A 142,988-nucleotide genomic window follows, 5' to 3' on the forward strand; every position below is an offset into this window, starting at 1 on the left:
TTTCCCAGGAAGCACGAGATTTAAGTGACATTGTGGATAACATTTACTAAATTTTGCTTACACACGTTAGGGGCACCTGTAGATAGGGGGCCCTGTATCATTGATACGGCTGATACGGCGGTAGTTACGCCCCTGGCAATAACACACTTTCAGTTATCATACAAATATATAAAGCATTATGAAACAATTTTTTTATAACCTCAAAATGGAATAAACGTAATAAACCAAGGGATGGAAATTTAAATAACAAAAAAAAAACAGTACAGAATATAATATTTTTTCGACCTTCTGCCTTAATGCTGCCGTACAACACGACTTTCCGTGTAGGTACGCAGGTCGTAGGTATTATTACATAGCGTACCTACAATTTAAAAAAAAACAAGCATTTAACATAATTCCGTCAAATTTTGGTAAATAGTTTTAACACTTGGATATAAATATTCAGTACAATCTTACAGTTATTAAAATTATTTGAAGAGAAGGCTATACCTATCGTTCAACTATGTTTTTTACAGAAGAAATCTCTCTTTTAGTAAGATAATTATTAAATGGAAATTGATCAATTCAACTAGGGAAATAACCATTACAATAGTCGCTATAGTGGTATTGATTTTTATTAAACTAAGTATTGTTAATCAACTTTCAAATGCATAATTACTAATTTCTTTTTGAATCTCGGTATTAAAATAGATAGGTAGATGTGAAATTTATTAGCAATAACTTCACCTACACGTGTACATGTGATACAAAATATAAGGTTAATGGCTGTAGAAAGTACGCTTCGATCTGGTTCTGAAAATTGATCTTTGATATTTGCGTTATCCATTAGAAAGATTTTTATATATAGATTTACATACAGGTAAAGGTACGCAACGTTTACGATACACAAATTTGAATCATTTTGTGAAATTTGAAACACATCGTAAATAATGTCTTATTTGACTAGACCGTCGGCGCAGTTTGTAGTGACCCTGCTTTCTGCTCCAAGGGTTGTGGGTTCGATTCCCACCCTGACCCGGTGTAATATATATATATATATATATGTGTGTGTGTGTGTGTGTGTGTATTATTTATATGTCTGTTTATCGAAAAAAAAAATATGTAACTATAACAGTCGGCTGTTACCTATACATATATAACACAAGCATTAAGTTGCTTACTTTAGGAACAGATGACCGTGTGTGTACGTTGTAAAAAACTTATTTATTTATTTATTGGTAGCATTAATCAATGTATACTTTATTGTAATTAATTCTTATTCGCATAACAATTATTTGTGCTCTTTCTAATCGTATTGTCTATTTCTCATTATCTTTCAACGATTCGACCGCCTTTGTACATCTTTCTTTAATTGTTACTAGATTTATATTTTTAATGGCAGATGTACCATAAAGAGTATCATTATAATTACTAGGAAATATATCGGCACAATTATAGATGGGTTAGGCCTAACAAAGGTAGCGAAAGTTTAGTTCAGTGACACTCTTTCGTACTAAATGCGGAAATCCATTCACGTATTGGCAGCTTAACGGGACTCTTTCATGACCAATCACGCACAACGCTAGTGTGAAAACTGTTTACCCATTGTCATGATAGATATGGGATTGGCTAGGATTGGCCCGTGGGAAAGTGGCCTATTATCCTTGTGGTTTCGTAATGTTTCGAAACTAGATTTGACAATTGAATGCACTAAAAAGATTACACAAAGAACTAAAAACCTTGCGGTTTAGACCACATTAAAATTTAATTCATAACAGATACTAACAATACTTCACCCGTACATTTTTTTTATAAAAAATAAAATAAGATAGCATTACAAAAACTAGCACAGATTCCTCTTCCCGACATGAAAAAAGAAATAAGGCACAAATATAATTTACATAAACAGACATACGGAGGTATATGGCTATTAAAACATATTTAAAAGATTACATATTTATTTCTTAATAAGCTGAAAAAAAGTATAAAACTAGATTAACACTTTTTTATACTGATCAACTGGTAAACAAAAACTTACAAATAGTTTATGGTATATAGGTACTTCAGTTTGAAGCAAAGAAGAATACAGAAGAAAAGAGGATTTTTAAATTATTAAAGTAAATTATTGCTTAACAATAAAAAGTGCCGACAAATACATCAAGTATTTCAAGAATAACTAGTAAAATATGTAACAGGTTAAATTTGACTATCTGTGAGTGCCGTTTATTAAAATATGACCTTTTCTGGTAAATCGGCCTTTGAAATCGATTTATTTAGTTTCAAATTCCATTCTTTGTTTAAAAATTCAATGAAAAATTTCCACATTTTCTTTGTATAGACAAACACGATTTATGATAGTTATATAAAATAAAAAATAATTTTATGAAATAATAAAACATTGTACGTACATATTATATTGATTACATTTTGGATTTTCTGTGCTATTTTACAGCCCATAACCTTCTTCGACAAGCACACTTTAAAACGAGCATTTTATTTATTAATATTGTCCCCAGATGTTTATAGAAAAGCAAACGAATAAACTTTGAAACATATTAACATCCAATATAGATATTAATATGCCTGTAATAAATAATTAGAATACTAAGTTATTTTAGTGGCACATAGGGCAGCTAAATTATATAATTTAAAAGTAACTAGTCTATTTGTATGTACAATTAATTATATTATAAATATAATAAATTGTACATACAAATAGACTAGTTACTTTTAAATAATTAAATTTTAATATAAATTTACATAATATATTAAAAATAATAGTATATTTTCGAATGCAGTAAATCACATTACACATATTATTGTTGTGGCGTTTAAGCGCCTCGGTTACTACTTGTGTTATTTATGTGCATAAAATAAACAATTGAAGATTGAAGTGTGTACAATCCGTGAACATGCGATATGCACGTGTTTACAGTTGCATAATACATGCACTATAATTAGAACCGTACAATACAAATATTTATCCTCCACCGTACTGTATAATCTTAATGTTTACTTTTGTTTTATCTAATTAACATGTATGATAATATACTTTAAGTTTTATTTTTACTAATTAATATGAGTTCATACGAACTTACCGCGTTAGCTTAGGTAAAAACCTAAACTTAGTTTTTTAGGTCATTTGTAATGTTCCTGACACTTGTTTTAAAACACGATTGTTACGTTAATATGAGATAAGGAAGCTATTTTTAAAATAATATTTATACCTTCATAAAAAACGATGTATACAAATATAATTATCTAAACCGCTTCTTTTAATAAACAACTTATTAATCATTCAAGAATGATATTTAATTGAATGTACATAACAAATATATATTAATCTGCACAAGACCTAATTATCTAAAGTCAAAGCTTAATAAGGAACTTTATGCGTTTTGTTTAAACAATAACAAATAAATCAAATAGGAGAAACATAAATAGTAAATTCTAATTATAAAACCAGAAAAAAATTAAAATAAAATATATAAGATAGAAGAGTAAAAAAAATTATACAAAAAAAGAGTTTCGTTTATCATATGATGTTTATCGAATGAAACTCAAAAAGCATCGTCATTTACATTGACGGACATAATTCAATGCACGCAAGTGTCACAAACAAGTATTTAAAGTAAAAATTTTAATGAAACAAATTATTTATTTTATAAACTTTTAAACAACTGACTATAAACGCTTTATTGAACCATGTGCACCTAAATGGTTAAAAAGCATTATTGGGTTTATTGTACTTAATTATATTTTTTTATATATTTATTTTTAATTTTTTTTTTTTAATAATACATTTCTTACTCACTTAAGCTTTTCTGAAGAGGCGCCTACGACTCGTAGCGTGACGTAGCACTACGTTAACTACACTCCTACAAAAAAGTTCACTCAATCTAACCAAATCACAGGTGCACACCTGGACAGTCAAAATTAAATTGTGGACATTTCTACACCATAATTCAGTTAAATTACATCAAGGGGGGGACTGACAATGGGAGAACAGTATGAGCGAATCACACCAACGCTACGCATCGCTAATTTTCCATAGATATGCGGACACCGGTGACCGAACTGAAATCGTCGTACATGATGGGTGTAAGCCAATCTATGATTTCGAAGCTAATATTCTTTTAGTGCATGATCCTACTCGCTTTGTGTCGATAATAAGGTATCTCTATCCTATCTGTGTCTCTTACTTAATCGTTGAATCAAACACGATATTTATAGAGGAATTTCTTTTAGTTAATTATTTCATATAAATTACATTAAAAACTAGACTTATGATCTGCATTAATAATTGCAGATAAAGTTACCCGATGAACAACTGTATTCAACAGACAAATTTTATGATATATAATGAAAATGTTTTTCTTCTTATCCAACTCAACTTAATCAGTCAAATGTATTCAGAACTAGAAAAACAGGCCTTAAGTTGAGTTTTATTTTAAAAAATATGTATGTACAAAATAAAACAAACAAATACATTTATAAGTTTTTTTTTAATTTGTTTTACTTATATTACAATACTTCACTCGTCCAGTATATTCAAGCAAAGCATATATTATTCTTTGTTAGTAATTTTAAATTTATATAAAAGTATATGTATCAAATTATTCTTACATTTTAGCTTATATAAAATTATATGTACATATAACAAACTATTTACTAATTAAAAAATCCAATCAAACTTGCACGCAAACATACAATCATAAATTCAGTGACCCCAAACAACGCTTTTCCGGAAACCGCGCATGGAGCGTAGCGTCGCACTATTTTAATACGGCGGCATGGCGGCCATTTTGCCGCCAAATGCACCGCTGATTATAATCGAATTAATTATGTATGATCATATTGTTTTATCCCATGACCTTGGGAGCGGTCACGTACGATCGTAACTCAGCGAAGATTTTTAAATAAGATTACAGGTCGCTACGTCGGTTCAGAGATTTTAAAAAATGAAAAAATCTCATTATAATAGAATATACATAAATAAATCTGGTAAAAAAATTATCAATGATCGACAAGTTAATACAGTAATGTAAAGTTTATTTTGTAAACTCTAATTTACATATACCTATTTTTATTTTTATTTTTTAAAAAGGCATATCTATAAACAGTAAAATTAGTATAAGGTCCAAATATATTTATGTTAAACATATATATTAATATATACCTCCGTACTGTAATAATGGTACCTAATGGTCCCTATATATTATGAAATTGGCATTTTGTCGTACTGACCACTTTGATCTCAAATATTTCCTCTTTGGTTAAGAATTCCAAATTCAAATTTATACAGCTATTTACTCATGCATTTGTGTTTCGAAAACCGTAATACGTTTGTTTTTTTTTTTCCTTTTTTGTTTTTCATCTTTGCATCACTCAGTTTACAAAATGGAAAACTTGAAATATCGTGTTATTTAGGTACGAATACGCGTTTCACCGTGACAATAGTGCTGCAGGAACGGCTCTAAGGGTTAATGCTGTGTATGCGGTGTTGCAAAAGAAAGTGCATTTTTGGTTCCAACGTTTTCGTACTGAAAATTTCGATCTGCAGAACAAAACCCGTAGACGGCCGGAGACCAAAGTTGATAATGAAGAATTGAATTCTATTGTGGAAACGGCTCATTCATAAACCACGTCTGAGTAAGCTGCAGGCTGCGATATTAGTGATAAAACTGTTTTAATCCACTTGAAGCAAGTCGAGAGGGTAAAAAAGATTGAATGGTGGGTATCTCATGAATTGAGTAGCGACCGCGAGACAAGACCGCAAAATGTAGAAGATTTAGTAAAAGACCTATTTCCAGTAGTGGACGTCCATCAGTTGACAATGATGATGATGATGTATAAATATCTTTTCTAGTCGGTCGTTCTGGTTGTACTTCATCTTTCATCATACATTCACAGTTCCTCGGGGACACTTTAAGCTGTAAATCCTGGTTATTTTCACAAACACCTGATAGAAATCGTTACCCCAACCCACCATGGAGCAGGGTGGAGGATTGTGCTTTGAACCCTTTTCTACCCAAGCAGGATGGGTATGGAGAAAGAGGCCTATTGTCTGGCAGTGGGATGTTACAGGCGGAATCAATCAATCAATGACAAAAAATACATAGTCATCTATAAAAAGGTCGTTAAATAGAATTTGATTTAGATTGTCTTAATAACACTTGTCCGATGATTTTTATTTATTTAAAACTTGACTTATCAGTAGTGGCAGACTATTGATTTTACTCCTACTGTTTACATTGCGATTAAAATAAAACAAATATATTGCTTTGTATTAACATATAAATATGTTTCTTATGTCATTTTGAAAAAAATAGCAGTTTACAAATTATCTATTTTTGCTTCAAATTTGGATAAATGTATTATAAATTATATATATTTATAATTAAAATACATAAATTAATAAATTTACAACATTAATACAACTATTTTAATATCAAATAAAAATGTAGGTGCCTTAAATATTTCATATTTTCTCCCATATCTAAATATTGATAAGAGAACTTTACCACTATCTTAAACAAATTAAAAATAAATCCATATATCGTTGTGCTGACTATAACAGTCGTGACGAACTTTGTAAGAAGTGATACCTAACCGATCTATCTCTAAGCAGCATAGTGGTTCAAACCCTATAATTCTCAACAAAACATTATTTTCTAGCTCCTTGACTTTAATTTTTTTTTTATAATAATAAGAAGAATAATAATAAAGCCATTTATTCCAAATATCACTTTCAAAATTTTACAATGTTTGTTAGTATGCTGTTACTTTAGTTTAAGAAGGGTTAAGTACTTATAATTAATCTTAGTATTATTTATGAGATAAGGACCTCTGTTTGGGTAAAGGCCTCCTCCATCCTTTTCCATAACACCCTGTCTTCATTCTTCTTTCCCATTGATCCTTGCCATCGCGTAGCTTCCATGGTCCATCTTCTGTCGGAGTATCGTGAGTTGTGACCGGCCCATCTCCAAATTTTTTGAATTTTCAACTTGCTCCTTTCCATTGCTTTGACTGCATTTGATTTTTTGTTTTATTTTATTTGTAAATATCCAGGTTTGGCAACCTTACAATAAGCAGGATAATAGGTATGTATCAAATATTGTCCTTTTCATGTGCAAGCTGTAGTTTCCTTTTAAGATTTCTCTGAGTGCCCAGAATTTCTTCCAAGTTGCGTTGATTCTTCTTGTTACTTCTTTTTCGTTGCTTGACGCTTTGAATGAGATTTTCTTCCCCAAGTAGATGTATTCGCCGACATATTCTATATTGTTATCCTTTATCACTATCGGGCGTTCGCGACTGTTTGTTAATATCTTAGTTTTATTTACATTCATTTCTAGGCCGATTTTGGAGCTTTCGCAATCCAGTGATCTCATCATTTTCTCTAGGTATTTTGCAGTTTTAGCAATTATAACAATATTATCAGCGAATCTCAGATAGTTCAAGTAGTGACCTTTTATGTAGACTCCCCTGTTTTTCCAGTCTAGTTTTTGAAAAACATTTTCAAGTACTGCTATTAATAGCTTCGGGAAAGAGGATCTCCTTGTCTAACTCCTCGTTCTATGTTTATTTCGTCTCCTCTAGTTTCCAATTTAACTCTATTCGTACTTTTTATATAGACATATTTCAAAATATTGATGTATTTATAGTTAATATTTGATTATTGTAGTGCGTTCCAGATTGAACAGTGGCTGATGCTGTCAAAAGCTTTGTTGTAGTCAATGAAGGCCACATACAGAGGGTCTATTGTATTCTCTGTATTTTTCTATGACCTGTTCTAATGTATGTATGTGGTCGATTGTACTAAAGCCTGATCTGAATCCTGCTTGTTCCTTCGGCTGCTGTTTATCAATGGCGTCGGATATTCTCTTTAAAATTATGGATGAAAGTAATTTGTATATACTTATCAGAAGACTTACAGGTCTATAATTCCCTATATCCAAGGAGCTTCCTTTCTTGAAGAGTAGAATTATGTCTGATGTACACCATTGTTTTGGTACTTTTTCTTCGTCTAGTATCATGTTAAACAATTTCGTAAAATGGCGTGTTAGAATAGATGCTCCTATTTTAAGGGCCTCATTGCATAATCCATCTGGTCCAGGACTCTTCTCAGCCTTCAACTTTTTTATATGTTCGTAAACTTCAGATTCATCAATTTGTCTGATGCAGTCTGTCGTGTTAATGTGAGTTGTTTGCGCTTTCATTTCAGTGTTATTTTGTTTTCTGTATAAGCTTTTGTAGAATTTTGTTGCATTGTTTATTACATATTTTCTAGATTTTGTTTCTATTGATTTATGATCAAGTTTTTGAATCCATGATTTATGTGTAGTTAATTCTCTGTGCTGTGTGGCTACGGCACTAAAGAATTTAGCCACCCCCTCTCTTCCCGTGGGTGTCGTAAGAGGCGACTAAGGGATAACAAGGTTCCACAACCACCTTGGAACTTAAGAAGCCGACCGATGGCGGGATAACCATCCAACTGCTGGCTTTGAAATACACAGGCCGAAGACGGGCAGCAGCGTCTTCGGTGCGACAAAGCCAGTACTGCGGTCACCAACCCACCTGCCCAGCGTGGTGACTATGGGCAAAACACATGAGTTCACGTTATTTTTGGCGTAAACTTGTGGAGGCCTATGTCCAGCAGTGGACTGTTTAGGCTGTAATGAATGAATGAATGAATGAATTCTCTGTGGGCTTTTTTGGCACTTATGCCTCTTTCCAGGATATTGTAATATGTTTGGATGTCAATACAATCTTTTTCTATATTTTCTGTGTGTGTTCGTAGATTTTCGATATAGTTTTTGATTTCTGTTTCCGTCTTGGGGGTATTGAATGGTGTTGTGTAGGTTTTTCTGCTTTTTACTGGACGACCCAAAAGTAATGTTGCTCTCACCAATCTGTGATCGAATGAGAATTCAAATTTACTTATTACCTCGATATTAGTTATAAACTTATGCTGATTTATCATTATAAAATCTATTTCATCATAAGTTTTTTGGTCAGGTGATACCCATGTCCATCTGCGGCTATCCTTCTTTTTGAAGAATGAGTTCATTATTGACAATTTGGGTTGGTAAGTAAAACATTCTTATAAAGACTGTACTGAAGTAAAATGATAACGTTTGCAGATGTGAGTCAAGCCAATCTTATCGCAGTGCAATGCAAGTTGGTTGAATTCTTAGTTTATTTATTGAATTCTTACGCTTACGTCACGTAATGCTTAATAAATATTACGAATAATTTCGCATTGAATTTTAAGGAAACCACAACCAGATAGTATTAGGCCAATTCAGTTTATCGACCGTATACAAAAGTTTCTATAGTAAGAATAACGACAATTGCTACATTAATAAAGCAATTTCAATAACTTTTACAGATTTAGTAATATATTAGAAAAAAAATATTATAAAGATATTTATAAGAGGATTTCCCTTGAAAACAGAAAATATATAAAATTCAGGTTGCGCAGTATTCTTTGGGAAATCAATCTATGTATAGTATTATATACCAGGTAAATTTAAAAATCCCAAGAATGGTGGCACCATCCTAATATTATTATCTCGTTGAATCGTTTATCTGATTCTCTGAACAAAAAACGAATCATCTCTCCTGTCACTAATAGAAAGAGAGTTTCAACATTAACTTCTTAACTCTCCTACACGGCTACAAGGCCTAGATGCTTTGAATGGAAGCGCTAGTTAAATATTTATTAAAGAAAAATAATATTTAAGATTACTCAATGACAGGCATCCACAGACTGACCAAGAAAGATTGAACATTTACTTAAAATTAAATCTGACCTCGGATATACTTATTTGTTATTTTTAAAAAAAGAAACAAATTAACGCCTCGCACTCAACAGCTCCACATTAGGATAATCTTCTGTGTCCGAACACACACATAATACACAAGCACAAACGCCTAGACCACGCCAAATATCTGTTTGGCCAATAAAAACGTTTGCCATATGCAGGGATCGAACCCGCAACCACCAGTGCAACAGGCACAAACCAGTGCTGTGACCGTTGCGCCAACACGTCGTCATGTAATGTCGAGTTATTACCTACTGTTACAAGTATTTAGGTATTTTGTCTGACCTTAAGGTATAACCTTATGTAGAACTTTGGCGTAAATATAAAACCTGTACAACGTATCAAATATGTACAGAGTGTCTTGTCCGTTCATCTAAGTCGAATGAATACAATAAAATTTTAAGCTATTATATATTATAATAATACAATGTTACGTACTTATAATAAGCAACATTAACAGTGTAAGTAATTGTAAGCTATAAAAAACACCAAATGGCACATTATGGCAAGAATAAAAACACAACAACGCGTGTGAAACCGCGTAAGACGCTTAGAGCACGATACAATCACGTACACCACACGTGTGGCTTACAAGTAAGCGGTTAACGTACATTTTTGTACCTATAAAACTTGGTGTTGCTATCTACATTTCAGATATACAGTAACATTTGACGTTCAAATATACAGTATCAAATCCTTCACCTTGATCTTCTTAGCCTTGGTTATAAACACGCTCCGTAAGCGTGCTATAATAATTGTTATGCATTGTCAACTTCTTTCGTTTTATTTCCATAATTACTCAATAAAAAAGCGTAATTTTAGCGATACTTAGTCACATTCTTACTTCCTAACAATTTATATAGTTAGTAAAAATTCAATAAAATCTTTTTTTATCAGTGTGATCAAAAAAAAAAAAAAACAAAAAAAAACTTATTTTAAATAATATATTTTTAATTTTATATGTGTGATGTGTAACTACAAAAATTCACTACAAACAATGTAAAATTAAAAAGTTGTTTTAAATTTTATTTGATAATATGAACTTATGAATAGAAAAATACATAAATGATTTGTTCACGACTATCTACGTATGAAGACAATTTTTTAAGATATAACATACAAGATAAGCTACGGTTTCACCTATTTTTAGGTTTATTGGTCCCTATTGAAATAAAGTATAAAAAATTAAAAACAATCGAATTTAATTTCACTGAGAGATTAGTACAAAAGAAACAAGCTAAAAATGTCACTATATTCTTCATGTATATGTTACGTATTTTGCAAAAATAATAATTAAGACAAATATAATTTACTTCTATCATTGAAAATTCTCACGATTCGAATTCCATTCGTGGTGCCTGTCACGATTTCAAAAGTTATTGTTTTGTATGACTGCAATTTCATTATATTATGTATTTTTCACATTTTATACGATAAAACATTATTATAGATATCAGTAGACATACAAATCTTAAAAGCACAGAGAGTAGACTATCGACTATAGTCAAATAGGCTATATAGTTTTCTTTCGTGAAAGAGGAAACAGCAATAATGAAAAAATTGATAATTAAGTTTCTAGAACAATTATTTAATAACAAACGAATTAAAAACAATAACATTCAATACGGTTTGTTTAACTTTCAACGGAAAATGGTAATACCAATTTAACGTGCACTTTTTTTAGGTTTCGTCTTTGTCTAATAGTAGTAGTACATTTGGAGACTGCGTAGTTACAGAAAATAGAAGAAACAAAATCAAAATATATATTAAGTTTACCTTCGAATTTAACCTGTTGTAAGATAGTTAAACTTTTTGTTTTTTCAGTTAGTTAAGTATGTTTTATTAGGTTGTCAAACTTTATTAGTATTTTTCTATTTCTTCCTTTTTATGCAAATTCGATTAACTTGAACGTTTCTACTACTTAAACACTAAGATTTGTAAGGAAAACATTTTTATTGATGAAGACACTGCAGAATGTAACACAGCAGGTATTGCATATTACTTTAAAAACGCTAAAATATAATTTTATTACAAATTTGTTATTTCTAATTATTTGTAAATTTCTCCACTGTTTAAATTATTATTATTTATTGTATCAATATTGACAGTAACTTAAAAAGGTAACATATTTCTTAATGACATCAAAGTCGGAGAATTGTAATCAACTTTACCATTTACAGGTAATATCGGTCTAGGTCAATTCAATGAACCTGCAACCGCAAGCAAAAAGTATACAAGTTTCAACAGTTTTGCATTGGACATTGGACACTATAACAACACATTTTCTTTCTTATTTCAAAAATGTTTACAATGCTCCTCTAGAGTTCGTATCTATAAATTGTTCTGTGAAATTATTACACAACTATGTACTTACTTTTATTTCTCATACCAAGAAACTAAACTCTACATTTTTCCTTACTCTACCTTATTTCCTTATTACCACGCTTTTATTAGCTTGGGTTGTATGTATGTAATGGAATCTTTGAGCATAATTTTCACCAATTTCCAGAAGTTTGATTAATTTGAAACTTTAAACTTTGAAACACACATATCAAGAACCGATGACAATTCAATAATTCAATAACAGTTTCCCAATGTCCTTATAGGACCGCCAGGATTAATAAATTCTTTCGTGGATCGTCTATAAGGAATTAAGAGAGATAAAGCTAGCGCGCGATCCGCGCATGCCTGCAGTTTCGGACTTACTCTTTCGCTCGGGCACTCGGCACAGCACAAAGGAGGCAAATACTTTTTTCAGGCTAGTTGCATTTTTACCTTGTTTATTCCTTACTAGCTGTTTCCCGCACGCTTCCCGTGGCGTAAGTTCGTGGCTTCGCTCCGCACGGAATAGTTATTCTATTCGTATTGAAGAAGTTGATTGCTCTATGTTAACAGGAAAAAACCCATGAAACAGTGAAGCTTTAGACGAAATGACTAGATTACAAAATAGTTTGTAAGGCAATTCAATACTATCACATATCCGCAAATAATTAATTGAAAAATGTAATTAAAAACTGAAAAATAAATTATACTTTAAAAAAAAACTAAAAAACCACGCTTTTATAGCTAATCGAACTAAAAAGTAGAAAATAATAATAATAATAAAAATTATGTGGTGTCAGTGACACCAGGTAAACACCAGCAATACAATTTGAAAAAAAAATGTTGAATTTTATATATATTTACTAGTTTTTGATTTTTTTTTAATTTTGTTGATTGGTTTTTAGTAAGTTCCTACGTAAAAGTATTTAGGAAATTTAGTATTTTAGAAAATAACAAATACCGTAAAATAAAATAGAAATAGATTCTTAAAGTAAAACTAAATCTTTTTGAGAATGACAATGTATTAATTTTTAAGTATCATGCTATTACATACTTATAATTAATAACATAATAGCAATCTATAAAAGCCAGAGGACTGCACCTTATATCGTTTAGAGCAGTTAAAATTTTAAATTAACTCAATGCTTTTACCATCGTATACATTAATGATTAGATCATAAAACACGAGGTGTTTATTTTCTAATGTGTACTTTAGTTTCCTTAAAGCTTGTGCGCATAATATTGACTGGATAAAACGTGACACAGTACAGTGTTACCAAACAGGTTCCCATATTAATTTGGGGCATATCATTGCAGTGTGCGTTGGGTGTTGAATGTCTGTACACTGTTAGCGTGCGTCGTATGATACGCTCGTTCGTATGCTACTATGCTATATCGTGGCCCCGAAGCCGGTCCACCGATGCCTACGTGACGTCGCCCGCGTGGCACAAAGAGAGGGGGGCCGTCGCCGGCCGGCTTGTTTTGCTGCGCACCCATGTTGTACAACGTGATATCGATAGTTTCATAAATAATATAATATCTATCTTAGATTGATATATTTTATTTACTTATACAGATCACACAGACAAAATAGATAACTCATAATGTCTTGAATGTAATGATAGCAAGTAGGTACTTGTACTTGTTCATAATTATTATTCATTGCGCCGTCTAGAACTTTATAATTAATGTTCACGCATTACAGCACTGAGTCTAAAGGGGATAATAAGTTCATCGATAACGTTATCGACGTCGATAAAATGAATGTAAACATTGTAGGCAGCCGTACTGCTTATTTTGAGTGAACCCGCTCGACTGACAACAAGTAAGGAGCAAAACATAACAAAGAATCAGTCAGTCACAATTCCTCATTGAGGACACACGCTTTCGTTATTCCTTGCTCAGAATTACATTTATTAAAATAAACTTTTATATTAATTACCAGGAAAAATTACTTGGCAAACGTGCGGAAATAGTAAATAATATTTGAAAAATTGTGGTAGAAAATTTAAGAGTCCACCATGTTCTCAACAAAGAAGGGTGCAGAAAAATTTCTGCAATTCTACAAGAATGAGCTGCGTCGGCACATTAGCAAGACTACTAGTGTCACCAACTCTGATTCAATGGCACCTAGGCTGGACCAGCAGAACATCAAGTCCACGCAGAATGAAGAAACGGGTCCGAAGAGGTTGCTGAAGTTGCAGAAATATCACAGGTCAGTGAACTCTTTAACTGGAGTGGCAAATTTTGCGTAACTTCAGATCACACGTACATTGAATATTTATTTACTCTAAGCTATATTTGCTATTCCGTATTGGTGTCGCAACTCAGTTACCATGTTTATTTACATTCACGATACTTTAACAGAAAAATATAAATATCTGAATATATTTTAGAAATATGACTCTCATTGTTTGTTTTATTAGATATTTAAATAGAATTGTAGTTCAATAATATATTTTGTAACTCACCATATCAAATCCAATATGTATACAGGAGCAGATGTTGCCTTATCGAATTTTTTATTTTGCTCATTACATATTTGATACCATATTTACATCTATATATTATTTCTATTTTAAGCATACCCTCCTAACAAACCAAGGTAAACGACGTTTGAAGAAATCAACAAACATTACATAATAAAATAGTTACATAGTAAACATTAGCCACAAATAAATAGTGAAATAGCTAAATTAGGGAGAGATTCATTGTCTTGAGTTGCTTCAAATATGCCAATTCGGATTTTTATCTTTAGATTCCTGTCGACCCTCACACCTCAGCAAATGCCACTGGCTGCCCGTGGACTGGCCGTCTCCAAAGACCAGTCCCGGGAGTTCATGGCTTGCTTCCCGGACATCGTGAGGGACCTGACTGAAACTGGCAAGCATATTGACGTGCCCGAAGCCAGCAAGTGGTTGGCCAAGGTACGTTCTATGTTATTTTTGTCAGTTTTTAGACAGAATGATATAGAACCTGATTAAATATAATATATTTAAAGAAAACTTGTCCTTCGCAATCACGCCATATGTAAAGCTGTAGCTGAATTTAAATATACTCGTAGTAGTTTCCATAATAGATTATTTGAACCGGTTCTTTATCGACGCAATTGTCATATGAATCCGCAGTATGTCTTTGTCTTAATTATACTCGAAAAATCCGCAGTATGTTGTATACGAGAACAGGGCCTGTAGTCAAAATGTTATAAGAATACATGAAGTAACTTAAATTTATATGAATGAACACATCTAGTACATCAAATTTAATCACTAGTTGTATTAAAAACACCGGGTGGTATGTACCTAATATGTATTTTTATAATACATTCGTATGCATAATTCGTACTTAAAATTATTTTTTAAACATTGGTGTTAATTCCTATAAGTTAGATAGGTACTCAAGCAACTAATGTGGCTAATGAGCATTGTAAATATGTACCCAGTCGTTGCAAACGTGTTGCAATAACAGGTCTAAAAAGAAACTAGAGATATTAATAGCACGTCCTCTAGATATGTTGATTCTAAAATAGGTACCAAACTTATAACTACAATCTCTAGATTTTTAACTTTCTAATTACTATCACATTAATTCAAGATCTAAGACACATAAATTAAATACGAGTGTACAGTTTATCTGTTTCTAACGTTATTAAGAAATTGTTATGATGAGGTTTTTAGTAATTAAATGTTTTTTTTTTAATGTATGTAACAAAAAGTATACAAGAAACAATCTAAGAGCCTTTACCAGTTGTACCACTTGTGGATAGCGCTATTTGACAGATGACAGCCTCCGACGGCAAAAAGTTTTTGAATCATTATTCTTTTTTAACAGCGAATTCTAATATATTTATGAGATATTTCTATTCACATATATCACATATACTTTAAGATTAATATCTTAAGGTTGCAGTTCATTAATTGAGGAGAAACAGGGTCTACTGGCCTGTTCTACCTCCCGTGTCAAAGTCTATTTATATCGTCATTCGGCCTAAGCGGCTTAAATTTTAAACGGCAGTAGCCAAAGATAATTTATACTTACAAAGGTAATTTAATATACTAATAAAAATAAACATGAAAAAAAAATATTTAACAATTCTGTTGTCACTTGTCGCTGTTTTTTTATCTTAACTCTGTAAACAATGTCGAAACACAGTAGAACTTCAATAAGTGACGAAATCAGTCAAAAGAAAACTTCTCAGTTAAGCAATCAAAGGGAAACCAGGTTAAGCAAGTATTTTACGTAACGGTTTTTCACGATTATCTTAACATATAGTTTAAACATAACTTTATTATAGATAGGATGAAATTTTTGCTTGTAATCGTTAAAAAACCTTGTTAAGTTTTGTTAATTTTAAAGTTTATAAAACGTATTAAAATATTGTTATGTCGATTTGTTTAATTTGTTATTTATAAAATTATTACAATTCGAGAAATCGAAACAAAAAAATTACAACTAAAAACTTGTTAAAAAAAAATCAGTCGTCTTAGAAATCTTGATCCATAAATCTTTTTTTATATATAGAAATGTTTTTAATGTGTATGTAACCAGTTTTTATCTAAATTACACTTACAATAAAAAAACGTGACATAAGAGAACTAACATTGAATAATACACGTGATGGAATTAATATATACAATATGTGTATAAAATCTACTGATTATATTTACGTTGAACATTTACTATAGGATCTCTTATTAATTCATAAAAAAAATATTACCTAACAGAAGTGTAGAAATCTTACCTCTAAGCCTTAAAAAAAAATGGCTATTTGATTGATGTCTACGTACAAAATCGTTAACGATCCCTTTTTGTTTTAGCTTCTGCAATACAACGTTCCAAATGGAAAGAAAAATCGGGGTCTAGCAACTGTACTCGCTTACAAAATGATGGAGAAACAAGAGAAGTTGACACCAGAGAACATTCATTTGGCCAATATAATGGGATGGTGCGCTGAAATGGTGAGTAAAATATTAAAGGCTTGTTGCATTCGTTGCCGTCAGAGCTAGCTGACTGATGATGGTATCAAATAGATATAAGTTTATGATATATTATATATTATTGTTTATCGCTATGTATGGGATCAATGGGATTTTTCTATTCGCTGCCTTTCAATCTAAAATTGGTAGTTAATAAAGGTGAAACAGACTTCTTTTACCTCCTGCAGTCAAAGTCTTGTCGTAACTTACATGCAGGATAAAATATCATATATCATATCATATAGATATAATAAGCGAAATATATCCTAAAACTTGAATCATTTAAGTACTTGTTGTTATCATTCAACAGGGGCACTTTGTTTTTTAATAACAATTTATAAGTTTTGTAGTGCTGTTTTTAGTTTTCTTTCTTTTTATTGAAACACAACTTCATATGTGTTTTTTTTTAATTTCTTGGTTAATGACACTAGGATTTGTATATAAAATGGGACATCAAACACGTTTGTTGGTAATCATTTTGAGTTCTGCTCGTATACCTACTTCGACATATCTAATTGCAAGCGCAATGGTCACGGATGGGCTAAAGTCTATGTAAATAACTCGTTTTACATATAAATTATAGAAACAACTTTTTTAATTACAATATAGTATAGTGTCATATATTTTTCAAATTCTTAACTATACTAAACCATTATAATTAAAAACAACTTTTTCGGATTTTATCGCGGATTTTTAAGATTTTAAAGTCGACGTTTCGGATACTTTACAGTAACCATCGTCCTCCCGTGACCATGATTTCTGTAAAGTATTGAATTTTTCGATTGTCATACTTAAATACACGTGTTCTGTTATGAATATCATGATATGAGAAGATAACAATTTAATTAATGAAAAAAAAATCAATTGTCGTTTTATTTTCACATTAATGTAGGCTGTAGTTTTTAATAATGAAGTATACTTGCAAATAACATGTTATTTCTGTCCTTTGAACTTTGTCTAAGGTGAATATTATTGTGGATTAACCAGCTAGCAGCTAGTAACTAACTAGCAGAGACATTAATTAGACATAATTTCGCCCTTGAAATTTTGTAACCTGTAAGTATATACTAACGTAACAGCTAAGTACAAGTCTAAAACTCGCACGTATAACATCGGCTCTACAAAAAAAAATTCTTAAAAAATAGAATTTCGAGCCGCGTGTGTTCAAAAAGTGGTGACCGCGATAGTATTAAGTGTAGTCAACAAGTGTAAAGTGTTCGCAAGTCTGTGGAGTCCCTGGTTCCCGTATCATCAGCGTCGGAAATTCAGAGCCTAGGAAGGCGTAGAAAAACCGCAAGCACGGATTTGAAGAATTGATAGTTTGTAGCCTGTAGTTTGTACTTCATTATTAAAAACTACAGCCTACATTAATGTGAAAATAAAACGACAAAAAAAAAAAAAAAATCAATTGTCGTTTTATTTTCACATTAATGTAGGCTGTAGTTTTTAATAATGAAGTATACTTGCAAATAACATGTTATTTCTGTCCTTTGAACTTTGTCTAAGGTGAATATTATTGTGGATTAACCAGCTAGCAGCTAGTAACTAACTAGCAGAGACATTAATTAGACATAATTTCGCCCTTGAAATTTTGTAACCTGTAAGTATATACTAACGTAACAGCTAAGTACAAGTCTAAAACTCGCACGTATAACATCGGCTCTACAAAAAAAAATTCTTAAAAAATAGAATTTCGAGCCGCGTGTGTTCAAAAAGTGGTGACCGCGATAGTATTAAGTGTAGTCAACAAGTGTAAAGTGTTCGCAAGTCTGTGGAGTCCCTGGTTCCCGTATCATCAGCGTCGGAAATTCAGAGCCTAGGAAGGCGTAGAAAAACCGCAAGCACGGATTTGAAGAATTGATAGTTTGTAGCCGCCGGTGAGACCTACCGTTTGACATATCTCTTGTCTCTCTAGGGGTCTTGGTTCTCGAAATATAAGCATCTAAAGTGAGCGTACATAGCCTCTCTATAGAGGAACAACATCCACGTGCCCGCCAGGCCGGCGCCGACGAGACCCAAAAAATAAATAAATAAACAACTTCACTTAGGGCGGAGTTCACCGACTATCATTTAACCAATGTTTGAATAATCAGCCGATGAATTCCTAAACATCGGTTATGCACCCGGTAAAGTATTCACTGTTCACCACGAATATTTTAACCGTGGTTACTAAATCAGGCAATCACCATACGCTCACAGTGAATGAACCACTAATGAATGAATGCTATAAGTCTACTCATTAGGGAAGTCACATAGTTTTATATAGTCGACACGAGTTTTGGTGCCATCTATAGTTAGTAGCATAAAATAAAACGCTTTCAACTTGAGAAGTTCGAGAACGCATTGAAAACTGTTACGTTAGCATGTAGTGTCCAATTTGGATGGGTAATAACGTCACGGCGCTGTCATTGTCAATTTTTTTTATTATTTCTGTGCACGTGCTAACATTCTCTGTGTTGATTATTATTTTGTTCTGTTGTGAGTGTTTAATTTTTAAATTATGGTTTACTTGAAAAATGGCAGCTTTAAAAAAGAGAACAAACTTATTTTTCAAGCGATGAGAAGCGTATTTTGACAAACGGAATCTAGTTTTAAATGATTCCTCATTGTATTATTCGTAATAATTACGACGCATTTGAAATAGGTACTCTAGGTTGCCTTGTTTTGGTCTCTATATTTTCTAGATTTTCAAGAAGGCCTAAAGCCTTGATAGTTATCAATGATTATATTGAAATTAAACACTGACTGCGTGTTTATCTCCTATCAAAAACTTTCAACTAATGACGTAATGTTGCAACTGTTGTAAAGTCACAGCAGAATCTGTTGACCAGATGTCCGAATATGGCATTGATGGACGGTTAAACAATGCTGTAGAGCTCGGTTATAGTAATCGGCTGTTTAAGGGCTGTAAACACTGGTTAACGTATGGTGAACATTAAAAATGATTTAATCAGTTGTTTAACTGATAAACAGCCGTTTTAAAAGTCGGTGAACTCCGCCCTTAGAGACAGAGTCACGTACGTCACGAACATCACGTGCGCCTTACAAACGACGCGACTGACGTAACGGCGCTCCACCGACGGCAATCGATCTGTCGAGGATTCGGCCCCACCATCTGCAGACCAGCTCTGAGGAAGACCAGCTCGCGGGTAAGAATCCAGGGAAAACCGAGCTCCCTATTTCGCACCCCCCCTTGCTGCGGTTCGTTAGAACCGTAGTAACGAGACCCTTCCACACCCCCAAACTCCTAGGAACCACCCCCTACCCCCTGAATACTACCCCCTAAAAATTATAATTAGTCCCCAAAACTCGGTGTTGGGGCTCATTCAAGAGGGGAAAACCTGAGGAGTAACCTCCTATATATACCTGCCACCCCTCCCCCCCATACCAATTGTGGGCCCCCCCCTAAATCAACGCCCCACGAGACCCTCCCCCCCCTCCGCGCTTGGTTGACCTCACCCCCGCGGGCCATACCTCAGGAACCAGCAGGGATAGATACCCCGTGTTTGGTATCAATCAACTCGGGAGAAGAAGAAGAACAACTTGGCTCCAACAGAATTACCGGATTCAACACCTTGGGAACGGGACACTCTAAACAACAACAACATTCATCACTACCGGTCACCGCAACCGTTCGAACTTGGTACTCCACGAGGAAGCAACGACATCGGCGTCCTCGTGCCACTGCAACATCGGCGTCGCACCATCCTTGCGCCGCGTGAGTCCCTAAGACCGACCGACCGACCTTCATAAATTAATTTATTATTGTTTTCTTTTGTTTTCTTTTTCTTTTCTTTTTTTTTTTTTATTTATTAGTAGTCGACTGTACTTATAGATTTGTATATAAACTAGCACGTAAGTAGCTAATAAGCAATGTCTTCCCACGCCAAAAAGGCAACCGAGGCGTCATCGGTGACTTCAAAGTCATCGGTCTCGCTTCGCAAAAAAGTCCTCAAGAAGCTCGCGAGTGTAACCGGAACAAACACACCTGCCGCACCGCTGCCGTCGACGTCAGGCGACCAACGGAAGAACATCGCGGAATATAGTGTCGTCCACACTGACACAGCTTCGGAGCCCCCGCTGTCAGACTTGGAGGACATTGAAACGTCCTCGGTGGGCTCTCCAGCCTCCGAAACCAGCAGGAGGACCTCCCTCCTCTACACCACTCCAAGGAGAGGAACGGGAGTTGAGATGGACCATGTCACGGCGGTGGCCAATCAACTATTGCAACGTGGCAAAGAAGCTCTGGAAAGCGTCGGCAACATGAAACGCGAGGCGAAAACCACCGCTTATGAGTGTTTGCAGGGTCTATATGAGACGATCCTGTCACTCTCGGACTCGCGCAGCCGGCACAAGTGCAACCTTGAGAAGGAGCGCACCCGTCACGCCCAAGAACTCGTGCGGGTCGAAAGAGCTCACGCCAAAGAGCTCGCAGACCTCAAGAAGACGCTCCTCTCGGGGATGCAAAAAACACAGACTGATGTCGTGGAGACGCTGAGGGAGGCTAGAGCCGTACGCTCCTGGCTAGAGTACGAGACGGTGGAACCTTTCCGGCGGATCCGTGACATCAAGGAAGTTCAGGCGAACCAGGACGAAAAACTCAGTGAGCTGCAGAGGGTGCTTTCGTTGGCTAGGACCAGCGGCGAAGCGACTTCGCAGACGAGCGATGTCCAGGGGTCGCTTAAGGCAGTGGGGAGCACGATAAGCTCGCTCTTAGGAGGCCTAGAAAAACTTAAGGATGAAATTATACAGACCAGGACCCTCCTCACTGCCAAAATCGACGACATCCCGCTGGTCTTGGATGGCGAAAGTCACCCGCAAGCAAACACAAACATCGACACAACACTAAAAACACACCTGGATGAGTTAAAACAATTCATAAAAGTAACAAACACTCAACCATCCAGTACACAACCACACCCACAAATGGATCTGACCCTTCTATTCCAAGACTTGAACGAAAAAGTCGAAATTATGTCCTCGGAGCTGCGAGCCCTGAGGGACTCTAGCAGGACCATCGCATCGCCAAAAAAACCGACACTGGAAACAGAGATGGCGGTACAGGAGGTCAAGGAGACCCTAAACACGATCAAAGAAGGGGTCACGAAATTGGCTCCTATGGCGTCAACCAGCTACGCCCAGGTCGCAGCCCGACCTAAACCAGAGAGTGTGGAACAAAGACCCAACCACACTCTCATAATCTCGTCCCAAAACAAGCAGGAGACCAGCGAGCAAGTACTCGCAAAGATCAAAGACTCGCTGGATCTAAAGAAGTCTGGGGCGAGGATGGAAAGGGTCCGGAAGGCGCGCGACCAGAAGATCGTGGTGAGGTGCGCCTCAAAAGAAGACATGGCTAAGATCAAGGGTCAGGTTCAGAAAAATTCAGGACTGACGGTGCGGGAGCCCACAAACCAAGACCCCCTGATTTGCGTGAGGGGAGTGCTGTCAAGTTACTCCAACGAGGAAATTGTAGACCTCATAAAGGCACAAAACGGCTACATTCTCGAAGGAGTCGACAGGGCAGCGCTTAGGATGAAGGTGCGGTTTAGAAAACGCGCCCGAAACCCCCACGAGTGCCACCCGGTAATCGAGCTCTCCCCGGCGCTCTGGAGAAAGTTTGTGGACAGGGGAAAGATTTACGTAGGGTTCGGAAGATGCGCCGTCGAGGACCAGTCTCCGCTTGTCCAGTGCATGAGGTGCCTTGGATTCGGACACACCAAGGCCCTCTGCAAACAGGAAAATGACGCCTGCAACTATTGTGCCGGCGAACACACGAGGGGAAACTGTCCCTCGAGGGCGAAGAGCGAACCACCCAAGTGCATAAACTGCTTCAGAGCAAAAAGATCTGGTCCCGACCTGGCACACACAGCGTATAGCGCAGAATGCCAGGAACGAATAAAATGGGACAACATAGCTCGATCAAGGGTACAATACTGCTAAGGGCGACCCGGAGGCCAAAGTTGTGGTCCCTTACGGAGAGACGGTCGGGGCAGGATGCGCTTTGCGCTTCATACAAGCAAACCTGCAGCGCTCAAAGTTGGCAACGGACGAACTGCTTCAGGTGGCCCGGGAGAAGAGGATCTCTCTCGCCCTAGTACAGGAACCGTACACCGGTAGAACGGGCGAAATGAGGCAATACCCTGGCACGAAGATCATCCAGTGCACCCTGGGCCGCCAGAAACCAGTAAAGGCGGCGATTATCGTGTTCGGTGACAACGTGGAAGTCATTCATGACCCCCAAATTGTCACCGAGAACGTGGCCGCCGTCTTAGTAAAGGCCGGCCGACTCGAGCTTGGCATACTGTCCGTCTACTTCGAACCAAGGGACCAAGACATGGAACCATACCTTAAACAAGTGAGAACGGCTACCGCGAAGTTCCCCACACACCATCACATAGTGGCCGGTGACGTCAATGCCTGGAGCCACTGGTGGGGCAGCAGCTCCGAAGACCATCGAGGAGCACAACTCCATAGATTTATCACCGAGATGGACCTCCATATCCATAACAGCGGGGAAGTTCCTACGTTCGAGACTTACAGAGGAGACAGGCTATACTCGAGTTGCGTAGACCTGACTCTAACCAGTCAATCCCTTCTCGCGAGACTGGAAACCTGGCGAGTAGAACGAAATCTGATCACATCTGATCACAACGCCATTACGTTTAGTCTGCGCACTGAGGGGCCTTTGAAACCATTGGACCCAATCTCGACGCGCAGATACAACACCAAAAAGGCGCGATGGACAGATTTCTCCGCTACCCTAACAACCGGCCTCGCGGAAGAAAGCGTCACTCTGGAAGCCGTCCTAAATGTCTCGAACAAGGACGATCTCGATGGAATAATCGCAAAATACGTCGCGATCATTCACCGCACGTGCGAGAGTACCATCCCGAAGATAAAACCTTGGAAAGGCGACCCCCGACCGCCCTGGTGGTCGGTAGAGCTAGATTCCCTGAAAAGGGAGCAACTAAGAGCCAAACGTCGCATCAGAAATGCTGCACCCTGCAGAAGGGCTGGCGTCATCGAAGAATACGTACGGGCCAAGGAAAAATATAAACAGGCGGCAGACGAAGCAGCCACTCAGAGCTGGAAAGACTTCTGCACGGCACAGGACCGTGAAAGCGTGTGGGACGGCATCTACAGAGTCATCAGGAAGACCTCTCGTAGACACGAGGACGCATTGCTAAGGAACGAATCAGGCGAAACACTGTCACCAGAACAGTCGGCTAAACTCCTAGCAAAAACGTTCTACCCTGACGACTCTGTAGAGACCGAAACCGCCCATCACAAACAGATCCGAGAGGCCGTAGAAGGCAGAACTCCCGCGGAGTTAGAAGATCTGTCCGACGACGACCCGCCGTTTACGGCCGCAGAGCTGGAACAGGTTCTTTTGAGCCAAAATCCCAAAAAAGCTCCAGGCCCAGACGGGTTAACGTCGGATATATGCGCGGCGGCAATAAACTGCAACAGGGAGTTATTCCTAGCGCTGGCGAACAAATGCCTATCGCTGTCCCACTTCCCCAAGCAGTGGAAAGTCGCCCACGTACGCATCCTCCGCAAACCAGCCAAAGAGGACTACACCCACCCGAAGTCCTATAGACCTATAGGACTCCTGTCAATCCTAGGAAAGACAGTTGAGAAAATGCTTATAGGTAGACTTCAGTGGAGACTCTTCCCCACGCTGCACCGAAGCCAGTACGGATTCATGCCACAGAGGGGAACGGAAGACGCCCTCTACGATCTCGTCGAGCATATCAGGCAAGAAATTAAGTCCAAGAAGATAGTACTTCTGGTATCGCTTGACATAGAGGGCGCTTTCGACAATGCATGGTGGCCGGCTCTCAAAAAACAGCTAGTGGAAAAGCATTGCCCGAGAAATCTATACGCTATGGTCGCCTCATACCTCCAGGACCGAAAGGTCATCGTAAATTACGCCAGAGCGACCAGTGAAAAGGAGACCACGAAGGGTTGTGTCCAAGGATCCATTGGCGGGCCGACCTTCTGGAACCTCATACTGGATTCGCTTCTGAGAGAGATCAGCGCGATGGGAGTTTACTGTCAGGCCTTTGCGGACGACGTTGTCCTCGTTTTCTCCAGCCAAAAAACCAGCAACCTACAGACCTCAGCCGAAACCACCTTAGCGGCCGTACAAGAGTGGGGTATACGTAATAAGCTGAGCTTCGCCGCGCACAAAACCAATGCGATGGTGCTCACTAAAAAACTCAAATACGACACCCCCATAATCCATATGTCCGGCACTCGACTGAGGCTTGTAGATAAAATAAAACTGCTGGGGCTCATTTTGGACTCAAAGCTCACTTTCAACGCGCACGTATCCGCCGTATGTAAAAAAGCGGCGGACATTTATAAACAGCTTGCGCGCGCGGCGAGAGTGAGTTGGGGTCTGAATGGGGAGATCGTACGGACCATATATGTGGCGGTGATAGAGCCCATCGTTCTGTACGCAGCGAGCGTATGGTCCCCTGCAGCAGAGAAGCTATCGATAAGGAAGCAGCTAGACTCACTGCAGAGAGGATTTGCACAAAAAATGTGCAGGGCGTACAGAACGGTGTCTCTGACATCGGCACTAGTCCTCACCGGCCTGCTCCCGTTAGACCTTCGCGTTCGAGAGGCGGCCATACTATTCAAAACCAAAAAAGGCCACAGCACGGATCTTCTTCCACCGGGAAGAGAGCTAGAGCGCAGGGTGGGACCAATGCAAAATCCCCACCCTTCCCTACTCATGACAACAGAGTACGAGCGCTTAGAGAATCTGAACCCCGAAGTCCTTGAAGAACACAACATCGTCGGGCCCCTCATCTTTACCGACGGTAGTAAAATAGAGGGTAAAGTAGGAGCTGCCCTCACATGCTGGGACCAAGGCAGGGAAGTAAGATACTCTACTTTCCGGTTAGAGCCGCACAACACTGTCTTTCAATCGGAGATGTACGCACTCTTCAGAGCCGTGGACATGGCAAAAACCTCAAAGTCACGCTCCATTAACATCCTGAGCGACTCGAGGTCATCTTTAGATCTGCTGAGGAGCCCCTCAGTGACTCACCCTCTGGCCCTGGAAATGAAGAGTCGAATCAGACAGCTCCGGGAGGAGAATAAGACAGTGCGGTTCTTTTGGTTGAGGGCCCATGTTGGAACACCGGGCAATGAGAGAGCGGACGGGTTGGCCAAAAAAGCGGCCTTGACAAAAAAGACGGCACCTGACTACGACAGAGTACCCGTCTCGTATGTCAGAAGGCAGATCAGGGAAGAGACTGTCAGGATGTGGCAGGAAAGATACAATTCTTCGGAGACGGGCTCGGTCACGAAAATATTCCTACCGGATGTAAAGACCGCTTGCAGGCTGGTAAGGAAATCGGCACCAACAGCTGTCGACACAAAAATTCTGACCGGCCACGGAGGATTTGCGGCGTATCTCCACAGATTCCACCTCACTGACAGTCCTTCGTGTATCTGCGATCCGAATTGTGAGGAGACAGTTCTGCATGTTATACTGGACTGTCCGAGATTCAGTAAGGATAGGCTGGATCTGGAACTCAAACTCCAGACCAAACTTGAGCAGACCTCGCTCCATACCATCCTGGAGAGCGAAACAAACAGAACTGTCTTCCTCACATTCGCGAGAAAGGCCGTCAATATAGCCACAAAAAGGAACAGCACGACCGCTCCACCACCTGCTGTAATACCTACGCAGAGCGCTAACACCGTCGACCACGCAACACACACACACGCAACACACGCCCAAACACACAACGCACAACCACAAACACAACAAAACTGTGTCCAACAAGCCACCCAGAGTAACAGCTCAACGGGTCCGCGGATGACTCCTGGCCGCACCCTTCTGGGTCAAATAACAAAGGCCATGCCCTCCTCGCTGCAGAAGCTGTTCAGGAATAGAGCCGACCAAAACGCACCTCCGCAACCGACCCACAGCGGGATGACACAATCCTCGCTTAGCGAAGGGAACGGAAGCGAAGAAGTGGGAATTAAAACCAAATGCGTGGCTCTGTTCATGGACAGCGAAGTAGAGAGGATGGGAATAAGTTTCTGTCGTTCCGAAGGACGCGATCGGCTGGCGATTTCGCCGGGGCTCGCTTTACTGTTAAAGGGTAGCACGCAAAAGACAAGTATAAAGCGCACTAAAATCACAGCGCTATCGCAAGAACGGGAGGGCGACTCGACCTACCGTCTGGTGCGTTTGAACAACAAATGCATCGCGTTGTTCGAGTGGGGAGAGACGTCCCCCTTCGCGCAGTCTAGTGTGTGGCTACGCCGGTTGAGCGAGACCCCCGGTGGAGTCCCCAAAAGAATTAGCGTGGATTCGATGAGGGTCGGATATGATAGAGGTGACGTATCTGATAGGTACGGTTGCCTAATGGCCTCCAAGTACAGTGAGGTCATAGTCTACGAAGACAGGGGGGAGGATCTCGGATATCTAAGACCGAAATCCATAACACCGACACCTCCTGCATCTCCGGCTGTCGACGAGTCCACGCTCAGCGGCTCGGAGCGCCTACAGCAACGGATCGAGACCCAGAAGGCAGAGCGAATTAAGGCAAAGGCTACACCTGAACTGAGCTCGATGCCACTGGCGACCTTTATCCACGCAACCATCTCCCCAAAACCAGGCAAGCTCCCGCATCACCTCTCTCCCAAAAAGACTGGACAGGCTGAGCGGCAATCGGCGGCGCTGAGCAGGTTCACCAGAGACAGTAGTCCGAGGCACCCAGAGGCGTCACCGGCCGCTCGTACTAAGGCCGACATGGGACATGTAACACCGCCGAGACTTCGACCTGCGACCACACCGCTACAACATGCGGAGAACGCCCTAATCGAGTTCCTGGCGATAATAAAGGCAAACCGCGAGGTAAGCCTTGCCACCTGCAAAAAGATCATGCAGGCCTACCAGTATGATCACCAAAGATTACTGGAGGTGGAACTCGAGGAAGCCGAAGCGGCCATATATAACAGTGAAACCCGACAAACACTCAAGGGCAAGATGTCGGGTAGGTATATGGCAGCGTATAACAGCACTGCAGGCTTCGTGAGCGCAGTCGAGTCGGAGGGGAATGACGAGGAGCCACAAACCTTCGAAACACCTGAAGGGGACCCAGTGGTGGTAGTGGCCAGATGCACGAAGGTAATGCTGGGAGACCGGATGCTACGGATGGCGAAAACCATCTCAGGCGACCGGGACGGCTTACTGACCGTGCCCTGGGAACTACCATCACTGGAGTGGATAAACGGGGTACCGGGATGCGGCAAGACAACTCGCATAGTCGGGGACTTCGATGAGGACACGGAGGTCGTGATTACGACCACAGTCGAGGCGGCCAAAGACTTGAAAGAAAAACTGGCGCACCGCTACGGCAACAAAGCCAAGCAAAAGGTGCGTACTATGGCCTCCGTACTAGTTAATGGTTTCAAAGAGGGCTCAAAAATCAACCGCCTAACGGTGGACGAGGCCCTCATGAACCACTTCGGAGCCATAGTAATGGCCGCCCGACTATCGGGAGCACAGAAGGTGGTCCTCATCGGAGACATAAACCAGCTGCCGTACATCGACAGGGACAACCTGTTCGAAATGCGGTACTGCAGAACAACCCAGACAACAACCATCTCGTGCGAGTTGTCATGCACGCATCGTAATCCCAAAGACGTCGCCCTTGCCATCAGCGAAGTTTATAAGGACGTGTACAGCTCAAGCTCAAAGATCCGATCTTTGCGAGTGGAGAGCCTCACGGGCGCGCGTATTCCTGCAGGAAGAGACCGGACCTTATACCTGGTCTTTACGCAAGAGGAGAAGAGGTTGCTGACTGACCAGGGATACGGATCCGGGGAGGGATCGCGCGTCTTAACCATCCACGAGGCGCAGGGCCAGACCTACGAGGACGTCATAGTCCTCCAGACGAAGACGAGGAGGCTCAGGATCCACGACAGCGTTTCGCACGCTGTAGTCGCGGTGACTAGACACACCAACACCTGTGTCTATTACACCGACGACAGGGACGACGCAATTGGTCGCTTTGTGGCGAGGGCAGTGGAGACCACGGACAAGGAAATACTCGAGCACAGTCTCAAGATGGCGATTCATCACAGAGACGCAGCCGTCACTGAGAGTGTGCTCGATATGTTGAAAACTTTTGGCGTGTGAAGAAATTAGTTTCAGTAAAGAAATAGGGTGTACATAAACATATAAAGTTAGTGTTAAATTAAATAGTATTAATTACATATTACAAAACGTGTGCAAAATAATTTTACATGTGTACCAAATTAATTAGGATAAATTATATAATATTGACTACAAAAAGGAAAAAAAAAAAAAAAAAAAAAATCTTACTAACAGTAACCTAGGCTAAGTGTATATTGTAAGTAGGCCAGCAGGCCATAAGTGTATATATAAGGTAACTAGGACATAAGTGTACATATACGGTAACTAGTATATAAGTGTAAATATAAACTTAGATAATAAAACTGACAGTAGGAATACAAAAAATATATAATATATAGTAATTAATATATATAGAAGTAAATTTAGTATAACTTTAAATTTTTGGTCGGTGGACTCACGTAGGATTAGAGATACTAAGTCTAGTTTAATTAGTCCTCTAAGTTGCATGTGTAAGTACCAAGTTATAGAAACTAACAAACTAATATTGGAATAATAAAAGCACGGGCATTATGAGCCCGTGGATATATATTGTTATATAAAAAAAAAAAAAAAAAAAAACGTAACAGCTATACTTAAGTGTAATAAAAATGTGATTAAAATATATTTATTATTCTATAACTAAAATAAAAATTACATACTAACATTTGTTTCCTACTGTATTAAATAGTATTATATTGTAGGTACATACCAAAGTATAATTTATTACGTGTATTTCTTTTAAAACTTATTAATCATGTACATTTTAACAATAAATTATAAAAATTTCGTCAGGTGGTTTTTAACGTGTTTTGTAAAAAAAATTGTATAATTTTTAATTTAACAATGACGTTGAAACACTTGAAATATATGAAGTCATGTACCAGAACTAAGTAGTTTTTTTACAACATAAAATAAATAGAAGTATCATTTATAAGGTTTTATAACAAAAACTACAACACAATGGAAATATTTAAGGCTGTGTAAAAATATCACTTGTATGTAAATCACTTATTATTAAACAAACAAAGAGCACCAAACATACAAGACAAAGCTAACAACAAACATACAGCTTGTTGTTAACTTTAGTCTTTAGTCTTAATTTAGTAAGGACCTATTCTAAGACGGATACAATTACCTTTTTTGTTAGCTATATTAAGATCCATCATTATTTAAATTAGATCTTAAATAGGCCGAATTAGAATAGTTACGTTTTATGTAATATTAAATGGCGAAACAAGATGTCAATTCAAGAATTTTAAGATTATTTTATAGTGAGCTTTGCTCAATGAATTGAATTGAGCTTCAACTCTGTATTATTACGAAGCCGTCCCATTTATACAAATAAAAGTTAAATTGACATCAATTGTGAACGTCAGGACAAATTCGTAATTTTTGTTAAATGGTCGTAAAGTGTGTTTCGTACAGCCGAAGCTGATAGATTCACAAACACACTGAGCGGATAACTGTCGCGGGTTCGATCCCTACTCATGACAAACAATTGTAACATCCCATATTAATTAATGTGAGAAATATTATTTAATGTGCACATTTGTATTGTGCTTGTGTATTATGTGTGTAATGTGAAGCATTTATTTCTTATTTATATTTATTTGTACTTTAAATTCTCACGAGAACTTCTAGGGAGAAATTGAATCTATATCTAAGATAATAGATACAATATTAACCATACACTAATATAATTATAATATTTAAAATAAACGAGTCAAAAGTACTTTTAAAGCTTATTCGAATAACGAAATTTTAATTTTAATTTTGAATATCTTCTAGTTCACGTAACGTTATGAAAATAATTTTTTCAGTTCCACACCCACCAACTTATATTAAACGATATAATGGAGGGAACGGAAATGCGTCGTGGAGTGCCCTGCTGGTATCGTCAACCGAACGTCGGCATCGGTGGCATCAACGACGCTACTCTCATACAATCTGCTATGTTTTCGACTCTCAAACGCCACTTTTCGAACAAACCCTACTACAAGAATGTCCTGGAAATGTTCAATGAGGTAATGTCCGCTTTTGTAATTTTATCCTTAGTTATTGATGGATTCATTCAGCCTGTAACATCCCCCTGCTGGATTTAGGCCTCTTTATCCGTGTATAAGAAGTGTCGGAGCTTATTATCGGAATTGTCATGAATTAAAGTTCCACAAGAATATCAAATAATCGCTTAAAATGTTAAATAAACTATTTTATTTTTATTTTATTTATTTTATACTTTATTGTACACCACAAATATATTACAAACAAATCATAAAGATAGTTACAGACAGTGAAGTACAATGGGCGGACTTATGGCTAATTAGCCATTTCTTCCAGACAACCCATAAAAAATAAACTATGGTATAATTCCTTTTAAAAGTTACAACTCTAAATTCAAAACCAATATCAGTATAATATTTTAGACGTTTTATTTGTTTCTAAATGCTAAGTAAACATCGCTCTCAAGATAAAATTTTAAATAAAGTGAAAGTATTCAATGAATATTCATATGTTTTATGATAAAAATATAATAAGATACAGTTAGTTAAAAGTTACCGAAGCTTAAAATAAATAACAATATATAAATTAGTTGTCTTCACTATATTATGGTCCTAATATTAATTCTCTATATAATCATAAAATAGATATTACATCTTTACCTATATAAAAGTAATATTATTAAAAAAACCTTTACCTACATTATTTTAAATCTGATTACATTTGATAATGATTTTGCAGTTTTGTCAATTTCTAATTAAAATATAATTTTAATGCTAAATCAAAACACAATAGTTTATAAAATATACATCAAGAAAATGTTATTCTAGTTATATTGTAGTGTGTGTTTTAACTACACTACTGTGTGTTTAGGACACAGTAGGAAAATTCCTGCTCAAAATATGGAGCAGCCTGACTGTGGTAGTATCTCGACCTTACAGACGATCGCAGCTAAATAATACTGTTTCCAAGCAGTTTTGTGTTCCTGTTGGTGAGGTAAGGTAACCATAGCTCCCGAGGGGAATTGGGGATGGGGTCAGCAACGCACTTGCCATGCTTTTGGTGTTGCAGACGTTTATAAGTTAAAGTAATCGCTTACCATCAGGTGAGCCTACGCTTCTTTGCCGACTAAGTTATATAAAAAAAGTATATGAAATAACTATACATAAATAAAGAATAAATAAATTATTATTATGTATTTTTATAGATGCTGTTAAAATGCGCAATCGGTCAACACATGATGAGCGTATTGACGAAAACAGATAAACCAGACCTGTCACTGTTCACAATGGAGAAATACGAAGTTCTCACAAAGTACAGGACATCGTACTATACATTCCAAATGCCGGTTGGCTTGGCTCTCCTCATGACAGGGGTTGATGACCCTGAAACCCATAGACAAGCAAAGACAATCTTATTGGAAATGGGAGAGTTCTTCCAAATTCAAGTGAGTATTTTTTATATACTTAATGTGAAATTTTTTTAAGCTATTGCATAGCTTCTATCGCGGGCCTTGAGCGCGGGGACCGAATCCAGAAATTCCGTAACGAAAAAACCTCACGCTCCCCACTCCGAAGGGCACGGAGGTGTGGCTTGAAGGCCGTGCATCGTCTAACGTCGTTTCAGTTCGGCAGTCTTCGACACGGTGTTGTGTGCGTGCGATTAGACGTATTGTACAACTCTACGAAACACGCACGAATCGAGACGAGCTGCTCCGAAATCGGACGAATACATAAGCAGCTGTTTATGAGAAAGTATATAGGTGTATAGGTATTTATATATTTAATAAAAGAAAAAAAATTGTTTTCTTATCGGTCACCACGCTCAAAAAGTGTAGCTTGAATTAATATCAAAGAAAAAGAAATACTGCATAAATAAAATAAATAAATAATTATAATTGCATAAGTTGATACAAAATGCTATGCAATAGCTTTACCGCGACAGTCCCCGTGTGCCACACGTCTTTTATTTGTGCTTTGAAAAAATATTTTATATTTTTTTTTTAATTTAAATTTAAGTTAAAATCTAAGTTTTTTTAATTTTTTTTATTTAATTTTTTAAAATTTTTAATGCCTTACACAGACACCGACTGTCATACGCGTTTTGTTATAACTCTAAATATAGGTATATTAACGTTGCATGGACAATGCATAGATGCATTGTTGGATAAAAAGATATACTCGTATGTAACAATAGACGCAGTTTCTCAGAATAGAATTCAAAGCGTCTTTTAAACATCTACTTACCGTATTACTTCAAATAAATCTAATGATATATTAAATGAAGATACGATTAAATACATTCTCATTCTCTGTAAATAGATGACATAAACTGATTGAAGAATAAATATACATAACATACACACACAACCCAATGAAAAAACACATGAGTTCACGTTATTTTTGGCGTGAACTTGTGGAGGCCTATGTCCAGCAGTGGACTGTATAGGCTGTAATGATGATGATGAACATACACATACCGTCGTCTGTTCCTACGGTACCTTATTGCTTGTTATAGGTAACAGTCAACTGTTCTAGCTATTTATTTTTTTTGACAAATATACATAGAAATGATTCATATAAATAAATATAATTTAATCCATCCAGACTAAGGCGGTAATCGAACCCACAGCCCCCCGGAGCAGAAAGTAGGGTTACTACATACTGCGCCAACGGGCTAGTCAAGAAGAATAATTTATTTTAATTGACAAAACATAAAAGATTCTCTGACAAGTGGCATCTTTAATGACTAAATCAATTTAGCTCCGCAGCATCACATAGGTAGTTACTAACCAATTAACTATTTCGTATTCTATTTTAAGACTAATTCAAACCACGTATAATACAGATAATAACTACAGATAAGATCCGATAGAATTCCTTAAGTTGTCTTATGCTTGGGTTCACTTTAGTAAATCAAAACGACTTTGTAGCAGACCGATTTGCCAGTCCACTCCGATAGTTGCTATAAGGCTAAAATGATTGTTTTTACGAATATAGTATTCTCAAAAATTGTTAGAACAATATAAAGATCATCAAGGTACCGAAAAAGTATACTGATTCATTTATTACGAAGTTTTTACGCTCATCTAAAATTGCATACAAATACAGAGTAAGGTTCGATACAGTGGATTAACTGATAAGTGATTAATGCGTTTTGTAAAGATTATGTAAGATTGACGCTACTGTTCGAATAACAGAGATAACGCACTAAAATTGTTCAACGAAAATAATAAATAATATTAATCCTTATTGTACATCAATAGCTTTGTTGCACCAAAGACGGGCAGCAGCGTCTTCGGTGCAACAAAACCAGCCCTGCGGTCAACAACCCGCCTGCCCAGCGTTGTGACTATGGGCAACACATAAGTTCACGTCATTTTTGGCGTTAACTTGTGGGGACATATGTCCAGCAGTGAACTGCGATAGGCTGAAGTGATGGTGATGACATCAATAATATACCTATACCAAAAAATAATAATCTAATATATAAAATTCTCGTGTCGCGGTGTTTGTAGTTAAACTCCTCCGAAAAGACTTGACCGATTCTCATGAAATTTTGTGTGCATATGTGCATGTGTGGGTAGATCTGAGAATCGAACAACATCTATTCTTCATCCCCCTAAGTTATAAGGGAGGGGGGGGGGTTAAAGGGGTAACATAATATATGTGACAAAAAAATCGTTTACGGGGTCAGCTAGTAACAATCTAAGAAAGACCTACAAAGTCGATCTTACCGTTAAAATAAAGAATTATCTTTTACCTATAGACAACCATTGTAAATTCCAACGTAACTTAATTACTAAAAATAATTAGCGTAAATATTTATTACAAAAATTATTCAAAAGTAACCTATCTGAAAAAGAAACTGTATATAACTACTTTTTGTTCCGGAAAACTGTAATTACGTATCTATTTTTTATAAGTGAAGTGCCAATAGTGGTTAAGTATTTCGCAGTATTTCGATATGAACCTACGCCGCGTTGGCGCAACGGTCACAACCATGGATTGTACCTGTTGCGCTGGCGGTTGCAGGTTCGATCTTCGCACATGACAAACATTTGTATTGGCCATACATGTATTTGCCGTGGTCTGGGTGTTCATGCAGTCCTTGTGGGTCTCACCACCGTGCCTCGGAGAGCACGTTAAGCCGTCGGTCCCGGTTGTTATCATGTACACCTGATAGCGATCGTTACTCATAGTAGGGGCATATATCCGCCAACCCGCAGTGGAGCAGCGTGGTGGATTAAGCTCTGATCCTTCTCCTATATGGGGAAAGAGGCCTATGCCCAGTAGTGGGATATTACAGGCTGAGGCGATATGAACCTACTTTAGTTAAACTTTAGTTTATTATTGATCGCAATGTTACTATGTATAACACCTCAATATAAATTAAAAATTACCTCATAATAATTATTATTTAGCACAAATTTCATCGATTGCTGATAAACTTTATCTCTCACACATCATACTGATAAGCTATCATAGTATACTTTATCTCTGAGGTGATACAAGCCATTATAGCCTGCTTTATAATTTACAAAAATAATGTCTAATATCTTATACTATTAAACGAGCAATTCTTGTATATATACATATATAATCTGAATCTCGGAAACGGCTCCAACGAGTTTCATGAAATTTAGTATGCAGGGGATTTCGGGGGAGATAAATAAATCCGGCTATTATTTATTTTTAGATAATGTCGTGTTTTTTCCTGTTTTTAGGCAATGGAAAAATGGCTACAATATCGTTAGAATACGAAGGTAAATTTCGCAAATGTCAATAAAGTTGTAATAGCTCATGCGGGAAATTTTTCAAATTTCTTAAATTTCCAGATCGATTATAATTTTTTTTTTCTTTCTAATTGCACTCGTTATTTTTTATTTAAATAGCTAGTTCATATTTTTTATTATTATGTCGGTAAGATAGAAAAATATTATTCATTTAGTCGTTTACTGTTACATGTTAAAGAACTATCTTAACTTAAAAAGACTAGCTCTACCACTTCACCTAATTACTTTTTACGTCACTACGTCGCTCTAACGGTTCTTGGTATTTTATTATAATAAAGTAAAAAAAAAAAAAACAAGTTTTCTTACGTAAAAAATTAAAAATATCATCCAAAAACCACATACTAGCACGTCAAAACGTTAAAAATCATCAAATATGTATAGTATTAAAAATGTGTAGATAATATTTTATATCTTAAAATATTAATCATAAATATTAAGTACCAATATTATGTAAGATACTATGTAATACATTATGAAATTTAAGAAAACTATATATTTTATGAATAACAATACAATACGGTGCCCGCAAATTCCTATTTAATAGAAAAAGAACTCAATTATTACTTATGAGTCAAAATGTCAAGATTCTAGCTACACTACACAGGTTTCTACCATATCTTACTTCTTTCGTATTTCCACCAGTTGCGTATTTTAGTTATTATATTGGTTAGCACTATGTAAAATCTATATCTTTACTAGACGTTATTACCTTTAATTATGTATTTCGTTTCATTAAATCCTTATAATAAAGAAAATAGATTTTTGATAAAACTAACTAATTTATTATATTTATAGGATGATTTCCTTGACTGCTTTGGGGATCCAGTGGTCATGGGCAAGAACGGAACGGACATTCAAGATGGAAAATGTACTTGGTTAGCTGTTGTCGCCTTGCAAAGAGCGAGTCCAGCTCAACGCCAACTCATGGAACAAATCTATGGCAGCTCAAAACCTGAAGATGTACAGAAAATTAAAAATCTATATGAAGAATTACAATTACCTCACACTTACTCCGTCTACGAAGAAGCGACATATGATCTACTTAGAACCCAAATACAACAAGTCACAAGGGGTCTCCCTCACGACTTGTTCTTCAAAATTCTCGACAATATTTTCAGGCGAAGTATTTAAAAATGTGTAAATGATATTATTAATGTAAGACTTTAAGTGATAAGCTATACCTGGAATTAATTTTCAGATATAATATTAAACGAGGTCGTTACTTTAAAAAGTAAAAAAATACATAAAAGCTTGCCTACACAAAACAATATAAACAAAAAACAAAAAAAAATTATACTTATTAATACTTTCTACTTAATTATTACCATTTTTACTTTTATTATTTTAGTTACTATTTCGTCTATATTTTAACGACATTGAGTGAAAAGTACTAATAACTATGAAGTGTAAAACGTTACTAAGAGGAAAAATCTATCTCACTTTAAAAATTACAATAATAAAATAGGTATTATTTTATCTGAAAAGCAAATCCAGGATTTAATGTAATATTACCAAGATAGTATATAACGGTATAAAGTCTTTATATTATATATAAGTGATATTATGCAAGAAGCATGAAAACGTTTGTTAAATTTTGAATCTTCTGTGAATTAACTATTTATAATATTTTAACACATAATTTTTAAAAAGAATTTTAGGTTAAGTGAAACGGATGTAATGTGATTAAATTTGTAGACAGTGTGTCTTACTACTGATTGTATGTGTATTCATTATAAAATGTTGACTAAATGTGATACTCACTGTTTTAATTTTTTTTAATTTCTCAATAACCCCTAAAATCTATAAACTCACATTATTGAATTTTTTTTTAAACTAAAAACAATTAATCTACAGTACACTTGTATGATTGTCTAAAGGTCTCTAGTAATTCATTTCGAATCTACTACAGACCTTTTAGTACACATAAAATTCAGTGCCAACATACCCGGACACGTACGAAAAAAAAAATCTCTTGAGCATATACATAATTATGTAGATCTCATAGTCTCCAACAACTCTGTATGAGAATTTTGTCTGCATCTGTCCATGTTTTTAAGAGATTTTTTTCCATAAGGAGTAAGGGCGGACAAAAAACTTTATATAAGTCACTTTTGGTGTCAAATTAGAAAATTCCAAAATATATTACAACTTATTTCAAATGATAGAATATTGTTGACGTGATAACGTGTTATAAATCGATGAACACAGGCTGCACGCACGAAAAAATGTCACGTTCCCCCTGAGCCTGAGCGTGTGAGCAAGAGCGAAGAACAAGCGATAAAGAGGCAAGGTCGTCCCAAACGTTAGCTTGTGACACATTTATCTCTCTTCTCGCGTAACGTCAGAGCTAGCAGTTCGAAATAATTAAACAATAATCATTCATGCAATTATTCATCAATGTTTCTTTATGATCGTCCATAAACCGACTTTATAGACCACCAATTTTTTTTTAAATATAATATTGATGTTACAAAGTATCTACTTAGACTGTGTAGTACATGCTAATGTCCACGACATCATAAAGAATATTTTGATGTCACAAATCTAATTCTATGCCTCAGAGGACTGGCATTTTTTCTTCTCATACAGATAATACCATTAGGATTATAACCTGTGTCGGGGGTCCGGAAACACACACAATACACAAGCTCAAACGCCCAGACCACAACAAACGAACCCGCGACCGCTAGTGCAACAATCAGCGATGTGAGCGCTGCGCCAACGCGTCGTCAACTATACTAATGGTTTGCCCCGGCTTTGAACATCGCCTGCATTTTTTTTTCATAAGGCTATAAATCTCCAACTCCTAAGATTATCGCTTAAATTACATGGTGTACAGAACTATCATTAATATACATAAAATGCTTAATGCATTTCATGATAATTGTGTTTGCTCGCAAACGAAAAAAAACCGACTTCAATTACATCGACGAGTAATACAACGTAGATCGACGAAAAAATAGTCAATTTACTACGCGTTATCAAAGATTACTCAAAAAGTTGTTATCAGATCTCAATAAAATATATATGTGACCACATGACAAACGTCAGCTTTCGATTAAATTAAAAATTATTAAAATCGGTACACCCAGTAAAAAGTTATTGCGGATTTTCAAGAAATTCCCTCGATTTCTCTGGGATCCCATCATCAGATACTAAATTAGGGATATCTTCTTTCCAACAAAGAAAGAATTATCAAAATCGGTACATCCAGTAGAAAGTTATGCGGTATAATACAACGTAGGTCGACGAAAAAAGCGTCAAGTAAAAACGCATTATTAGATATAACTCGAAAAGTAGTTGTTAGATTTCAAATAAATTTAAATGGCACCAATTGGCACACACCCCCTTTCGATAAAAAAAAATTGTCGAAATCGGTCCACACGGTCAAAAGTTCTGATGTAACATACATAAAAAAAAATACAGTCGAATTGAGAACCTCCTCCTTTTTTGGAAGTCGGTTAAAAAAAGTTAGCGATCAGATTGGATTGGAGAACAAAATTAAATTAGACTAATGTAGAAAGTAATTTAATACAAGGAAACAATTTTAAGCTTAATACAAATTTGAATGAACAAACAACTTTATCTTCATTTTATGGATTAAACGAACGAGTTCAACACAACCCGAAATTATTTTTAATCTACACTAAGGACCGGAATACTTTTTTTGATTAATCTAATATTAATTTAAACTACACTGAGGGTTCGAATTATTTCTGACACGTGGGTGGAGTGAGAGAGTGGAGAGTTAACAGTGGTCACTTATCATAGCGGGTCTCCGTGACACGTGGCTCCGCAGAAACTCCCTGGACGATCAACCGCCAGACTCTCGAGTTCAGATGTCCCAGGTCCACGCCACCATCTCCATCACGATGTCAGCCGGAGATGAGAAATTTTGCTTAGCCAGAGGGTAGAATCCCGATGCTTTTTCTTCTTTCTGTCGTAGATGTTGGGGTCCTAGCAGCCAATCCACAAAACCCGGCCACGTAGTCCTACAGGCAACAACAGCTCCGCACGTGTCCGCACGCCAAGGACCCCAACAAAATCGCACCCTGAACCTGACCGAGGCTGAAGACCTAGGAAAAGGAAGGAGCTGCACAGCGCCAGCGCTTATATAGCTGAGCCTAATCTACACCGCGAACCCCACCAATGGCTGCTCCACGACACACGAAACACGCCAATAGCGAACCGCCTAGCAATAAAGAATAATAATTCGACGAAACGAAATAATTGTTAAGAGAATGAACGAAGAATAAAAAATACGTTACAACAGCAGCAAAGAATATAACCACCCCTTCTCTTCCTAGATAGAACATTTCCACTACCACCTTTGAACAAAAAGCCGATCGATGGCGGGAAAACCATCCAATTGCTAGCTTTGAAATACACAGGCCGAAGACGAACTGTGTTATCCCTTAATCGCGTCTTATGACACCCACGGGAAAAGAGGTAGTGTCTATATTTTTTACTGCCATAACCACAGGGCTAATGCAGCAATAGCAATGCTAGATACTAAATATTAAATAAATATTTTCAATTTAAGCGCAAAAAAAGTGTTAATTTACGACATCACATTAGAAACCTCTAAAACTATCAATGTTCCTCTACTAGATTATGCGTGTATTATACATATAACCTTTCTCTGGAATAACTTTATTTATTAAAGAAAACCACATCAATATCTGTTGCGTAGTTTTAAAGATGACAGCAGGAAGAAACTTTTTTTATACTATGTAGTGATAGGATAGGGAGACAGCATATATTAGTGTATTATCTATGGGGAGGCAGTATGGGATAGACCATAATATAACTATGTATTGACAGTTTGCGTAATTTTTCTAAACAACTGACAATCCATATCATAGTTGCCAACTAAAATGTTTACCCCTAAAGCCCAGTATGAAATGAACCAAATAGAACTTAAATACATTTTTAAACAAAATATAATAATTATCCTCCTCAAGTTTCTAAGTAAGCCGGTAAACATTTTTCTCATTCAGAAATTTATGTATGTAACTTTTCTCATGTTTTTAATCAAGATTAAAAGAACTACTGCAATTAATTTGATCAAACATCTTGCTGTTAACATCTTGTTTAATATGTAGAGTTAAAAAATAATTAGAGACCGATCTCACTTCTGATCAACGCCTATAAGCTGTTTCCGAGGGTTGTTATGAATCGTTTCACCAGAAAACGATGAATTCCAACCATCGGAGAGGGTTGTTTCTCAAAATGGCTACAGCACCGTAGATCACACCCATACTGTGGCAAGGCGGAGTGGCGGAGGCAATAATATAATCAGCCGCTGTGTATGGCATTTGTGGACTACGAGAAATACTTCGACTCTGTCGAGACCTGGGCTGTCCTGAACTATCTGCAGAGATGTCATATCGACTGGCGATATATCGAGGTACTGAGATGTATGTACGACGCAGCAACAATGATTGTCTATATTCAAGACCAGAGAATGAGTAACAAGACCCGTTTTCCTCCGACGTGGGGTAAGACAGGGAGATGTAATTTCACTGAAACTGCTAACCACTGCGCTGGAGGAGGTCTTTAGGACCTTTGGTTGGGAGAAAACGAGGCATTAACGTCAACAGCGAATACATCTCTCACCTTCGTTTCGCCGAAGATATCATCATCTTTGCGGAGTCGTTGGATGAGCTAGGCCAAATTCTGGGCGGCCTAAACGAGTCCTCCCGACGAGTCGGTCTCAGTATAAATTTGGACAAAGCTATGTTTAACAAGCAAGTTATACCGAGATCTGTCGACGGTATCCTTCTCGAAGTTTTTTAGGATTATATGGACCTAGGCCACGCCATTCAACAAGACCGAAACAGCTTCAAGAAGGCAGCTGATAGGAGATTCAGTTGAACTGGGCGGCGTTTGGCATGCTTCGTGGAGCCTTCACTTCAAAGATTCCACAATGCTTGAAGAAAAAAGTCGTCGAGCAATATGTTCTGCCTGTTTTAACATAAGGCGTGAGAAGTGGACACTGACGAGGAGATTAGTCCACACGTTTGAAGTCATTCAACGTGCAATAGAACGAGCTATGCTTGGGGTCTCTCTTAAAGATACGATCAGAGATAAATCTATCCACGAGATAATGAAAGTAACTGACATAGGCCACAGAATTACCAAGTTGAAGTGGCAGTGGGCTGGTCATCTGTGTTGCAGGACCGATGGCTTTTAGAGCAGACGTGTACTAGAGTAGAGACCGCGTGTTGGCAAACGCACGGTGAGACGCCTTCCGGCCCGCTGGACCGACGATAACGGAAAACCGGGATGTTTGGCACGAACTTGGGGAGGCCTATGTCCAGCAGTGGAATGCGATACGCTGAAGTGTAAAATTTTTTTTTTTACATAACTGCTGATGTGGGTAATATTATTATTTGAGATGGCAACTCTACAATGCCCATGTTTGGCAATGGCAAGTTGCCTGTATTGCATTTTAGTCAAAGTCAAATAATCATTTGGTTACTTCAGTGGTGGCGTTTGAACATTTACGTATTAATATCTGACAAATTGGCATTCTTTAAAAAAAAAATATTTTAAATGGAATATAGTGTAAAATATACAAATTATTAATCTATATTGAAGTCAGAATACTTTTTGAAAACCTATTTAGAAGTGTGAAGAGTAATTAGAATATTCATATTCAGAGAAAGTTGTTGGCGCGTAGCCTAAATCAAATAAAAGTTTAACTATGTCGCTTTTTAGAATAGTAAATAGAAGTAGCCGTTTAGGCATAAAATTCATCCAGTAAGTATTCTACCTGGTTTCTATATGATAGATTCCTGCTTCGATCTAATTTATATTAAAAACATTTTAAGAAACATTTTCAATCATAACACTGTTTGTGAATCTTATTCGTCACTATTTCTTTTTCTGTTACTTTTATTTAATTTTTTTATAGAGACGTAAATTGAAAAGTAAATAATTGTTTTAATAAAATGATTTCATTAAATATAGGTCCATTCGGCTAAAATCAGACAAGGGTAAGATCATACAACTCGTATATACTCGTATATATATGTACGTGTGCGAAATACGGGACATTTCTTAGTGTTTATAACATAGAATGCAAGACTTTTAACTACAGCCCACTCTTCAATTTGTGTTTTACGCTATGAGTTAAAGCACGACTACTGCATGCAATACAATAAAACAAGTCAGTTTTGCATATTGTCACATAAATCCAAACAAACCTTGGATATTATTATATAGTTTTTTGGTTTTTTAGTTATTCACCAAACATAATAATTTTGTTCAATATTGCATGGATTCCATTTACTCAAAATTGTTTTAGATAGTTATAGGCGGAGATACGATCGTACACATATTTTGGAAACATCAAATAAGAAAATATTGAGAGCTTTTTAGCTACATAATTACATTGGTTTTCAAAGTTTTTTAATGCTTCAGCCTGTAATATCCCACTACTGGGCATAGGCCTCTTTCCCCATATAGGAGAAGGATCAGAGCTTAATCCACCACACTGCTCCACTGCGGGTTGGGTTGGTTTTTTTTTTTTTAAATGTATGTTCGGGGATAACTTCGTCGTTTATGAACCGATTTTGATAATTATTTTTTCCTTAGAAAGCAAAAATCCCAAGTGTGGTACCATGATAAGGAAACCAGGTTCTGATGATGGAATCCCAGAGAAATCGACGGAAACCCTCGAAAATCATAGTGACGACTAATATATTTGTTAATTTTTTTAGTCTACTTATGTTGTATTACTTATTTTTAATATTTAATTTCCTTTATTTCTAATAATAGTATTTACAAAACATATTTTGCAAACTTAACCTAAGAAATTATATTATGGTACCGTCACAATTTGATAAGTACTTGTGCTACAAGTATTTATGTATATCTACCCTACAAACTCCAAGTAACAAAAAAAAGGAACAATTAGTTATTGAAAGTAATTTCTAAGTATGATCTCTACTTCTCCTAGCTAGGGTAGCTGAGCTATCTGTAAAGTGAATATACAGGAAAGCAAATAAATTTGGTCAATGTTTATAATTTTTGGATGAGGTAAATTTTATCTTGGTATATTGTATTCAATAATATCATTCACTTAACATTTAACAATACAAAAGATGGCTCAAGAGTTCAAGACACAAAAGAGATACCATCAGATAAGAACTTTACAAAAAATTTGCATTACAATATGAGCTCAAAGCAATTTGTAAATTCAAATGTTAATGACAAAGAGTCATCTGATCATAGAATAAAAAAGACGATAACACTGTCTCAGCTTATTGTAGTAACCGACTCAATACTTTATTTATATACCCCTTTAGTGCAGTTGGCAGTGGCCCTGATTTCTGATGGCTTATGTATTTGAATCATGCCTCGAGTGGTGTAGTATATTATTATTTATGTGTTCCATTTTTATATTAACGCTTATTACAATAAGAAATTGTATATTAGGTTCTAAGCTATAACACGTTGCCTACTTTAGGAATCATGTATGTATGGCAAACATATTTGTATTAACACTAGCTTTTACCTATAACTTTGATTGCATATTAATTTAATATTATTTTATGTTTGTGCTACAAAAGTTGTTAAATTTTCCTACGTTAACTTACTACTACGTTTACTTTCTTGATAAATGGGCTATTAATTTTAAAAAAATTAATTTGAATTCCTAAGATTAGAGTGTTTTTTTAACAAACTCTTCAGCTTTAGGATATTAGTGTATATGTATAGTCTGAGATTGTCTTCAATCTTCAATGTATTATCATAACTATTGTCTTTAATGTACGTATTATCATAAGTGGATATTCACTTAGATAGTAATGTTATTTAAACTTTAAAAAGTAATCAACAAACTGTTTTTTTTATAAGAAAATACATTAAATGTATTAACTACAGCTCCAAAAAGTAGAATTGTTTAAAAGTTTCGATGAACTTCAACAAAACTTTACTTTTTTGTTCAGCTACCGTTGCTGAGTGCCGGAGAATTGTTTTTTTTTTTTACTTCTTACCCTTTGCCTTTACTAACACTACCCAACTAGAAAGTAATATTATTTAGCTGTGAATTTTTGTTAGGTTAATATATACATCCCGCTGTGTCCTACGTCAATACCTGTATTGTAACATATAATTGGATTTTATACCAAAAAAACTTATATAATACTCACACTAGCTAATATGCGAGCACCCACTTAAATAAAAATTCATTTACAGTGCTCAACAGCAGATACTTAAAATGGCAACAAATGCATCAATATCAGAATTGCAAAGGGAAAAGGAGACATTTCAGGATTTACTTCCAAATGTTACAGAAACATTACTCAAAGAAACAAGATTCAAGAATATGCCAGAAGTGGCAAACTGGACCAAAGAGGTAAGATTGAAACAGAATTAATATAATTATTTGATGACTCATAAACTATGTCGGTCGTCCATACTTTAGAAAGTTCGTAATTATATGTGAGCGAATTTATATCTAAAAAAGAACAAAATATATTCAATTTATTGACGTGACAACGTCTTATAAATCGATGAACACCGGCTGCATGCACGAAAGTGTACGCTTGCGCTGCATCTATAACTCTTCCACTAGATTGGCCTATGCGTCCGAGGAGATGTTTTGTTACGACGATGTCACGTTAAACTATCGTCCCTAAACCAACTTTAAAGACAACCAATTTTTTAATTTCGAAATTACACAAATATTGCATTTTGCAAAGCACACTCGTGGTGGTAATCCAACAGAACAATGCAATGAGCGCCTTTCAAAGCTATAGAAAATTTTACTTTAACTATTTCTTAAATTTAACAAATATGCGATATAGAGACATTAATAGCCATTAATATACATTCTTCATTGGGACAAAAAATTTAGCATAATTGTACCGTAATTGTAAGATTTAGTCGCTCTTATCTTATGACATCCCGTTTCCTTTCGCCATCAAAACGACATGAATAATTAAACAAAGCGTTAATCTACATTTGAAATTCAAGATCTTTGGATAAGTATTAAGGTCTATTGTGTTCTATAGATTTTAACTTTAATTGTAGGTGCTAGAATACAATCTTCAAGGCGGCAAGAAAGCCCGAGGTTTGACGACCACGTTAGCATATGAAACGTTGGAGAGTCCTGAAAATATTACTGAAGAATCTCTTAAACTCAGCAGAGTGGTTGGATGGTGTGTCGAAATGGTAAGAATTTTCTCATTACTCTATACAAATTCCCTTACATTTTTGTGCGTAATTGATACCCAAGTAGGTTTTCGAAATGGTGGTACCTGAAATTCATATTCGTATCCGCAGATATCCATAAAAATAAGTTAGATATTCTATAGTAGGAAATGTTACTTGCCTGAAAGGAAATAAACGCCATAGATGGAAACTCGAAAACATATTAGGTAGGTGCATAGTTTACCTATATCCAAATGGATTTCCAAATTTGTGTACAGGATATACCTATCTATCGGCAGATACCCATTAAAAAATAAGGTCGGTATCCCATATCAACATTCTGAATATTATCGACGGATCTCTAAGGAATCTATATCAGTAAATGTTATTCAGATCGTCAATGTCATGTAAATTTCAGAAATAAGTATCAATTAAATGGTTCGCTTAAACCGAATATAAAAATAATCATATCAAAAATTTCGATCTAACGGGTACATCGTTCCATAGCTTAATTGGCTAGAGCACCAACACGGTCAGTCGGAGACGCGGGTTCGAACCCCGCTGGAGCGGTCAATTTTTGATATGATATTAAAAAATGTTTAGAATTTCTATTGATTTCACACTTATTTCTCAATACATTTTACCGTGAATACTGATGTACCTAATTAGAGTTAACCCCTTCGAATCTAAAACTTTCGTAAACTGGCAAAGTCCCGTTAAATTATGTAAATACACGAGTGATAATAAAAAATAGTAAATCTAAAGGCTTATTTCTTTATCTTTTGTTTTAAATATATTGTTCTAGGATAATTTATTCTATATTTTATACAGACAAGTTATTGATGTAAAGTAATATGATTGTAAAAATATCAATTATCACAATTTTATCTCTTAATAAATGTGAAAAAGTTAGTTAAAATTCAAAAGTTTTTTTCGAAAATTACCTTCGAATGAAATATTTACCAAATGTATATTGAAAGAGAATGTTTTACTCTACAAAAGAGGATAATCCAGTTGAGCCCATCCCACGTTCATGAACAATAGTTTTTTATTATTGTTTTTGTTCTGTAAATCACATAAATTTACTCATACATTTTGGAAGGAGTAGTTTTATACGATGACAAACTAAAATTCCAAGGTCGGTAATATAATATGCACAGGAAGTCAATTGAGTTGTCATGTCGGTGTAAGAGGGGAGGAATGTATTTATAGAATATAACTACTAAATGTATAGTAACTTTGATTTATTGCTACAGCTTTCTGTTATAAATTTTACCTTGTTACAATGTTTTATTCATAGACTAGCTGTGCCCGCGACTTCGTCCGCGTGGAATTTAACAAAATAGTTATTGTTTAGTTCCCAGAGTTATAAATAAATTTAAAAAAATTAAAATAAAAGTAGCCTAAGTTACTCCTTATTACATAAGCTATCTGCCAGTGAAACTCCCGTCAAAACCGGTCCAGCCGTTTCAGAGATCAACCGGAACAAACAGACAGACAGACAAAAATTGTAAAAAATGTTATTATGCTATATGTAGTGTGTATACATATGAATTTAGTAAAAAGTGGTTAATTTAATCAACGTGAATAAAATTATATATATGTATGTTTGTATGTATGTGTTTGTGTATGTATATGTTTATGTATATATGTATGTATATGTGTATGTATGTATGTATGTATTTATGTATGTGTTTATGTGTGTATGTATGTATGTAAATAAGTAAATATATTCAAACGCTTATGTCTCAATTTGTACACCTACACTGACACAATACCATCTCCTCTGCCCCTAGGTTGCCTGGAAGAGATCGCTTTTTAGCGATAAGGCCGCCCTTTGTGCCTGATGATACTCTGTTTAAGTCCATATTATGTAGTATTTCTGTTTTGGTGTACAGTAAAGTGTATTGTTATGTTATGTTAATATTACAACAGACACTCCCATTTTATTTATTTGTATAGATGTCGCTCTCAATCTCGTTCACATAATTATGAAATGTCAATATCTCAAATTTCTAATCGGCGTATTAAGATAAAAAATGCATAAGTTTTCATTTCTTATATTACAAGTTCACCAATACAACTCCGAAATTAAATTGTATTCAGTAGTTTTTGCGTGTTGCGCCCATAAACATCTTCGCTTCAGCCTGTAATAATAGGCCTCTTTCCCCATGCAGAAGAAGGATCAGAGCTTAGTCCACCATGCTGCTCCAATGCGAGTTGGCGGATATATTCCCTAATATGAGTAACGATCGATATCAGATGTACATTATAACAACCGGGAGCGACGGCTTAACGTGCTCTCCGAGGCACGGTGGGGAACCCAAAAGGACTGCACAAACACCCAGACCACGGCAAACACCTGTATGGCCAATACAAATGTTTGTTATGTGCGGGGATCAAATCCGCAACCGCCAGCGCAACAGGCACAATCCATGGCTGTGACCGTTGTGGCAACGCGGCGTCAACAACGCGCGCAAAAATACAGCCACAATTCTAAATATAATAGAAATATATAATAATATAATATAAATTAAAGATGCTTACATTTGTTTCTCCAATATGTACAGACAGTACCTGGGTGACCGAGCTTAGCTTGGTATTTTTAGTAAATCGTGTTTCTTGAAAATCATTATTCATAAAATATGAATAATATTTCTTTTACCGACAATGATAAAAAATATATAAATAAATATAAAAAATCAAAAATAAAAAATTTATTAAAAAATAATAATGATTAAATATGAATAATATTTTTCAATTTTACATACATTATTAAATAAAAAATAATGAGTGCGATTAGAAAAAAAAAGAAAAATAATCGAACGAGGATTTGAACCATGGTATTTTCGATCGCGACCGGTATAATCGATCTGAAAATTTTAGAAATTTGAAAAATTTCCCACCTGAGCTATTACAACTTTACTGACAGTTGCGAAATTTACCTTCGTATTCTAACGACATTTTTTCATTGTCTAAAAACTGGAATAAAACGACATTTCCTAAAAATAAATCCTAGCTAGATTTATTTATCTTCCCCGAAATTCTCTGCATACTAAATTTTATGAAAATCTTTGGAGCCGTTTCCGAGATTCTGTCTTGGTAGGAGAAGGTAAATAAACACAAGTATCTTTAAAAAAAAAAATAAAAAAATTATTTATTTATTTATTTCTTGCTATACAATCAACAGCGCTTACAAATATACAGTACAGTTTTTTAGTTTAAAATCACATACCAACACAATATGACATAATATAATACTGTAGTACAATTTACTTACAACGTTACTAAGGTCATAACTTGGCTGTTTGCAAACGAATGTTGGGACTGACTCCTAACTAGAAACCTGTGTTTAGGATAGCACTTCCATTCCCTGCGAACTTTGTGTCTTCCTAATACAATCAGTTTTGGGTGAACAATAACAAAAGTAACTTGTCGAGTGCAATTTAAAAGTATACAAGTCAGATCTCGATTAACTAAAAATGAGACCATGTAGCAAGGTTGGTAGGATAAGGATACAATTCTTTAATGTGATGTGATAGAGCTTTTATACCAACTGCGAAAATTTTTCACCTCGTTACCGTGCACGAAATGTACATAATGTAATGTACGTTCCATTTCATTTTTAGCTGCACGCCTATTTCCTAGTATTGGACGATATCATGGACGGTTCGACAAAGCGTCGCGGAGTTCCATGTTGGTATCACTTGCCAAACATCGGCTTAGGAGCCATCAACGATTCAATTTTGATCCACTCCGCTATACACGAGATATTAAAACACTACTGCGGGCACATGCCGCAATACAGACTAATAGTGGATCTATTTAATGAGGTAAGTAACGATTCTTTAGATGACGATCAAGAGAAAATTTATAGTGAGGTGGGGTACAACAGGATATATCCTGCTCAAAATCTGGAGCCGCCCTACTGTGTGAAGTTGACCTTACGGAAGATCACATGTCAATAATACAGCTTACAACAGTGTTGAGGTGGGAGGTGGGTGAGTAAGGTGGCCAGAGCTCTTGAGTGGATTGGGGTTTTAGGTTCGGCAACGCGTTTGCGATGCTTCTAGTGTAGCAGGCAACTCCCTATATGCTACGGTAACCGCTTACTATCAGATGAGACGTATGCTTGTTTACGTCTTTATATTGATACAGCCTGCAACATCTCAGTCCTGGATATAAGCTTCTTTCTCCGCTTAAGAGAAGGATTGGAGCGTCATTAACCACGCTGCTTCACTGCTAGTTGAAGGATATATTCTCTACCTTGAGTAACGATCCCTGTCAAGTGACTATGATACCAACCGGTACCGATAGCTTTACGTGCACTCTGAGGCTATGTAGGGAGATCCACAAGGTGAGACCAGAAATAAATATTTAAGATGCAATTATACCCTCTGAGCGAAAATCGGCAGCGAGTGTTTAAGTGGTAGGCCAAAAAAATTGTCAAGAAAGTGGTTGTCTGTAAGAAATCACTATCAGAGATGAGACCTCCTTCGTACTCTGTTTATTGCATTTCTTTTTTTACGTACTTCCTAAGTGTGCAATATGGTGTTACATAAATAAATAGGTATTCAACAAAACATATTAAATTCATAATACTACACAACTACACATTTTAATTTTATAATGTGTAAAGTGCAATATAATAACCTACTATAAGAGTATGGTTTATTAAAATGTAAATGTAAAGGTAACGTAAACAATGTAACTTTACCTTGTTTTTAATAAATGTGTCATTTTTTTATAACTAACGTAGGTAACCCAATATTTCGTATATTAGTACCAAAAAAATACTGATTAATTCGTAGTTGTCTGAAATATGAAACTGAAAACTACAATTATATAACTTAGTTGAAGCAAAAAAAAATGTCATTTTAATATATTTTTTATTTCAAGGCACTATTGTACACATCGATGGGTCAACATTTGGACTTCACGATGGCTCACAGAAATAAAAACGACTACAGTATGTTCACACAAGAAAGATACAGTTCCATAGTTCAGTATAAGACAGCGTACTACACGTACAAACTACCGGTCTGCTTAGGATTGCTACTCGCTAATAAATTGGATAAGGAAACTCATAGGAAGGCTGAAGAGATATGTTTAGAAATTGGACATTTGTTTCAAATGCAGGTATGTATGTCATTGTCTTGTACTACATACTGTTTATATTTTAAATTTTGCTGTTTATTATAATTGGCTAAATTATTTTTTTAAAGTCGATTTCCGGGCTGATTATTAAACGACTTCAAAAGAAGGAGGTTCTCAATTCGACTATAATATTAATGTGTGTTATCTTATAACTTTTTACTGGATGTAACTGATATTAGTGAATCATTTTTTAAACGAAAGCTGGTGCTTGTCATATGGTCCCATTTAAATTTGTTCGAGTTCTAACGAGTACATTATGTTATAAAAAAAAAAGGTTATACCTAATGATCTGTATGTAGCGTTGATTGACTGTTTATTTGACTCTTTTTGTCTACCTACTTTGTAACTTGTATTACTTGTTGACGTAATTGAAGTCGGTTTATATCGTTTGCAAGCAGACATAATTATGTTTGTTCTAATCTTAATTGTCAGAACTATATTTTTGTGTTAGCCTTTTTTCCCATCATATTATTTAACTAGCTGTACCCGCGACTTCGCGTGGAATCTGTTTAGTAAAAATATTGTTCAGTTTGCTGAGTTACAAAATAATTAAATTTATAAAATAAAAGTAGCCGAAGTTCTCCATATTACATCAGCTATCTGCCAGTGGAAGTCCCGTCAAAATCGGTCAAACCGTTTCAGAGTTAGCCGGAACAAACAGACAGGCAGACGAAAATTGTAAAAAAAATGTTAATTTTGGTATATATATCGTGTATACATCCATATAATTATATAAAAAAGCAGTTAATTCAATATTACAAATAGACACACTTATTTTATTTATTAGTATAGATATATGTAGATAAAAACGTAAATAAATAAACTCTTTATGTTTGGTTACACACTGCTCATTTTCTTAATGTGTTTATGAAACCTGTAATGTTAAATATAAGATATAAAACCCAAAATTTCTATTCTAGGACGATTATATCGACAATTTTGGAGTTGAAAAAGTAACAGGTAAAGTTGGAACCGACATTCAAGAAGGGAAATGTTCCTGGCTTGCTGTACAAACGTTACAAAGGTGTAACCCTAAACAAATGAAAGTGTTTATAGCTTGCTATGGAAGCCCTGAACCCGCTCACATAGAGAGAATAAGAAGATTATATGAAGAATTAGATTTACAGTCGCTATACCAAGAGGAAGAAAGGAGACGGTATAACTCAGTGGTGGAACAAGTACGGAAACTTCCTAAAGAAACATCTATGTCCCCTGATCTATTTCTCAAGTTACTAGATATGATATATGACAGAAAGAATTAATTATTAAAATAAAGTAAAAAAAAAAATATTTTTTATGTACCTATACTGTTGGATTAAAAAAATAGTATGTGTTGTTGGAGTATGAATATTTATACATATTTATGAATTCATTTGTACTATAAAGTTTTAAAATAGAATTATATTAAATTTTTTACTATTTATAGAATATTATTATTAATTAATAAAAATTTAATTATTTTTTCCGAGTTATAAAATATATTTTTTTAATATCTTAGTGAAGCATATAAACATAATAATTTTTTGCAAGTGTCAAGACTAGATCGCTTCATTACGACATTTCCAAATAACTTATCTGTACTGAACTCCGGAATTTATCAAAATAGGCGTTTAAGAACATTTTGTTGACAATGTTAATTTGTATGTGCTTCGTATTTAAATTATTATTTTGTAACTTAATAAATCTTCAGTCACAACTTAACCGTGCTTCAGTCACAACTTAACAGTGCAACCTTAATATAACGTACCTTAATATAACGACTTCCTCGATTTAACAAATTTTTCGTAATCCCCTGGAGGACAGAGTTCATATAAAATATACCTTTACATTGCGAACAACCTCTTTATAACGAATTTTCAACTATCAAGAAAAAGTATAAATACCTCTAATTAACGAATTTTATCAACCCAAAACTTTTATATAAAGTTCCCACCATGTATAACTCTTTACCTATGTGATTCATGTCGCGACATGTTTCGACACGCTTTAGTTCGTAAAACAATCATTGTTGTTTGATGGAAACTTTCCATTGGAAAGTAATGTAAACACTTCTGCTCGTCACTATTGTTAAAGATTTAAGTTAAAATAGCTCAGAAACGTAAAAGAAGTTCCTTATCGATCGCAGAAAAGCGAAACGTCATTAATTTACGGTTTTTTTTTTTCTTTTGCGGATTTTACTGCATTTAATTTTGATTACATATTAATGCAAGAAAAAATGTTGTACCTACCTAATTGTTTTTAAATAGAAAATACATGCAATAATTTGATAAAAATGTGTTATCATTTATTAGTAGAAGCTGTTCGCTATAACAAGATGTGTACCTCCATAATGTTGAGGTAAATTTAAAACTATTTTTTTATATCGAATTTTAGACCAACCTAACCTCAACGTAACAAAACCTCAGTTCAACGAATTACTTGATATAACGAATATTTTCTTGTTCCCCTCCGATTCGTTATATCGAGGTTGCACTGTATCAAGTTTTTAACCGACTTCCAAAAAAGGAGGAGGTTCTCAATTCGACTGTATTTTTTTTCTTTATGTTACTTCAGAACTTTTGACTGGGTGGATCGATTTCGACAATTTTTTTTTTAATCGAAAGGTGGTGTGTGTCATTTGGTCCCATTTAAATTTATTTGAGATCTAACAACCACTTTTCGAGTTATATCTAATAATGCGTTTTTACATGACGCTTTTTTCGTCGACCTACGTTGTATTATAACCAGGGATATTCCGGTATGGGTTATTTACCTTTATAAAACGGTACTTATCGAATCAAAATATCGGTAAGAGAATCATTCGGTAACCGAATCATATCGGTAATACAGTATCGAAATAAACCGGTAGTAGGCATAACGTTCGCGTCGTAAGTTTAAGCGGGCAATTCCCGTTCTTGTAGCTGCGCTGCGCTAGCTCGGATTGCGGTCCGAAAGTACACCATATCTCTATCTCATTCGCTCCCGTGTGTTGCGTGATTTTACTTAAATCTTATTTATTTGTGATAGACGACAGGCCCCGGGCGTGGCGCGAGCAAGTTTTCATCTCTTTTTCGCGTTAATGTTTACATTGCATATAACGAATAATTCAAAACAAAAAACTTAATTACTTTCATAGTTAAAGAAGCCAGTCTTATGAAAAACCAAGCATTATCAATAAAAGCAAAGGAACATTACAGATTCTTCATTTTAAACGATGGCTCACAGATTTTGTCACCCTCTGTTACTCCGAATCATTTAAAACCGAAATACATAACGTTATATTTCGGTATTACAGTTTAATCGGTAACCGTTTTATTAAGGTTTTGGAACCGAAATAAAACGGTAACCTTTTCAATCGGTATCCGATTCATACGGTAACCGTTTCAAACGGTTACCTTTATGAATCGGTTTGGCGAACCCTGATTATAACGCATAACTTTTTACTGGATGTACCGATTTTGACAATTTTTTTGTTCAAAAAGAGATATCCCTAGTTTGGTACCATGACAAGGAAACCAGGATCTGATGATGGTATCCCAGAGAAATCGAGGGAAACTCGAAAATCCGCATAACTTTTTTCTGGGTGTACCGATTTTGATAATTTTTAATTTAATCGAAAGCTGATGTTTATCTTGCGGTCACATTTAAATTTTATCGAGATCTGATAACTACTTTTTGAGTAGTCTTTGATAACGCGTAATTACTTGACTATTTTTTCGTCGATCTACGTTGTTTTACTTGTCGGTTTTTTTTTTTGTTTTGTTCTATAAACCTGTAATAGAGATATTGAAATGAGCTTTCCAACTAAAACCCAACATTTTAGATAAATATATTAAATATACCTAATGCATCGGAATTTATACATATCATCATCATCATCATCATCATCATCATCATCATCATCACTACAGCCTATCGCAGTCCACTGCTGGACATAGGTCTCCACAATTAACGCCAAAAATCGTATGAACTCGTGTGTTTTGCCCATAGTCACCACGCTGGGCAGGCGGGTTGGTGACCGTAAGGCTGGCTTTGTCGCACCGAAGTCGCTGCTGCCCGTCTTCGGCCTGTGTATTTCAAAGCCAGCAGTTGGATGGTTATCCCGCCATCGGTCGGCTTTTTAAGTTCCAAGGTGGTAGTGGAACTGTGTTATCCCTTAGTCGCCTCTTACCTCTCCCTTAGTGGCCTATGTCCAGTAGTAGACTCCGAAAGGCCGATGTGATGATGATGTGATGAATTAAATATGAGTTTATTAATATTATCATGGAGTCGCTTTTTCACATCCAGCTCATTAAACCAAAATAAAGCTCCCTAGAGGCCACAATTTAAACATTGTCAGCTACATGAATATGGATAGGGATGGACAGTGTAAACTAATTGTAAATAGTATTCTCTCCCGATTTAATTATTTCCTACTTTATATTTTACTAATATTATAAAGAGTTATTAATATAATAACATATATTTTCACATTAATGTGTGATTACAAAAACTTATATGAACATGTATAATCGTTTGTCAAAATTTCTAAATTTCTCAGGACCAAAAAACTCGAATGGTTTAGAATACGCCCAAATAAGTCCCGTTTCGGTCCAATCGCTGGCCTAATGTAGCCAGCGGCTTGACATGAGGTCAAAAGAAACTACTAGGTTTCATGTTGATTCTTTTAAAAAGAATTGTCTTTTGAAACTGCAGTATATTATTCATTTAAAAATGTCTATTTTAAATTTAATTACTTAAATTTTAATAGAATATGCAATTAAAACGGTTTAATTGCTAATAATATCAGAGGAGACAAAATGACAAATTAGGTTCAGCTTGCAAAGCTAAACGCGACTAACCGTTAACCGGAAATATCAAAACATTAGAATACATATTTAAAAAAATACAGTGAAACATATATGGGACCTCCTTTTTTAAAAGTTCTTCTAAACTTTGAAATCCAAGGAAAGAACAAATGAATGACATTTAAAATAAATACATGATGATAAAAATATAAAACAACAAAAGAGTGAAAAAATATTTTGACATGTTTTAAAATGGTTGTTATGAACATAAACTTCAAAAACTGACTGCTTGCTCATAGCTCATTCAAATCTGATAATCATTAGCTAACTATTTGTCATCATTGTGGATAGTAATCATTTCGGCTTAAACATTTTTTTAATTTTACATTGTGTAATTAATTTTATTTCCTAAACTCCGCCTATTTCAATAGAATCGATATATTTAAAAAAAAATATATAAGAAAAAATTGTAAAACCTGAATATGCTAAACGTATTTTGCAATATTCAACAAAACAATATGTCATTGGATAATCTGTTATATATATTTATTTTGTTTTGTTTATATATATATATATATATATATATATATATATATATATATATATAAACAAAACAAAACAGACAGTGTGTTCGAATAGGTACTAGCTAACTGTAGTCCATCAAATAGGCCCCTGTCCGTGCATGTAAGCGTGGTTATAATTTACAATGAAAGGACGGTTAATGCAGAACTACCTCGCCAGCGTAGCTCGTATAATAAGACAAAATAAAATTTTAAAAGGCAAAAAAAAAAATTTCACGTGAATCGTGAATTACAATACCTACAAGGCCTTTACGCCGAAGACGAAGACGCAGTTAGCAATCGAGCACCTTATAATTTTAATATGATGTTTAATTTTTTTTTTGTTAAAATTTTTGAACACTGCATTTAAAATTATTTATAAAGTGTCGCCGCCAAGTGTACGCCTCTAGGCACTCCTCGCGGTGGGTTTCCTTGAAAACTATTGTTTGTAGCATGTTTGTAGCTTATACTTCGCAGCGCCCTCTGGTAGCTTGTTTAGGAACTAATGATCGACCATACTACGATAATTTCGATTAGTTGATTTGGCTCTTGCAGATAATCACAGACGACTGATTCATTCATATAACATGATATTTTATTATGGTAATAACGTAAAAATATTTCTTGTAAAAAATTGAATAATTTTTCAGGCTTCATATTCAATAGGCTTCTTTTTTAATGGTCTCTTGACATAATAAAAAAACAAATTATTCCGTCAAGTGGTTCCCGCGCTATTTTGCTATCATCCATTTATCCAAAATGTTGACGTCCAACATAACATTTTTTAATCGATTCTTTTTACTATAATAGTATATAAAAAAGACTTAAAATTATATTTAATTTATAGTTTGATGCATATTCTGTATAAAATTGTGTATTTTATAGCATATTAATGCCTTGTTATAAAAATATAAAGTAAGCGCTACCCGTATGTTTCATTTTGTGCGAATATGGCACAGCCTCCTTGGTGGCGTGCAAAATAATCCAAATATTTTATATATAGGCTTGGTTATTAAACATTGATATGTAAGGTAATTTAAAATTTTCGTTCTATATACTTGAGTGTATAATTTTTGTGGAATTGGTACTAAATTGTTTTATCGAAAAAAAAATTATAATAAATTATGTTATGATAATTACGGTTATTGTTTTTTTTCCTTTAATTTACCGTTTATTTAAATGTTTCTGTAATTTTTAACATTACAATTGAAAATCAGTATTAAAATAATGAATGTGTGTACTATATTTTTATTTGAATTTATTACAATAACGGTAATGAGTATGGATTAACGTGTCGTAGGATTTAAAAAAAAATTTAAAGTTACGAATATTTTCCAAATGAGTACAATTTTAAAAGCGATATTTTTCACAGAAAAGTAAGAAATTTTAACAAACTATCTCCATCAAAGTAAACTTACATCATTAAGGTATACAAAAAAAATATATATATATATTAAAATGTGTAATTATTTTTAATACACTTTGTATTAAATAATAAAAAGATTTTAGTAACGATATTTTTATAACGAAAGATTTTATTACCACGCATTAAGCCCAGTAAATCTGTCGAGCGCCAGCGCTCTTAAGGTGGCCATTGACGATCAGTTTAAGTGATCAGATTTTCGCGTCAGTGAAACTGATAAGTTTTTCGCGTCAGTTGAAATATTTGCCCATTGACTGGCGTCACTCCGGCCCAGTGATGTCATATCTACCAACTTTTTGGTAGATCTACCAATTTTTACTTCAGTCTACCTATCTACCACCCTAGACCTAAAAACTACCTATTTTTTAATTAGTTTGACATATCACTGAATTATATTTAGGACTATGACCAGAAAACATGACCGAATTGGACAGAGTAGATGACATTTCATTTCACAGAAAAAAATGTGGATCCTACACCTAAAGAATTCTGGAAGCATTTTTATTTAAAAAAAGGATACCGGTCTCCTTTTTTTCCCCTGCTATGCGAATTCGTGAGAAAATTACTCGCACTTCCACATAATAGCGCCAACGTTGAGAGATTGTTTTCTGCAATTAATAATATGCAAAACCTTCCAGAGAAATAGAATTTGCACGGAGACTAGAGGGATTGTTGCGTACTAAAAGATTCATAGCAAACAACTGGCAGTCTAGCGCAGAAGATTTAAAAAATTTCAATAAATATATGTATAATTTCCAAAAATAAACATTTTAAGAACAGTTCATGCATTTTTAATCTTATAATATCTTCTAAATTGAGGTGGTAGATCTACCAATTTTGCATTTTACATTCTACCAACATTTGGCACATAATCTACTAATTTTCTTAAATTCGGGTTGGCAACACTGCTCCGGCCCTTCAGTTTTCGTTAGCTAGCTACATATATACTAATCTGTGGTTTTCGTCCGACCGGGCTGTTTAGAGGGCGTGTAGGTACTACCTATTTTTGTTGAGAAAAAAAAATGGATTCTGATTCCGAAGAAGAAACATTAATTCTTAAAGCGGCTACTGTGTGTTGCCATATACTGGTCTACAATGATCTATAATTTTAAATGAACAGTTTTTATTATTATTTGTACCTCATCTGTAATAAGTATGTCAATGGTCAATCGATCATGCACGGTGTCATTAATGCCATTAATAATAATATTATATATGTATTTATTTATTTCTAAGTGTTATTTATATGTATTTATAAAAAAAGTTTCTATATTAGCCGGCATTTACCTATATATAGCACAAGCATACCATTGATTACTGTAGGAAGAAACGACCGTGTGTATATGTTATAAATATAAAAATAAAATAAAAATAGTAGGTGTGTAAAATAAAACTTTTTGTCGATGTTGTTTAATTTTATAATTTTCGTCCGTGTTTCACAAACATTCTGAATTTTCATATTTTTCAATAAATTCTGTCATTATGACTCGTCTAGGGGACACCATCGCCGACATTTTATTAATTACAAAAACTACACTAGTGCACTCTCAATCACAGCGGACGCTGCGAGAGAGCGAGCAAAATGACGCGATTGGTTGGAACGACGATTACACACACACGGGCAGTTGGGCGTCGGGCTGTTGATATTTTTTAAAATATCGATATATCGATATTTTTTTCGATTTCATTTCAAAAAAAATCATAAGTCACCTCAAAAATAATTTACACAGTTTATAATTCAGTATATTTGTTAAACAAATTAAATTATAAGTGTATTAAAATGTAAGCTTTTCAGTAATTATTGTTCAATTTTAATAAAACAATAATGTGTACCAATCAATATTCAGTAAGAGTTTTTAAAAATACTCGTTGTTTTATATTCGCAGTTGTTTGACTATTATATCATATTTTCATGTCTATCCCATAAGGATGAAGTTATTTATTTTTCTCTGCGTGGGGAAGCGCCTACGAAAATTACATTTCGTTTTAGGATAATTACTATTAATATTATAAAGGTGTTTGTTTGTTACTCTTTCACGCGAAAACTACTTAACTGATCATCATAAAACTTTGTACATATATTATTATTAAGAAATTAAAAATCATCAAAATCGGTACACGCAGTAAAAAGTTATGCGGTATCATACAACGTAGGTACGACGAAAACGTAGTCAAGTAAAAACGCATTACTATATCAAATAAATTTTAGTGGGACCAAATGACACGCAACACCTTTCGATCAAAAAAATATTGTCGAAATCGGTCCACCCAGTCAAAAGTTCTGAAGTAACATACATATAAAAAAATAGAATCGAATTGAGAACCTCCTCCTTTTTTGGAAGTCGGTTAAAAAATAATGTAGTGTAAATAAAGTTCAGTAGATTAAGTTTATTATGTTCTAGTTTATAATTGACGAGAAAAATAAAATAATAAAAATTTACTTAAAAAAAAACGAAGCGTTACGAAACATAAGTCTGTCTCTCTTTCTACTTTCACTAACTTATGTGTCCCTCCCAACTTATTAACAGCACGTATTTACCAGCTTACTTCCCAAGTCAAGCGTGCGTAAAGAAGTTTTACTTCAAAATATCGAGTGTCGTAATTTAAATTTCAATATCGAACTATCGATATATCGTCCAAAAAAAAAATATTAGTAATAAATATCGATATTTCGATATTTTATCAACAGTCCTAGTTCGGCGCGACGCGCCGGTATGGATTTACGTGGCGCGTCGTCAGTTAAAACTCTGGAGCGATGGTCCTACACTCACGATCAAATTTTGGAGAGCGCGCAAAACTGATCAGTTAAACTGATCATTTTAACCAAAGAGTAAAATAACTGATCTTCAATGGCCACCTTTAGAGGTAAGGTTCATGCCAAATTCTGCGCAGCCGTCTATTTCGCTCACACGCGCCGAGCGCCTGTTGTTATATTGTGATAAACCGCATTTGATACTTTCATAAAAATAAAAACATATTACGAAAATGACTGTAAATAATATAATGATAATTTCTGTAAACAAATGTATAATTTTTTTCTCACATTATCAATATAAATAGGCATGTAAATCTGTTTGTCTTGTTATTTGTTAATTAATATGTTTGTCGGTGTCATTGAGTTTATAAAAAAAATTGAAAACGGCAAAATTTGATGGTCTACTTTCATCCAAAACACAAATTTTCTGAGGCATAATAAAATGCTATTTTATTCATATCGAAAATGTTAGATTCATTCGTAAACTCAAAAAACTAAATCAATGTAACAAAAATTGGTTCATAAAATTGATTTTTTATTTTTATTTTAAATTTATTGACCGTTGTTATATAACATACTTGAAATTTTTAACAAATTAATTATGTAAAAAACATTTTATAGCATAGTTATTAATTTTTTTATACATTAGAAAATGATCAAGATGGTATTTTGGTTGTCACACTATACTAACTAGCACAAAGATCGCGCGGCTCGTACGACTCGCGCGATGCGACGAAATTTACCTAAACTTGCTGAGCGAAAAGTTGTGAAATGGCTCTTAAGAGTGTATGCTACCTCAAATTGCTTATTTTTCACTCGGCAGGATGTCCATACCTTCCAACCACTGAATATTTAAGTTTGAAATTTATGTATGGTAAAGTTCAGGACATCATTCATATATTTCGAAAACACGATTCCATAAAATTTTCTCGATACAAAAAAATCGCAAAGTTACCTCTCTGTATTAAAACCTTAATATCTCAGTAAATATAGAAGTAATGGACTTGAGATTAAGCATGGTAATTGAAATAAGTATGAAGAACATTTTATATGTTGCGTTTTTAAAAAAATAACTATTGGTAATGTTTGCGGGGAAAAAATACAAATAATTCGCGCGATGAACAACCAAGCGCTCTCAATTCTCATGTGTTTTATTACAGGTGAAATCTGAATTCGAGCTGAGGTAGTGTAGCCCCTTAATGAAACAAAAAAAAATCTGAATTCTTGCATTCCTTATGTTCGAAAATAAAACAACTCTAAATATTCTATGATAGTATATTCCAAAAATATAATGTTATACATAACATTGCTTCGATTAAGTTACGTCAAGACTAACTGTTTACAACCGTTACATACTAAATATTACAAGCAATGACCAACTTAACAACTCCACAAACTATCATACAAACATGACTATATTATAACAAAGTCGTATCACACTCGACTACTCACGTAGTTTTACTTTTATGTCTTAAATCTGATTTTACTCAAATGTTTAGTTTTAAGTAATATAATTTTTTTGCCTCAAAATATTTATTTCTGCAGCGACCACACTTGTTAAATATTTAATGAATTGAAAACAATATCAAATTTAATTACTACTTTTTATTTTTTACAAAAGAAATCATTATATAACAACTGAAACCCCAATTGTATATAGTTATTTGTAGCTTATACCTTGCTATAAGTTAAATTATACCGTATATGTACGGTCCAAAATATTGTTTTCCCATATGAATAAGGTTGGCAATCACTGCCTTAATGTTGCACCTTTCTCAAATTCTATTGCTCCTAGCAGTTAGCAGAAAGTAAATAATCTGAAAACATTTATTAAAAAAAAACGTAAATGTCAAATGAAAATAAATATTATACACACTTTAATGAAAAAGTAAATATGTTACTTGTCACAATAGAAAATCAGAATAAAGTGACATTATTTTATTTTATGTGATTAACAACTGAAAATAAGAATAATTAAGTTACATTATTTACAATAAAGAATAAAGGTAGTCTGAAAACTGAGTGAAATAAAAATTACTTGTAAATAAAAATTAAAAAGTGAATATAAAAATAGAGTTCAGTAAAATTTATAGTAAATAGAAGAGTGTAATAAGACTATTATTAAAAATTTACGAATAATGTGTCTTATGGCAACATCTGTAATGCAATAGTTAAAACAATGAAATAAAAAATATCATGAGTATCAACTAGGTTCATATTAGTATATACGTATCTGTAGTGAATCGTAACATTCCATATTTCTATAATTTCAAATCCCCAACTGGTCACACTAGATACAAAATCAATATCCCTTCCTTAAAAGTAAGTCACAATACTTTAACATATCACGTCCTTTACAGTAAGTTTTTAAGTGACTTCAATATGAAAGATACTTCATACATAGCGCTACTGTTACGTTAGTATGAGTGTATGTACTTTGTGTTGAAATAATTACATAGAGTATGTGCTAATATAATTTTGACTAGTAAGCACCAATTGACTAACATACATAATAATATTCATAAAAAAATATTTACACATTTCTTGTGGCTAATAAAATTTAGCCAATACAATCGCATGGGTTACTAAAACCCTGTTCTAGTTTGTTGTTATTTAAATAAGAACATGGAATTTGCTCTCTTTTTATAACTACGAAAATGAAAAAGACACCAGAAGCTGCCGTGTTCGAAACAGCTTTAAATCAACATTAAAAATCACAAAGTTTTACACTTCTGTACACATCAAATAACAAAAAATTTTGAGCGTTTAAAAAAATCAGTTCAAGTCCTTAGTTAAAATTTTCGTTTACAGTAAGTATACACAAAGCTGGTGTTTATATGAATAAATAAATTCATATCTCATTCAAACTTTTAAAGCAATACAAGTATATATTAATATTCTCCATTATTTTAAACTGTAAACAATCTTGTACGTAGTAGGTATATCTTACACCTTATTTGCTACATTTTATATAGAAAAAGTATTTTTTTTCCTGATTCAAAGATTACTATTTTACAAAATTCGGTGGTATTTTTTATCTTCGTTATTTTGAGTAGTACTCAGAAGTAACACCAAGACTTCATAGGGCCATTCATGTCTACTTGATTATTATAAATGGTATTATGCTTGACATTTATCGCTTCACGGCTCATCTGGAAAAGGAAAATATTATATCATTTCTTGTTTATGTCAAAAAAGTATGTTAAAGCATAATTCTGTGACAAGTGATACAAGTTGAAAATCATTTTACATAAGAGCAAAAAAAAAGGTTTCCAAAAATTCTTGTTCGCTAACCAAGTGGGTTAGGTTCAAGTCTGGTTCTGATCTGGTGGTGGTGGTGGTGGTGGTGGTGGTGGTGGTGGTGGTGGTGGTGGTGGTGGTGGTGGTGGTGGTGAGAGATCGTGCCTCACCGGCGCCGGGCGGGGCGGGGCGCAGCGCGGGCAGCGGCGGCGCGTGCACGAGGCGGCGGTGCGCCTCGGAGCCGGTGAGCGCGGCCACGGTGACGCCGGCGCGGTAGGCGGCCGGCAGCCGCACGTGGCGCGTGCGCGTGCCGTGCTCCGACCAGCCCGTGGCGCGCCACTCACGGATCGCGTTCACTACTTGACCTGCACACGACACCGACCATTACAGCCTACACGTGAAGCTCGAAACTCCTCCTTTCCCGAATCAAAAAACAACTTTCACTACTTGATCTTCACAACAACCCTTGTTGTATCCCAAACGTGAAACTCGTTGAAACAAGTAATAGTTTACAATTAACTATCCGTGTTTAGTCGATAATATAATGTGATGGCCTTTTAAGGATAGAATTTCCACAAATACTAAGACGTGTTTATTTTTTATCCAGTAGTGCAAACGCTGTGTGGTTACGGCAGTAAGAATATAGCCACTCCCTCTCTTCCCGTGGGTGTCGTAAGAGACGACTAAGGGATAAAACAATTCCACTACCACCTTGGAACTTAAAACGCCGACCGAAGGCGGGATAACCATCTAACTGCTGGCTTTGAAATACACAGGCCGAAGATAGGCAGCAGCGTCTTCGGTGCGACAAAGCCAGCCCTGCGGTTACCAACCCGCCTGCCCAGAGTGGTGACTATGGGTACAACACATACGTTCACACCATTTCTGACACGAACTTGTGGAGGCCTGTGTCCAGCAGTGGACTGTATTAGGCTGAATGAGTGCAAAAACAAAGTTCCAGGATACTAGCTTAAATTTTTAATTCCAATAGGGGATCGGACAAATCGGTTTTAAATTAATCTTTATGGATACTTATTGCCATAAAAATAAAATTTTACTTATTTATAGCCTTTTGTTTAAAAATCCCGCCAAAACGCCACGTTATGTCATCTGAGAGCGCGTGACGTCATTTGTACCCCAAAATAATGGGCGCATTCCACCTAAGGCCCATAACTCCATCGATCACGACCGCTAAACTGTTCGTTCCATTAACGTAAAAATCGCCGCGAGCGTTGTGGGCGAATTTTATAAGTGAAACGCATATTTGGGCGCTATTAAGTGTAAGGCGTCAGCTGTGTGCTCGCAATATGACGGCATGGTGAAAACATTCTGCGGGCGTTGCGGACGCTTAGTGAGACAAAGCCATTGCTTGATCCTACAAATGTCGTCACGTACTGTAGTTGGTGTTTCAGTAAAGATTGACAATATTGTTAATGACAACATTTTATTTCTTCATTTAAAAATATTTAAATGAATTATATTAAATTATTATTCGATTAATAGTCGTAAAACATCTCATTCATAGTATCTAAGTACATTAAAGACTTTAATCCGATTACTGTCCGATCCCCTATTTCATCTCAATAGGGATTAAATTTCGACAAACGCTACAAAACGTATTTATTAAATTTTATTTAATAGTCCAAAAATATAGTTTTGTGTTTCTAATTTTTGCTGGAGCAGACGTGTCCTGGAGTGGAGACCGCAAGTAGTAAACGCAGTGTGGGACGACCGCCGGCCCGCTGGACTGACAATCTACGTAAGATTGTTGGTGGTGGCTGGATGAGGATTGCAGAAAATCAGGACGTTTGGCGCGAACTTGGGGAGGCCTATGTCCATCAGTGGACTGCGACAGGCTGAATTGATTGATTGAGTTTTAAATTTGACAGATTTTCCTTGCCAAATTTTAACACCATTTTACCTCTTTAAGGGTGGAATATCCAGAAACGTTGTAAAATGTATTGATTAATTTTTAACTAGTAATAAATAAATAAAGTTAACATATATAAGTTACATTTTTAACATAAAAAAATGAATTTTCCGTATGAACCCTAAACCCCCTATTTTACCCCTTTAGGGATAGTTACCTCAAATACCGATACAGATTTTTACTTGCTACAATAGCTCAAAAGAAAAGGTTTTCATTCAAACTTTCAACCTTCATTTTACGTCCTTAGAGGGTGAATTTCGAAAAATCCTTCTTTAAACAATGCTTTCAATATATTTAATTATAAATTTATTTTAATTATAAAGTTAATATTGTCTCAACATTTTAAACTTTTATCATAAGTGGTTTAGGCTGGTCAATAATATGTAAGGACAGGACATTTAATTTTATATGGGTAGATTATCAAAAAATATCACTCACCAAGGACATTGAACGTGTGGAAGCGTCGATCAGGTACAACCATTAAGGGTGTGAGATCGGTGTTAGCTGTGAACCTTGCTAACACATCTCTGGTCCGCACTAGCAACACTGATGGTGATGTCAATCGGGGCCATAGTGCTGTCTCCCGTACACATTCAACAGGGTTTGTTAAGTAAACACCATGAGAAGACACTCCGAACACCATTTGATGATGCCACGCATCTGGGATCTCACCTTCGCAACCCATTTGAAGGTTGAGAGTTAATATTGGTACGGCTCCTAGAAATTATAATGTAATAAATTATAATCATTATTTCCTAAGATGAATTACCTAAAAGCCTATGGATTTCGTATGGAAAGTTACTCCAAGTTAACGTCTCAAATTCCTTTACTCCTAACGTTTTAAATAATACTGAAGATTAAAATATGTAACAAATCGACATATTAAACATAAATAATTGACAAACCTTAAATATATAACTTTGTAAATTTCCACAAAAAATTAATTTAACAAAAAATCTACCAACTCACCAAGTGATATCCAGTCTGCTAACCAATGAGACAAAGAAACAGCTCTCTCAGGGTATGTAGGGAAGAATCTAGCAGTTACAAGGCCATCCGATGCCCTTTGTATACCTGTCACTAAGTCTGCAGCTGTGCAACCCGCCACAGCACGTGATAATAAATATCTGGAAAAAAATACGACATTTCTTTTCTTTCTCTTAATCCTAACCCCTGTTGCTTGGGAGAAATCGCTACCGAGTGATAAGGCCGCCTCGTTGTGCATTATACTTTTTACTTTACAATTCTGTAGTAAATTACTCTGTGTGGTGTAAAATAAAGTAATATGTAAGTAATAATAATATGTAAATTTGTAATGCAAATTTGACATACCTTGGTAATGGTGCATTGTTTGCTCTTAGTCTTGTGCCGACCGATGAATTGATCCTTTCTACATTAACAGGTACTCCAAGTGCAATCTATAAATAACCACTTATATATATAAGCATGTAATCATAAAAGAATTTTGATATGTTTTAATACAACCATAAATTTAAATAGTCAATAACAGCATATTGTGATATCATTTCATAGTTCCTTTTTGCTAAATTAGCTACAAAAATAGTTTTTGACATAATTTATGTAGTTTTATTAATTTATAACATAAGATATGAAATTAAAATAGATATGAAATTAAAATACGTATGTATGTATTTATGTATATGTTTATGTATGTATGTAAATAAGTAAATATATTCAAACGTTAATGTCTCAATTTGTACACCTACACTGACACAATACCATCTCCTCTGCCCCTAGGTTGCCTGGAAGAGATCGCTTTTTAGCGATAAGGCCGCCCTTTGTGCCTGATGATACTCTGTTTAAGTTCATAATATGTATTATTTCTGTTTTGGTGTACAATAAAGTGTATTGTTATGTTGTTATGTTATGTTATTAAAATAGTTAACAAAGTAACAACTGACTGCTCTAGCACTCATTGTAGCTTTAAGTCTTAAGTGTGACAATTTCTTTAACTTGTGATAAAATCAAATATTTTCATTTACTGTCACATTTTTAAAATCATTTCTTAATATTTAAAACTTCATTGGCAATTCGTACCAATAATAACTATGAAATTAATAATGACAATTATTATGCATTAATTAAATATATCTTTACTGTATCTTTCTCGCTCGGGTACAATCATTGGTCCCAAGTTCACCCGATCGAGCCTTTCAATGTTAAGTAGCGAAGAGCAGCTGTATGTATCTTTCTCGCTCGGGTATACTCTGCGGTCCCGAGTTCACCCGATTTTACCTCAGACTGTGACGGATCAGCCTAAATATGTTTTCACTTCAAAAATTAAATAAATTATTATAAAAATGACTTACAAATACATTAACCACAGCCGTGGCACCGCAAGCAGACGTGCCGATCTGTGTCACTTGTCTCTCACAAGCCTCTCGCTCTGACCACACCATGCACCGAGGCGGCTCTATGCACCCCACAGAACCCACACAATCGGCTGACGATGTTCCAGGCTTATCCATTAACGGCTTAGAATTAAAATAAATAGAGTTAATTATAAATATTTTGGAGATCATAACCATTTCCATATACAATATTTTCCTTACAAATTGTTAAAGATATATAACACTAAAAAGTCTGTATACATAGCTATTTATATACTAATTGTAAACACTGGCAAGTTTATTTTAAAAAAAAGAATGAACCATCCGTGATCATGGTTGCTGTAAAGTATCCCAAAAGCCGGGTATTTAAGAAACTTAATAAACTGAGATAAAATCCGAATAAGTTGTTTCATTATAATTAAAAAAAGAATGTTTAAAATATATGAAAATTCTGTCAGGGCAAAGAGAAGGATTTGTAATATTTTATAACTTTTTCTTTAACCAGAATCAGATCAGTCTAGATCAAATTAAGACAAATCATCTTGAGCTTGATGTTACTAAATATGTGATGGGAAAGATTGGCATAATTCGTAACAAATTCTGCAAAATTTTTATTTACCAACTCATAATAGTGATCTAGTCAATAAAGATCCTTAACTTTAACTTTTTCTGGGATTCTTTTAGTATTGTGAAAACAGTTATAATTTATAAACAAGTATTATTTTTGTATAATATTTACAATCACTCATCACTTCAGCCTATGGCAGTCCACTACTGGACATAGACCTCCCCAAGTTCGCGCCAGACATCCCGGTTTTCCGCAATCCTCATCCAGCCTACACTGGCAATCTTATGTAAATAGTCGGTCCAACGGGCCGGAGGACGTCCCACACTACGTTTGCCAAGATGCAGTCTCTACTCCAGGACCCGTCTACTCCAACAATATTTACAATACAAGCAGTTATTATCATTTCTTAAGTGTACATCATTTACTAATAACACTTTATCTAGTAAGACAAATATCACAAAGACCCTTGTTGTCTTAATTTATTAGACTAAATAATTGATATAAAAATAAAATTAGCTCACAGCACTAGTTACACAAGTATATTAGATCACACAATTTGATGCTTATTACTTTTGTCTACTGTATACAATTTATATTTTTTAAATAAAAAGTATACCTTTGAAAATATGTGCAATATCTTTTTTCTAATTGGAATAACTGGATTTATATAAAAATAGGTTGTAACAAGATCCTGACAAAGTTTGTATGTCAATTTGGATGTTCAATTAAAATTCAAAACTTTTTATCAATATATTTATAAAATGGAAATATAGAAAATATGCAAAATAGAAAAAAATTGAAAGCCTGAAAGAAGCCATTGAATTCAAAAATTATGTTTGCTTACAAGTAAAAAAAACAACCAACATCAATTTACATAGACTTAACATCAATGTACAATGTAGGTATTAAGAAAGAAAAATGATGAATTAAATCACATTATTATGGATAATTCAAAAAGTACTCGTCAGATTTCAATCTAATTTAATTGGTACCACATGACAAGCACTAGCTTTTGATTAAAAAAAGAGTTATCAAAATTGGTACATCAATTTTAACCATGACACATTTGTTGACAATAAATGTCAACAAATCATTTTGATCATCAGTTTTTTAATATATAATAATTTATTATAATTACCATACTAGCTGCATCATGGTTTTCTATATCAGTTTTGGTTTTTTCTATCATCAATTTCTTAGCCATAGAGAGATGATACAATGCTGATGACAGATTTGATGAATCTAAGGTGGGCCTCTCTCCCTGGTTTATTTGATATGCAAATGGTGCTTCTGCATGCTCCTCTTCATCTAAAATTGTACACTTTAAATATAAAAAGTATGCAGTTCATTTATTAGTATAATTATGTACTTTAAGACAACTTTTTTTAAAGCTATTGCATGCAAATGAGATTGACACCTCCAAGAAAAAACCAGACACATAAGTCTGCTTGTGTTTTTGCTACAATTTTACTTATCCTTAGAAGTATTGAGATTATTTAAAAAAAAAGAAAGTAGAGATTAAAAAAATAAGAATAGAATTTTTCATTAATTTGAAGAGTATCAGGAAAGAATTTTAGTTTGAAACTTACAATTTAAAATTTCCCTGGGCGATATTAAATCACCACTCGAAACATGCAGAGAGGTGGTTTGACTTGTAGGCCAATGTGCCATTGTCCTACGGACTAGGAACTGTTCTCCCCTCACATTAACATGGGTTATATATGGGCCATATGTTTGAGCAGTGCTTGCATTCTCAGACACATCTTGCACTACTTCTAACCCACGACTTGTTGATGGCACATTATAGTAATGTGGTTCTACCACTTGAGCAGAGCTAGAAGGTACTTCAACAGGATGGCGTTGTACAGGTCCAGGCAAATATTCGGGAGAGGTCCCTCTTATAACTGGTTCATTCTCTTCTGGTATGTTAGAACATTCTAGATCTGTGTCAGGTGTGGACTCATCTCCAGTGTCCACTTCGCATGAGGGCCCAGGATCAAAGTCCATTTCTAGAAAATCCATATCAGGGCTTGACGCTCGCGAATTCTGCTCCCTAGGATTAGGTCCTGCTTGTTGAGCAACAGGGTAATTAGGGAGCATTGGTAGATGTTTGTCTAGTGGTAAACCCATATCTAAGCTAAAAAATGAACTAGGCAAATCTGCTAAATGCTCACCACCTCTGTATGTATAAATACAACCATCTTCTGAACCCAAGGAGTAATCATCATTACCAGTATCACTGGAACTATCATCGCCTTCAAAATTAGATCTATTTAATTTCAAACTTGATGGCCTTTTTCGATTTTCTCTAAAACTATTATCTGGCAAATTTTCGAAGGTTTTACTTGACGATGCTCCACTCGTTGATGCTGCATTTATATTGTAACTGTGTGATGGGCCACTAGATTCCAAACAAACTTTGTGCTTTGAACATGTTTGTTTATCTTTAATGGATTCTAAGCCATTATCACAAGATTTTTTATCAGGTTTACTACTACTTCCTGAATCATTTGAATTGCTTGTAATAGTAATCGTACTTTTAGACGTTTGTGAACTATTACTACGGTTTTGATCGTTATTATCTTCTGATAATGGATTTGATGGTTGTCCAAACTCATTCTTAATAGATGAATTCAAATGTCTCGCTCTGGGTCCATTCAAAGGGCACCGATTAAAATCTGTTTCGTGTGACATTGATGTAAACACATTTTCTTCGCAATCACCTTGTCCTCGTTGTTTTGATGTGCCCTTGCAACACTTAACTGTATCACTTTCGTTGTCTTGTCTCCCTAGATTTTTTTTCGAGGCAGATCCTTCAAAATGATCCATTATTACACATGTAACTTATTAACAAACGTCGGCATTGTCTGATTTAAGGTTAATAATAAATTAAAATAACTATTTCAAATTAGTGATGACATATACAACACTGGGAACATTCTATACTTTGAACTAAAGCAGATAATTACAATAACATACAAAAATTAAGACAAGAGTTGTCGTCAACTACAAAATAGAAAAATATTCGATTAATAACAAACCAATTTTAAGAGATTGACAGTTATCACACATAAGTGTACCACAGAATTATTACCACAGATGAATAATTATACTCATAATCTCAAAAACATCATGAACATGATTTTTCTGTGAATCTATGGATCATGAATTTATTTATTTATTATAGTTATTGGAATTAATACAGAATCTTGATTTTTAACAAACTGATTTTTGTTGACGTAGAATAACTAAACTTGGTTTTTAGTTTTTACAGACAAATCTTCATCTATGACATGTTGTCATTTTGTATTTGTACGAATTTTCACAATGACACACTGAAAACTCTTATACCAGCTGTAGCATTCTAAAAATTGCGTCTTATATCTCGGAAGGTGTCTAGCGAAGCTTTTATTATAGTGTTATTATAATTAAAAGTATTAACATTAATCTAAAGAATACTTATTGCAATGGCATACGCCTACTTATTTAAATACATCATCATTGGCGACACAGGTATTGATTTTATTTCCTGATATTTTTTTGTTAGCCAGTGTCTTTATATATAACATTTTTTTAAGAACTAATTGCTTAAATTGTATTATAAAAAGGCTGAAGTTTTATTTATTAAGTAACTAAAACGACTAATAATTGTCAATATTATTTATGTTCGTAATGACCAATGTTAAATTGTAACGAAATGGATGTTGTGTTCCACCTACGCTACTACGTACACAAGTGCGTACAGCGTAATAATATAATTTCGAAACCCTAAATTTAACAAACAGTGAAATGATCATTATTAAGTATTTACAAATATTTTTTATTTATTTTCGACATCATCACAAAACAGTCGTTTTCAAGGTCTTTCTTTGTTGATTAGACTAATCAATAGTCATACTTTCAAATATGTTGTATTTTTTGTTATTTTAATATATAAGTATGTCATTAATTAGTAGCACATAAACAAACTTGATTATTAGTAACATTTTATCAGTAAGCAATGAATAACATAGTAAACTAACCTAAACAAAGACCAAATGTTCTAGGTGTGGGAAAATCATGCCTACTGCTACAGTTCACAGACAAAAGGTTCCAGCCAGTACATGACCTAACTATTGGTGTTGAATTTGGAGCCCGTATGATCACTATTGATGGGAAGCAGATTAAGTTACAGATATGGGACACTGCTGGACAGGAGGCGTTTAGGTATTTAATGATAAGAGATTATTCAAATGAATTTGAATATTTATTAAATTAAATATTTCCTTAAAAATAAATTTCAAATATACTTCATTCAAAGTCCACCTGTATGTAATCTTTTCATAATATATATTTTTAACTAGGTGTGCCCGCAACTTCGCCTGTGTGGTATTTAACAAAATAGTTATTGTTCAGTTTGCAGTTATAAAAAAAATCTAAAATAAAAGTAGCCTAAGTTACCTCTTATTATTGTGCAAAGTGCCGTCAAAATAAGTTCAGTTGTTTCACAGATTCACCGGAACAAACAGACAGACAGACAAAAATCATAAAAAATGTTATTTTGGTATATGTACCGTGTAAACATCCATATGTACACTCCAATTTTATTTATTTGTATGGATTAAAATAACTGATAAGAATTTATTATTAGCATGGACTGTTGATCTTGTTGAGGACAACAAAGAAAATGTTCTCATTTTTATTTTTAATGTAACAAAAGATTCGTAAACAAAATGTAATTCTAATTAATATTGTAACTGGCCCATTTGCATAGTTGGTATTGACTATACATTCACTCCAAGGTTCATCTGGGTGTAATATTAGTATATTAGATATTTATTTTAAAAATGTATATGTTTAATTTATACATCAGTTTACTGTTATCTAAAATAGCCATTAAGTTGCCAACCTCAGGAAAAGTTGACCGTATTTATATGTTAACTAGCGGACCCGGCAGACATTGTCCTGCCAGGAAAACAGCTACCAAATTTGATAGCTTACATACCGATAGCAGCGCCACCTAACGGGTCCAATTGAGATAAAAACGAACATATCTTCCAAGTTAGACAAAATTACAGATGCTTACAAAATTTGATAAAAATTGATTCAGTAGTTTCAGAGCTACATACAGATAGCAGCGCCATTACTAAGTCCAATTGAGATAAAAACTACCATATCTTCCAAGTCAGACAAAATTACAGATGCTTACAAAATTTGATAAAAATAGGTTCAGTAGTTTTGGAGTTACATACTGATAGCAACGCCACTAACCAGATCCGATTGAGATAAAAACTACCCTATCTCCCAAGTTGGACATAATTATAGATGCGTACAAAATTTAATAAAAATTGGTTCAGTAGTTTCGGAGTTACATACCAATAGCAGCGCCAGCTATCGGGTCCAATTAAGATAAAAACAACCCTATCTCTCAAGTTGGACCATATTACAAATGCTTAAAAAAATTTGATAAAAATTGGTTCAGTAGTTTCGGAGTTATGATTAGGACATTTAAAATTTTCATTGTTAATGCCCACCCCCGTAATCCTTATTGTATGTATGTAAATTAAATTAAAGTGCGGTTTACAAATAAGGTCAATTTAATCAATAATAACTTACGTAAAATGCGCCCAAATATATTATTTAACATGAACTTTATTGAATAGCAATAAAGTTCAAATTGACTACATTTTAGTTAGAAAACGTTTGTATGGGAAAAAGAAAAGGGCTGTTTTTAGGGTTTTTACGGAAATTATTCGAAATTTCTCGCCGTAAAAACCATCCTTGGACTTCAATGAACATTTAAAGAAAAGAATTGGTAAAATTTGTCTAGGCGTTGTTGAGTTATACGCTTACGAACACATTTTACGATTCATTTTTATATATAAAATAATACATACTCATTTGTTTATAAAAAAATCTTATTGTTAAAATACCTTTCAGGTCAATCACTCGATCATACTACAGAGGCGCTGCGGGTGCATTGCTAGTATATGACATTACCAGACGAGATACATTCAACCATCTGACAACTTGGCTTGAAGATGCTCGCCAGCATTCCAATTCAAATATGGTTATCATGCTTATTGGTAACAAGAGGTATAATAATATATAAACGCTTCTTCCCTCTCAACAAGCCACACTAAGATTTATTCCTATAGCAGAGTTTTTTTCTGAAGCTGTCTCTTAATTCAATTGCCATTTAATGGCTTCTGTTTCAAATAGAAGAAGTATTGAATCCAGAATAAAGCAATACACTGCTTTATTGTGGATTGGCAGATATTTTCGATATTGCGTGAGATAAAAGACACTCTCAGACTAATGACAAACATTTGTATTAATAAAAAGTAGCCGAATGACAGAGCTAGGCTCGGTAATTTATTTATTTTTTGTAAATTATGTTTATTGGAAATTTTATTCAAATACGAATTGCATACTGATAAAATACGAATAATATTTTTCGATCTTACTGTCATATTAAAAAAAAATATGAACTGGTTATTGAAATAAAAAAATCACGAGTGCAATTAGAAAAAAAGGAAAAAAAAAATCGCTTTGAGACATGAGGATTTTTTTAACAAGGGTCGTCTTGACCATTTCGTGATGGGCCCATTTACCATCTGAGGTATTATACCTTACCTTGTACAATTATAGATGGTAACAAAATTTACCTTTCTATTCTAATGATATTGTAACCATTTTTTCATAGTCTAAAAACAGGGATAAAAAGATATTTTTTAAAAATGAATCCTAGCTAGATTGATTTATCGCCCCCGAAATCCCCTGCATACTAAATTTCATAAAATCGTTTGAGCCGTTTTCGAGGTTCAGATTATATATATAGACAAGAATTGCTCATTTAAATGTATTAGATATTTCCGCTGCGTAACAGTATAAACCCTGATCCTTTTTTTAAGAATTAATAAACGCTTTACACTCAACGTATCCCCCAGTAGGATTTTCTTCTGTGTTGGGGGTCTGAAAACACACACAATACACAAACACAACGCCCAGACCACGCTAACATCTATATAGTCGATACAAATATCTATCGTGAGCGGGAATCGAACCCGCGACCGCCAGCGTAACAGCCAGTGCTATGACCGCTGCGCCAACGCGTCCTCAAATGGTGTTAATCCTTGGTGTTTAGTCAACTTATTGTATGGCAGAACAGTTGTCAAAGCTTTCATTCGCATCCAATTCTTTTGTTGTTTTCTTTATTTGTTTAATACATAATAAAAATATATCTTAAATATCACAATATAAATTCATGCAATTTATATTGTGATATGTAAGATATATTTTTCAAGTATTTAAGTCATGTAAAAAAAATTTTTTGCCTGAGGTTCATCTTTCTAAGATATATTATTGCCATAATACAAATTACAATAAACTTATAGTGACCTAGAATCCCGACGTGAAGTAAAGAAGGAAGAAGGGGAAGCATTTGCTCGTGAACACGGTTTGGTGTTTATGGAAACTTCTGCGAAAACTGCTGCCAATGTTGAAGAGGCCTTTATCAACACTGCTAAGGAAATCTACGAAAAGATTCAGGAGGGAGTTTTTGATATCAACAATGAGGTTTGGATATCCATTTTAACAATCAGTTTTAAAATAATACTTTTATTGTTATATATTGTGAATACTAACAGAAGACAAACAAAATTAAAATATTCTTAAAGATTTTAAAAAGAAGAAGCAGTGCTGATGTCTATAATTTTTAATATAATACATACAATAGTCATTTAAGTTATTCAAATGGTTGTATGTGACTTTTTAAAAATTTTGTTTATTTATACATTTTTTTAAATGATTTGCTACTGCTATACTGGTACATTTTACTACTTTTATGATCTGCTTTTTGTTACTTGGGCTATTGTGCCAACTGTAAATTGTTTAAGTAAATTAAGAAAAAAAAAATTGTCAGCTTTAACACAGGACTGAAAATCTCGACATTACTGTTTCAAATGATTTCAACTACCCATATTTTATCATACCACAGGCCTTATATTATTTCCAATGCCAACCACAACATATTATTTTCCCGAGGCAAGTATCATCAGGATATCCTCAGCTCTCAGGTCATCTTCAGCCGAGTACTATCCTCGGCTCCCCGGCAGTATTGTATACAGTAGTTGGAAAATGACTATTCAAAGGTGCTATAAAGCCTATTTGAATGCAGTAATTTTTTATTTGATTTAATTTGAACATCGGCTTTACCTAGTATTTATTGTGATCAGGCGAACGGCATCAAGATCGGTCCGCAGCACTCGAACGCGGGCGCGGGCGGGGCGGGCGGCGCGGGGGCGGGCGGCGCGCCGCCGGGCGGCTGCTGTTAGGTGACGCGCTGCACACGCTGACGGCGCGGACCACGGGTAACGGTTTTTGTTTGTGTAGTGCTGCCAGCCTTGACAGCGTGGTGGCTTGGCCGGGTAATGAGATCCAGCCGCGAAAGAAAAAGGGTACCTGGGGGCTCGGGAGCCCGAGGTGAATAGAGACTAACGTTTTTATACTGGTCGTTGTCACCGTGAGTGCGGCTCGGTTGCGTGGTGCCGTGCCAGGAGAATCAACACTAGTGATGTGCCAGTTCCAGGGGATCTCAAATCTAGCGGGTCTTAACTTTTGTACTCAATCGTACAGTTGTGTTAGTATGTGTGATCTTGAAACTACTGTTGATGCTTTACGCGAGTATTGTCATGCCGGATAGTATCTCATGTTTTTTTCATCATTAATGAGAGAGATAGTTTTTTGGTACTGTGTTAGTAATAGTAGTATAGTCCATTAACAGAAACTTGATGGTTCGTCTTAAGGGCCTGTTTCACGTGTTACGAATAAATCTTACTGCCATGAAATGGTATCCGACGTATAAAATGATCTATTTTTTTACCATGTAATATTTTATCTATGAGACATGTCACTATCAACATCTGAAAATAAGTGTTTGTATGTTAACTGAAAAATAATTGTTTGCAGGCAAACGAAGAAAAATCGACTTCAATTATATCGACAAGTAATACATTGTTATGTACATACAAATTGTCAAGTAAATACGCATTATCAATGATTACTCCAAAATTTGTAATCAGATCTCGATGAAATTTAAATGTGACCACATGATAAACATCGGCTTTCGATTAAATTAAAAATCATCAATATCGGTACACCCAGTAAACAGTTATGCGGATTTTCGAGTGTTTCCCTCGATTTCTCTGGAATCCCATCATCAGATCCTGGTTTCCCATCATCGGACCCTGGTTTCCCATCATCAGACCCTGGTTTCCCATCATCAGATCCTGGTTCCCCATCATCAGATCCTGGTTTCCTTATCATGGTACCAAAGTAGGGATATCTACTTTCCAACAAAAAAAGAATTATCAAAATCGGTTTATAAGCGATGGAATTATCCCCGAACATATATAAAAATATATATATACGGTCAAATTGAGTAACCTCCTCCTGTATTTATTAATACTTTTATGAGCAAGTTTACTTAAAACGCTAAGAAAATGTTTATTTCATTGCAGAGGGATGCAGCTGTGTGCAACAAACAATGGTACGAAACTTATTGCATGCTGGAAAACTTACGTTTTAATTTTAAAGCTACAAACTTTTGCGTCTCAACTGGATATAATAGTAAGTAGGCTCATGTGAGTCTCAAATATATTTAAAAAAAAAAAAAAACCGAAATATTTAACGAAGTAAATTAACTTTAATGTAAGATCAAGGTATACCATTAAATTGCCTATCAATGATCTATAGAAACTTTATGTACAAGAATTTTCAATATTATTACCACTTAAATTTTTTAAAGATATTTTAATCTTAATAATTATAATCTAATTTACATAACCCTCAAAATGTTGATAACTATTTTAAAGCTGTTCAAAAATCTTTAGTCTCAACGTTTCACTTTCTCTGTAATGGCAGTAACGTAACATCTAGCTATTATCATAAAAATAAGTCTTTAGTTAAATTCATATGTATAACCAGACATTGAGTAAATGTAAGATTGGATCAGGCGAGGAAACATTTTGACGTGTATTTTGTGTATGTTATAAATATAGTGTCATCGTTCGTTCATGAATGTAACATTTAATCTTATATACTAATTATTTGCACTATTTTATATGTAAAATAATTGAGGTGTTCAGTGGAGAAGTGGTCCAATCCACAAAAATATTAATATTCAATTTGAATTACCAAGTCTCCTTGTGTATTATATTATACTAAAATGGATTTAAACTACAACAAGATACAGGAATGTATTTAGAACACTAACTGTTAATTTTCACTATGTTATAATTTTTTTGTGAGTTGTCTCACTTTTTCACTGAGCACTTTATTTATTACGCATTTATTCCCATTACTGAATAGAATTTAAGACAATGCTTTTATATAATTTTAAAAGTACAGACAAGATTGAATTAGCAATTAGGACAATTGTAATAAAAGACTATAAATACGAACGTTATTAACTAAGTACTTGTTTATCTTAACATAGCTGCCCCTCAAAAATTTCGTTAAATGTGAATTTAAAAGTCTGTAGACTTGATAAAAATGTCAAAATATTGATAAATTTACATGCAATGCCAAATTAATAGATATTTTTACCTTTGTTAATAAAGTAATATTTATTTTATTTTGTTACGATTTATTAGCGTGTACTTTTTCAAAGCTTATAACTTATAACAGCTTGTCTGCAGGAGAATTTCATAGATAATTATATAAATATTTATTGACTGTCGTGTAACATTTATAGAAGTGGATGCCTACTAAATAAATTTGCACAAGCGTTAATTTCGGGAGAAAACATCTAGAGCTGTTTGATCTCACTGTTAAATTTCCCGAGGACGAATTTGTAATCTACTTGGACGGCTTGCAAAATAATTGAAGGAGACATGGTTACAAAACTAGGTTACTTTTAAGTTTAGCACATCGTAATAATGTAGTAGGTAATATTTTATAAGACTACCTATATGTGGACACATTTGTAAGGCATAATTCATGAAGTAAATGTTTAAAAAAAAATTTTCTTTATTCACTTATTCCTCATTATGACGTAGAAATTTTGTTTTTCACTTGTATTATCAAATCAAAGGCATAGGTATATATTTTGACTTGAAATATGTTAGTGGAATACGAATGAGCTTTGCTTTCGTATGATTTGTTTGATTATTTATTTTGTATCCAGTCAGTAGGTAATAGATATTTTTCGAATGGGACGGGTTTGATTAAGTTAAGAATAGTTTCCGGGGATTCAATACTATTATGTTTATAAAGCTATAGATAATTAAATCTTGCAATAAATTGGCGTTTTCGACGATAAAATAAAACCATTAAGAAACGATATTTGGAATTTAATGCGAAATATGTTACTATTTTGACATTCAAACGCTTATTAAAATAAGATTTTTTTAGGCAAGAAATCTGTTTTTATACAGTATGTTTTAAGTATCAATAATAAGATATCATCAAGTATGGAACGAACCCATTTTGAGTTTATCTGCCATAGTCGCACATCCCTTTCTGCTCCCGTGTTTGTACAAAAAAAAGGAATGTAAAAATTTAATTTGAAATGGGCCTGTTGTATCCTCGGCAATGGTGTTTATTGTTATCAGACGTTATTGTGAAAGTTTATCACAAGTTGTTTGTTGCTCACATTCAACGCTAATGATACAGTTTTCATTTTCACAATCAATCTGGACTTTTATCAGTCAGATATTTCTACTTCTAAACTGTAACTCCATAACTTATAGTTTATTAGTAAAATAGGCCTGAATATACCAGAATGTTACACCTGCTATTGATTAAACCTATCATTAATGTGTACGAGAGTTTTTGTTCACTTTTTATATGAATGAATTAAAAGGTGAGACCTGACACTTTTATTTACCATGTCATTAAAAAATAAATACATGGGGTACTTATTTATTAAACACTAGCCGACTTGACGAACTTCGTACCGCCTTGTATTTTTTAAATGTAACCTGGCAAAACAACGTTTGCGGGGTCAGCTAGTAATCATATCGCACCTTCGGTGGTACAAGGGCGCATCTTACAAAAAATCGTAAAATACCCAAAAAACACTAGTATCTAGTGGGACAAAGACTCCCATTGGATTCATTTTAAAAGTCGCTACACGGCAATAGTGTCTTTGTAATTTTGGATCGAATTGGTGAGCGCGACAAATAATAATTTTTTTTAATTTTAAAATGGTGTTGCTGTTTAAACTTTGAAGCTTTATTTTAAGTTATACAGTTAAATTTTCAAAGAAAAATGGGATCTCGACGTCGAAAAATTTTGGTGATGTTAAATGATGACAGACATTGAGAATATCGAAGAAATTTATGTGCCTCAAATTGATAACATTCAAGCCACCTTCCTTGAAGACCACCAGCATAAAAAAATCATCATCATCATCATATCAGCTCATGGACGCCCACTGCTGAGCATATGCCTCTCCTAATGCTTTCGACGACGATCGGTCCTGCGTTGGTTCTTTGTTTTTTGGCGGCGGGTCTTGAAGAACTTAGACCCCACCGCACGGATAATTTCCACTAGCCCGTCGTTGAGCTCGTCCACATCGACGCAGTCGGCCAGGCTTTCAAAGCGATTTTGGAGTTCGAGTTGAAAGCTCTCGGGGTTTTGAATCTGAGCAGGCACAGGTCGGAGCGCAGACCCTATCAGCCGACCCCTCTCAAGCTTAACATCGATATTCAATGTGCCTCGGACAAGTCAGTGATTATTTCCTGTTTTCACAGTATTGATCACTGAGACATCATTAAATAGGTGCTTGTTCGTCGACATGATAAAGTCTATCTCGTTCCTGACGGTGCCGTCGGGACTCAACCAGGTCCATTTGCGCCGTTCCGGCTTCCTGAAGAAGGAGTTCATTATAAAGAGTCCCTCCTTCTCCATGAAGTCAGCCAGTAGCCATCCGCGGGGGTACCGTTGCCCGTATCCAAATTGCCCCACTCACAACTCATCACCGCATCGTCTGCTCAGCTTCGCATTGAAGTCCCTCATCTCAACAGTGTAGTGGCTTTGAGAGCTATGTATGGCTGTAGAGATTTCCTCAAACATAGCTTCCACTTCGTCATCTGGATGTGTCGAAGTCGGTGCGTAAACCTGTATGACCTTCAGCGAATACCGCTTGGATATTCTGAGTATAAGGTACGCCACCCTGCTCGACACGCTCCTGACGACGTCGATGTTGTTGACGAGAGCCTTGCGGACGAGGAACCCGACACCACCCTGGGACTGTTGGTCGCCCTCCCGATAGTGCAGCAGGTTGCCAGACTTGAGGGTCATCGAGTCCTCTCCCTCTCTTTGGACTTCAGATAAGCCTATAATATCCCAGCTCAACCTGCTGATGAGAGCTTCTTCCAGTTCAATGAGCTTTGCGTCGGTCCGCAGCGTCCTAGCGTTATATGTTGCCAGGGCCAAGTGTCGTCGTTGGGTGTGGTGGCCTGACTTCTGCCGGAGACTATGGCCCGCTGCCCCGCCGTTACCGTGGCCGCCGCCGGGACAATTTTTTGTCGTGTCTGCTATTTAGGGGGATTTGGCATAATCGCCACGCTTGCCAGGCGGGTTGGCGATCGCAGTTATTACCATGTATTTAGAAGGCGCTGTGGCCCACCCTCTAGTGGTTTTCTCTCTATCGCCTCTTACGATACCCACGGGATGAGATGGGGTGTTACTATTCTACGCCGGTCGGCGAAGAATAGAATGTGAAGACGTGCGTGAGATTACAGATACCTCTTTAAGGGGTAGATCTCGTGCTACGTGATTCATTTGTTTTCTATGAAAGCATTGTTGCTATTATTATTTTAGTTTCTTAGATACGTTTTCTTTTATATCGTATTTTTTTTTTGTTAAAGATTTACTGTAAAATGCCAAAGTACAACAATAAATATGAAGATTGTTTGTTAGTTTTGATTTGTTTAAGTAGAGTTAGTAAGTGAGTTTGATTTGTTAAAGTAAAAACGGACTGATTACTATGGACAAAGATTTTATAACGTTATTATTGACGCAAATTTTAGAGGCAAATTCCAAAGTTTCGCTAGTTTTTTAAGATTTTTCAACAGAAATTCCTAAAAAAGATGTATAATTATAAATCATTTTTTGCAACAAATAAACTAGTTTCTATTTTTCAAAATCTTTAAAACACAAACGATAAATGTGGTCATAATTACAAGACGATTTAAATGTTGGTGGAACAAAGGCATAAATGTACACCTTATTTTGAAAAAAATATTAATAGCAATAAACAAAAAATATTTGACACTTGCAAAGTACATGGCCATATTCACAAATAAATAGGTCGTATTTCATGCAAAGAACCAACACTTTGAAGCAGTACAAAGACGAATAATACGACTCGGAATGCAAAAAAACTTTAAAATGGCTCTCCTGTAAAATTACAAAAAGTGCAGTTGAGCCCTTGTACCACCGAAGGTGCGATATATATAATTTACATATCTGTGCAAAATTTCATTCAAATCTATTATGAAAAACTACTTAATAGTTTGGGAGTCCATCGCGGACAAACGTGACGCGTACATATACGTATTACTAGCTGTACCTACCCTGCACGCGTTGCTACGCTTTTGTTATTTTTATTTTTTGTCAGACCAACTTAAATGTTTGTGGGCTCATACACAACACTGCTGAAGATCATGACATGATCAAATGCATAGTTTACGATTCAATAAAGGAGATACAGACAAAATGTAATATATATATATATATATTTAAAAAATTTTCTTAGTATCAAGTTCCGTGGGCCTTAAGGTACAAAAAAAAAATTTAGCTGAATTGGTCGAGCCATTCTCTAGTTACACGCTTAGCAACATTCATTTTTATTTATATGGATTATTATATGAAAACAACTATACATTAAGGTCTGCTTGTAAAGATGAAGAGATATCATTTAGGACAGTAAAGACAGAATTAACAATTTCCGGAGTCTTCATTTTCACAACACCATTGCTTTTTACTTCTGCTTTTGGCAATAAAACTTCACAGAGATCAAACACAGTTATATCTAGAGTGATCATATGATATATTTGATTTTGTAAGATTTGGTATGTCAATTTTACTGATTCTGATTCTCTGTTTACTTCATCTTTTACACTGTAAATAAAACAAAATATTATTTAATTACAATAACAACTTCAAATGGTAATTAAATACTAAATAATCGTGTTTACTAACAAACGAAAAAAAAAACCGACTTAAATTACATTGAAAAGTGATACAACGTAGGTAGATGAAAGAATAGTCAAGTATGTATAAAATCATCATATCAAAAATTTCGATCTAGCGAGTACATCTTATTTAGCTAAAGCACCAAACATGGTAATTCGGAGATGCAGGTTCGATCTTTGCTGGGACGGTCGAGTTTTGATATGATATTAAAAAATTGTTTAAAACAAGAATTATTAAAATCGGTTCATAAACGAAGAAGTTATCCCAGACATACATAAAAAATATATATGTATGGTCAAATTAAGTAACCTTCTCCTTTTTAGAAGTAGGTTAAAAAAGTAGTAAAGATATTAATGTGTCTTAAATTATGAAATGATACATCTTAGAAAAAAAAATCTTAGTTATAAACATTTAGTAAAATAATAGCAATCCAACATTAAAGATAACAAAAAATGAGTTACAATGTCTATAGAAACCAGTTTGGCATCTCACAGAAAAAAAAAAAATTGAATGAATAATTTTGTAATGGTGAAAAGAAGAATAATTACCCATTCCATATAGTATGTACATCGCCAACTTCAAATGATAGTGTAAGTTTGTCTTTAAAATTTACTTGTGGTGTTTTATAACTTAAAACAAAGGGATCTGTACTTCGTGATGTGTCATTCTCAACAAAATTGAAACCAAACTCTAGCAGCTGATGCTAAAAAAAGCAAACCATAAAATTAATAAAATAAGCTTAATACAAATGTAGCCTGTAATATCCCACATATTACAGGCTGAAGCGATTATCTGTTTCAAATAAAAACATTTTTATTATTTTATTATATTACAGAGCTTTGTATTTACCTGTGTAAAATTATACTGTTTTATGTTACAGTCAAATATAGTTTGTAGTGAGTTTTTAACAGCCGTTCCCACTTTTTGCTCCCCACGCTCAAGCATGTAAGGAAGGTGTGTACCATTGTCTACTGTAATACTGACACCCCAAGACAGGAAAATTGCTGCGTAAACAATTTTACTCTTAACATTACTGTTTTCTTGTGAACTTGATGTAACTGTAATCTGAAAATAATGATATAGTGCAATTACTTATTTATATCATTACTCTAGCATGTTATATAAATTATGATTTCAATAATAAGAACTTCTAATCTCGTTAGGTGATTAGATGTGTACTACGTAAACAAGTAAATATCATGACAATTTAGTAAACAATTTTATTTTATTTAATGAGCAAAGAAAAATATAATACCATCAAGCCATTTGAGTCTTCTTCCGAGTATTTCAATAAAGGCAAATTTTCTATGAGTACACAATACTTCAAATTTGAGCTGCTATTAATAGTACTGACCAGTGCTTGACGTATCTTCGAAGCATATTGTTTGAGTTTAATTTCACTGTATTGTAAGTCATGCATTGGCGACACCCTATTAATTCGCCACTGTCCTTCATTATAAATCACTAGAAAAAATCCTACAAGTTTAGTACTGTTTATCTATGACAAAATATTACACTACAAAAGTTTATTTACCAGCCAGCGGATCATTGATTACATGATTATTCATGTTCACTTTGCTTAATATATCGATTCGAATAACATTTACAATAAAGCAAATTTTGAAACTAGTAAATAATTTAAAAATGACACCAGCTTTGATAACAATATAACATAAACTGATAGTATATATTGAAAATTACTTAACTTCTCAGATGAAATTCAAAAACAAGTTCGTTAAAATAATGTCAAAATAAACCCATTAGAAACAGTTAACAGCATAGATTATACACTTATATACTGGTATAGATACGCCACTCAGAAATTAAAATTGATGTATCACGACCTCCCCCACTAACAGATGGCGTGCACATACAATTTTATTTCTATAATAATACTACAGGTGGCGCTGTTTATTTATTTTTTACCAGATTGATTATTATTTAAATAATATACTGTATGTACTTTTCACACTTTTTCCACTTATTTATTAATACAAACAGTTCGTATTAATAAATTGGTGGAAATAGTGTGAAAAGTATTTCATATTTATCATTAACTTTTATCAAAAAGTAACAAGTATGTACATTAAGAATATTTTCTATTTTTTTTTTGTGTTAAGTATTAAAAATTTGATTTCAAATTAATTCTATTTTACCTAATATTAACAGATAATCGAGGGTTTAAAAATAAAACACCAGTACCATATAGAATTTATAAAACTGTTGTTTATTTTCATCTTTTATTATAATAATCGGATGCTTGTTTTTTAACATGATCATTCCTATCAAAATTTCAAAATTTTCATTGGTTTAACTTCTCTGTATGAGGATATTCCCATTTGGGAAAGCGATGTAAGGGTCCTGAAAATTTTTAATATTCTTAAAATATTGCTTTATACATAAAAGTGATACTAAAGAGACATAATAATGAATTCTAAATGCAATGAAAGGAATAAAAAGAGTTAATTATTACTTCTATTTTATTAAGGGTGTGATTTAAACAGTTTGCAAAGTATTTGTATCATTGTTAGCAAAAAAATATTACTGATTAGCTAGTACAATTGGGCAACAACATATAGTCAGCAAATATTTCTAAATCCGTCTGCAATTTGTATTGTCTCTGAACAGTTATAGTATTTTTTTTTTGTGGCTGAATATATGTAAAAGCAGCAATGAGTGACCCATGTGCTGGTAATATAAGCCTTTAAGATAATTATGCCTACTGAAATAGTATGCCAAAAAATACCTAACTGCAAAATTAAATTAGAAAAACAAAAATTCGAAAGAAAGGGATCCCTATTTAGTAATATTGGGATAGTGTCATATATATAGCTTTATTTTCCACCCACTTTTAACGAACACTGCTGATTTTGAAAAAAAAAACGTAATCTATTTTTATTGCTAACCAAAATTTAAATATGAATGCCAATCAATCTTGCTCCGACAAATAATTATTTTGCAGTATGACTGTTTTTTTTTTGTAGATACATAATAAGACAAGCTGCTTGCTTATGTTTGAATTACTAACTATTATTATGATATTATAAAGAAAAAAATTTTGCAGCCTCATTTTATTATTACTGAAAAAATCCTTGTATGCTTGCCAAATGATTTATAGGCTGTTTTTCTTGCTAACCAAATTTTAAAATGGCATACAAATTAATTACTTCTTTTATAAATTTTTTTACTAAGTCGAATAGAGAAGAAAAGAGTAATCTTGGTATAATACTTAATGTCTAAATACTGCTTTGAAACGTTTCTTTAAATAATTTGAATACTCACCATCAATATCACATTTGAAATAACATTTTAATTCAGCTGATTTCGGCATTTTAAAATACTTAATCAAAATTGCAAAATTTGTAATCCGTGTAATAAAGAGCCAAGTTAACAGTCATGCAATCAGTCCGGGGTCCAAATAACAATCCAGGTGATGTCGTAACACGTAGAAGATCAAAAAGTCCGTAAACAAGCCAAAACGTAGGGAATAACACAATAAAATTAAAATCACAACGAACACTGAACAAACACAAATAAACGAGTGATTCAAAATTCAAATATGGCCGACTAATGCACGATGGGCCTCAATAATATTGCCACGGCAAAAAATATTGGAGATAAATTAAAATATACTTATATTTTATAATATATTTTTTTATACCTATGAATCGTACAAAACATGTTTAATTGATTATTTAAATTAATTATATTTGCAAAAATTCTAGACTCTACTGCCGCTACTGCCATCTATTTTTGGCACATTAATCTATCACCCCGAACTCACCCTCCTCCTCTAAAAGATGGCGTTAGTTTGTATGAATATTTTTGAATTACGATATTGTATGAGAGTTTCACACCCCTGGTTAACAGACTAGGCAATAGGCATGACGATCTGAAATCGATTAATCTAAGAATCGATTCTTTGGACCGAGTAAATCGATTCGTTAAATAAATATGTTGTGTTGAATCGATTAAGTGAATCGATATTTTACCCTTGAAAATCGACTCGATTTTTTTCTGTTTTGGTAAAAATGTCATTATCATCATCATCATCATCATTTTAGTCTATTGCAGTCCACTGTTGGACATAGGCATCCACAAGTTCGCGCCAAAAATGGCGTGAGCTCATGTGTGCTGCCCATAGTCAACCACGCTGGGCAAACGGGTTGGTGACTGCAGGGCTGCCTTTGTCACACCGAAGACGCTGCTGCCCGTCTTCAGCCTGTGTATTTCAAAGCCAGCAGTTGGATGGTTATCCCGCCATCAGTCGGCATTATAAGTTCGAAGGCTATATTCTTATTAGGCTTTATTCTTTTATGCCGTAGCCACACAGAATTATCGATAATTGAACATGTTCGATCGATTATGTTCGAATAGTTCAAATACTGATTTTGTTGGAGCAAAGAATAATATATTGCAATTACTAAGTTTTAAAATAAAGGTAACTTTTAATCATGGGCTGATTTTTTTAAAATAAATTCAACAAAATGACTTATTAATTAATAAGTAATAAAAATACCTGATAATAGATGTCACCTGTCTATTATATAGGTAAACGTTAACCTTTGCCTTACCCTATTAGGGTAAACGTTAGCGTTTAGCATAGGGCTTGGAATACCGTTAAAAATTCGGTAACGTTAATTTGCCAAGGTCGACATAACGTTATTTTTGGAGTAACGTTACTTTAGATACCGGTATTTTTCATCCATTTTACCGTTATATTTTTTACCGGTAAAAACTCATTTAACGTTATTTTTAACGTTACTTATCTATACCGTTACTGATAATTGCTACTGTTGAAAAAGCGCGGGAAACGTCGAAAGAGCGGGAGTGTTTTTTTGTATTTTAAAAAATCTTTTATGGTTCAGATAGGTGTAAAGTATATTTGTTATTTTAGTTCTTTTTAGTTTTTAATTTGTAATTAGTGTAAATATTTCTTCGTAGGGTAAGTTTTTAATTCCTTTATTTTGTTCTCTCCATGGGAGACGAACCTCCCGATCCTGGGGGCACAGTCCCGCAGGTATCGCATTATGTAACTATCGATCATTGCGAATCATCCATGGATACGGATGTTAGCTCTGTAAATAATACGAAACTACCGCGAAAGCGTACAAATGTTTTAAGAATTTGTAAACACTGTAATTAAAAACGAAAGCGTCATGGCAAGATAATTAAAGATAGCGAGTGTTCTTGTGTAAATGATGAAAATAATTGTGATCCTTCTATACATATCACCTTGACCACTAGTGGTCAAGGTGATATGTCTGATACAAAAATCCCAACTACTACAACTCGCCTTTACCAAGCCTCAGATATTGGCCCATATGTTGTCCATATACAAAAACAACAAGTGTCTCCAGATGAAAATGTCACTCTTCACCCTGTCTCTTTTGGTCGATTTCTTAAAAATAATTCATTTAAAAATATTCTAAATGGAAGTTTGAAGAGAATTGGCAGAAATAGGCTCTCTTACATTTACAAATTTTTCAGATGCTAATAACTTTACCAGCGATACTAAGCTTTCGAGTAATAAATTCAAAGCCTTTATTCCATCATTTAATGTTTCTAGAATGGGTATTATAAGAGGGATTCCCAAAGAATGGTCTACAGAAGAGGTGATCCAGAATGTTTCTGTTCCCCCAGGTTGTGGGAGTGTTTTAAAAGCAAGGCGACTAAAAAAGAAAACATTTATTGATAATAAAGCCAGTTTTATTGATACGGAAACAGTTGTCCTGACTTTCGATGGCCAAATTCTTCCTAAAAGAATTTTCATATGTTTTAATTCTTTTCCTGTAGACTTATAGTATATTTACCCTACTATACAATGTTTTAAATGTTGTCGATATGGACATGTCAAAGATATGTGTAGATCAACTCCTCGCTGCTTTAAATGTGGTAAGGACGGTCATTTTCATAAAGAATTTTTAAGGCAAAAAAATATCAAAGAACATATGGCTAATAATAATCATGATATACCTTTTTAAAATTCTTGTATTGTGCCCTTCAATTTGATACCCATATTGTAGTATTCGAGAAAAAAAATTTTTTTTTCATTAAATACAATGGCTTCGCACAGCCGCCATGTTTGATTTTTTTTAATGTCACCTATCTAAGAACACTTGGGCAGCTAAGACGAACCTAACGATACCTCAATTATGTAAATCCGTTTAGTGGTTCTGGAAATATGAGGTAGTAAAGAATATTACATACATACATACATACAAGATACACGCGAAAAACATAACCCTTCCTTGGCAGTCGCGTAAAAATAGTATTTCTTATGCAGAGGCATCCAAAATCTTCCCTACAATAACCAAATCATATTCTGATGTTGTAGCAACTTCCCCAAACACTCCTTCAACCTCTGTCATCAACAAAACTCATATAAATAATAATAAAGATTTTCAAAATGTTTCCTATAAGAAAACTGTATTTTTAAAATCTCGTCAACATTTAACATCAAACACAGGATACGATGTCAAGGCTCATAATGCTATCATAAATGAATTTGATTTGCCTACCCCTAAAAATGGTTGTGCATTTAACAATGAAACAAATGATTCATCTAAACAATCTATTGTCGAACTTATAATTACTTTATTAAATATTTTAAATCAAAATCAACCGTCCAACGTAGCCCAACCAATAATGGAAATTATAAATAATTATATTAGTCATAATGGACAGTTACGCCAAGGCAATTCAGTGGAATTGTCGTAGTATAAATAGTAAGAAAAGTGATCTTATCCATATTATTAATAAGTATCATCCCACCATAGTATGTCTTCAAGAAACCTGGCTAAAACCTAAATCCATTTTTAAAATTCAAGGATATTCTTGTATTAGAGAAGATAGATCTGATGGCTATGGTGGTGTTGCAATATTAGTAAAACATCCTCTTTCTTTTTCTCTTGTAAATATTACTTCTCATGATAAAAATTTCTCAATCATTGCTATCATTGTAAATAACATTTGCTTTGTCTCTATATATATTCCTCATCCTTCTTCTCAAATTTTAAAAGAAGTTAAAAATATTTTAGTATCTCTTCCCAAACCTATACTTGTTTTAGGTGACTTTAATGCTCAACACCAGTCATGGGGTAGTTCAAATAATAATAACTATGGACATGAAGTGTTGGACATTGTAAATTAACTTAATCTATGTATTTTAAATAATTGCACTCCTACACGAAGAACCAATATTAATGAAGGTAAAAGTGCTCCTGACCTTTCCATTTCTTCACCTAGTTTAGCCTCATTATTGATTTGGCAAACCTTAAACTCCACTTATGGTAGTGATCACTTCCCCATTTTAATAAATTTACCTTTTAAAAATTTTAATAAAACTAAAACTTCTTTCCGAATTAAATATCAGTTGGCTAGCGCAGACTGGGATTTATACAAAGCTACCCTAGATAATAAGATCTTAACTCTTTCTATCTTAAGCCAAGGTGATGTGTATCGGAGTTCTGAAGCTTTTGCACATGCTATTATTGAGACTGCTGACGAAGTTTTTCCATCAAAGAAGCCTTCCTCAAATAATATTCCATTGCCTCCCTGGTGGGATAGTGAGTGTTCCTGGGCTGTCAAAAAAAAGGAAGGAAGCGGAATTAAATTATAATTTATTAAGTTCAGAAGAAAATTTTGAAATATTAAATAATGTTATTATTACCACTAAAAAATTATTCAAAAGAAAGAAATGGGAAGGATGGAAAAGTTTCTGTGAAACTATCTCACCTGAAGTTAAACCATCTTTTGTTTGGCAAAATATTAAACGTTTTAGATCAGCTTTCAAGAATTCATCCCCCAGTCTACCGTCTACTTTGTCTAATCAATTTTTGGATAATTTGGCTCCTTCCTTTGTTCCTCAACCAGAACTAATTTATAGCCCGATTTCTTCTTTACATAGAGCTCATGATAACACATTTATCAAAAATGTCAATGACATCGGTGACAGTTTCACTTATTCCACAGGTTATAATTGCAATTATACCTCCGACGTTCTTAATGCCCCCTTTACACTACCTGAATTGAAAGGAGTTTTAACAAATGTTAAGGATTCTACACCCGGGAAAGATGGTATCATGTATTCTTTTTTTACTCATATGAGCGATACATGCCTTCTATATTTTTTGAATATTTTAAACTCTGTTATGGAATCTGGAAAAATTCCACCGCATTGGAAAGAGCAGGAGATAATTCCTATATTAAAGCCCAATAAACCTGCTGATAATCCTTCATCATATAGACCCATAGCACTTTCTTCTGTTGTTCTAAAAATTGCTGAACATTTAATTAAAAATAGGTTAGAGTGGTTTATAGAAAGTAATAAATTGTTATCAGAAAATCAATTTGGTTTTCGCAGAGGCAGAAGCACCATAGACAGTCTGGCGATATTCACTACAGATATTCGTCTGGCATTTTCTAATAATAATTCTGTCTTGGCAGCTTTTTTAGATATAAGCTCTGCTTATGACAATGTTTCCCTCCCAATTCTAAAACATAAACTCAATCAATTAAAAATTCCATTTATGTTAATACATTTTATTTTGAACATTTTATTAGAGCGTTCAATTACCCTGCGAGATTCTAATGAACCTGCTAGAATAGTTTGGAAAGGTATCCCGCAGGGATCAGTCCTAAGTACGATTTTATATAATATTTATACATATGATTTAGAGTATTCATTGGGCAACGATGTTAAGGTACTACAGTATGCAGATGATTTGTTAATTTATAATGTAAATAAGTCCATTGATAATGCTAAATTTGCTCTGGATTCTTCCCTTCATCAATTAAAGAACTGGCTGTTCCAAAATAATTTAGAACTTACACCATCAAAAAGCTCAATAGTATTATTTTCTAGATGCCGATTACCCCCTCCCGTCCTCATTAAATACAATAATATTATAATTCCAGTGAAAAATAATGTTAAATTTTTAGGTGTTTATCTCGATGCAAGACTCACTGGACTTCCCCATACGGAATATGTGGTGGCTAAGTGCGAGCGGTTGTTAAATATAATAAGATGTCTTTCGGGAGTGTGGTGGGGAGCGCATCCTTTGTCTTTAAAATTAATATATAATGCTATCATTAGAAGTGTACTAGATTATGGTACCTTTCTTCTTGAACCCGGTTGTTCTTCTGGTTTTTCCAAAATGAATAGCATACAAGCTAAAGCTCTTCGAATTATTACTGGGGCTATGAAGACTACGCCTATTAATGCCCTGCAAGTTGAATGTTGTGAACCACCCTTACAGTTACGCAGACAAATTCTTCTTCCGCTTTGTACAGAACTCTAATCATCCACTTTTTAATAAACTCAAATTATTGTCAGAATTAGTTAACACCTCCGCTTATTGGAGACATAAGTCCTTACCTTGTTTAATAATTAGTTTTCGAAAATTTATGTCCATTCAATCACCTGTTTATCGTTGTCCTTCACTTCCTTTGTTCTCCTGTAGTTTTGAAAGTTTGACTATCTCACCCAATATTTGTTTGAACTTGGGCATCAACAGAAATATCGTTAGTGCTAATTATGAATTTAATTCTGTGATAGACGATAATTTCCACAATTGGCATCACATTTACACTGATGCTTCGAAACATACTTCTCATGTTGGAATTGGTGTTTATCACAAACAATTGAATATAGTCCAAAAAATTAAGTTTCCTCCCGAAACATCTGTTTTTACAGGGGAATGTTTTGGTATCCTCAAAACATTAGAATACATTTTGTTAATGAAATTAGAAAAAACCCTTATATTATCTGATTCTAAAAGCACTTTAATGGCGATTCAAAGATATCCATTTCAATCTAAGCCCATGTATCCTGTAATATTTAATATTAGAACTGCTTTACATAATTGTGTTTTAAGAGGATATGTCGTGATGTTTGCCTGGATTCCAGGACACGTAGATATTGTTGGTAATGTTGTAGCTGATCGTCTAGCTAATGAGGCCGTGGTGTGTGGTGACATTCATCCTTACATTAATTACTGCCATGATTTGACTACGCTGCCTAGGCTCTATCTCAAGAAAACTTGGGATGAAGCTTGGGAAACTAGTGGGAGGATCAAGGGGAAATTTTTTAAGTCTTTACAACCTAATATTCCTAGTAAGCCATGGTTTTCATCTCTGAGGTTTGGTAAACAAGTTACTTCATCAATTATTCGAATGAGATTGGGTCATGCATGCACACCTATACATTTGGCCAGGTATAATATAATTGATTCAGATTTGTGTGCTTGTGGGGATGTGGGTGATCTTAATCATATTTTCTTTACCTGCCCTTTGAATGACGTTTTTTCCTTTTATAATCGTCTGGTCTCCATCCGTATACCATTTCCTACTTCTATCAAATCTCTTCTTTCATGTTCTAATCCTGATATATATACAGCTTTAACTATTTTCCTGTTAGATAATAATTTGAAATTATAAATCCGTATACTTATCCTATCATAGTAATCCTATCTGATCCTTTTCAAATTCCGTGAGTAATATCCTTTCAAATCTTGATAAACGTTTCCCTGCTTTTGTTAGTGGCATATGCGCAAACCGCGCGATGCCAAAATTAAAAAAAAAAAAAAGCTACTGTTAACGTTATAGGTATAAATATAAATTTAAAATAAATAAAATAATTACTACTTAGATGGAACTGTCCTTAACCACGCCGTGGCAACTTGTAAATAAAACAACACTCAGCAAATTATTGTAAACATTTATTTTTAAAATCTGTATTAGTGTATGTTTTGTAAGTTGTCCTAAAAAAAAAAAATAAAAAAAAATAAAAAAAAAAAATAAAATAAAATAGGTAACGAAATTATTACGCTCGTACAATGTATGAAAGAGACAGATTAGATTTGTAATTTTCTTTATTGGTTTTTGAATTATTACAGAATACGCCGTTTGTTTAGTGTGCACGTATGTGATCTATTTTTAAAACAATGATGGAATATGAAATAAGCCGTTCGTTGTGTATTATTATTTTTAACAGACTTGAAAAAATACAATAATATATAGTAATGTGTGTTACGTCATAATTTATTTTTATTGGGTAGACCGATTTCGATAATTCTTTTTTTAGTCAAAAGGTGGTGCTTAACATTATAGTCTCATTTGAATTTGATCAAGTACTTTTCGAGTTATACCTATCTAAATAATGCGTATTTTACTATGTTTTCGTCTATAAACGTTATTTTACTCGTCGATGTAATTGAAGTTGGTTTTTTCTTTCGTTTGCGAGTAAACACAATTTTATTTATTTTATTTCAATATCTTTGAATCAGTGGTTTTTATTACGAACTGAATTCTAGTACTACAATAATTTATTGATGAAAAAATGATACAAGTAGTTTTTCTCATTAAGTGTTCTATCCTATATTCGGTCCCGTCAAATACGTTTGCAATTATATGGGGAAGGGGATTATCGCAATCACGGAAATAGAATAGCACCCGCTGAGAGCGTCCTATATACTAATATGTATTTATTTAAATAAATAGAGACATCTATACTTTCGAAATAAATATATTCTAGGAGGATGGGTGGGCTGTGGTTGTTACAGAGTAATGTCTGTTAGGGGATCATTGAACATGTGACTTAGCGTGACAAAGGGGGATGGAGGGGTCCCAAATGATACAAATTTGCGTGATAAATTTTATGTTAAAATTAATAAAATTAATTAATTAACTAACAAGAAGGTACCGCCTACTTGATGTCACTGATTTTGTTGTATATTTCTCTAGCGTCCTTTTTCAGCTTTGCACGTGTAACTAGCTACCTAGTATAATAATAATATTTATCTCAGCAACAGCGGGGGGGCGCGAAGCGAAGGTCGCATCGAGTGTGTGGTGTCGCGTCGCCGGTATCTGACCCGTCATCTATTCAAATAAATAAAACTGGTGTCTGTTTGTAATATTAAAATAACCTCTTTTACTGAATGGGCGTATACACGGTACAAATACTAAAATAACATTTTTTGCAATTTTTGCCTGTCTGTCTGTCTGTCTATTTGTTCCGGCTAATCTCTGAAACGGCTGGGCAGATAGATATAAGGAGTAACTTAGGCTACTTATATTATAGAAATTTATTTATTTTGTAGTTCTGCGAACTGAACAATAATTTTTTATAAGTTCCATGCGGACGAAGTCGCGGGCACTGCTAATTAAATAATATTTTCGCGTGCTTTTTTTAGTCCATTTAAATTAATTGAGCGCTGACTTTTTAGCTACTTACCTATTTGTTCAAACGTATATACACACAAACGTATATAAAGTATCAAATTTTACATGAAATGTTTAAATTATTGACGTATTTTAGTGAATTATCTAATTAATTAACGTATTTAGCAAAGGGTTGGTATTTACCAGAGGATATTAGTTTGCAAGAATGACTAAGTATAAACGTTACATAAAAGATAAATAAATAAATAAAACATTACACACGCTACCATGTATTTGACACACACATGTTATGTTATGTTATTCTTGTAATGGCTCCCTTGCGGATTTGCCACTATCAGAGTATTTAATTAAACTTTGCTTTATTTGGAGTTATAGTGGGAGTACAAGTTCGGTTCCAATTCCCGCACAAGTTTGACTGAAAGAAAAGCTAACTTGCCTAAGACAAAAACACACAAAGATATATAAAAATACAATAGTAAATATATCCAGTCTGAGAGCATGCGGGTTTTGGAAAGGGTCATGAGATCATAACAGTAAGCCCTATATTGACACAATATTCCACATGTAGTGGCTTCCTTCGCATAGTAATCTGCATCTTCATTACCTTTAATACCTGAGTGACCAGGAATCCATACCAGTTTGACATGGATCCCCTTTAAGTGACACTTAAAGAGCAAATGCTTTATCTTTAGGACTAAATAGAATTTGACTTTCGATTTAAACTGATTAGAAAGGATGGCTTGAAGTGAGCATTGGGAATCCGAGAGTATAACAGATTTATCTAAATGGTGCGACTCTATGTAGGATACTGCTTCAAAAATAGCCAAAAGTTCACGAGTAAAAACAGAAGAATGTGGAGGCAATTTAAAATTTAGCACCTCATTAAATCTCGGAATCCACACTGCTGATCCAATACATCCCTCCTGGTTTCATTTTGAGGCATCTGTAAATACATGTATCCAATCCTTACAAAGGAGGACCGGCAAAAATGTATGGAGGCTGGTCCAAGGACCAATAATGACATGACATATGTCATTAGAAAGGTATTTCAATATACTACAATAGTTACTATGGGAGCTCATTTCAAATCCCTGTGAGAAAAAGTTATGGCGATATAATAAAAAAATCATTAACGATTTGAAGCAATAAAAATAATTATTTCATAATCTACGACATTACAGTGCAAGTTGAATCATGTTTATGAGTATTTCTGGGGGGTGTGGAGTGCGAGGGTTATATTTTACCAGAGTGAAAGATAAAAATGTTTTGAAAAAAAAAATGTTTATTGTTATATTTTACACATTGTCATCTATTATCACATCAAAAAGATTTCCTGCAGGTGCCCTGAAGGGCTGATGACGGCCAAAACCTAAATACCACACTATGGATGTTATGTATGCACAAGTACCGACAGTGCGTCGTCCAGATAAACAACTGCAATATTACGCAGATATTTTTTCTATGGCTCCTTCTCGATCTCTGTCAACTAAAATATACCTACTGGGTTACAGGAGAAGTCGACCTAGATCCGTTAAGGGCGTGTAGTACACACCATTTCTGAATGATTTCACTATGGAACCCCCCATCCTAAGCTTAACAGTTTTCGAGATATTCGAGTTTTAATTTTTTTTTATGAAAATGCCCAATTTTTCGGCTATTGAATTGAATATTTTGGATTTTTTGACTCTTATGATTATTTTTTTGGTTTTTTACACGAAGAATGACACGCTTAATGACCTCAATGACCAAAATTGCACGTAAGTTAACTAAATGGGTCGTTGTAGACGATCGAAACTTAAGAAAATAAGTACAAATTATAAAAAAAAATTTTCTTTTCTGGATATCTTTAAAAATTATTATGGCACTTGCTCTGCAGATGTGCTTAAAAACATCAACATTTTATCAGCTATCCAACGAGGTATAACAACCTAGGGTTGTATTTAAACTCATAGAAAAAAACATAGTTGAAAAGGTTCATGATTTATGTTCAGGATGAAATATGCACTACAAAGGGTCCAACATCCTCTGTAGAATATTTATTTTTCTCCTTGTCAAATTCAGGATTTGTGAAACTAAGTTGGACGGAAGGTGTGACATTATGTGGGTTTATTACAGTTTTTTTTGGATTTTGTGATGTTAAGGTGTCAGAATTTGGACGTTTGCGCCTATTTTCTGTATCCACCTTCATGTTGGATTATGGTGGAACATAACCTCCACCAGGATTTGGAGGTTCGTCATCCATTATTATAAATAAAACTACAAAATACTTACGTTAAAACAACACACACAAAACCTTCACCAGGACAAAAATACAAATAGGCAATTTAACCGATAACAAGATAACTAAAATTGAAAAGAAAACGCAACTGAGTTAGGTCACTTGTATACAACACTCAACCCAAAAGCAAAGTCGACACACACAAGCTTATTATACTTTTTTGTTGATTGTCAAAGTATGTAATAAAATTGAAAATTTAAAAAAAGGTTCTTTTTTTCATTATTTTTTGGTTTGCTTTAATTTAAATTTTTAATTAAGGTCGGATTTCGACCTCTAGGCAACCACTAGTAAGTATAAATATACAAAAAGGGGTATAAATGAAAAGGGTTGCCAACTTAGTAGATTTTAATACCCTAGTTTTTTTATTTAAATGAAAAACAATGTCAAAAGTGATGAACACGTTGTTGAAGCCCCCTCCCGCCTCTGTAACGCATCGTAACATTTTAAGAAACCCCCCCTCCCCCAAATTGCGCTAAGTAATTCTGGACCCCCCCCCCCCCTAGTTAATATTTTTTATTATTATGTCGATAAGGTCGAACAATATCATTCATAATATTTTACCAATATTTTATTCGTAATTAAATATGATTTCCTGAAAATCATGAATTACTAAAAATACCGAGCTAGGCTTGGTCACGCTGGTAATATAAATGAAATGTGCCACATCTACACTTTTGTATTCTTAAAGTGACACGGTGATAACATGTTTTGTGCGTACACGATTTTTTTTATCTACCTTCACTAATATAAAATTTTGTAACACTGTATAATAATGTTAATTTGTAACTTTCTAATGTAAGTGACTTTCTGTAATTCATAATGAGAAATAAATTTCTTTAAACGCAATAAAAATAAATCGCCGAAATGAAAATCTGGCGGTACGAACTTCGCCGGATGAGCTAGTTAAACTGTAGCCGATGACCATCTCGAATATCTACTATGTAATGTACCTACCTACTCTTCGAAAGGTAACATAATTTTCGTTGTACATGTTCGACACTGTGGTTTATTTTTCTTTCGTGCAGTTGTAGCCGAGTACATATATAGCCGAGTATATATTTTTCTTGAATTGGGTTACAATTTTTTTTACAACAGACAACAAACGAACATACTATAGGAAGTGACTTTAATTATTTAATTTTTTTTTTTTTTTATTTTCAGAGCACGTTCCCTGGTAGTGAGTTAGGGAAGGCGATATCGACTTGCAAAGAAGAGATTTTACAATTACTCTTCTGTAACCTAACAGGCAGTTATAATATTGTATTATGATTGCCGGAAAGGCAACAAAATAAGTTAGTACTTAGTGCATTTTAGACTAATTTCTATATATTACTACTAATAACTTAACAAAACAAAATAGAATTACTATTTAAAGTTTAAGGATCTAGTATATAGTAATATTTTAAGTACTTATTTAAAGTTAAGTTTTTATTGTACCGAAAATTCTTTTATCTTTTATTTTTCAGTCATGACTGCTTAAAAGACCTTTATAGTAAAATAAAAAGGCTAATTTTAAATAGTCTGAAAGCGGTAGAATTTTTAATAACGCTGATACCAGAAACAGACACTGTCTGGTGGTGGGATCAATTCAAGGAATTGCTTCCATCGCTTATAATTTGGAAATTTTATGTCGATAAGCCGAAGCCACACCGGTAAGTTGACTTCTTATTAAATATGAGCTATCCGCTATAGTAAATTGATCCCTGTAACTGGTAGTGTTGTTTGAAATCACAACAGTGCTCAATAATTATTAACATATTTTTTTTATTCATAGGCGTTGACTGTATGAGATTACTAGTAGTAATCAAACCACCTTTGCACTTATTAACCGACTTCCAAAAAAAGGAGGAGGTTCTCAATTCGACTGTATTTATTTTTTTGTATGTTACATCAGAACTTTTGACTGAGTGGACCGATTTCGACAATTTTTTTTAATCGAAAGGTGGTGTGTGTCAATTGGTCCCGTTTAAATTTATTTGAGATCTAACAACTACTTTTCGAGTTATATCTAATAATGCGTTTTTACTTGACGCTTTTTTCGTCGATCTACGTTGTATTACTCTTCGATGTAATTGAAGTCGGTTTTTTTTTTTCGTTTTTTAAGTTACAGTTATCTGATTTATAATTTAAATGATTAATAAAGTATTAAATAAATAATAATAGTAGGTAAACTTAGGTTAAACGTGAAATGGGGACTGAGTCGCCCTCGTCCGTAGGTGTATACTCCGTTGCGAAACCCTACACGTGGTCCCCGGGTGGTGCTTATCAGGTGACATACTGGTGGTAGGCTCTGGCCGACGGCTCGCGACCAACCACTGAACAAAGTCGTACCGTCAAGCGGCTTCGTGTTTCGGTACGTTGATCAGTGTAGCCGACTGAGAAGTTGGGTCGAAATAGTTGTTCCGCGCGAATTGACCAGACTGACTTGCACTGGTGCCGCTGCGCTGTGGTGATTGGAACTGGAGGGTAGCGGGATCCGAGGCACGGTGCACCGCTGGCCGACCGCAGGTAGTTGGGGGCCCAATTAATGTGCTAGCCACACACGAAAGGCTGCCCCGCCAACTGTCGAAAAATCCCGGGATGCGCCATCGTGCCGGTTGGCGACCGGACGAGAGGGCCCGGTGGACATCTCCGGGGGGGCTCGGGCGTCCCCGCAGTCTCCAGTCCAATCCCCTTTCCGGCGCGGTGATCCGGTGGTAGTCTGGGGGTTAGTTGCGTGGAGCCTCATTTCACTGCCTTCTTCTCGCCTTCCTTCACTCGTTTTATATGACTAAGAGGTACAAAAACAAGGCAGCACAGCGGTTGCGCTCCCTCTCACTATCAGTGCACCTCTCCAATATTCGAGGTTTGCACTCCAATCTCGTTGCAGTCGACCACCATCTCGAGACTGAGAAACCGGCCCTATTGTTCCTCTCGGAGACGCAGATCGGCAGTCCGTCTGACACGGCATACTTATGTTACCCGGGATATACCTTGGAGCATAATTTTAACCACGCGCGGGCGTTTGCTTATATACCCGCGACGGCATATGCTGCCGGCGTCTCCGTAATCTTGAAGACCCCAACTTCTCCAACTTATGGGTTTTGGTGGATACAGGAGTGGCGAAAATTCTTTACGTCTGTGTTTAACGTTCACACAGTGGAGATGTGGAGACAACCGGGCTTATGCAACACCTTAGTGAGGCGGCTGACGCGGCTCAGCAGCGGTATCCTACTGCTCAATTGGTAATGCTGGGAGACTTTAACGCCCACCACCAAGAGTGGCTATTCCCATACCAGCACACTGACCACGCTGGTAGAGAGATTCGCAACCTCGCTTCAACGCTCAATCTCACCCAGCTAGTCCGAGAAGCAACTAGGGTACCCGATGTTGACTCGCATATTGCCAACTGTTTGGACCTACTGCTGACAACAGATCCTGACCGCTATTCGGTTTCGGTCTCATCGCCTTTAGGCAGCTCCGACCACTGTCTGGTGAAGTCTGTATCCGTTTATTCGCCGCTCTTTCCCTGCCCAAAAGGCACCCGGCGAATATGGCGATACAAGTCAGCAGATTGTGATGAGATGCGTTCTTTCTTTGCATCGTACCCGTGGCGGCAGATTTGCTTCTCCTCTGATGATCCTTCATCATGTGCGAATGCTGTGGCTGATGTGCTGCGTCAGGGAATGGACATACCATTCACTGACGCTTCAGCCTCCGTGGCAGCTCGACCCTGGTTCAACTCTGTTCTCGTGCTGAAGCAGAAAAGAACACTGCTTACCTGGCCTGGGTCGATGCTCGTAACCACAAGACAACAGACGTGGGCCAGAGGAAGAAAGCCTATAATAGAGCTGCCAAGTCCTGCAAGAAGGCTCTGCGGAAGGCTCGATTTGACCACATTGGCAGAATTGGGACTAGGCTTTCGTCATACCCACCTGGTAGTAAGGCCTTTTGGTCCCTGACTAAGTCGGTTGAGTCGAACTTCTGTCGCCCCTCACTACCTCCACTGCTAAAACCCGATGGATCACTAGCCCACACCGCAGAGGAGAGGGCAAACCTATTTGCAAATCTCTTTGCGGAATCCTCATGTTTAGACTCAGGCAGCGCCACACCTCCAATTTCTTCGATTCGATGCGAGACGTCTATGTCTGAAGTCCGAATTCGTCAAAAAGAGGTCCTTAAAACCTTGCGCAATCTGGACGTGAATAAAGCTAGTGGTCCTGCGAATACCTGCCATAGTACTCAAAACTTGCGCACTTGAGTTGTCTCCAATCCTGACACGTCTGTTTCGTCTCTCTCTAGTGACAGGACAAGTGCCGAAAGCCTGGAAGCAAGCTAACGTGCAGCCTGTGCCCAAAAAGGGCAGTCGAGCTGACCCTGTCAATTACAGACCTATTTCCATAACGTCCATACTCTGTAACAGTATGGAACGTATACTGAATAATCGGCTCCTGGCACACCTTGAGGAAAACGATCTTCTTAGCGACCTACAGTTCGGTTTTCGCCGCAAGCGGTCCACGGGTGATCTTCTCGCGTATGCCACACACATTTGGAGTGAGGCTATCGAGAAACACGGGGAAGCCATAGCGGTCTCGCTCGACATCTCGAAGGCATTTGACAGGGTCTGGCACGATGGCCTTATTAGCAAACTTCCTTCATACGGCCTACCCGCTTCTCTCTGTGTTTGGATATCTGACTTCCTGAGGGATCGATCAATTCGCGTGGTTATAGACGGTTGCGAGTCCGATCGTTTGGTCATCAATGCCGGGGTCCCTCAGGGGTCTGTACTCTCGGCAACGCTATTCTTGCTGCACATCAACGACCTGCTCAAACCCGGGACCTTTGGGTATGCAGATGACAGCACCGTTGTCGAGCGTTACATGTCCGACGCACGAGCGAGTGGGTCTGAGATCCAGTCGCTGAGGGAAGCCATGATTCAGCGTCTGAACTTGTTCCTTAAAGCCGTCTCTGATTGGGGTGACGCAAATCTGGTCAAGTTCAACGCCTCTAAGACCCAGGCGTGTCTCTTCTCGGCAAAACGGAGTCCTTTCCAACTGACTCCCTCTTTCCGAGGTGTGCCCGTGCCCATATCCGGCCACCTGGAGCTTCTTGGCGTTACTCTAACATCCACCCTCAATTTTGGCTCGTATATAGAGGCAAAAGCTCAAACAGCTGCCAAAAAACTGGGCGTCCTCTCGAAGGTGAGACGATACTTTACTCCGGAACAGCTTCTGAATTTATATCAAGCACAAGTTCGATCATGCATGGAGTACTGCTCTCATCTTTGGGATGGCTCAGCCAAGTACCAGCTGGAGCTTCTTGAATCAATTGAGAGACGAGCCAGGAGGCTCATCTGTGACGATGCACTGGTCGCCACAAAGCTGCAAAGCTTACATCATCGGCGTAGGGTGGCCGGCCTGTCGGTTTTTTATCGGATACACTTCGGAGAGTGTGCGCAAGAACTCCATGACCTGATTCCCCCCTCCCCTTCCATCATCGTACAACCAGACGCTCTGCGTTACGTCACCCTTATATGATTGACATTCCCCCTATACGCACTAAGCGATTCGCTAGTACATTCTTGATCCGTACGGCCAAAGAATGGAACTCTCTACCAGCGTCTGTGTTTCCCGAAAGCTATGACCTGGGGATCTTTAAGTCGCGAGTGAATAGGTTACTTCTAGGTAAGCGTGCTCCATCTTAGACCGCATTTTCACTTATCATCAGGTGAAATAGCGGTCAAACGCCAGCCTATCTATGTATAAAAAAAAAGAAATAATTACTGAAATCAACCCAGTTCAGGTATACATTTAAAACACGACGCTGTAGGTTACAGAGAACAACTTAAGAGCGCAAATTTAATAATTTGAACAATTGTTTCTATTTCAGCGAAGAATGCCCCCGTTTTTATTTCTACCCGCACTTTATCTCGGAGAGAGAAGAAACCTGTAAGAAAAAAGTTAATGAGATAGTGTCCTACATTAGGGATATTTTTAATACAATCGAAAAACCGTCTTTAGAAGTATATGCCCTAAGATGCGATTGCCTAGACGGAAACATTGTTTGTCCCTTTGAAAACGATAACAATATTATAGCGAATATTGCCAAAGAAAACAATATGCAGCATCAAGAACTAACAAGAGAGAGCTAATGTTGTTCCTGTATAACTTAATACTACGCACGGTTGCTCTGAGAGGCTTTGTTTAAAAGCAATGTAGTGACATACATCGTAGTGAGGGATGAGTTTGTCATGAAAGAATTAAACAAAATCTTGCACGACGCTGCGGTTCTCAATGTTCTTTCCCAGAAATATGCTTTCGTGAGTTGATTCGAATAATATTCATAGAATCATATATAAACATTTTTAGTAATTTTAAACATACTATATACTTTTTACAACTATTTTATTTTTTGTTTCCGGAATATATTTATTGCAGTGTAGTGCATATATCAAACAATAAGATGTTATTATATTAGTATACAAATGTGATTCACCTAATTTGCACACTAATAATTATAACGTGTTTCAAAACATGTGTTCTTCCGTTTAAAGACACACGTGGGTAGGTGTACCATAGTCGAAATGATAAGTGAATAAAATGAAAAGAACTTATCGTTTAATATAGACACCACACTAGTAACGCAACTATTTTGTTTAACTTATTTTGGTTAAGTTATAGAACTTAAAAAAAGCAAGACACTAACACTATATATATTGAGTAAATCATAAATTTTGTAACTTCAAAGTATCAGACTTTAAAATCCGTTGATTGAGATTTATAAGTATATCCTGTCTTATACCTACTAGTACAAGTATGTATACTCATATAATGAGCAACCTGTTTTCTTACAGTGGGCCGATTACCAAATAATTGTAGAAGGACTACAATTAATTGAAGAAGTAATTAAAAATATTTTGTGCATGCTCACTGCCGTAGCAAAGGATGCATTATCGGTATATTTTGCCAAAAACGCAGCTTCGAGAGGATACTATTGGTCATATGCAAGCCATTTATATGAAGAAAAGAAAAAGAACCTTATGTATATTACTCCACGTGTTGCACTAAACAGTTTATATTCTGAAAACTCTGGTTTGGATAAAGAATTTACCGAAGCCGAAAGAGTAGTATCTTCTATGGAAACGTCATCGTTGGGAAATATCATCATAGGCATCGGATACATGCATAACTTGCAGGTATTATTTGCTTTTTGTTGGCTTGCAGGTACTCTTTGCGTGTCACAAAAAAATTAATTATGGAATCTGTTGCATTCTGATCTTGTTGCCTTGATGACATGTAGTGCGTTTGGGTGCAATTCTCTTATTATTTATTATTCATTTTTAGTTTATACTATATTGTACAACACAAATATATTAAAAACAAAGCATAAAGATAGTTACAGACAGTGAATTACAATGGGCTACTTACTTATGGCTAATTAGCCATTTCTTCCATATAACAAAGATATCAACAGGAAACTTATTATCTAAATTGGGTAGGTGGTGTAGATTTATAATAAACTTACATACAAATGTCTACATTCAAATACTTATAGGAAATACATAAATAAATAAAAAGAAAAATATAATATATATTCGATCATTAACTAATACAGTATGTAAGCAATGAACATAAATTGAAGATAAAAATTAAGTGAAATGATAAAACACAAATATACATATAAACAAAAAGAAAATAAAATAAAATAAATCGCACCATTTAACACTAACGTCTCCATCTTAAGATAGTAATCCATAACGTATTTTTTAAAAGTCAACAGTGATTTAGCCTCCCTTATGGGCAAGATAGATGATCTTAATTCTGAAGTTTCGCCGAGGTATATAAATTGTTCTGTTAAATAAGAAGGAGAATTTGGATTAAATAGCACACAGTACAATAGAGCAAGAATATGTAGGTTCCGGCGAAAGCGTAAGTATAGGAAGCCACTTGAGATTGGAACGAAATTCAGAAACATGGTCAAGTTTGTGTGGGCAAAATATTAACCGCAAGGCAAGATTTTGAAGCCGCTCAAGCCTATTAAGTTGGTCCTCGGTCAAATTAGGATAGCTTCAAATTTTGAAATGGTCGTGTGCTGTTGGCCTTTACAGCGTCACCGGTGAGAGGGGCCGGGTACCTAAACAACAGAATGATAAAGTACGAATTGTTTTTTTGTTCTTTATAAATAAAGAACAAAAAATCAATTAAATGCTCCCTAAAAATAATCAATGAAAAAAATCTATATAAATAAATGAGTTAAAAAGACATCAAAATAAAATAACTTACTGGACGCTCTCACTAGTTAATATTTAAACAGAATCATAAATAATTGTGTTTGCTCGCAAACGAAAAAAAAAACCGACTTCAATCATCGACGAGTAATACAACGTAGATCAACGAAAAAATAGTCAAGTAACTACGCGTTATCAAAGATTACTCAAAACGTAGTGATCAGATCTCGATAAAATTTATATGTGACCACATGATAAACATCAGCTTTCGATTAAATTAAAAATTATCAAAATCCACCATCCACGGTACACCCAGTAAAAAGTTATTGCGGATTTTCGAGAGTTTCCCTCAATTTCTTTGGGATCCCATCATCAAATTCTGGTTTCCTTATCATGGTACCATACTAAAGATACCCCCTTTCCAACAAAAAAAGACTTATCAAAATAGGTACATCCAGTAGAAAGTTATGCGGTATAATACAACGTAGGTCGACGAAAAAAACAGCGGCAAGTAAAAACGCATTATTAGATATAACTCGAAAAGTAGTTGTTAGATCGCAAATAAATTTACATGGGACCAACTGACACACACCACCTTTCGATTAAAAAAGGATTTGTCGAAATCGGTCTACCCGGTCAAAAGTTCTGATGTAACATACATAAAAAAAAATACAGTCGAATTGAGAACCTCCTCGTTTTTTGGAAGTCGGTTAAAAACCTTTTATGAACGAAATTAGATGTCAGTTGTCATCTAACAGCTGACGACTGATTGAAACAAAACAAAACAATTCAACTGAAAATTCTAAAATTTAGAAGTAGCAGGGAGCAAAGTAAAAGAAGAAGAAGAAGATTAGAAGAGGCAATAAAACAAAATAAAATATATACCTTACCCTCCAGTAAAAAAGTTCAACAAGTAAACAAAGTACAAGAAAATACTGCAGCAAAGGTGTCTGTTTCTTCACTCTGTTGATCGTTGGGTTCGCCTTTGAATTGTCATTGCTATTACACGGTGTTTCTTATATTTTCGCTTAATATGCCAGTTAGGGTGTAGGAGGAAATATCCTGCTTAAAGTTTTGAGCCGCCCGTCTCGGGGAGTATCTCAACCTTATTATTTTTTTTTTTTTTTTCAATTTATTGGCCAATACATAACAAATACATTTTAATTTGAAATTTAAGTACCACGAAAACCTCGCGGGTTTATCTGGGTACAGGGAGTCACTCAGTTAATTCAGTTTATTTTTGTAAAAAATATTTTTTTAAACGTGATTTGGTTTTCGTGGTACTCTTATACATTTCTTGCAGTTCTCTGGGCAGTTCGTTAATATATTCGGGTATTAAGTAGTCGTCAGTTCTCTTTCCATACTTATTGTTAGTTTTTGGTAGGTGATATTTAAGGTTTGAATCAAGTTTACGTAAGCCTATAGGTCTTAGTTTTTCATTTAACAAGGTTGTATTATTAATTTGGGTTAGAACAGAAAATTTAACTTTATCATATATATTCATAACATTACAATGACGAAAGAGCTGACTATAGTTGTTCTTATAATTATTAAGTATGCGTTTAGGTACAATTGTTTTTAATAATCTTAACTGTAAATTGTAAATATTTTCCAAGTTTGATCTGCAGGATCTACCGTAACTACTGACACCGTAATCGATAACCGAGTCAGCCAAGGCCACGTATAGGAGCCGCAGTGTCTGGTATGGTAATTTGGCTTTGAGTATACTTAGTTTGCTTAATAAGGATCTTAATTTTGTGCACACGTGATCTATATGCGGGCCCCAAGTAAATCTGTCATCGATTATTAAGCCTATGTACATATGTGTTTTCACTTGTTCAATATTTTCACACGAACAATTTAGACTGCATGAGGAGTGCAAACAAGAGTGGCTGTGAGCCACGATGGTAGGTCTGATGTCTGTCTGGTTGTGTGACGAGTGAATGTGTATCATCTTCGTTTTATGTGCGTTTATTATCAGACCCACATCGTGTGCCCATTTACATAATTGATTAAAATTATGTTGTAATTTTTCCTGGGCATGTTTAACTGTTTTTTGAGCTACCACTAAACACGTGTCGTCCGCGAACTGGTATACAGTGCCCTCCTTTATTATATTAACCATGTCGTTTACGTATAACAAGTACTCAGTGGGGCCAATAATTGAGCCCTGTGCTGTGCCCCGTGTGGTTGGTATTAAGTTACTCCATTGTTTAGATAAGCTTACTGTGGTTTTTCTGTTATGATGATAATTTTTTAATAGTTTCAGTAAAGGACCCTGTATACCACCCCGCGAAAGTTTATCGAATAAGATATTGTAATTTAATACATCAAAGGCTTTGCTAAAATCTACGAGCAGAACGAGCACGTGAAGTTTTTTGTCCAAATGCGTATTAACTTCATTAGTAAATTTTCTTAGTAGTTCGGTGGTGCTTTTATTTTTTTGAAAACCATATTGTTTATTATTAATGATTGAATGTTGAGCTAAATATTTATTTATTTTATCCCCTAGGTACCTTTCTATAATTTTATCTACACATGACAAAATAGTGATGGGACGGTAATTATTATAATCGTCACGCTTTCCCTTCTTATAAATTGGCCGAATTACGCCAATTTTCAAAATATCCGGGTAAATTGATGTAGCTATACATTGGTTTATGAGGTGAGTAATGACTGGTACTAGATGTGAGGAGGTATATTTTATATCGCTTGCCCTAATTCCGTCATAACCTGGACTTTTTCTGTCACTTATAAGCAAAATTATACGTTTAACATCCTTTTCACGTGCTCGCTGTAGTCTGATTGAAGTTTCTGGTATTATTTCATACGAGTTTGAGTTTAACATTTTCAAATTACAATCAATACATATACTTTTCACATTATTGTTAAATTCGGTCGCAAAATTATTAGATAGACTAAGCGGATCCTGCTTAAAATGTTTAATAATTACATCATCAATACATTTAACAATTTTTCCGGTAAGATCATTAACTATTTTCCAAATTTCTCGTTGATTTTTAAAGTTTTTACAAATATCATTCTTAATTTTACGATTTTTTATGAACTGAGTATACTTGTTTGTTTTATTTCTATACGAATTATATAATAATCTCTTTACAGTATTATTTTCATCCGCACGCCAAATATTATAAAGTTCGTCCCGTTTTTTACACATATACTTTAACTTTTTGTTTGCCCATTTACAAGTGTTTCTTTTGCTTTTATATTCTACACAATATTTACTCATTTCATATGCATTCCTAAATTCTTTGTAAATAAAATTATAAATATCGTTAGGGTCACTATAACTAAGCGGTTTGCTCCAGTCAACACTGCACAACCTGCTTCGCAGATTGTTATTATTTATTCTCGTAAACAGCTGAGGCAGGCGTGAATCATCGGTACCGAGCCGCGCGTCGAAGATCGCACAACAAGTTATGCAGTGATCGGCTAGAACGATTTTTACAACGCCGGTATATATTTCACAATTAGTGACATTTCTAATAAAAACATGATCAACACAAGATTTACAAATTATGTCCGTGCGTTTTTCTATTCGTGTATATTGATTTATACCCGAGTAAAAGCCTAATTCGGATAGGGAGTTTAAGTAAAGATTTGTAATAGGGCTATATTTTTTAATGTCTAAGTTTATATCGCCAATAATAACATAATTATTTTTTGGGTTATATTTTGAGACAAGGGATAAAAGTTCATTAATAAATCCTTCTTTACTATAATCCGGTGGTCTATAGACTGCACAAACTCCTAATTTATAACTAAAGTCTAGAATTAACTCCCCAGTAATACATTCGAAGTATTTACAGGAAGCACTATGTCTAATGAAGGATAATGAATTGTGAACATAAAATAATAAACCTCCACCTTTCCTGTATTGCCGAAGTTCGTAGTACATTGAGTAGTCTGGGAGTTCGTACATATTAACGCAGTCTTCTTTTATATTAGCTTCAGTTAATATCAACAAATGAATGGTTTTATCGGAATTTAATAATATGTATTCGAGTTCAGCAAAGTTTTTGAGGGTAGATCTTATATTTACATGAAATAACAATAGCGGTTTGCCGTAATTCGGTAATTGATTTGTAAAATCGTTAAAGTTAATACAAGTTAATTCTTTCGAGTCACAATTTAAGTCATCCATTTTTTTTTTAAACAAAAGGAAATACATATTAATAGTACAAATATTAATATATAAATAATTTAATTTAATTGTTCTAGTTTACGAGTAAGCACATCCAGCTGTTGTAAAGAGTGAAAAGAAATTATTTTCTCATTTTCGGATTTCCTCGCTAGGACAGTTCCATTCTTGCACCATACATATTTAAAGCCATGACGTACCTTTAGTTCTTCTTTTGTCTTCCAAAGGAGATATGCAGTGGCCGGTGTTAAAGACTCGCGTAGATATAGATTTTGTTCACCTTCCGTCCCTATATCACGAGCTGAGAATTTTACCTTTTTACTCGCTTCCAGCCAAGCACTACGCACACCGTTCCTCAGAATAACAGTAATGGGGTTGGGTGGTGATTCAATCCTTTTCGATTCAGTACGCTTGTGGGCTGGTACCCTCTTCCTATATGCTTTGATGACGTCGGAGATGTCAGTGTTAATTTTAGATGCCACTCTCTTTATTATTTCCATCGTATCTTCCCGTTCCGCTTCCTTGACTCCGCAGACTTCCAGCTGTTGGGATAGTTGTGCTTGCTCTAATTGGTTGCACTTCCCCTCAAGGACGTCATATTTTAAGGACATGTTTTTGAGATTATTTTTCAAATCACCATATTGATTTTCGACCGTTTTGATCCTGGTTTCATATAATTTCATGCGCTCCTCATAGTCGTCTATCTTGTCAGAGTAGTACTTAAGCGAACGTTGCAATTCAAACTGAACAATGCCCTTGATTTCATTTCTTATTTCCCGTAATATTTGCTGCGTTATATTGTTGTCTGGGATAAGAAACTCTGGGTCGGTATTATCGTCACCTTCATCCTCGAGATCAGGCATGATACATGACAGACGTCTGGATTTAGTACCTTCCGCGCAAGTTCTACACTTCCAGTCAATAGCCTCGGTGGAGTTTAAGGTGATCAATTGATTAGGAGTAAGACCGGCACATAACGCATGTAACCACTTATTACATTTGCCACACTGCAATCCAGGTAGTTTCTTTGTAATAGTTTTCGTACATTTTATACATTTGACCATTTTTATTTTTGTTTCGGGGGTAGTCGTAAGCGAACGATTGAACTGTACTTGATCAGACGAACACTGACTGAGGACTGATTGATTGAATAGAAGATTTGAATAGAAGATTGATTAGAAGATAGATAGATATATTAGAAGATCACAGCTAAGTAAAACTGTTCTCAAGTGGTGATCTGCTCCTGTGGTGTGTAAGGTGGCCCCTGGAGAGGGTCGGGCGTAGTCGGCAACGCACTTGCGATACTTCAGGCGTTGCAATCGTCTATAAGCAATGGTGGCCGCTTACCATCAGGCGGCCGTATGCCTGTTGGCCTATCTAGTCATATAAGGGAGTCCCACTACTGTACCTCCCCGTGCGCAGGCCACCCATCGGACAGATCCTGTCACGCTCCAGCTCGTCATGATGTATAGCGCGCTGGCGGCGCACGCCGAGCGGCCCGCGCTGTGCGCCGAGCTTGACCGCGGCCGGCGTGCCGGCCTCGCACCCGCCGACGTCATCATCAATGTCTACAGTCAGCACGAGGAACTCATGCTGTTTAAGACGTACGTTTCGGTTTCTTGCCATTTTATTACAAGTAGCAGCTGTACAGAAAGGGTCTCGCTTTTAACTTTTATAAAGCTTGATTTATGACGGCAGTTACGTTGTATTATTTGGAGTACAGTAATACCCCGACTTACGCTACCTCGACCTACGCGATTTAATTTTCTCGTCTATTCGTGTTTTGTTTGACTCCCCCCACCCGCATTATTATTCGTTCAGTTTACAACAGGCACAGACGTGTAGTGTGGAATCGGCGCGTAGGTACATAAGTTACGATTTTGTTTTTTTGTGCGTTGTGCGACGACCTGAGATATTTACTAAGTACAACTATGGCATCCAAACGAAGTAGAACCGACTCTTTTGCTTTAAACAAGAAGAGAAAAACATTATTTTTGGAGTGTAAACTTAACATTATTAAAGACTACGATGCAAAAATAAAAATTTGTGATTTAGCGAAGACGTATGATCTACCGGAATCGACAGTCAGATCAATTACGAAAAGTACCCCGCAAAACTGTACCCCGACTTACGCGGATAGCGCTCAGTCCCACCTATCGCGTAACTCCGGGGTATTACTGTATTTTAATATTCGAATATAAAATGACATGATGTGTAAAATGTAAAGTGGATGCAATTAGGTAATTGATGGAATTTCTCTGTACTGTAAACTGATATAGTTCGACTTTAAGAATAAATCAGTGTTATGAATACCTACACAGGTCTATATTGCAACATACACTTTACTAATTACGCAGTCTTACCTCTCCAGGGACCTTTCTATTGCCCCTTGGGGTGTGATCATAAGCAACGCTGCCATTGTTGACTTTCTGAATGGGGAGCTAAGAAAGTCCGGCGGGCGCCTGCTCACACACCAATGGGGCTTCATCTTCAAAACGCTGAAGTTGCTGGTCTCCTCGCTGCGACTCAGCGCGAACAGATGGGACTGCTACAAGGTAACTTGTTCATCTCACCTCGACCTCATTGTACCCGTGTAATAAGCTTATTTCAATTACTCTCACCAAGAAATTTTCTCAGTTAAGAATGTCTATAACTTAATCTATGTTGTAGACGGATAATTTATATAACCCTTCTTATTATTTGTTATTTCGGTTCGTAGGTTGCGATAATAGCGCGAGCGGTGCTGACGTTACTGGGCTCCGTATACAAATTTGTGATGAGCCCAGAGGCTAAAAGCAAGACGGTCGAGTGGGCTAACACTCTAGCGCCCCACCTCAGCCGAGACCTCCTCGAGTTTGTAACGTTCGTGCTTGGTGAGTATGATACGTTTTGGTGTGAGAGACAAGGGGAGGGTTGTAATGATTGTTGGAAGGATCGGATACTAAAACTTACTCTACTATTTTTGTGCTACCTAGGTATTATATATATATATATATATATATATATATATATATATATATATATATATATATATGTGTGTGTGTGTGTGTGTGTATTAATCGCTAATTTACTGTTAATAAGTATTTTTAATTATTAATCTATGTATTCATATCGGCACGGATATTGAGCGCAGAAAATAGTTTCGTTCAGTAAAAAGTAAAAACAAATATAATGTAAAAGTATTTGGCACTCTATTACTTAAATATTATGAAGTCTTGGAGTAGACCGCATTTTGGCCAACGCTATGTGGGATGTCCTCCGGCCCGCTGACTGACAATGAACGCAAGAATACTAGTGTCGGCTGGATGAGGATTGCGGAAAACCGGAATGTCTGGCGCGTTCTTGGGGAGGCCAATGTCCAGCAGTGGATTCCAATAGGCTGAACTGTCTGACTCAATTATTCATTTTACATCTACATTTATAAAATGTTGAAGTTTAGGGTTAGCGCTCAATAAGCACGCCTATAAGTATACTACAACTACAATGAATCGGACAGATAGCGAAGACGGTCCGATGACGTCGTGCCACATATCGACAATCAACGCGCTGACAGAGAGCTTCAAGCCGCTGCAACAGCTGTCGAAGCTGCCCGCGCACGAGCTGCGGCCGCTGATCCAGCGCGCCGGGGCAGCGATGCGCCGCAGGACGCAGCCCGCGCGCAAGCTCCTTGCCTTCGCCGTGCTAGAATTCTTAGCAGACCCAATCATTTTCGAAGACGGTAAGTCGCACTTGCACACTACTCACTGATTTCGCTGACATTTATATCACACCGCCAACATTTATACACATCCGCCAACCCGCAGTGGAGCAGCATGGTGGAATAAATTGCGATCTTTCTCCTACATAGAGAATCTTTACAGGCTGATCGTATTTGTTCCCGCGTGGAGCTCGAATTGGTCAATCAAATCTTGAAGCTCAATCTTAAGTATCAACGATGTCAACATAATTAATCGCTATTCATTATAGTGTAGTGTAGACTAAAATATATTTACAGTTGACTTATCGATAGTCATGTTTTTCTTTACCATAAATGTTTCTTGTATGTTTTACCAAATATCGCCGATCGTCATTCCGGCCGCGTTCAAAGCCTCGGCTGTTTTGGAATTCACGATATCATTTATTTCAATATTCAGAGGTGCCCTATAATTAGCAAGCTTATAATTCTCATTCTCATATATATGTATTGTTATTAGCCAAAAAACTTGAGGAGTCGTGTCACGATGACGAGTATGAAATTCCAATGGCTGAGTTCTGTTTCAACTATTTAGACGAAGATATCAGACACCTGCAAGACGCGGTGAATGCTGCCCTGCCAGATATTGAGTGAGTGTCGATTTGGTTTATGAATTTTTAATAGCTGGAAATATTTTAGATTTTTAATGTGAATACTCATGTGTATAATCGTGAATACTAATAATGCAACTAAATACAATACTCATCATTATCATCATTACAGCCTATACAGTCCACTGCTAGACATAGGCCTCCACAAGTTTGCGCCAAAAATGCGTGAACTCATGTGTGTTGCCCATAGTCACCACGCTGGTGGTGGTGGCAATACAATACTCGCGATTTTTTTATCTTCGCTTTCGCGCTAAATATTATATTTAGCAATATATATTTATTATTTTAATTCATTTAAATAAAATTTAAATTTCTGATAATTAATATTTAGCCATATATATTTATTATTTTATCATACAAATTATTTAGACGCAAGCGTATGGAATCAAAACAATGCTGAAAAGTTTTATATTCTTCATCTATAGATATAAATTAAATTGGAGTGTCTGTTAGTAATAATAAAATAACCGCTTTTTACTAAATGCATATAGAAATGTTATTTTGGTATATGTACACAGTACATATACCAAAATAACATTTTTTACAATTTTTGTCTGTTTGTCTGTCTGGTTGGTTTCTCAAACATATCTGTCGGTTTCCAACACGACTCTGTTCACGTGACTTCAACAACAGATGACCTCACCGCGTTTACCCGTTACTACTATAATAAAGTTAGCTACTTTGAATTAAAATTATTGTTTTCCACGACATTTTTAATTTAATATTTATTATATATTTGATGAATATAGACCACGCGTTGGCACAATCAGAAACAAACAAACTTTTTAGCTTATAATATTCGTATAGATAAAAAACAATCATGGTACAGACGTGACTCTTGAGATAGCAAAAGAACGAAATTAGAAATACTTTCGCTATTTTACTTTTAGGCTAGTAAAATATTAACGAAATGGACTAAACTCTAGGAAATAAAATAATTACCATCACAAAACTACACACTGTGCTTACTACACAACCCCTTCTTCAACCGAAATCTTCCCAAGGAGACCAGAAGCAAAGCGACCTAACGCATTGCTAGAGACCCCTCCTATAAAGTACCGCAACGCTTTAGAAGACCCCCGCCCCCCAATAAATCGTGACGCAATAGCTGAAGTGCGGCCGTGTGCAGGTCGCGCGAGCGCTCGCGCCGGCTCGCGCGCGTCTCAGAGGCGCACGGCGCGGCGCTGGGCCTGCTGCTGCTGGCCGCGCACACGCTGCGCCAGTGCGCGCGCGCCTCGGCCCGCGAGCCGCTCTCTGGCATCGCGAAGCTCTACCGCAGTCTGTTCAGGTGCGCCGCTATCCACTGACACATTGCTCTGCGATATTGACGCGATTTAGTGCAAGACGGTTACCTTTTTCAATGCTTTATTTATAATATAAACATATTATATTATTGATACAATTGTGAAATATATCATTAACCGATCTTATTACACTGGCATTAATATTGTTAATTCGTATCTAATTCAAACAAATTCAAATTGTAAACTCAATTTTATCCGATTTCGGTATTTATACTTTACTGCCTTTTACCTGACCACGGCAAAATAGATGTTCGTTAGCGCCGCGTCCGTAATCCATGTCGAGAGCGACCCGTTTAATGTCCGTCATCCGTTACAGGGGCGGTGAGTTCCCGCGCAGGTTCATGTTGAGCAGCGTGCAAATAATGCTAGACGATGAGATGCGCGCCTTCCGTTCGCTGAAATACTCCGATGACTTGCCCGGCTTAGTGCACCCCAAGTACCTGAGCGTCTACTGTGAGTGTCGACAAAAATATATCCTATTTGTCTACTCTACACTTTAAAAAAAGGAATAATTGTGTTTACAGGCAAACGAAGAAAAACCGACTTCAATTATATCGACAAGTGGTAAATACAACGTAGGTAGACGAAAAATAGTCAAGTAAATATGCAGTATCAAAGATTACTCCAAAAGTTGTAATCAGATCTTGATGAAATTTAAATGTGACCACAAAATAAACAATCAGCTTTCGAATAAATTAAAAATCATCAAAATCGGTACACCCAGTAAAAAGTTATGCGGATTTTCGAGAGTTTCCCTGGATTTCTCTGGGATCTCATCATCGGATCCTGGTTTCCTTATCATGGTACCAAACTAGGGATATCTTCTTTCCAACAAAAAATGATCAAAATCGATTCATAAACGACGGAGTTATCCGCGAACATACATATATATACGGTCGAATTGAGTAACCTCCTTTCTTTTTTTGAAATCAGTTAAAAAAAGACTTTACCACAGTAAATTTTTCTATAGATTAAAGTAGAAAACGGTTAGACCTATTTTTTGTTTCTAAAATACGACCAACGAAATTGATTGCACTCAGCTATAATAATGCCAACCAAGGAGGCCTCTTCGTAATAAAATTACTCCCCTCTATCAACCATCCTGGAAACTGTTTTTAGATCAAACTTCAAACCAAAGCAAGCTCTGCCAGCTGGTATTGTTAAAAGATCCTTTTGGACATTAATGCAGATTAAACCAAAAAAGTTCAATTTACATTAAGTACCAATCTCTTATCGACTTAAAAACGTTCCTTAAGTAGAGACTTCTTGGCGTCGTGTCGTTTTTTTTTTTGTTTCATTAGTCACACGCTTAGAAGTTTTATATTCTCTCTATTTAGCATGTATCCGTACTACATATTTTTTTTGTGTCTACTGTTTTTAACAAACGTTCTTGGATCAATTAGCGAATTAATAAATACATTTTTCGTATTGACGCTAGGGCCGTGCGACGCTCACTCGTTGGGTGCGCTGGCGCGTTTCATGCTGTGCGAGACCCTCAGCGGCGAGACGGCCAGCGACGCGCTGCGGTGGACGCTCCAGCTGAGTCCCCCCGCGGCCGCCGCGGTGCAGGCGGTGGTGGGCGACGTGGCGGCGCCCGTGCTGCGGCAGCGCTTGCTGGGCGAGCTGTGCGGCCGCCAGCACGAGTTGGAGGGCGCGCGCGTGCGCGTGCAGTGGCGGGCCGCGCGCGTGCACTGCGCGCTGCAGCTGGGCGACGACGCGCTGGAGCTGACGCTGCAGCTGGCGAGGGAGCACCCGCTCAAACCACCCACCTTCGTGACGACGCTCTCACCCGCACCCGACACCTCCTCGATCGCGACCTACCTCCTCCACAAGGTTCGGTCATACTTTGTATTATCAGATCAAACACTTGAAAGCTATAATTTTCTGCTAGCTGACTCCAAGTAGCCGCACGAGCCGGTGCTTTAATTTTGAAACAATCGAAGTTCGCTTTATTATGCCGATACACAATGTAACAGTTCGTAACTATTTCAGAACGGGACATTGTCGGACGCGCTGCAGATGTGGATAAGGCAGGTGACCGAGTGCGTGCAGGGCGCGACGCAGTGCTACGTGTGCTTCGACCGAGTGCACGCGGTCAGCGGCCGCCTGCCCGCAGTGCCGCAACAAGTTCCACAACGTCTGCTTAGTACGTACCAAGTCAACACGTTTTTTTAATTACTTTTACAAAGAACATAAATTACAGTATTTTTTCTAAATAGTAAACAACTATTCCTTTGTACCTCTATTATGAGATTCGTGTGTTAGTTATTCATATAATAATAAGAATTTATTTTCAGAGTCAATGGTTCAGAACAAGTCAAAGTTCAAACTGTCCTCTGTGCCGTTCAAGATTCCGTGATGTGCAAATACCCATTATTGGGGTGTAACTACGTGTCATCAATCACTCTACTTCTACTACTACTGTAAGTGCTAAATTACTAATATTAGTAATATATATATATATATATATATATATATATATATATATATACACTCCCCGCAACATGAATAAGACCACTATGTTTTTGTATTCTTTTTCAAATATTTATTAAAATAATTTCATCATCAGTAATCTTACGCTTGTTTTGTTTCAAGCTGCGTAGCTTAGTACACTTTGTTGTGCGAGAGCTTATGTGCCCGTGTCAATAAGACAAGTTTATACATGTTGCAGCGCGCCGCTTGAATACGACCACTAGTAATTCACTGCTGTCCAGTTGAAAAAACAAAAGCGTGCGACTTAGAAGTCTATGTATTGTGTGGTGTTGTATCACAAAAAAAATAAAATTTGGTGTTAAAATCAGTTTAATTTAAATATGGGTAAGAAAAAGTGTTTGAATCCAGAAGAAAAAGAGGCAATCAAAATTTTGCATGAAGAAGGTTATTCTAATAGAGCAATTGGAAAAAGGATCGGACGATCACATCAGGTAGTGAGTAAATTTCTCAAAGAACGCGAAAATTACGGAAAAAATTTTAAAGGACGTACAAAATTTGTCACTACAGCAAGGGAACGTCGAGCGATATTACGTGAAGTATCTAATTCAACTTTAACAGCAAGACAAATAAAAGCTAATGTTGGAACTAAAGCCTCAATAAGAACGGTGCAGAAAATTATACAACAATGTCCGTATATAAAACGCCTTAAAATTAAACGGAAACCGGCTTTAACGAAATTTCATGTAAGTGAACGCCTTAGATTTGCACGAGAAAAAATGCACTGGAAAACTGAGTGGTTTAAAGTAATTTTTAGCGACGAAAAAAAGTTTAACCTTGATGGGCCCGATGGCTTTTCTTATTATTTCCACGATTTGAGAAAAAGTGAATTAATTTTGTCCCGACGACGCAAAGATTTTGGTTCGGTAATGGTGTGGGGAGCAGTCTCATACAAAGGTGCTATAGATTTGGTTTTTTTAAAAGGTAGACAGAACTCTCAAAAATATATAGAACTGTTAGAAAAAGAAAGAAAAAACTTTATCAAAGTAAATGGCGGTTCAGATTTTATTTTCCAGCATGATAATGCAAGTATTCATTCTGCATACACTGTACGGTCATGGTTTAAAAATCAAAATATAAATGTTTTAGAATGGCCATCGAATTCACCAGACCTTAATATTATGGAAAATGTTTGGGGATGGCTTTCTCAACAAGTATATAAAAATTCTCGTCAATTTAATACTGCCGAAGAATTACAAAAAGCGCTACAGCAAGCTTGGAATCAAATCTCCGTTAAATACTTAAAAACTCTTTACGATTCAATGCCTTCAAGAATATTTGAACTGATTCAAAAAAACGGCAAATGTACTAATTACTAACCAATAAATGACATTTTTATTTCTAAAAATATTTGAGTTTCATTCGCTGGTCGTATTCAAGTTGCGCAGGCACAGTAACAGTATATTTAGTTAAATTTACTCAGTTGCTATTGTTTATCTCCTAAATCCACGTGATTAATATCAATTGTTTACTGAACTCATAAGAGTATTATAACCACATTTCACAAGCTGTAATACATCAGTTTAATAAAAAGTGGCCTATACTGTTTGTGGTCTTATTCATGTTGCGAGGAGTTATATATATATATATAACTAGGTTGGCAAACAAGCGTACGCCTCACCTGATGGTAAGCGATTACCGTAGCTTATAGATGTCTGCAACATTAGAAGCATTGCAAGCGCGTTGCTGACCCTATTCCCTTCAGGAGCTCTGGTCACCTAACTCACCAACAGGAACACAATACTGCTTGAAAACAGTATTATTTAGCTGTAATCTTTTGTAAGGTCAAAGGAACTTTCTTCCGCCCTACCTCAGTTATATTACATTGTATTTCTTATTTTAACTCGTAAGAAAGCGCACCCTTAAAAATAACAAGAATAGGCGAGCGGGAGCAAAATGGTCACACGCTTTAAAATGTTTATTTTTTTTATGAATGTGAAGATAAAAGTAATTTTTATGATAAATAAAAGTGGACACTGGTGCCCATTTTTAAAAATAAAGGTGACATACAGGACTGCAGCAGCTATCGGGGAATAAAGCTCATGTCACATAGCATGAAGATATGGGAGAAAGTGATAGCGCGACGAATGAGAGAAGAATGTGAGGTCACACAGAACCAATTTGGGTTTATCCGGGCCGGGGAACTACGGACGCCATATTTGCACTCCGCCAACTCTGCGAAAAATATCGACTCGCACAAAAAGACTTGCATATGGTGTTCGTGGATCTGGAAAAGGCATACAATAGGGTCCCCCGTAAGGTTCTGTGGTGGGCTATGAAAAGGAAAGGAGTGCCAGAGAAGTATGTACGACTTGTTCAGGCGATGTATGATAGAGCTAGCACCCACGTCTGGTCCGAAGCCGGAATAACTGACAAATTCAATGTGGCTGTAGGTTTGCACCAGGGGTCGGCTTTAAGCCCGTATTTATTCCTCCTAGTAATGGATGTTCTAACATCAGACATACAGGAGGAAGCACCCTGGTGTATGCTGTTTCGCAACAGTCACAAACCAGTGCTGTGGCTGTTGCGCCAACGCGTCGTCAAAAACTATAAAATACCAAAAAACAAATAAATTTGAATCATTCATCCTTTTATGAGTTTCTTGAGTGATTCTTCTAACATTAAATACGTACACACATTACGTACTTCGGCCACATCACCAGAAAGTCAGAAACTAAAAATATCAGCTGCTTCGATTTATTATCCAGGGCAAGATCCAAGGCAAGCGCAGCGTGGGTTGTAGAAGAACATCTTGGCTAAAAAATCTATGCCAATGGTGTGGGAAAAGCACCCGTTCGTTAGTCAGGGCCGCGGTATCAAGGGTACAAGTTGCCAAAATGATCGCCGAAATTCATGAGAAGATAATAATTACGAATGTCACATACTTTGTGCTCCGTACTTTGTAGCACAAGATCTCTTGATGATTGTGTCGCTTGGGGGCCCCAGCGCTGCGCCCCCTGTTGGCCGTAATAGGCGAAGACCTCGTAGCTGAGCGTAGTCCGCACCATGTTCGGCAGCAAGAAATGCCGTGCTCGATCGAGCGTATCCTCTTGTGAGAAGGATATATCGCTAAAGGAGGCTGCGGAGCGACAGCGCGAAGCCCACGTTAACCCGCAGGAGACGACCAGGGGCAAGGAGACGCCGATATGCGCTCCTTCACCCTTTGCAATAAAGTGGGAGTAGGGCACCACTTTTTCCCACTCGCTACCAGTGTGGTCTGGTGTGTGGTCACAGTGCCCGTGGGCGTTCTCTAGGCGAAGGTGGCCCGCACAGACGGGCCAACCGTTGGGGCGTCACGGTAGCATGCGAAAGTGATCTCGTGGCGCCCCAATATAAGGGCACTTCTGTGTTTAGTGGGTATTTTAGCTCATTCAGTGCGGGCCGGAGGCCCACACTCTCGACGGCCTCGGCGGGATGCGTAAAAGCATTTCCCAACGATTCCATGTCCTTTTTTGTTAAAAGAACAGGTAGGTACATACGGCCTCACAATAGCTAGCCCTTATGTGGATTATGTAGTAGCCCTGCCTTCTACTCCAGGGGTTGTGGTTTCGATTCCCACTGGAGTCTGGTGGAGTCTTGGTGTAATATACATACTAGCTGTACCTCGCTGTTTCACACGCATGATTTGACAAAAAAATAATGATTCAATTCTAACCAGTAGTTTCTGAGATTAGTGCATTTAATCAGTGCGCGATTGCGGCGCGTGTGTCGCGGTTCGGCCCGCGCCGCCACCGGCTCCGCTCCACTCGTGGCCGTGGCCGGTCGAGCCGTGGTCCCGTCTCCATCTCGACTATTTAGGGCCTTTCAATAATAAACATTACCTTGTTATTATTGATGCTCACTCTAAATGGATTGAAGCTGAAAAGGTCAGTAGCACGTCGGCGGTAAGCCTTATTTCTATTCTTAGAAAAATATTTGCCCGTTTTGGATTACCAAAAAGAATAATCAGTGATAACGGCCCTCCTTTCACGTCAACGGAGGTCGCGACATATTTCCAACGAAATAGAATAGGGCATACGCTTACGGCTCCGTACCATCCCGCTAGCAACGGAGCGGCTGAAAATGCAGTGCGTTCGGTAAAAAGAGCTTTAAAAAAGGCTTCTTTAGAAAACGAAGACGAGGATACGGCTTTAAGTAGATTTTAATTCTCGTACCGAAACACCGAACACAGTACAACCGGGCGGGAACCGTCGGTGGCGTTGCTCGGCAGGCGACTGCGTGGGCGCCTCGATCTGCTACGGCCCGATACTGATGAGCGAGTCCGCGACCGGCAACTAGCTAGCGAGCTGCGTCGAGACGCAGCGCTGAGGGTTGTGGCGCCCGGAGATTCAGTGTTGATTCGAGACTACTCTAGGCGCAATCGGAAGTGGGCGGAAGGAGTAGTTATAGATCGTTCGAGTCCAGTGTCGTACTCCGTCAAAACGAGTGACGGTCAAATACACAAACGACACATGGACCAGATAATGTGCGATAAAAACCGTAAGTCACGCTTCTCCCTCACGAAAATCGAGGCCTGCGATAGGTCTAGACTGAGTGTGAAGCAGAAGATGGTAGTGACGCTAGAGAGCCGAGGGGGAAGGATGAGCTGGATGAGCTGGACAATCGTTCTTCTCCAGGAAAGAGCTCAGCTACGGCGATACGTCTCCGCTTGTGCCGGGAGTTCGTATCCAGCGGAAGGCCGCTGTACAGTGCTTACAAAAAATTAGGAAAATCGTGTGAAATAATGTACTTATTTGAAAGACCGATGGCCCCCGCAAATAACTTTAATATATAGTAACTATAACTTGACCGCTGTAAAGTCGACCCTCCTGATGGTCCGCGAGACGCGGGAGCGGGTAGCACTCAGCCAATCAATCAGTCCGATGTCGGCCGCCGACATAGAATAACGTACGCAGCTAGATCCCGCGCAGTTGAATCATTGTGCCCGCTACACATGTGATTATTATACTTATAGATACATCCAACAATAAATATGGAATTACCAAGTCTACGTAATAAAAAGTTAAAAAGTCAAGCAAAGATAATGCAATTGAATGTAGCGAATTATTTTCAAAGGAATAAATTGGAATGTGCGTCTTCGTCAGGTGATTATTATTTATTTCGTTTTCTATATTATGTCTTTTGTTGTTTATTTGTTTGTATTTATGTTTTGCTAATTTTTTTTTTTCTTTTAGAAGATATGAATGTAAATAAAGCGATTTCAGAGGCTACTGGCGTGTCAATGACGACTGTAAAAAGTTTTATCCCAAAGCCGTTCAGGGAATTCTGAAGAGGCCAGCAAGTCCCCGAGTAAAAAGAGAAAACGCAATCCAAAAATTGAGGTCAATAGTTTCACAGAAGGTAAATTAATAAATAACAAATCTTGGTCATAACTTAAAAACTTGATATGAACGATGATGTGCTTAAAAACTTGATATGAACAAACTATTTATATTTTTATTCATAATTACAGGTGTCATAAGACGAAAAGTTAATATGTACTATTCAATCAAAAAAGAGTTGCCTACAATAAAGAATATGCTGCAGGAGTTAAAAGACGATGGCATTTTAAACTGTGGACGAGAATTTCTAAGGAAATATCTTCACAATATGGGTTTTCAGTGGAAAAAATTACAAAGCAAGCGATCTCTTCTTGTGGAAAGTGCTGATATTGTATACAAACGACAGCATTATTTATTAAAAATAAAGAAACATAGAGAAGAAGGTAGAAATATTGTTTATGTAGATGAAACATATGTAAATTCTTCACACACCACTTACGCATGCTGGCAGTCGAAGAAACATAAACAGCGAGGACATTTGAAAGAGATTGGAGCGGGACCAAGTTTGGTTGTTGTTCATGCCGGAGGTGCCCAGGGATTCGTCAATGATAGTCTTCTCATTTTTAAATCCAAAAGTAGGGTAAAAAGGGGTATTACCGGTCAGGCGACAATGCCGGTCACCGCAATATTTTAAAAAATACCGTGTTAGTGCTCTCTCATGCATTGCTTGAGTATGGCGTAAGCGTTCCCCGCGCCGATGCTACGATCCCCGCTCAGTTCCAAGTAAGCGTCAGGCAGAATCACACGTCAGATTGTTTCGCGCCACTTTTTTATAACTTTTTGATCACGGAATTTAACATGTGAGTGTCTTATTTTGCGTATTTTATTCTTTGTTAGTGGTAATTGTTGCCATTTGTTTATTTATCTACACGTTGAGTTATATATTTCATGCTGTTTGGGACAGGTTTTTGTTAAAATTATTATAAATCAGAAAAGTATAAGGATGGCTAATGCCGGTCATGCTGACCGGTATTACCCGCTAGTTTTGTTTACAAATAGATATTTTAGACTTTTTTATTCAGTTATTTTTTATGTAATTTCCTTTTTAGATGTCGGGATTTCGAACTAGGAGAAAAAAATTGAAGGCGAAATGGAGCCAAGATGATATAAATAGGGCATTTAAGCTTGTCGAAGACGGAACCGCGATAAGAGAGGCTGCACGGTTGAATGGTATTCCGTTTTCAACCCTTCAAGAAAGGCTTAAGAGCAAGAACCAGGCGTTACCAGCTATGGGAAGAAATCCAGTCTTCACGAAAGAACAGGAAGCGGAAATGGCAGACCAAGTGAAGTTTCTCGGCAATATATTTTATGGCTGCACTGCCATTCAAATAAGGAAAATGGCTTATGAATACGCTGTTCATAATCACATAAAGCACAATTTTAACAATACTTTAAGAATGGCTGGGAAGGATTGGCTTACAGGATTTATGAAGCGAAATAAGTTGTCTGCTCGGAAAGCTGAGGGCACGAGCCTGAATATAGCTAAAGCTTTTAACAAGCATGAAGTTTCTATATTTTTCAAATTACTTGAAGAGTTAATGGAGAAATATAAGTTTTTACCAAGGAACATATTTAATATGGACGAAACTGGCATCACATCAGTGCATTACCCGGGAAAAGTGATAACTGAGAAAGGCCAAAAACGTGTAGGCTCTATAACCTCTGGTGAAAGAGGGACGACAGTTACAGCTGTGTGTGCAGTAAGTGCTACTGGAAGTTACATTCCACCAATGCTTATATATCCTCGTCAGAGACATTCACTGGCACTGGAAAACGATGGTCCACGTGGTGCAGTATACCGGTACTCGAAAAATGGATGGATCAACGAAGACCTTTTCATAGATTGGTTGAAACACTTTGCTGCTGTCACAAAACCTTCTGAAACTGAGCCAATACTTCTCATTTTGGACAATCACAGCAGCCACATTTCTTTGAGAGCTTATGAATTTTGCAAGGAGAGTAACATAGTTATGCTGTCATTACCACCACACGGCTCCCACCGGATCCAGCCCTTGGATGTTTCCATTTATGGTCCTCTCAAAACTGCCTATAAGCAGGAATGCAATATTTTGATGAAAACTGAATTAGGACGAAAAATCACACAAAACGACATTGCCTCGCTTTTTAGAAAAGTTTATCAAAAAATAGCAAGCATCCCAAAAGCTGAAGCAGGATTTGCTGCTACTGGAATATATCCCCTAAACCCAGACGTGTTCACGGATGAAGACTTTCTAGCTGCTGAAATTTTAAACAGCAGTGAATTAATGATATCCGTAGAAGAAAGGCGCAACCAGGATAATAAAACTCCAGAAGTTCAAACCATCTCATTGAACACAGAACCACACATGTCATCATCCAATTCACCATCACTTCTCATGGACCAAAACCAAATAGCACCAGAAACTAATATTGTGGAATCTACTCAAGTTCTGCTCCCTTTCATAGATAATGCCACTCCATCTACTTCAGCAGCTACCGCCAAAGATCTTCTACCAGTTCCAAAGAAATCCACAAACAGTAAGAAAGTGCAGGGAGCCTCTCGAAAACAACATGCAACAGTACTCACAAATACTCCTTTCAAGGAAGCTCTGATACAAAAAGAAGAAAGAAAATTGACGAAGAAAAAGAAGAAACAATGTGGCGTAAAAATGAAACTAGAAACAAAGACAAGGAAAAGACCAGCTAAACCTGCTACTGTCAGAAAGGTGAAAAAGAAGCTGCTTCAGGATAATAACAAGGATCAAAATTTATCAGACTCGCAAATCGATATGGCTGACGTACGCGATGATGATGACACCGATGTCGAAGATCTTGAGAACAAATGCATGTTATGCGACGATTATGGTCGCAACAACGAGCTTTGGTACAGGTGCGTACAGTGTGGCCTTTGGGCGCATGCCGAGTGCTCGGGTTATGAGTCACCCGAAGGCTACGTGTGCGATTTGTGCCGATAAAAAGCTTGACCGGCATTGCCAACCTGCCGACCGGGATTGCCCGCCATGTCGGTCAATACCGGTCAAAGTTCTTTTATTTTTAAGAGTTGATTATGGATTTTTTTTAATTAATATTGATCTCAATGGCTGTGATTTCGTAAGAAGAATACCTTAAGTTATGTTTTATAAAAGTTTTTTTAGATAAATACTTATTTTTAACAGATTTATAGTTGTTTTCATTTAAGTGACCGGTAATACCCTTCTTTACCCTAAATCGGGAGACTATCATGATGACATGAGCCACGAAAACTTTAAAAAATGGACGGAAAATAAATTATTACCTAATTTGCCACCTAATTCTACAGTTATGATTGATAACGCTACGTACCATAACGTGGAAATAGATAGAAAACCAACAAAATCCGCATTGAAGCAAACAATGCTCACTTGGCTGCAAAATCATCATATTCCTTGCAGTTCAACTATGTTGCGGTCACAATTATTCGAAGTCATTCAATCGGTACACATTGAAAAAAAAAATTGTGATTGATGAAATTTTATAAAGCCATGGGCACGAAGTTTTGCCTTTGCCACCATACCACGCAGATTTAAACCCAATAGAATTGGTATGGGGGTATACAAAGAACAGATTTGGTAAATCAGACTTAAATACTAATTTAGATCAGAAGTCTGATAAACTAAAACAAATATTCGCCGAGTATTCCATGGATCAATGGAAGAAATGAGTGGTTCACGTAATAAAAATAGAAAACGATTACCTAAAACAAGATAGGTTAATCGATCAAAATTACGATGACATGTACCGACCGTTCATTTACAACTATCGGAAGAAACGTCATCTGAATCTTCGTCGGACTCCGAATCTGAAAATGATTCCGATCAAGAACCACTGAATGAATGATGATATTGTTAATATTAATCAACTTTTTTACATATTAATTTTAGTTTTAGTGTTTAGTATTAAGTGTTTTATTGTCTAACGTAGTTGTTTAATTGTGTATATAAATATTTTAAAAAAAATATATTATAATAATAAATATAGAATCAATTTATTATTTTCCAAACTCACGTGACTCAAATAATTACAGTCGACTCTCGTTAATTCAAACCTGCGATAATTCGAACCTCTCTATAATTCAAGTCATCACGAGTTCCCTAAAAAATCTCTTTATATTTCGAAAATCAATACATTTTTATACACGGCTACGTAACAAAACGACGCGTTAATTCGAACTCATCGGCGTCAAACACTCGACAATTCAAAGTTGCAAAGAGAAAGAAACAGAAAACTTCTAAGTACATTTCGAGACAAGTTCAAACTTGTACATACATGTATCATCATACACGAAGACTTTGTTTTTATTATGATTAGTTTACACACACTTCCGTACGAATTGGTTTGTTTAGTTATGTTTCAGTTACTGTTACTCTTTCGTTGTACGCAGATTAAAAGTGTGTGTTAGTTATGAGTCCTTAATAGTATAAATGTTTAATGATTTCTGAAAAGAAGAAGTTCATCGAAAAGTAGAAGGATTCGAGAAGAAAGGTAACTTTTGTCATTGTTAAAGAATAGCCAGTTAATAAATATGTACGTAATCAACACTTAATAATTCGAAGTTTTATTTATTCACTCTCAAAAATTTCGAACCATTTGATATTTCAAACACTCGATAATTCGTAATATTTTTCGAGTCCCCACAGCTTCGAATTAACGAGAGTCGACTGTATAATCATTTACCTAAACAATAACACGAAGATTTATCTTGAGATATCTCAAGATAAATCTCTGTGGCGACAATGCCGTGTGCACCTGTGCATACCGCACGCCCCGCGTCCCGCATACCATAGGGAGGGTCGACTTTACAGCGGTCAAGCTGTAGTTCATTATGATACAAGAACTATTACGTATAATAATGCACATAGGCATCTACTATTTGTACCAAATTATTGTCAAATAAAATAAATGTTGTTTAACTTATATCATGTGATAAGTTTTAAATTGTTATATAATTAGTATAAGTGTAGTGTACCTAATGTAACACAAATATATAGTATTTGAAATGCCTTGTCAAGTTGTCATCAGAGGTTTGTTTTGTTTGTTTTCAATTATAAACATAATACATAATTTTGGATTATTTAAATATAACTTTATTTATATAAAAATACCTTTTTCTTAAGTATTGTATAGTATTTAGTATATAGTAATATTTCTATCTTGTCGAATGCATGATGTTAAATGAGTCATTTGCTTTTATAATTTGTGTTGTCATACCATTTTGGTGTATTACCTTAATAAGTATAGTTTATAATAAGAAAGGTGTTGTGTACAATATTTGTAATGTAAGGTAGTTAGAATATTATTTTAATAAACCAGTCTGCTTTGGAGCTCGGCCTTTCATTGACGTAACAGTCTCCTTATATAGGGCGTAAACTACTGTTAAGAATGGGTTTAATGAAATAAAATGGTAAGAAAATTAATTATTTAGATTCGTTTATGTTTATTTATTACATTTTACGTATATTTTTTGTTCTAAAAGTATTATAAATTTTAATTTTGAAGAATTAATAGGTGGCCGTATTTATGCCGCTGCCTGCTCACCGACACAGTTTGGTGGCAATATGAGTGCCATTGCCTGTATGTTGTCTTGTATTCCAGGCACACCTACGCGATGAAGACATTGAGCTTGAACTGGAACGACTGTTTGGACTACCGGATGATCCTGACAACTCAGAAGATGAATACGAGGGCGAGGATGGTATTGATCCTGGTATGGATGTTTGTTCAATGTTGGAAAATCTTGATATTATTACGCCTGGGCCATCAAGACAGAGAATTGTTTATGAAGATGAATCGACAGAAAACATTAATCCAAATGTAGGAATACCTAATGTTGAAGACAGTGAAGATGAAGAAATATTGCGACCAGTCAGACCATCGCGAATATCGAATGTTCGCTTTCAGAATATTTTGAATTCTTCTTCAGAATCTTCCGATAGTTCTTCAGAGTCTTCCGCAGATGATGATTGTAACGGTTGGAAAAAATATATGTGGTCAGAGACGCACAGGCCAAGTGCAGATCAGTTTGATAAAGTTGCCTTGAAACCTAAAGTTTTCTTTCCGAGTAGGACTTCTCCAGCAGCTTATTTTTCGAGGTTTTTTTCTGACCAAGTAATGGATCACATAGTAGAGCAAACAAATTTATATGCCTCTCAGAAAGGTTTTCCAAACTGTGAGCCTGTTACTAGAGTTATTTGAGAAAAGTTCTTAATAAAACGTCTGTACCATCCCGCCATTCCAAGAAAGCGTTTAACGTCTTTAGCGTCCCTTGGAACAGGAAAGTTCAAAATAACATCGACCTTAGACGGATCGGTTCTAAGACCATATCGATCTACCACGTAACCTAAGTATTTGAGTTCGCTTCTACAGAACAATGATTTCTTCATGTTAATAGTCAGGTTGGATGCTTTAAGCTTGTTAAATACTGCTTTTAACAAACGTATATGTTCATCAAAATCTGACGTGCATATTATTATATCATCAATGTAACAAAAGACTTTATTATCAAACTCTGCTGTGAACAGTTTGTCCATCAGTCGTTGCATGGTAGCAGAGGCTCCCCTAAGACCAAAGCACATTCGATTATAATGAAATAAACCTCTACCGGGTACTGTAAAAGCAGTTTTCTCTTTAGAGTAGGCTTGTAAAGGTATTTGATGATAAGCAGTACTTAAATCCAGAGAAATAAGAAATTTTGCATCTCGCAAGTTATCTAAGATGTAATTTACATAAGGTAGTGGATAAGCATCAGCCTTAGAAACAGAATTCAATTTACGGCTATCTAAACAAACCCTAAGAGCACCGTTAGGTTTTTCCACCATCACCACATTTGAATTCCAAGCAGAATAAGTAGGTTCCACTATACATAATTCTAGCATATGGTCAAGTTCTTTCTCCAAAGCACTTTGCTTATCTGGACTGAGACGATAATATTTTTGTTTTATTGGAGGACTATCTCCAGTATCTATTACGTGTTCTATTAGGTGTGTCTTGCCGAGACCACCGTTGTCAGTATTGATCTGATCAAAAAGAAGTTTGACAGAATCTAGCTGAGATCATTGTTCGACAGATAGAGATTCAAAATCATTAAGACCAGACTCGACAGGGACAGTAGACACAGATGAAATGTTTTCAGCAACAGGTAAATATGAAATAATATCTGGGGCAAGTTTGAAAGCTTTCCAAAAATCTAATCCCAATATTATAGGAGAATTTATTCCAGGTTGAATATTGAAGTTAATAATCTGTATAGTATTTTTATAATTGACTGGTAACGACATATATTCAGAACAGGTTAAAACTTCCCCGTTAGCCACTCGAAGTTTTAAAGGTTTAGAGTGAGAAAGAATGGGTAAACCAGCTTTAGCAAAAATTAAATGACTATCATTGCCTAAAATTGAACTACTTACTCCACAATCGAGTAAACCCTTAATTTTTAAATCCAGAATGTTAAGAGGTAAGTATATCCGTATATCTCCCTTTGGAGGATCAAAACACTGTGACTTTTCTTCGTGCAAGGGAGTAATCAGAGTATTAGAACTTTTAGTAGAAAAGCCACATTTAGTTCGTTTTTTGAATTATTAGAACATTTAGGACACTCAGGTGTGCGAACACCTTTTTCTCCATGTTTAAGGCCGTCCTCTAGTTTCTCGGGTCGAAAAATTCGTTTTTTTTTTTCATAAATCACATCTACAACATGTATAGAAAATGTGTGCCAAAGGATTTTTCGATATTCAAAGTGGTTCACAAGTTACGGCCCTGGAACGGAGCAGGAGCGCGCGCCGGGCAACTCCGAAAGCCGAGCGGCGCTGACCATTGTATTGATATCCCTAAATCTAACTGCTACCTGAACCTTTTGTGAATTAGGCCCGAGTAAAGGGGAGCCGAGACCGTTGACAGACGCTTTCGAATATTGACTAAGACGCCGTGAAGTATTAGTTCAGTTTTGCTGTGGCAGTTGCGAAGCGTACTATATTTTCTCTTGCGAGTCGCACGTAGCTGATTTTTTGAAAATAATTTTCAAAATGTTCAAGAAAGGAAGTAGAGACGCCCCGGCTCATTACGATCGACCTAAAAAGCGAAAATTCGCAGGCAACCGACACACTTTTGAACAAGACAAGTCGTTTACATCGGCGTCAGCGACGAAACTTCGTCAAAATAAAAATTTTGAAGTGAACGTTGAACAGACTGTTTTGTATTGTATTTTCAATTTTGTGAGTGTATTTTCAACCATTTCTTCGGCTGTTACTTGTAAAGAGTGCAAAAGAACGGTGACTTTCCATCAACGTGATATACAAGGATTGGGCTTTAAAATTTCTATGGCGTGCAAGTGTGAGAAAGAAAAAGAAATAGATTCATGCCCAAAAATCGGTAAAGCCTACGAAATAAATCATCGCTTAGTTTTCGTGATGCGTTTGTTGGGAGTCGGTTATGAAGGCTATAGAATTTTCTGTGGACTGATGGATATGGGACAAGGTTTTGCTTTGAACACGTACTATTCCATATTAGAAAATATTCACTCAGCTTCTTCGGCCGTTTTTGATACAGTGTTGTCGATTGCGGTTAATGAAGAAAAGGAAATCCTTTAAGAACAAGGAAAAGCAGAAAATGAATTCACCGTATCTGGAGATGGCACATGGAAAAAAAGAGGATTTTTATCTTTATTCGGAGTTTCAACTTTAATTGCCAAGTACACCGGTAAAGTGGTTGATGCGTGTGTAATGAGTAGTTTTTGTGCTGGATGCAATTTGTGGAAAAATAAGAAAAAATAATGATCCAGTTGGATATGTAGGATGGCTCGCTGATCATGAAGAAAATTGTACTCTAAATCATACTGGAAGTTCTGGGAAAATGGAAATAGATGCAGTTGTGAAAATGTTTTCTCGTTCAGTAGATAAACATCAAGTTCAATATACGACATACATAGGAGACGGTGACAGCAAGACATTCAAAGGTATTTTGAATGCAGAACCATATGGAGAAGATGTTGTTGTTGTAAAAAAAAGTGTGTTGGACACGTTGAAAAGAGGATGGGGACTCGGCTCCGAAATGCAAAAAAATATAATAAAGGCATTGGTGGGAAAGGTGCAGGAAAACTCACTGATAAATTGATTGGTGAGATGACAAAGTATTATGGATTAGCTATTCGGAGACATCCAGATTCTATCGAGGAAATGAGAAAGGAAATTTGGGCAACATTCTTTCACAAGATTTCCACAGACAGCAATCCACAGCATCAAAATTGTCCTGCAGGCGAATCTAGTTGGTGCAAATGGCGGAGAGCTGAGTTTCTCGGAGAGGCTGAGCAATTCAAACACAATAAACCGCCTCTTTCTGAAGCAGTTCAAAAAGTCATAAAGCCAATTTATAAGGATTTATCCAAAGAAGAATTGTTAAGCAGATGCCTGGGATCGGAAACTCAAAATAATAACGAGTCGCTCAATTCGTTAATCTGGACTTTTGCTCCGAAGCGCCTCCATTCTGGGCCAAAAGTGGTTGAAAAACAACACGGAGGGGAGTAGCCATTGCGTTAAGGCGCACGAGCGATGTTGTAAAACAGGCCCGAATCGCGAAAAGAGAAGACAGAGCAGCTCTGCGTGACTTCCAAGAAGAAGAGGAAGGCCTATTGTATGGTCCAGGCATAGCAGATTGACGGTGAGATGAAATTTTTAGTATAAATCACATGCGCGAACTTTCAAACGCGTTTTTCTCGAAACACCATTTTTCAAAACGGTAACCACGATATTTCAGAAACTATTGCACCGATCTTGTTCAAATTTATACAGCATCTTTAATATGTTATAAGCCAGCGATTTAACTAGGATTATCATGATTGCTTCGATAGTTTTTTTCGTACGAGCGAGAAACTTAAGAAAAAATGAGTAAAAAATAGAATGTAATTTTCAAAAGTGTATAAAAAAGTCAATTTTTGTAATTTAGAATTCACTCTAGTTCAATCGCTAGTCTTGAATATGAAGATTAAAATGCCGTTTGGTTTTTTGATTTCAGATAAGCAGAACAGCCGCAATCTTGGTCACCGTCAAGCACCTCTTTTACTTGATGTCTTCCTGTCGGCCACTATAACTGCTATTCTATTATATATTTTGACTTCAAAAAATTTGTAAAGCTTATTTAAATGTTAATAAAGATTATGCAAAAATAATGAGATTGATTATTTCAATGCTTTGCCCGTAAAAAAATTATCGAAAAAGCCATAAAAAAACAGCCGAGAAACTAGAGGACGGCCTTAAAACAGACTATTTCTTTAGATACCCTACAAAGATTGGTGGTATGATTTATTTTACCGCAGCGAAAGCACGACTGCTTAGCAGAAGTTTGAGAGACAGACGCAACAAAAGGTTTAGACCTAGAAGGAGAACGATAAAGTTTGGGTGTACATGGTTCGACAGAATAAAAAGATTTACCCGCCTTAGAAGATGATGGTTCACGAAACTGGTCAGCTTTCACATTGGCCAATTTGATGCGCTTGCATAAAGTTTTGAGCTGTCTTATTGAGGTTATGTCATGCAGAGCTAGTACCTTGCTGTACTCTGGACGAATATTACGGATCAGGATATCTAATTTATCAGATTCCGGTAACTCTTTATTCAATCGCTCGAACATACCGAGTACAGTGGAAACAAAGAAAACTATAGTTTCGTCTTTAGCTTGAGTTCTAGCACGAATTTCCTGGAGCAGCTTGTAGTCTAAGTCTGGGATATCAAAATCTTCCTTGAGAGCCGCTACAACGTCACGATAAGTAGAGAAATCAGGACGGTTGGACCGGAACCATGACAAGGCAGGACCTTCTAGAATTTCAGGAAATCCACGGAATATCCTATCCTCAGAGATCTTCCTAACAATGCGCAGCTCTTCTAGACGTGTAAGAAAAGTACGGACACAAGAGTCGCCACGATATTTTAAATTAAGAGAATTAACATTAAAAGACTTATCAGATCTATAAATAATCTCCCTTACAACCCTTGAAGGACTATCAGACGGCCCATCCTCACCATCTGAACTCGAAGATGAAGCATTAGAAGAATCTCTCTCCATTAGATGTTTCAAGATAGATTGAATCATAGATTTCAGCAGCTGGACCCTTTCATTTCCCGCACCCAATCGAGAAAGACGACAGAGTAGATATTTACAACGTGAGACCAAGCGAGCACTAGCAGCCGATGTAAGGAAGGTGTTAACCTCACTTTCTATTTCCTCAGCTTTACGCTGGCAGATTTCAAGTTCATTCGTCGGATCAGTCTACGAGTGATGTAAATTTTAGACTACCCCTACGCGCAAGATCAGCCGTTTGTTTAAGTGCCTGATATACACTATCGCGTCGAGAATGAGGATTCACAGGTAACTTCCGAATAGCCAACTCATGAATAAGTTCGTCCTTGTGTAGATGAGAGATTTTACAACCAGCTTGGAGAAAATCCATTTTAAATAGTAGTTATAAGTACAAGATAAAGTATGCAAAGTTATTGTAGATAATAAGAAATTATTTTTGTTTCATTTAAATTCCAACTTCACTCCTAACTTCCCAAGTATAAATTATTTAGTATTTGTAGTTACAATAAGTATAAATATAATTTAGAGCTTTAAGTTATTTGACCATATAAGAGAGTTTGACTAAAGTAGTTTCCACAAGAGAGCAGTTAACAATATAGATTTTACAAAATATGAAAATTATGCAAAACAAAAAAAAATTAACAAAATTTGTTAACACATGAGGGTAAATAACATTATACAATTTGCAAAAGTTTACAAAAACAATTTACCTGAAAGGTAGATAACAATATACCCTTTATAAAATATTACAATTATAAATAAAATCAAAAGACAGATAATTTACATTAGAGGGTATATAACAAAATATCCCTTATGAGGTATATAAGGTAAAAGCACTAATGCTCGACATTGAACTAAAAGATGACACTTTCGAAAAAAATCTTTTCTACTAAGGAAACTAATCACATAAATAACATTGCTCTTGATGTTAAAGATACCTAGTGCCATCTATGATACATGCTCAAAAGCCTGCGTACATTGTCAGAAGCAAATTTCAAAATGGCGTTAGTTGCAAACAAACAATGTAAGCAGGTTGACATCAGGCGCGTAATTCTTAGCGTTTTTATTAGGGCAAGTGACTTCTGAACAGGTATGATTTTGTGTTATATATATTATTATTGGCTATTTTTGGTTTCGATATTATAAATGTATGAACTTATTGAGTTATTAGAACCATTACCTTGTTATTTTGGTTTGTTTTTGTATAAGTTTTAAGTAGTGTCTACTATTAGTACCAGAAATTAATAAAAAACCTAAAAGATGACACATGTGTCATCTACTAGGGATACATCAAATTGAATTTGTTAGCTTATTTTAATGCAAATTTAGCCTTTATGTTGTAAAAATAAGATTCATGTCTGAGTTTCGTTTGTTTTACACTAGTCTAACTAAAAGAAGACAGTGTCTACTATTAGGGTATACTAGATGTCAACTATTAGTATCCATTAATTTCAGATTAAGGTTCAAGCACGATGCCGCCAGTAAAGGGACAGATGTTTAGATACTCCGAAGCCGATATGGAAGCAGCCATAGAAGAATGCAGGCGGGGTGTTCCGACAGCTACTGCGGCGAAGAAATTTGGTGGAAAGGTACCTATTAGACGTAAAATGGGAAGAAGCTGTTATGTGACTGAAGATATAGAAAAAATACTCGTAACATGGACAAAAGCTATGGTCAAACAAGGGTTCCCAATAGGAAAAGATATTTTACAAGATAGTGTGAAGAAAATAGTTGATGATCTTAACATTAAAACCCCCTTTAAGAACGGTAGACCTGGGAAGAGAGGGTACAACAGTTTCTTAAAGCGTCATCCTGACCTTATAACAAGGCAGCCACAAAATTTGACAGCCTCCAGAGCATCTGTAACGAAATCTCAAATAAAAAACTGGTTCCAAGAAGTTAGCATTTACTTAAACAGTAATAATCATACAGATATTCTTAATGCGCCTCAGCGAGTTTTTAACATGGACGAGACCGCTTTTTTCTTGAACCCCAAAGGAAGTAAGGTCCTAGCACCAAAAGGAGAGCGAACTGTGTACCAAAACATTAACACCGATGAAAAAGAATGTTTTACTGTACTTTTGGGTGGCAATGCTGCTGGAGATGTTTTATCTCCAATGGTCATTTTTAAATATGAGAGGATACCACGAGAGTTAACTTTGTCAGTACCCACATCATGGGGTATTGGTCGTTCGGATAATGGCTGGATGACTAGAGAAACGTTTTATGAATACATATGCAATATATTTCACAAATGGTTAGAAGACAAAAAAATTCCAAGGCCAGTTATACTTTTTATCGATGGACATACGTCACACCTTTCTTATCACGTGAGCAAATTTTGTTCTGAAAATGGCATTATTTTGATAGCTATTTGTCCAAACGCGACACATTTACTCCAGCCAATGGATGTCGCAGTTTTTAGAAGCCTTAAGGGATCATGGAAAGCTGCTGTGCATTCTTGGCGGTTAGAAAATATTGACTCGCCCATTCTACGCAAAGTTAATTTTTGTCCTTTGTTAAACAAGGTGTTAACAGATACATTAGCACCCACAATACTTCAAAATGGCTTTCGTAAGTGTGGACTAGTACCATGGAATCCTGATGAAGTGTGCTGTTTTCAAGGGCCTTCACACTACGAATTTACTGAATTATCACAGATTCAAAAAATGGCAAAAATTAAAGAACTGGAATTGGGAAAAATATTTTTGGAAAAGTATATAGATGACGATAAAATTGCAAAATTTAAAAATTGTGAGGTATGGATTGGACCCAAAGAAGATATAGAATTATTTAAATTCTACAAAAATATTGAGAAATGCATAAACAAATTGACAAGTCCAAATTTACAACCAGAAACCGACAGACCTTTGTCTTTAGATCTAAATGAAGGCAATATTACGTTGGATAATCTGGAACCCAAAAGTGCCTCTGAAACAGCGCCCATACTTATAAATGACAACAATACTGATGCAACAGTAAGCAACCAAGACGATAGCCTAATCATACAAAATGAAATACCTCATAATAACAGCTTACATTTAGAGCCAAATCAAGGCAATATTACGTTGGACAATCTTGCTGAGAATTATAAAACACCAGTTAAAATAACAGAAAATAATACCGACAGTATGACTATCAGTGCAGATCCTCTGATAATGCCTTCCACGTCACAATTTTCACAAAATCTCTCGCATAATATGGGCGAAATCATTCCCAGTCCCTTTAAAAGAGCTTTGTTTTGGCCAACACCTAAAGATAATTCTAAAAAAAGGAAGAAAGAAATAATACCCTCTGTTGTGTCGTCCACGCAATGGCAACAATATTATGAAAATAAGGAGAAAAAAAAGAATGAAATGGAAGAATTAAAAAAAAGGAGATTAGAAAAAAGAAAGCAAAAAAAACAGAAGAATGAAGAAGAAAGAAAACTTAAGGCTGCTCAGAAATTAGCTAAGAAAAGTCAAAAGGCTGTGAAAAAGAAAACTAATAAGACTGATATCTAGTTTTGAATACCTAGTTTAAAGTACTTAAAATGTCGAAAACTAATTGACACTTTAGCAATTTTGATTTTCTTTCTTTTTTATGTTATTTGATTTGATTATAATTTGTTACTTAATTAATAATTTTAAAGCACAAGCTGTGCTCGGTTTTCATTTTAAAGTATGTTTTGTTGATTTGTTTTGATAAAACATATATTGTAATGATGTTATAGTCATGTCTACTATTAGTACCAATTGATGTCTATTTTTGGTGGATTTGATTTTTAATGCTGTCATCTTTTAGTATCTACGGCAAACCTAAGAAAAATCTAATTTTTAGTTAAAAATACGACAGTCCTAAAATATTTTATACGAAAAAGATAATTTCGAAATGTTACTCTCAACAGTAAAAAAAATTATAACTGTATTTTTTTTTAAAATACATTTGATTTTTGACAATGAAGTTTGATTTCTCCTTAATGTGTCTAGCATTAGTGCTTTTACCTTAATGCTTTTAAAAAATATATAAGAGCTAAATTTTCGAGTAATATTTTACTAATAGTAGTGCATGAATAATACACTAAATATATTAGACTACTAAGTGTCTATAACATTAAATATAGAAAAGAAAAAAAATATGCAATACAAACCTATCCGCTTATTTAAATAAGAAAAAAAAAAACAAGAAGTAGTAGTTAAAAAAATATAAGTTAATTCTACCGAGAAAAAAAAATTTAGAATTCCAAATACATCATTCTCCAGGCCCCTTAAGTTGTACGCCAATATAACTACTCACGGTTGGGCGTGGTATCGCTTACCGTTGGATCATTAAAATTTGACCGGACTAGCTATGAGACATACATATTATCCATTTTAGATTTAGTATCACAGGGACGTGAGGTCTTGTAAACCCTGGAGCGGAATATCTAAAATTTATTTTAAATAGGGCGCCAAGATATTACTCCGACAAACGAATGATGCATTTAGAATAAAAATACATAACACAGATTTACTAATTATTTATTACATCTAAAGAAAAGGTGAAATATAGTTAAGCTACAAAACAAAAGAAAAAGAGGGTGGTTCTACAATAAATTATTTTTCCAAAGAGTTACTTAATATACTAAATTTAACTAAAAAGAAACATTTACCAGATTCAATAATAATTTAGAATACCAAAATTTATACACTACTTGCTATTTATAAATCACTATATATATTATACACAATTCACTACTTTTAGTCTTTAAATTTCTATGTAACTGAAAATAAATAGCACAATACCGGATATGTTCTGGATATCGCCTGTAGTGATAGGCGATAGTCGATAAGAGTCCATCTGTTTGCTAGCGTCTCAATAATTGGATCTCTTGGATCATGATGAACATCATCGACATCCCATTCTTTGCAGTATTACAGAATAATGCCATGAATCAATATATGTTTTGACTAAGTATGCTTCCAGTATTGTTAAAAAAAAATATATCTAGAATAACTAAACCCCTAAAAAATATATAAAAAAAAAAAACCTGTGAAAAGATTTCACAGTATTAGTGATATTGGAATCTAAGTTTTATTTGTTTTTATATAAATAAACGTTACAAAATAAACTCCAGAGAGAAAAAATTATGAAACTTATCACAGCATAGGCATGTTGGTTCAAATCATTTGAACCTCCTACCCTCAGGGTAATCTTGTTATCAATTCGGAACATTTAAATAATTTTTAATAACTTTTAATAAGCTGCGGAATAAAAAAAATAAACAACATTAGGAAAGAACTAATTAACCAAAAGAAAAAACATCAACCGATAAAACAGATTCAAATCTCACCGGATAAGACGATTGCATTTTTAAATAACGATGGCAGTCATAGTTATGGAGACGCCATTATTAATATTAAAATTTAAGAAATATGGTCTCACGCCTAGTGACAAAAGAAAGAAAACAAACTCACCCAACGAACAAAAAAAATAAGTTTAGGTGATCACATCTCGCGTGGATTGCCGAAAATAAAATAATGAATGACCCTACGCGACCAATCCTTGACGTTTGACAGATCCAAAACCTGCGCGTGCGACAGAATGCCAGAAGAAATTTTGTTGCCAGACATAATTAATTTTAATAAAAAATAAGTATGAGAAATTTTCTTTTATTTTTTATTTTTTTAAATAAATAATGGCCATGAAGGCAAAGCTTAGGACTTCTTTTAAAGAAAATCACAATCAACACAAAAAGTCCCCTGCGACACCCAAAAGTGTTACAGAGTGCGCTTTACACCACACGAATTTAATAAAACTTAAAAAACGTAACTCTCTACTTTCTATCTTCACTAACTTATATCTTCCTCTCAACTTCCGTTCGCCTCACCCGATCGCACTATTTGTAACGCTCTCGTCACGCATTTATCAGCTTATTCCCAAAGTCGCGTGCGTAAAGAAGTTAAACTTAAAAAAAATCGATTTTAACGCGTAAGATTTATTAAAAGTCGATTAATATTTGTATAAAAATCGACTATAAAAGTCGATTAATATTTGTATAAAAATCGACTATAAAAGTCGATTGTACGAGAATAATAATTGATTTAAATAAAACACGATTATTTTTTTGACATCCCTAGTTTATAGTACCAGTATATAAGTGTATAATCCAAAGAGCAACACGGAGGGGAGTAGCCATATACAGGCGTTCCCCTCTGTCAAGGTATAAGGCCAAATGGCCATATGCAAACAATAAAACTAGTTGCCAGTTGCCGCCGCACTGATCACTAGACTTAATCTAGTTGCGCGATTGAATCAACGTCCTTCAAAAAATGCCAAATTGTTCTGTTTTTTACTGCAAAAAAAGATCTGCCACGTCAAATTTACTAAAACATGGCTTTGCCTTTCATACGTAAGTATTTTTTAATCACATTATTACTTGTATACTTCTTTTAAACCTTTTTAAACTTAAAAATTACAAATATTATCGTTCGTGTTGACTCGATTTGTTTACCAACGCAGGCCGCTCGCCCGCATACAATATGCGGATCAGTCGAGCGACTGATCGGAGTCTATTTCCGAGAAGTCACTGTCGCCGAGCGATAGTGTTGTTACCGGTTTGTTTGTAGATGGTTATCGATAAAAATGGCAAAGGCAAAAGAAGAAACAACATTTTTGAGATTTTGATTTATTTAAAATATTATATTGCTAGCTTTTTTTAATAAACATAGTTATATAATAAAATTGCATTAAATTAAATATAATACACGTATTATGAGTATTAATACATTTTACTAGAATTACTTAATGTGAACTTCCACCATAATGTTTTATATAAAAGTTTGGCAGGTTTTCTAAAAATCCAAATTTAAGCGATACATGGAAAAAAATGGTAATAACAGATTAACCTGGACCCCCACAAAAAAATAGTGTAATTTGTTCAGATCATATCAATACCACTAACTTTTAAGTGTTCGCGAACAATAGAAGGATTAGTCGAGGGCACCAAACCAACACTAACGCCACAGTGTTTTTGTCCCGTAAGTTTTTTTTTGTCTCATGTACAAGGTAATCAATATATGGTTCACCTTAGTTATAGTAGTGAAATGAAGCTTAGATTTATCAACTTTGAAAATGAACAATGTCCATCCTTACAGAGTCATCAACAAATCATTAAATCTAGCAGATGACAAGCTATCATCTTATGATGCCATTAGCGTTACGCTCCCTACTCCCGATTCGTTGACATCACCGTGTACATCATCAACTCCTCAAAATGTATGTTAACTTTAAATCGTTTATTGTAGAATGGCATTGTTTGGCACAACAACGTTGCACCAAACGTATTGTGACATAATTATAATAGTTAGACATAGGCTGCCGCGACACTTTTTAACTGACTTCCAAAAAGGGGAGGTTCTCAATTCGACTGTATTTTTTTATGTATGTTACTTCAGAACTTTTGACTGGGTGAACCGATTTTGATGATTTTTA

The 142,988-nt window shown here is 35.7% G+C and overlaps 5 protein-coding genes and 4 long non-coding RNA genes across 9 annotated transcripts; 3 read left to right on the forward strand and 6 right to left on the reverse strand.

The window, feature by feature from the left end:
* Nucleotides 1–6,177: 6,177 nt before the first annotated feature.
* LOC123661949 lies at nucleotides 6,178–19,288 on the reverse strand. Its single transcript, XR_006744415.1, has 3 exons — nucleotides 19,149–19,288; nucleotides 7,910–7,917; nucleotides 6,178–6,188 (listed from the first exon to the last, which is right to left on the reverse strand). It is a non-coding gene; the product is annotated as an uncharacterized LOC123661949 (long non-coding RNA).
* Nucleotides 13,927–52,713, forward strand: LOC123661948. The gene is made up of 11 exons (XM_045596883.1): nucleotides 13,927–14,343; nucleotides 14,887–15,055; nucleotides 16,946–17,086; nucleotides 31,094–31,297; nucleotides 32,479–32,718; nucleotides 36,862–37,154; nucleotides 45,274–45,433; nucleotides 46,111–46,251; nucleotides 49,860–50,063; nucleotides 51,130–51,369; nucleotides 52,308–52,713. Exons 1-11 carry the CDS (start codon nucleotides 14,150–14,152, stop codon nucleotides 52,647–52,649), a joined length of 2,328 nt encoding a protein of 775 aa, XP_045452839.1. The 5' UTR covers nucleotides 13,927–14,149; the 3' UTR covers nucleotides 52,650–52,713.
* Nucleotides 52,714–64,032: 11,319 nt separating this feature from the next.
* On the reverse strand, nucleotides 64,033–71,809 carry LOC123661868. Its single transcript, XM_045596807.1, has 8 exons — nucleotides 70,570–71,809; nucleotides 70,131–70,288; nucleotides 68,392–68,556; nucleotides 67,394–67,479; nucleotides 67,031–67,188; nucleotides 66,500–66,778; nucleotides 64,302–64,496; nucleotides 64,033–64,043 (listed from the first exon to the last, which is right to left on the reverse strand). The coding sequence occupies exons 1-8, from the start codon at nucleotides 71,807–71,809 to the stop codon at nucleotides 64,033–64,035; spliced, it is 2,292 nt and encodes a 763-aa protein (XP_045452763.1).
* Nucleotides 71,810–72,178: 369 nt separating this feature from the next.
* LOC123661878 (ras-related protein Rab-2A) lies at nucleotides 72,179–79,435 on the forward strand. The gene is made up of 6 exons (XM_045596816.1): nucleotides 72,179–72,493; nucleotides 73,027–73,186; nucleotides 74,900–75,055; nucleotides 76,357–76,537; nucleotides 77,197–77,331; nucleotides 78,481–79,435. Exons 1-5 carry the CDS (start codon nucleotides 72,448–72,450, stop codon nucleotides 77,293–77,295), a joined length of 642 nt encoding a protein of 213 aa, XP_045452772.1. The 5' UTR covers nucleotides 72,179–72,447; the 3' UTR covers nucleotides 77,296–77,331; nucleotides 78,481–79,435.
* A 2,256-nt stretch (nucleotides 79,436–81,691) lies between these two features.
* Nucleotides 81,692–82,267, reverse strand: LOC123661869. Its single transcript, XM_045596808.1, has 2 exons — nucleotides 81,936–82,267; nucleotides 81,692–81,833 (listed from the first exon to the last, which is right to left on the reverse strand). The coding sequence occupies exons 1-2, from the start codon at nucleotides 82,265–82,267 to the stop codon at nucleotides 81,692–81,694; spliced, it is 474 nt and encodes a 157-aa protein (XP_045452764.1).
* A 1,534-nt stretch (nucleotides 82,268–83,801) lies between these two features.
* On the reverse strand, nucleotides 83,802–85,845 carry LOC123661560 (the record flags this gene model as incomplete). Its single annotated transcript, XM_045596517.1, has 5 exons — nucleotides 83,802–84,091; nucleotides 84,715–84,869; nucleotides 85,016–85,231; nucleotides 85,422–85,630; nucleotides 85,701–85,845. Coding segments are annotated over 5 exons (969 nt in total), but the record flags the coding sequence as incomplete, so codon positions are not given.
* Nucleotides 85,846–86,372: 527 nt separating this feature from the next.
* LOC123661501 lies at nucleotides 86,373–87,838 on the reverse strand. The gene is made up of 2 exons (XR_006744339.1): nucleotides 87,449–87,838; nucleotides 86,373–86,527 (listed from the first exon to the last, which is right to left on the reverse strand). It is a non-coding gene; the product is annotated as an uncharacterized LOC123661501 (long non-coding RNA).
* A 2,888-nt stretch (nucleotides 87,839–90,726) lies between these two features.
* LOC123661569 lies at nucleotides 90,727–92,177 on the reverse strand. Its single transcript, XR_006744358.1, has 2 exons — nucleotides 91,904–92,177; nucleotides 90,727–91,749 (listed from the first exon to the last, which is right to left on the reverse strand). It is a non-coding gene; the product is annotated as an uncharacterized LOC123661569 (long non-coding RNA).
* A 41,818-nt stretch (nucleotides 92,178–133,995) lies between these two features.
* Nucleotides 133,996–134,628, forward strand: LOC123661345. The gene is made up of 2 exons (XR_006744329.1): nucleotides 133,996–134,120; nucleotides 134,475–134,628. It is a non-coding gene; the product is annotated as an uncharacterized LOC123661345 (long non-coding RNA).
* The last annotated feature ends 8,360 nt before the right edge of the window (nucleotides 134,629–142,988 follow it).

This window comes from Melitaea cinxia, chromosome 17 (genome assembly GCF_905220565.1).
Source record: "Melitaea cinxia chromosome 17, ilMelCinx1.1, whole genome shotgun sequence".
Lineage (NCBI taxonomy): Eukaryota > Metazoa > Arthropoda > Insecta > Lepidoptera > Nymphalidae > Melitaea > Melitaea cinxia.

Bases quoted from the DNA above. Each gene is read 5' to 3' on its own strand.
- LOC123661948 (XM_045596883.1), top strand. From the start codon at position 14,150: ATGTTCTCAACAAAGAAGGGTGCAGAAAAATTTCTGCAATTCTACAAG. The intron at 17,087-31,093 runs GTGAGTAAAATA...TAATTTTTTCAG, and splicing joins TGGGATGGTGCGCTGAAATG to TTCCACACCCACCAACTTAT. The intron at 37,155-45,273 runs GTTCTTCAAAAT...ATTCATTTACAG, and splicing joins AGGGGTCTCCCTCACGACTT to TGCTCAACAGCAGATACTTA.
- LOC123661868 (XM_045596807.1), bottom strand. From the start codon at position 71,809: ATGGATCATTTTGAAGGATCTGCCTCGAAAAAAAATCTAGGGAGACAA. The intron at 70,289-70,569 runs GTAAGTTTCAAA...GTACAATTTTAG, and splicing joins GCCCAGGGAAATTTTAAATT to ATGAAGAGGAGCATGCAGAA. The intron at 67,480-68,391 runs GTAAGTCATTTT...GGTTATTTATAG, and splicing joins CGGCTGTGGTTAATGTATTT to ATTGCACTTGGAGTACCTGT.
- LOC123661878 (XM_045596816.1), top strand. From the start codon at position 72,448: ATGGCATACGCCTACTTATTTAAATACATCATCATTGGCGACACAG. The intron at 72,494-73,026 runs GTATTGATTTTA...CAAATGTTCTAG, and splicing joins CATCATCATTGGCGACACAG to GTGTGGGAAAATCATGCCTA. The intron at 73,187-74,899 runs GTATTTAATGAT...AATACCTTTCAG, and splicing joins GCTGGACAGGAGGCGTTTAG to GTCAATCACTCGATCATACT.
- LOC123661869 (XM_045596808.1), bottom strand. From the start codon at position 82,267: ATGACCCTCAAGTCTGGCAACCTGCTGCACTATCGGGAGGGCGACCAA. The intron at 81,834-81,935 runs GTGAGTGGGGCA...CTCCTTCTTCAG, and splicing joins AGACGATGCGGTGATGAGTT to GAAGCCGGAACGGCGCAAAT.